Below are 135835 nucleotides of genomic sequence, written 5' to 3'. Positions count from 1 at the left end.
AAAGAAAGAAAGAAAGAAAGAAAGAAAGAAAGAAAGAAAGAAAGAAAAAAAAAACCAAAAAAAACAAACGAGGTCAGCCATGAAAGGGAATTTAGTAGCCATAGCTCATCCATAAATATTTGCTTCTGCTCCTAGGTGGCTGATTCCTCTGGTTTGACTCTTAAAAGAAGAATACCCATGGTGCACTCCATTTAAAACCATCCTGCTTCCAAAGCTTGTTAACCACCCGATGCTGGTAGCAGGGAGAAGGGCCAGGAAGGACACGACCGTTCCCCATAGCTGTCAGCATGCTCCTGTGCTGCCCCAGCAGACGGCTTTGGATTTGCAAAGGAATTTTACCATCCAGAGTGACCTTTAGTTCTTAGGAGACGACGCATTCCTAGTGGTGTCCTTCTGTTGCAGCTCATTTCCATTTCCCCTCTATTCACTTTTGTCCTTCCCAGCCGGACCAGTGACCTCACTTCCAACCCAACCACCTCTGATTCTTGAAACTGGCATGTCTATAAAATAGAGAGCCGGGGCGTTCAACCTGTGTTTTTCTCCCTACAAACTGCACTGAGATTAAGGTAGCCAAGCGACAGACTTTTTTCAGCAGCAGCCCTAGGAAAAAAGCTAAAATAGTGTTAAAGTCATTGCTGAAGATTTGGGGTTTTGTTTAGCTCACCACAAATGCAACTGGAACCAGCCTGGTAGGATACAGTTGCAGCAGAAGCAGGCAGGTGTTAAATAGCACACCCCGGGCTCCGGCATCCTCCAGCTCGGCAGCTTTGAGGTGGTTTCTGACTAATAGGCCCTAACTTCTTGTTCAGCTTTGAGGAGCCTGGGCTGACGCTCACTGAGCCCCCGTGCCCCCAGAGCTGGAAGCCACAAGAATTCAAAGCTTGGGAGGCTCGGGTCGTCCCATAAAACCGTGTCTCAAACAAGCCTGCTCCAAGCAGCAGCCCTGAAAGCAGCTCTTGCATGTGGGCAGAAGCACCCAAGCCCTAATAATTCTGTTTGTGTGAAAATGCCTCTTGGATGTTCAGCGCTTTCCATGCAAACTACTGAACAGGAATTTGATGTACAGAGTGTGCCACTGTTAGTTTCTGACAGGGCACGAGACGGCTGCTTACAGAGTAGCTCGAGGAGACGAGTTGGTGAACAGGAACACTCCAGATCTCTTCTACAAAATGAAGCTCCCAGGCATGCAAACCCCACTTTCTGCTGGTGAGGGGAGCAGAAACAAAACCGACTTGGAGCAGAGGAATGGGGTGGGTGCAGAGAGGAGGGGCCCCAGCCGGGTCCCTGCATCCCCCAGCACATCTGGAGGCCACAGCTGGCAATGAGGTTGCGGCTTGCCCTGCTTTCATGAGGACGTGCAGAGAAGATTTCTGGGGGAAAGGCGAAGGAATTGAAGCAGACACAAGAAATGCATGAGGGAGACAGCTCCTCCCTGCAGACCATAGGGAATTCTCCCTCGGACCTGTGTTTCTTCTCTTCTCTGCATCCCTTTGCTGCAAAACCGAGCTCTTAAATGCCGTGGGTGGGGAAGAGGCGAGTATTTTGCAGGGGCTGTCAGCACCGTGTTTTAGCTTTGGTGTGTTTTATTTTTCTTTTATAGAGAACTCAAAACTGAGAACAGGGTTTTATCAAAATGTGCCTTCTCACACACCTGGTAGGAGGGAGGAGGAGGGACTTTTTTTTACCTGTAGAACTGAAAGGAATTAAAGCATCTCTGCAGAGCCTAAAAGCGTTATTGCTCCTGCATTTGCTCAGAAGCCAAGGAAGAACAGAGTATAATTTTAAAGCCTTCATTCTGCGCCTTTGAAACAAACACTCTTCATTCTGATAAATGATTAAAGCGCCAGCAATTTATTTTTTAAAGGAAAAGATCACAGGAATTGCAGAGCTCCACTCCCAGAGTCAGATGTGAGTTGGTCCTTGCTGAGGCTGTGCTGCTGTACTTGGACAGCTGCGTACTTCCCACTGTGGTAGCACAGGAAGCTAAAGGGCTGACCTGAAATAATGGCAATGAAATTGTAGCTTTAGTTTTCTCCATGTGCTTGATACAGCCTACGTCCAGCACTGTGACATATAGTGACACTGGGGGCAGTTACAGCCAGTTTGGTTCCTGTTTTGGTGGGTTTTTTTTTTGTGTGTGTGTATGTGTGTGCTTGGCCTTAGTCGTTACAAGCAATGTTACGGACAAACATGTAGGTGTAAGATTTTATTCTTCCTCTGCAACCACAGATAATGAAGTTTTACCAACTCCCTTTTATTATGGTAATCTAAAACTGTATCCTGTAATAGGATCATAAACATTTAATGCAACTCAATGCTGTACGAAGAAAAATAGCAACATAGGCGTCCAAGGGTGGACAAATGGATTGGAGAACAAAATCAAAGCAGCCCAGGCATCGCCTGCCCAGATCCTCAGCAAGACGTGTCCCACGCTACATGACAGGGTGCTGGGCTGTGCTGTGAGCCATGTGGGATGATTCACGGCATGGAACATCTCTGCTGGAGGCAGATTTGTCCTTTGCAAGTCTGGTCAGGATCTGCTAGCAGGGCCTGGGGCACCGTGCTCTTCTTCCTACCTGCATGTGAGCCTAACGGGCTCCAAGAGCAGAGGGGGCCGCAGCCCTGCACCATCCACCCCTCTGCCCTGCTCTGCCTGCCTGCACATCACCCAGCACTCTTGCCTAAAGCACTTGTGGGGTTTTGCCCTGGGTTTATCCAAAGGGTTGTGCTGAAAGGCAGCCTTCATCTCCATGGTGTTTTCTACAGTTTCAACGCTATCTGGCGTGTTCTGCGGGGACTTCAATGTATCAGCTCATCACTTACTTTAAAAGAAAGAGATGTTAATTACTCTGACACCACAAGAAGCAGAAATACTGCCTAACTGACATTCACTGCATTTCAAAGAGCAGATGTATAGTATTATAGCACGGCAGTTACGTTAAGCCTGCACAATAGCAACAGGAAAAGCTGATAGTAAACATCAAAATTATCTGCCTTTCACCACAGAAAAAGAAAGTAAAAGTGCAGTGGAAAGTTTCGACTTGTTTTGTAAATCACCCCTCTCTTTCCTGCCCTAGAAACCTTCTGGTGGGGGAAGCGTTCTGACAGGAGGAGGCAGCAGGCAGCCTGCATGACCCTAATTCTGTTCTGTGGGAGCCTTCTGTTTTGTGGGGATGTGCTCATGAGGTCCAGCCCCAGTCGCCATTAAGTGCCCCAACACTTCACTTTGCTGTGCCCAAATTGGCATCCTAACACAAACATGTAGAGGTAGCAGATGACAGATGATTTGGTTTTCTTTTGGGGCAAACCCAAACCTGGCTGGAAGCCCTGTAGTTTCTGCTGCCCTCTGTGTCACGTTGGGTATCGCTGGTGCTCAGCAGCGTGAGCTCTGGTTTATGTGGAGGGGACAAGGTGCAGAAAAAAAGGTCTGGAATGCCTTCCAAGTTGTGACACCACCCTGGGTCTCATTTGTTAAAAACAGTAGCAAGAAATCACTGGACACTGAGTGCTTTTAACTCTAAACGAGGAACTTGACCGGCATAAGGCCAACAAAGTGATTCCTCAGTTGTTCTGCATCAGTTTTCCTTTCACAGAGCCTTTGCTGGGCACTTCTTTCTGTTGCCTTGCCTGCAGCTGTGGGCTAACAGATGATTGAAAGTAGCCCACTTGTTTTCCATCACTTTTTCTTTTTCAACTGAAAACTTGAAGTTTAACACACAATATATATATATATATATATATAAGGACAGTGGAATAATTTCCATCCAGCGTGCTGCTTTTTTTCCTTAGGGAAATGGAAGGCTCCAAGTCCAGAAGTGTGCTTCCAAAAGTAGGAAACTTCTGTTTTGTGGCAGACGTTTTTCAAGTTTGGCAGAAACCAAAATGCAAAACAAAATGTTTGGGGCTTTGATGGAAAACGTTCCATCAAATTGCATATTTTTCTGTCCACTGAGATAAATGGTAAAGGACGAGTCTTCAGGCACTATAAACTTGCATGGTAAGTTTTGTTTTCCACATTTCTCCTATTCTGCACTAGTTAAATCAGCAAATGTTCAGTAGTTTTGAGTAAATTCTGCCTTTCCCCTGCGATGTTGGCCTTAGTATTATATATGGTGTAGGTGGTGGCCCAATATGAATAGCCTGGCATTGAGAGCAACGTAGTGCAAACTTCATTTCATCCTCACAGCTTTCATATAGCCGTACTGTAGGTGAGATTTTCTCCCCCTCTTTGCTTTAGAGAAAATGGGGAACATCGTTGTGAGAAGGGAACCTTCAAAAATAATGTGTGATCTGGAAGAGTGAGAGCATAAATTATCGGAGACAACTTTCAACATCTACATTTGCAAGTGTTACAATCAGACACGTTTTAGAAAGTAAACTGTAGTAGTTTTAAGATAAATGGCTCCCCAGAGGAAAGCAATAAATAGTACAGCCACACGCTCACTGTGCCTCGGCTGGGTATTTCCATTATTGATGAAAAGGTAGAAAGCAAGCTACAATTCCACAAAGCCCTTTGATCAGTGTATTTTTGAAATAACTTTAAAAATAAATTTAAAAAACAAAAGAAAACAAAGCAAAACAAAAAAAGCCACGGTAATTGAAAGACTGGAAATTGTCTATGGATTTTAAATATGCATGAAGGGCAAAAAAACTGGGATGAGCACACAGTTTCCCTTGAAATCTCTCCTCTTTATGAATGATACTGCAAAAATGGTTAAATCACCAGATATCAGTTCTAGTTCTGTACCTTCTGCTGCCTTTTCTGACTGACATCCATTGCTTCTTGCATCTATGGGCTGTAATCTCTTTGAGCCTTTGATGGCCTTGGGAGACTTCAAGTAAATACTAGGTACTGGTAGCACTAGGGCGTATGTGCAGGAATTCAGGTTGGAAAATATGTCTTTGGAACTCATCTAATCCAACCTTCTAATCAGGGCTAGCTGCAAATGGAGAGTTTGGTTTAAGAGTTTTATTTGACTGGGACGCAGACCTGCAAATTGGGAAGAAAAGGTCTCCATCTTGCACTCTGCCGAAAGGAAGGCAATGGGAACAAAGCACCTGCACTTCTAACTAACAGCTCCCAAAGCAGTTGTCTCATGACAGAAACAGAGCTGGTGAATTCATGGAAATACTGGTTGTGACTCATAAACAAGCTTGCATTGGAAGAACTGTTAAAACTGTCTCTTGGGGTTTCCTCCCAGAATACACACCGCTTACAACAAGTGCCTGGATTGCACGTCTGGACTGGGTGTCTGGATTTCTGTGTGCATACTGAGGGATCTTGTTGAAGGCATGGGCAGTCAGAAAGCTGTTCGTCCTTGACGTTTTCCAGGGTTTCAGCATCTTGAAGTTCCTCGTTTCACAGGGAACCCTCATCCAACAGTCTACATAAACAAACTACACATGTAAACACACAGTAAAGTACATGATGAGTCTTTACCCAGGAGCATTGTAACTTTACTGCAACACTTTCATCAATGTGATCTTAGGGAAATCTATGCACTGCTGGCCTTGAAGATTCTCTATGTTTCTTTTTCCCTCTGATGGCTTTTTTCAGAATCCAAACCTGCAAAAGGGTTGGTGTAAATTTGCAAACGGATCCAGTTTCAGAACTGTCCTCAAGTCTTTTGTTGCTATATAGGAAAGATGTCTGTTTCTGTTGCTGCAGATACATCGCTCAGTATTAGTGTAAGAAGGTGGAGGGAAGTGTACTAATGTTCCAACCTGACAGTTTATGGTTCAGTAAAGAACTCTCAACAGGATTCACCGGAGTGGGTAGGATGCTAATTTTTAAAAAGTTAATTAAAATCAAGATGATGCATCAGGGCAAAATGCTTAGTACGGGCTTGGGAATTTGCAGAGACACCACACTGTAACTCCAACCCCAACAGTGGGCTTCCAGAATTGTGAACTGGTAGCATGGGAGTGCACAGGGACTCTGTTTTCCATCACGACCATGAAATCGCACCCATGAAATAGGTGCTGCACGTCTGCAAACACACAGCCTATTGCCGTGTTTCCACACAGAGAGCTGGAGCATATAATGCCTCTTTGCAGATCTTGAGTAATCATTTCTCAGGATGATGATAATGGGTTGGGTTCCTTCTCAGAAATTTCATTGGAAATTGAAATCTGAAAGCCGACAACTTGGGGTTTCTCTATGTCAAGAATTATTTTCCCTGGGAATCCTACAACACAGAGACAAAACTAGTCTTAATAAGGCAAAGAACACTCAAATGGAAGCCAGCAGAGAAACACCATCATTTGTGTGGGCATGAATCGAGGTGAGCATTCACCCGTTCTCGTGATTTCTGTGAAGGAAAGCACGGGGGAGATACCTGCTGCTTCACTTCAGTGGTCACAGAGGCTGTCTGCCCCAGAGGCAGCGAAGTGTCCCCTCAATCACACCACCTCTGTGAAGCGGTGACATCTGGGGACAGATGAGCTCCACATGCTGCAATCCTCATCCTCTGTCCACGAGACCGCATGCTTTAGCTGGGGAGAAACTGTAATTTAGGCAAGCCTGGACTGCAAAGTGAGATCCAGTAATGGATAACTCTGCTGAAGGCTTCAGATACATCAGTGCTTGGATATGGCTTTCCCTCCAGCCCCTTCCCTGCTGCTCCCAAACGTACTGTCAGACAAGGCTATTTCACAGGGTGTCGTGTTTACAAATAACGTTGTACAGCCATCACCTGAATGGTTTTAGTTTGTTAACCAAGACCCACAACCTGTCCCTTACTGGCTCCCCATGACAAAGTTGATCTTCAGAACTGAATCTTGCTAATGGCGGGGCCAATTCAAAGCAATTGGACTCAGAAAGTCAAGGGTGGAGGGGGAAGTGTTCTGCCTTAGAATATTTATGCTGGGTGTGTGACAATGAGTGGCTCCAACAACTTTGATTGATTCCTTCAAATGTCACTCGTATACACAGCTCGGGATGCAGCCTGTCCTGAAGTGAGGCCATGGCTGAGAACAAGCTTTTGAGGCTGATGTGGGTGTAAATAGCATTACAGTAAATATGGAGCAACACCATGGCCTCTGTTCACACTACAGAAGCTGCTGTTGCGTGTTGGCTTCAAATTGTTAATTAACCCGCTATTAAGCATCACCAAATAATCTTGTAACTTCATCAAGTTCCTCTAAAGCAATGCAAGGTGATGCTTCACTCACCTGGAGAAATTAAAATTGAGAATGCAGGTTGAAGTCAGAATGCTGGTCCCTGTTGGCAGTCTCCAAAAATAATTATCTGAAATAAGAGCATAGTTTGCCTATCCTTGAAAGCCCTCATGAGAAGAACTAAGTGGGTGAGCATTCAGAAAAGGTGAGCACAGCTTACCCCAGCTCCTTTCTCCTTGCAGGCTGATCCAGCTCAGTGGGACAGGCAGGGAGAAAAGTGCATGGGCTCAAGATGCTTAGCACTGAAAAAAAAATCCTTCCCTGTTTAACAGCTGAAGCTACTCTATACTGCCTGGAAACTGTGATAAGAAACAGAACAGTGCTTCAGAGATACCATGCCTTAAATTTTGAATAATGTACGACCATGATGTTTAAAATAGCTAAAGCGCAAAGTGATCATGCAGGCATAAAAGGGCAGGTGGGTTACATGAAGTATAATAATGTACCATTCAGCAAAGCAGCGTGTTCCATGTAGAAGATAATGCAGTGCATGAAATCAGTAACATGTAGCAGTGGAGAAGAGTTTAAAAGAGCAAATGAGATCAGTAAATAATACCAGAGGGTAGCACATGATGATATATGACATGTGGAGGAAATAAAAGAATTAGATTGAATTGCTGGGAAGATTGAAGTTCTCCATGAGGAGATAAATACAATCTAAAACAAAGATATTCAGTAGGAAGGAGCTACTTATGAGGCAATCATGTTGAAAGAGCCTAAGTGGGCAGCAAATCAGACAGAAGCATGCAGTGCAATTGAAAAATAAAAGTATAAATGGCAATGTGATTTGGGCTGTGCTGTGACAAGGAGGCAGAAAGGGACACGTCTTCACACAGCACAGAGCCTGTGCTCAGTTGGAAACATTATCTTTGGGAGCCTTGCTAACAGAGCTGCAGAGATCGGAGGTGACAGTGAAGAGAAACGAGAACTGCTCAGAGAAACCTGGGACGCAGAGGAGTGAGACCTACATGGGAAGAGAATTAAGTCAGCCTGCATCTGAGTGGCATAAAGCACGCGGATGGCTGATGGCAAACAACTCACGCAGGGAAGTGCGGCAGACCGTAAGAAGAGCAAGGCTGAGACTGACCACGTGAAATCTCACCCTGAATTTCAGGGATAAAAAAGGTCAGTAAAGCCGGTCCACCTAGAAAGGTGTTTTGTCATGTAGGAGGCATTTGTGTGACCATTCCCTCATGATACGCCAAAGGAATGAAGGGGAGCCTGCGTACCATGCCGTGCATCATCGCAGTTTGTGGCAGAGGGCTCTGGGGATTACTGCTGGCCATGTTGATGTCGTCCATTGTAAGGAACAAGGGCTGAGATGCACCAAAAGGGTCTTTCATCTTTTTTTTCTTCGGCTCTGCCCTGAGGCAAGGCTTGCTCACTAGCTCACCGTGTCTCAAGTACTGGGGGTGGCCAGTGGGTGTCAGTTTTGCTCTATGAAAGAGCTGATGGAGCTTCCCTTGTCTAAAGGAAGAAACTATTTGAAGGAGGCGGTGGAAAAAATCAGCGAGGAGAAAAACGTTTCTATGCTGAAGAAGTCAGCCCCACGGTTTGGTATTTTGTATTTTGTTCTTTTTGATATGTCCCAGTCTCTTTGAGCAGTCACAAATATTACATTGTAGGGAAGTCTCAGTTGTTCCTCTTTCAGTACCTCCAACATTAGGTTGATGACAACTAAGTGAGGATTTTTTAACGGAGGTCTTTCATCAAGAAGAAGCCACCATCTGCGGTCAGAAGAACGCTTTATTTCAAAAGGTCATACGTGCAAATGTGCAAAAACCTTGCAAGAACCTGCAACAGTAACCTTGCCAGAGAGTCACTATTCTGTTATCAGCCAACGAAGGCAGCTCGGTGCAGTGTGGAAATCACTTTATGATCAAGTCAGTGATAAAGGCTTAGGGATGCTTTGGTTACAACGTCCACAGAAAAACATCTTCATATTTTAAGGGTCATTTTCAATGCTATTTTTAACCAAACTTTGGAGCTGAACGCAAAATTATACCCCTTTTGAATTAAAAACTAAGCCAACAAACCCAAAACAGCAACAGAGGCATTCAGCTTCCCCATGCAGTAAGTGGAGACCCAGTACTTCTCTATGGCCTCACTATAAACTCCGTGAATGTTTTGCACCAGGACAGTTCTGTTCTGGGAAGCGCTCTTCAGCAGTGCGGCCTAAGCAATTCAGAGAAGAATTTTTAAGGCAAAAATGATGATCTTAATATCTGCAAGGTTTTACTTATTTATTTATGTCCTGATTATAGCCCTATAAACTCTGAATATTTTTCACTGTAGCCGTTAGACTGTTCCTTTTCAGCTGAAGTCAGTAGGAAAACTTCTATTGCCGTAGGCTCAGGCCTACCACGGTATCTTTAGCCATGGTTTCACCACCCAAAGTATTAATTAGAAGAATCCCCAGCATTGGTAATAAACAGCAACATTTGTTCTTCCAGATCTCAGAAAGAATTACAATGTATTAGCAGAAGCCAGGAGGAAAAGACTCCTGTATTGTATTTGTCGTAGAAGGACCTAGGGATGTCTTTACTGACTCGAACACCCTGAGAACTAGAAAATGCAAACACCATCCTCTGAAAAACAAACAACCAGGGGAAAAGATGCATTTTCAAACCACAAGAATGAAGTTATGTTCTCTTTGCTCGCACAGTTATGTGTGGGTAACGTCTAGGTGTAGAGAAATGTTGTTTCTTTACTGGAGTAAAATAAGAACACATAAAAGTGAGAAATTAAGAAATCCTCACCACCAAGCAAAACAATCTGAAAAAAAACTGTATCAGTTCTGTTGCTGGAGGGAGGCAGCAGATTGTTACAATAAAAACGAATACGCAGCTCTTAAAGGCTGTGGTCAAACACTGTTTAATGTAACACTGGCAGCAGAGTAAAAAGATGCTAATGTTTTATTTTAATTATCTAAATTGTTGCCTGTGGTTAATCAAAGTTAACCTGAATCCACTTCAAAAACGATTATCTGGCCAGTTAATTTAAGGCATCCATATCTTCACCAACACCAGGACACTTGTACAACGGCCCTCATGGGCACAAAGGAGGCACACAAAACCCCTGGTTTTGGAATACTCTCAACTATCCACTTGCACGGCCTCCAGCCATAGCCAAGTCCCTGCCCTTCTCCTGAGACATGCCTCATTTTTAGCAGAGTTGACAGAGGAGACAAAATGTTATCATTTTCTAGGTGATGAACTTGAAGTACAGACAAGGAGATTGACCCATTTTAAGTGTAATTTAGCCCGGCTGATTGCTCCAGCCTCCTTCTGTAGTCACTGGGGAAGGAAACGCCCCTCTGCAGGATTTAATGTCGGTGCTTGGAGTTGCAACCTGGATGGATCAATCTTTTTCCATGGACTTCAGAAGCGGCCTGGAAATATGAGGCCAAAGAAGTGCCTATTGCTGTTGTAAATGGAGGGGGAGATGAACATCCTTCTCCACAACAGGTAACTAAAAGCAGTGATCCAAGCTCACGGTCAGTCTCCAGGCTATGCTTCACCTCTGAGACAGCGTAAGGCTTTGGCTCAACTGTGCCTCTTCAGGAGGCAGAGAGCTGGGCGTTTCTGTTTTTTCAGACAATTTTATGCTCTGGCTTCATTACTCATGCATGAGACTCTGACAACATACTGTTTCTGCGGTGATCAGAGCAGCGTTGATTAAATGTGAACGGGGCAGAGGGGACTGACATACATTCACGTCCACACACATTCAGGAGTTGGTGTGGCCTGGAAGATGCCCCACAACCTCTCCTCGGCTTCCTAAAAGCACCAGCACGATGCTGGAAAAGTGGTGAAGGGCCAAGAACTAGTGGTATGAAGTACATCCCAGTAAACCTGTGCTGACTTTCCAGGGCTGTGGGGTGAGCCCTGGCTGATGAGGTCTGTGCCCTGCTGGCTCGGCGTTTTCCTGGAGCTCCTGGACTCCAAGGGGCCACTGGTGCAAGGCTGCCCTTTGAGACGTAGGTTGCATTCGAGAACATGTTCTTATCCCTCAAACCTTTGCCAAGTTATTGAGAACAACTCCTTACAAGCTCAGATATGTAAGCATTGGGTGGCCATATCTCTTCTGTCTTTCAGACAGAATGAGAACTACAAATGTAGCTATAGTTTAGCAGGCTGAGCCCTACAAGGCCTGTTCCCATGCTCTTTGCAGCCTAATTTGGTAGCATCAAGGAAGGTGTTTATAAATGTCTTCCGTTCTATAGAAGCCCCTTCAAACCTAACTGGAAGCACTTGACCTTCTAGGATTCATCTTAATCCTGTCAAAGAGAAACGTAAGGAGGACTCCATTCCCACCAAATGTTTAAATGTTGCCAAGCCATGTTTATGGTCATTTGTCATTGGATGTTCCCTGGTCCTCTGCAGTGCTAAACCGAACCAGCACCTGTAAGTTTTACCAACTTTCAGCTTGAGCAGCAACAGCCTAAGTGCCTCCATCCTTCGGTACAGTAAATGGTTCACCATACTTCTGAAGTATACACTGCTGTGCTGTTCCCTGTTCAACGTTGGATGTATTCAGTTCTGCTGGTATTGAGATTTCTGGTCATAAGCAAAGTAATGCTGGACTCTTAATTTTGGTGAAGTGCTAAGTGGGATGCCAGGTCACGAATAAATCCTCATTGTGCTGGGGGCTGTGCAAAGAAAAGAGATGAACCCAGCCTCAAATATCCACACTCAGTAGCTCGTGTCATAATTAAGAAGTTGTTAGGACACTTCAAAATCTCCCTACCTCATAAGTGATGCATCCATATACATTTATATCTCCATAATAAAATAGAAAACCTGTACACTTTTATTGTTGATAATAATACATAAAATACGATGCTGTTTTCCAAGCAACGTGAATGCAGCAACTGGAGCACTTGGGGAGGGGAGGAATCTTGATCTCTTGTAACCTTTGGTGTATATATACCTCAAGTTGCTCACCTGATAGAAAGAAGCAGGATTTGTTGTGGAAATTGTCTCACACAGAGCACACTGAATTCAGGTGGAGAGTACAGAGCAGGAGCTCCTGCCCTTCTAAGAATCAAATGCTGTGCATTATGAATAAAGCTCTAACAGCAACGATAAGAGAAGAAAATACAGCAACCACGTGATGCGTTAGCAGAATGTCTTACAAAGTCCCCCACAAAGCATCCGCTGCTCTTGAAAAGCCTAACCAGCCCAAGTGAGAAACTATTCACAAATTTAGTATTCAGATTACATACTCTGTCTTTTCAACCGCTCTCTGTACAATGAATGCCTGTACAGCTACAGTAACAGACACAGATCTACAGTTTCTGTGGCCTTTGAGCTATTATGAGCATTGTGCCTCTCCATAAATTACATCTGCATGTCCTGAAAATACCAACTGTTTTAATAGGAATTAATCTATAGGCTTTTATCTTGCTGAAATACAAGGGGTGCAGTATGTTGAGTCGCTTTTAAAATTAATAGGGTATGGCCTGAAAATATTCAAGGATGTTCATTATTTTCTTTATAGGTCTCTTTATTGGTGCATATAAGCATAAAACAGTGCCTTTTTGTAGTAAAGAGGAGGAGATGGAATACTGAATAGATTAGAGCTTATATGGTTGTAGATTGCCCGACACAGTTAAGTAAAGAAAGGTCTACGTTTGTCCTGCTCAAAGTATATTGGGATTCGATCCAATTTGTAGTCAAAGTACCCCTTCTTGGTTAGAAAAGAGAGGGTTCAGTCTAAAGGCATGAAAGCTGACCCGGACGTCCATCGCTCAGTGGTGTTCATAGCTGTCCAAGGCAGCAGTCTGGTAGATATGCCTTCTTTAATTTCCTAAATCTAAATAAACCTTGAGCTTTTGCTGCGATAAGCTATTATTTATGTGGATACCTAACACAAGATTTTAGGGAGCTAACTCCTAGAATGCTTTGACCTCATAAGAGCACACAAAATAATGAGAACCAGATAATTTAAAACAGAATTTACATAAAATGCCTTTCTGGCTGTATTGAATAGTAACGTGTGCGAATGCATACACACACAAGTTAAATGCATATATAGTTAAATACTCTGCTGAAAACAGGCTGAGCCCATCACAGACCTATTGAAGCATGTTACTGACAAGCAATAAGGCATTAATTTCTCCTCCCCGCCTCCCTGGCAGCTCTGTTGCCTCCAGCACAGCGAGGGAGAACTGAGGCCCATGAGACCCTGGGGACACACGACAAGTCTCAGGACTGGGTGGCTGTCTCCTGGGCAGCTGGGCTGTTGTGGCAGAGCACTGTCTACAGCAGGTATGGCTGTGTGAGGGCTGCTTAGATCTCATGGATGGAAACAGAGGGTAAAGGAGTTCCAGATATATCTCTCTAAAAGATTTGTCCAGGTGGCTTCTACAGCGTGGCAGAAGTCTGCCACAAAGCTGAGAGCTGCTTTCAGGCTATTGCTCAGCTGAAGAAAAACCTCTCGTTGCATTATTTGCTGCAATTTAAAAACAGAAGTGAAACATAGAGGAATAATGACTTGGTTGAAACCACGCAGAGGACTTCTGACCATGGTTGGATGTGAACGCTGGTGTCCTGATCACTAAACCACCTCTTGATCCTAAAGGTCGCCACAGCTGCTCCAGAGAGTATAATCTGGGGCAGTTGTGTGGTTGATAGAAGTCACTGGAGCTCTTGCTGCAGCCCCTGAGCTGTGGCAGAGCTGAATTTTGCAATAAAACCAGTGACTCACCCTATGCCCATGTTGCTCTAGTAGAGATGCTCTCATCCCTGCAGTCTTTCCACTTAACAAATTAATTTTTAAGGGTGAACCCTTTCAGGTTAGCGTCTGTCCCCTGCTTTTCCCTTGGTCACTCTTGCCTGTTTTCACAGCTTCATTTGGTTTTGAAAGCTTACGGAGCAGCGGGATTAAAACCAGAAATAATTAGTGCAGAGGACGGGTCTGGTTTTTCCCATCAGTTTCCATGACTCAAGCCGGTTCCAACAGCTTTGGGAGAAAAGCTGTTAGTTATTAAATTATTACCTGTAAGGAGAGCCAGCTGGAAGCTTTCAGCTTTCAACATTTTGATAAAAAGCGTCATAAAAATCTTGACGACAAAACTTCCAGCATTTCAACGACACCTTTTACATTTACCCATGCTTTCCAATGCCTTGTAAGAGCTATCGAAAGCCGCCCAGACCTGCATCTTGGGAATTTTGACCCCACGGTGACAAAAAAAAAAAAAAAAAAAAAAAAAAAAAAAAGTGCAAAAACATGAAGTGTTTGCTGTTCAGTGAATTCATTTGGACAGCCTTTGGGAAGTCACTTTCCATCTGGAGGAGAACGTCCACAAGGAGAGTTATAACGGTAACGGTGTAATTACGCAGCTATAGCTATGCCAGTCTATTTTCTGAGGCAGGCAAGCCAAGTCTAGTTGCTGAAACGTAGGCGTGGGAAACAAGAAGTCTGCTTTCTAGGCTCAGCTCTGAGCACTGCTCTTCATGGCCTTGGGCCAGTCCCCTAACCCTTCTGCCTATGCAAAATGAGAAGAGTTAAACTAACCCGCTCCTCAGATGTGGTGTAATGACTAATTGGCTAAAATTTGTAGCGCCGGTGAGGGAGTTATGAGCTTGGCTCAGGCACCTACAGCCTGCCACAAGGAGCGCGGGTAGGCACGGCGCAGGAGCTCCAGTCGGCGCATCCTGAAGCTCTCTGGCAACCGGCGTGGGTAAAGGATCACTCCACCGGCCCTCCGTCTGTGTGCCTACCTTCGTCAGTTCGCACCGCTTCATCACCTGCGCTAGCGTTTCCTCACTCAGGTGCCCACCAGCATCGCTGGTCTTTCTGGGAAGAAACGTTTCCTAACAGCCAACCCGGCCCCAGCCCTGGCACGCGTCGGCGCTGGTGCCGTGTGGGCAGCGAGCTGTCAGCTGATTGTCCTCAGGGAAGCACCGCGGCTCCCGCCCTTTCTCCACCACACACCGTGCGCGGGAGATGGGGAAAGCGCCGCGGAGGAGCTTTCGTTTTAATCCGGGTTTTCCCTCCTGAGCTCAAAGCCTGAAGGAAAAAAAAAAAAAAAAAAAAAAAAAAAAAAAAGCCAACCAAAAAAACAGAAATTACCTCACGTTCACTCCGAACGCCCAACTTCGCCCTCCGCCGCCCGGTGCCCTCAGCGGGCGGTGCGCGCGCGTGTGTGTGATTGTGTGTGTGTGACCGTGTGTGTGTGTGTGTGCGCGTGTCCGTGTGAGGCGAGGCGGCACTTGTCCTCTAATCGATTGCCGAGCGTGCTGAGCGGCCCCGCCGCGCGGCCCCCTCCCCTCGCGTGCCCCCCCCTCCTTCCATCCATTCCTCCCGGGTGAGGCGCGCGGGGCGGCGGCGCGCGCCCGCTCGGTGTGTGCGTGCGCGCGCGCGCGGAGAGCGATGGGGGGGGCGCGCGCGCCTGCGGGCGGGTGCGCGCTTGCGTGCGCCTCAGTGTATGTGCGCGTATGTGTGTGTGCGTGTGTGTGTGTGAGGGAGTGAGTGAGTGCGCGGTGCTCGTGTATGTGTGTGAAGGCGGCGGGCGGATCGGTTTCTCGGGGTTTGACCAGCTGTCCCAGGCTAACCCTGCTCTCCGAAGATGGAGGAAGTGCCGGCAGGATTACCCTTAGCGACCGCGCCGCTGCCTCAGTTTCCATAGGCGGCCGCGCACGGGCGCGGGGCGGCGGCACTAATAAAAACACAAACAAAAGGGGCATGGAAGTGATCCACTGCCTGCGCGGCTGAGGTAAATCTGCCCTCTCCCCGTGCCGTCCCTCCCTCTCTCCCCTCGCCTTCCCCCGGGAGCACGGGGGGCCCCGAGCCGAGCGCGGCCCGACTTGTTGCTGCTTCCCCTCGGGGACGCCGCGTCAGGAGCCGCCCCCCCTCCCGACCCTCCCCCGGCCCTCGGCTCTCCGGGCAGCTCTCGCTCCGCTCCCCGTTACTCGGCCCTGCCGCCGCCACCTGCGGCCTGAGGCGCGGCGGCCGTGCGTCGGGGGACCGAGGGAAGGAACGGGGGGAGGGGGAAAACGGGAGAGGTGTGTGTGTGGGGAAAGGGTCCTAAAGGGAATAGATGAAAGCGGCGAGGAAGGACTTGGATCACTTTGACAGGTCGCGGGGGGGGGGGAGGGGGGGTACCGGAACGGCTTCGGGAAGTTGGCCTAGGCTGCCCGCCCGGCGGTGCGCTGCCGCCCGAGCCCCCCCGCTCCGGTTGCCGTGCCGATTCGGAAGGAACCGGTGGATCAAGTTTTTCTCTCTCTCTCTCTGCTGGTTAATCGCATTGCTGTAGCACCGGCTGACCTCCCTCCCTTCCTCCCTTCCTCCCTCCCTTTCTCTCTCTCTCTCTCTCTCTCTCTCTCTCTTCCTCCCTCCCTCCCTCTCTCCCTTTTTGTTCTTCATCTTCCTTGAAAGTATGTGCCATTCCTGAGCGGCTCTCCCGCCGGCTCATCCCGCGCTGCCCGGCTCCGCATGCCCCACCTGTAAGTGCCGGGGCGGCCGCCTGGCCCCCACCTCCCCTCTTCTCCTTCTTCCAACTTTCCCCACCTCTCCGTGTCTGCGGCGTCTCTCCTTTCTGCCCCCTCCCCGGCTGAAAGGCCGAACCGCCGGGATTCCCCATCACAGCCTGAAAACGGGGAGCAAACTTTTCTTTCCTTCCCCTTTCTCCACTTTTAAGAAATAATAAAAAACAAACAAACAAACAAAAAAAAAAAAAAAAAAAAAAAAAAAGAGAGAGAAGAAAAGCCCACCCCAAACGGTGCTTTAATTTAGGTTACGGATGGTTCTGTGCCTTTTTTATTTTTATTTTTTTTTATTTTTTATTTTTTTTTTTTTTTTTTTTGTCTTCCTCCTCCCTTCCTCCCGTTTCTTTCCTTCACTCCATTGGCTGGGGTGCTCTTTCCCTGTTGCTTCTGATGCCTCTCTCTTTACTCAGTGTGTGCCTGCCTACCTGGACTAGGGGGAAGAGAAGGTAATTTGGGAGGGCTTGAGGAAGCAGCTTGCCCGCTTTGGAAACTTTTTAGGGATTTTTTGTGTGTGTGGGTTTTTTTGTTGTTGTTGTTGTTGCTTTTAAAGTCATGTGGAAAAATCAGTCACTGTAGAGAGTTTGGTAGCAGCCAGGCAGGTTGAAATTTAAGTGTTATGTACTGAATGCCTTGGGAATTTGATCTGCTTTATACCAAAGAAGAACACAGAGAAAAGTATTTATTTATTGGGGGAAAGGCGGGAGGAAAGCGAGTTGAAGGAGGGGGAGGGAAGTGGTTTTGGAGACAAGAAGTGAAGCTGCCTGTTTTCCAGTAAGTAATGGAGAAATTCCAGGAGCCAGGGCTAAATATACTTGGCGATCAATACAGAAATGGCTCATTGTGAATAATTTAGCTGCCTGGTGCAGTGAGAGTTTTGAAACTAAAGGCAAAAAAGAGGCCGGGGAGGGAGAGAGGAAATAAAATTCTCCTCTGGTCATGTTGGTTTCTTAACTTTTCCAGTTAAAAGAACATAGTTAAGATTATTGATTCCTTTCTGTCTCCTTATTTTTTTTCTTTTTTTTTCCCCCTCAATATATATCAAATGATAGCTAGGGGGTGTCATTCTATACAGTTACTTGGGTTTCTGGAAAGTAATAGCTTGTTCTGTGTCAGCAAAGCGCTTCCAGAAACTTTAAGATTGCTTCATGCCACAAAATGCATGGCCTGGGAGCATTAAGTGCCGTGTTGGGCCCCGTGTTGGGGCAGATCAGCGAGGTGAGGAGGAACAGGTGTGTGTACAGGTGTGTGTGCTGCTGTGAGGGGCTGGTGTGAGGCGAGGGCTGGTGGCAGCGGTCTGTAAGGGGCACCGAGGGGTTTGTTTTGGTTAGGGCAGAGCCCAGTCTCCTGGAGTAGGTGAGAAAAGAGCGATTGTTAGTAGTGCCAACTCCTGCAGGTCTGTTCTGGCTGAGAGAGCTGATAATTCGTAAAGCGTTACAATCCCTGCTTCAAAGAGACAAGTGGAAACTCGGAGTGGGGAAGCTAAAATCAGGTAAAAACGGCGAGTGGGGAACAGTGAAGGTTTTGGTCAGACCGAGAAGATCCCAGCACAGCCTGCCCAAGGGTCAGCAGGATTTCTCAGATCCTTTGCAGGGAGGGCTCAGTGATTTGCAAGCGAGCGCATGCACTACGCTTGTGTTTCTCTAGGCAATGGTTGCAACAGCAGCAAAATGGGTATAACTACTCAGGGCTCTAAGTAAGTTTAATCGTTTAATGGTTGATACTGACAGGTGTCTTTGAGGGTGTACTTTTCTGCCTTGCAGCACTGCACTTTGACTATGGAAGCAGAGGCTGCTGATGGATATATAACATGTAAGTAGTCGTTTTATTTGATTATTCTATAGCACTTTCTTCTCTCCCCGCTATCTTTCTGTAATGCGGGCGCCTGAAACTTTAGCTTCCTTCTGTATGGTCTTTGCTGTCAGATGCCACTGAATTAATGGCATTTAAACATAAGCTTTGTGTGTGACTGAAAGACGTGTGGGTATGGGTGTGTGAGTGAGCACCTCGCAGTTCAAGTATTTGCTGAGGATGAATGAACTTTGTGAGAGAGAGCACTCATTTTCAGAACCAGCAACTTTCCTTGCTTTTTGCTGTGCGTTTCTCCTGCTTTCTGTGTTAGGGCAAAATGTCTTATTTTTGAGAGCATTGTTTAACTGTCAGCTGACCAAAGGCTCCAGGGGGGGAAGGTCTGTCCTGCAAAGTAGGAATTCAGTCTCCTGCTATCCTCAGTGTTTGTAAATGGAGAAGTAGTACTAATTTCTGAGGAAACAAAGCAGTTGGACCAAGATTTTTGTTAAGGCTGTCTGTGAAAGACTGGTGATGGGAGGTTTGAGGGAGCTCTTAAAATCAGTCCGTCAAGTATTTCTTTCTGGCCACTGAGAATCTGGTGTTCACAGGCTTTGGAAGGCTCCCCTAGCAAAGGGAAGGCAAACAGGGGTGCAGGGAGCTGGCAAGGCATAGTTGTTAATCATCGGGTTGCTTTGCTGGGATGGAAACTTACGGGCGACTTATTTTGTGAAAGCAGGTGACAATGAGCTTTCACCCGAAAGGGAGCACTCCAGCATGGCTATTGACCTCACCTCAAGTACACCCAATGGGCAGCATACCTCACCAAGTCACGTGGCAAGCAGTAAGTCTCTTTTAAACGTGTTTCTCTCTGGCAGCGTTTTTGGGTTAGTTGGGGTCCTCGGCTCGCTTTCCTGGTCTTACCCGCTTCTGTAAGCTTTGCCAGTAAAAGAAGAGAAGGAACAGGGTAGACTGCTTGTTCTGTTTTCTCGTTCGTGCTGGTGTCTCATCTAGCCATGAACGGGATTACCAGTCTGAACTATCCCCAAGTGGCATTTGAGAGCTGGTCCTTACCTGTTCCAGGTAGGAAAACTCTGAGTTTGACGTGTGCTGGTTTTGTTTTGTTTCATCGGGTTTTGCAATCCAAATGGAAATTGTTGTTGCGTTATTTTTACTGTTTACTGTGCTTCCAGAAGCAGCTTGAAGCGACTTTATTTGAAAACAAACACTTCTTATTTACGAAAAGGCTTTACTCTGGTAAAAGTATCAAGTTGAAATATCTGGGTTTGAAGGCAGGTTGTATTTTACTGTTACCATTCAGAACTTTCAGCATCCTATTCATTACCTGAGCTTTGCTTTGGCGACTCCAGAGATGGCTGGGATAATGGGGAGTTTATGGCACTCTGCAGTTGACTCGCTAATGCAGTGAGAGGATCTTGATTGAGAGTGTCGAGGAGGAAACAGAAAATGTGAAGAGATTTGGGATACTGAGAGCGTCCAGTGCTCACAGGATGTTTACAGTTGTTTTTCACATGGTAGTACGCAGGTGAATAAATCTATTTGATACAGGATTCATAGAACTAGCATCTTTTCCTTTTTGTGTGTTTACTTTGAGTTACAAGGTTGCATTGAGGTCTTTACCTTAGAGTCCCTCAGTACTTGCATTAAAATATAACGTGGCAGGTGCTGCTTACAACATACTTTCAGAGGGTTCCTCTCTGTGCTGCGTGATACTAATTATCTTTCTAGGGTGTATGCTATAGAGATGGATGTATCTTGTGTATCTTTTTAAACTGACTGTATAGTATTTTCACCAAAAATCACTATAGAGAAAGCGAGTATTTAGGGTTGCCTGCTTTAAGGACGTGGTGTATTGCCTTCCGACTCTTCCTTGTTGAGAGAAAGACGTTCCTTGCCTTTAAGAATTTCTTCTTTCGTCTTGCAAATTATGAGTAAAGCACAGTTTTTATGAGCCTTTAAAACTGAGGGTTATTACGAAGATCTCCCAATTATATGCATGTTGCTGGAGAGTATGATTGCTAATACTCTGGACTGAACTTTATATGACAACCTATCATAATTCAGCATCTTCAGACAATTCCAATGCTGTTGCAATGGGATTCTGATATATTTTATTATGTTGTAAAAGTTTTACTACTCACTTTCTTCATTTTCTTTGTTTCCTTTTTATTAATGGGAAGGCTTCATTGGAAGGGGAAAAAAGCTCCCTGTTTTAAATCTTCTTTATAATCTAGACTAAAAACCGAAGTCAAATTAGGGAATAAAAAGGTCCAGGATGAAGTCATGCAAAAGTACTTGAACATATTCAATATTCTCACGTTCGTCCTGTTAACGTTTGAGCAATTTTTAAGCGTTGTTAGTTTGTGCAACACACATGATGATCTTTCTTTCAAATGTGTTTTGTGGTATCTCACAGGTGTCTCAATTGCTTTCATCCCTGCTGGCTTTGCGTTAAACACGCGTTGCTGCTGGAGAAACGAGGGGCTCTATCTGGGGTTCTTAAGCCACGCGTAGCTAGAGCTTCTGCAACTTGTTGTCTCTTATATTCTTTGCAGGCACAGGAATGTTTTGGAGGGAGGCAGTTTGTCTTAAGCATGGAAGGTTTTGATTACGGGTTGTTGGCTTTTGTGGCAGCTGCGAAGATGGTTCACTAAAGTTTTTTGGTCCAGTCTTGAAGCTAGCTTGCCTAGGCTGAATCAGCAGGCTGTACTTCAGAGCTTTCAGCCTGATGCGTGGGGAGCCAGAAGCCTGTTTAGATGTGGGAAGGTGAGGTGGAATGGCTGGTGGTAATACGACGTGCAAGTTCAGCTGCTGTTGCTGGACTGAGCCACTGTCCATCCTGCTGCAGTGCTGTGAGGAGGCCCATGAAGTAGCGATGTGCTGTAAGCAGAGGAAATGTAGTGTTGAGCACGGTTTAATTTCTAGCAGAGTTGCTGCTTTGCTGCTGGCCTGCTGCTATAGTGAAACCCGGGGCACACCGTTCCACCTGGGTAGGGTTTGCTGATTGATCCATATCCGCTCAGCTCCAGCCTGACATGTTTCAGTCCTGGCTCTGTTGCCAGCTGTCCCAAGGGAGCGGATGGCCCCGTTTCGCCGTGTGCCCAGGATATGCACCTGCAGGGTAGAGAGCTGCATTCTGACCTTTGTTCCTGTGTTCCGTTGACTCATTTTGAGCCACAGCTCTTAATTTAGCTTTAATTTGTGTCTGCCTCAAACAGAGACAAAACCATAAGAAGCAAATTTCTTGGATCTGTACCGAAACGACTGAGCAGTGCTCTCCCAGCAACAGTAAAATTATGCGTTAGGTAAAGAGTTTTGTGTTCATTAGCCCCTGGCAATTCCATGTTAGTAGGAGTTCTGGCTGGGCTACTGATGCTTTTGGGTTCTGTTCCAAAAGGTTTCAGGTTAAGTATTTTGGCTCGTGTTGGAGAGTTGTCTGCTGCATCCTCTAACCTATTATCATTTTCAAGTATCTAGACTGCATGTATAGGTTATAGATGGGGCTGACGCTCCATTTTCCTTGTGAATGAGGTGATCCTGAAAGATAAATCACAGCAAATCACCTGTCATAGCTAACTAATGATCTTACATGCACCTTACGGTACGCATCTGCCTTCAGCAGAATACTGTATGTATGTTGGCAGATGCTCTGCTCTAAAATACTTCATTGTAGTTTTATGTAAGCAAAGATTTAAAATACGTGTAAATAGTCAAAGTGAATAGGTTGATAGATCATCTGGCTTTCTTCTACGGCAAAAGACAAATAAGTGCCATGCCTGCTGATTAGGGATTATCTGTTTATATAGCCTCAGATCTGGAGGTCTGGATTTTGTTTAGAGCTTCTGTGGGGGAACGCTTTTGATGGGTGATGCTTGGCGATGGGTATCTAAGGCCTGCTCTATTAACTCCGTGTTGGTGCTGAATGGTTTGCTGTGTGGCCTGAAGCCATTTTCTGGACCCTGCAGAGTTCAGGGGAGTCAATTTAGCGCTCACTGAAGCCAACAGGACCAGGTTGCAGGTGATGTGGAAACTCAGAATAGGAACCGGCGTGCTAATTTAAAAGCTGATGGGGAATCATTATAAAAGAAGCTCCTAAAAGAAATAATTTCCAGCCACCTCCTCAAAATACCACGCTAAGTTCTTTCTGTAGTTATTAGGTATTCTTTTTCCCCTGGAGATTAACACTGGCTTAGAAGAGCATCCCCCCTTTGAGGCTGCATGGGCACACGTTGGTTGGTTGTCCTGATACCAAGTGGTCACTGTGTGTGGGGTGAAGGCTGCTTCTCTAGGACCGCTTGGCTGGTGTCCTATGGGAAGTAACAGCAGTCAGTGACAGAGGAGGCTTGCTCTTAAATGAGAGACTTTACAGTGAATGTCCTAGATAACTTTCTTATCTCTGCTTTCATAGACAAAAGGAGCCCTTAAACGAAATGGAGTCAGAACAATTTTAAGTATCAAACCCCACATCTGATGTTTGAAACTGATTAAAATTGTGGTACGCTTTCAAGATGTGTTTATAATAGTTCAGAAGCATTGGCAAGTTATGAGATAATTTATTAAGAAAATACTTTGGCTGACTCAAATGAGAAAAGTAATGAGGTGATTCCATTTACTTCATGGTGGGGAATGATTGCACTGTTGGGACAGCCGTGTCAAGTGTCAGTGATTTCTGTAACTGTATTTAAGGTCTGAGTCTGGTAAGAGGACTCAGGCAAGGTTATGCTAAGAAGTGGCCAATAGCATATTCCTGGCACTTTGATAGGCTGCTGGACTGACAGTGACACTCTTCTGACTTTTTGTAGCTTCAGAATCCTCAGTCTTCCTTGATTACTTTCATTTTTCAATTGCTCGCTGCCATATGAGCTGCTGTGAGTGGAATGTTTTGCGGTGCTGACACAGTGGTGGTACGCATCTGCATGTATAAAGAAACCTAACTTGGGCGTCTGTCTTTGGGAATGAAACTGCATAAGATCAGAGATTGCTTCGTGCCTCAGCTAGGCACCAAACGAGCCTTGCCATCTTCAGAATCTGTGGCCGAGGCAAGTAAGGCTGGACTTGATTTTGGATTTCTTTTTGGCTCAATATGTGCTTTTTCTGTGCATGAGGTGACTGAGGCTGAGCCTCTGCTTGAGGCTTTTCTTTAGTTGTGGTGGTTGGGGCTGGCTGGACTGGGCTGCAGGGAGAAACATGTTGGTGCTTTGCAGCAGTTACTCCCTGACACATGCACTGGTGCATGAAGAATTCTGGCAGCCTGGCTGTGGCGCTCATAAGTGCAGATTCAGGTCTCCAGTTCTTCCAAATATCTGCAGAGTGTGAAACACTGCATATGGTGCTAAAAACTTGGACTGGATTACCTCGTGATGCTGAGGGGTCTCTTTTGCCCCAAGTTTAAGGAGTAGGATAGGCAGAGCATCTCGGATATCTTTGCCTCAGTGCTGGGATGTGGACTTCTGTCAGTCTATACTGAAGTCCTGCAGCCCTTCTCATCTGGCTTCCCTACCTTGTCAGTGCGATGTTTAGAGAGCTCAGCTGTGGAATTTCATGGTGCTGCCTAAATACAGATGTACCAATCATTTCACAGGTTGCAGGGCGGTGAGCTAAGGTGTAAGAGATGAACTCAGTGTGGCAGAGAAATGGAAGAAGCAAGTGACTTTGATGCTTGCAGGAGAGTTTTCTTTAATTTAGTCTTTTAACCTCAGATACACTGAGAATTGCTTTTTTTGAAGCTTAAGGAGGGGGAAGAAAGATGAGGTGACGACCAGACTTCAAATTTTCATCCACACATAAGCAGCTGAAGTTCTGCAGAGTTGTTGTACAGATTTAATTAGAAAAATATATATATATATATATATATATATATATATTTGCTGGGATGCCTCTTGCTTTTATGTTAATCCACATCACATCAGATCCTTCACATTGGGATGGTTACAATCTTGAAACAGTTCCCATGATACAAGTTGCATGTAGATGAACACTAAGTAGTTGCAGCAGCAGTGTGGTTATTGTATTATTTTTTTTTTGTATTTGATGTCAGTGTGTCTCAGGCATTCCCAATGGAATCAGGTACTTGGTTGTAAAAACATTCCTCCCTTTTGGTGAGTGTTATAATGAGGGTGGAGTGAACCGATCAGTTAATCTCATTAAATAGGTTTTATTCATTCTGATGGAACTCTCTTGAGAGGTCACCTGCCAGAGCTTTGTTGCTGCACACACCTTTCTTAGGGAGCTTCTCTTATTTTCTGGGACTGTCAGGTTCAGTTAACTTTCCTTGGTACACACCCTGTTACAACACTCATTGCTCTTGGTAGCTGTGGAGTCAGCATGTTTTCAGTATTTGCTTATGGAATTTTGGTTCCTTTTCAGACACGCCAACAAAAAGAGCAATCCTTGTCTTCCTTGAAGCAGCCCTGTGTCAGCAGCTGTAGTGCTGGATACCACTTACAGAGTGTTCTGTCTTTCATTTTCCAGATCTTCGTGAAGGTCCTGCTTATATTGAAATTGAGGAGTGTTTTCTCTCCAGTAATCAGATTTTAAACCTTTTTTTCCCTATTTTCCTGTGGGCCATTGGCTCTCCTCGTTCTCCAGCCAAATGTGTGTTTTCAGGGCTGGGCTTTCTTAGTGGAAAGGCAGCTGCCTGTGTTGTCCCCGTGCTTTAGTGAGGGCAAGCACTGCAAAAAGGGAGTCTTGGAGTGATGTTAATTCTAGCCAAGAGGAAAAGACAACCGTCTTCTGCTTTTACTTCAGTATGCTGTGGTGAATGAAACTCCTTACGGGAGGTCTGCCTTGAGGCACCTCTGCAGAAGATTTAGGAGAACACATTGCTGCTGCTTTCAATTGTGATGAGGCCTGTTACCAGCCCGTGGTGCTGTGCCCATGCTGTGGCAAGTTGTCCCCTGCCTACATGCATGGACTTGTTTGGAGTCCCAGCAGCAGTGTGCTGCATCTCAATGGAAGGAAGCACAGCTGTGGTTACTGCTGAAAAGCAGTGAAGCTTGGCAGATGTGGCTCAGAGCTAGGTGACAGGAGGCCAGGTTTTCTTCCCCAACTCTTGTTGTTGTAAGGGAGTCCTTTCATGTTTTTGTGTTGCTTTTTTTCCCCCCTAATCACAGAGGCCACATATCACTTGGATTTGGATGGCATGTGTTGGACTTTGGGAAAAGTTGCTAAGGTTTTCTTGAACATTTAATTCCTACAGCCCCACGATCATACATGTACAGCAATACTTTAATACCAGTGTAGCTTATTTCCTGTCTCACACAGGAGATGCTGTGGTAGTCCTAAAGCACCTTATTTTGGTATGATTGCATTAGAGCAGCTGTAATTTTTTAACTCTTCTCACCCAGCTGAGCATTACCAGGTCTGTATGCTAACAGCCCCCTATTTACACCACACAGCAAAACGTGGCCTTGATCTGGAGCCAGCCCTACATTCTGGGCTCCTGCTGGCAGTGCTGTGTCAACCCGTGGCTCTGGAGAGCTCTAATCCCTCAGAAGCAGAGTGACATTGGCAGAAGCTCCTGCAGTGAGCGTTCCCTGGCTGGCAGGGTCACCTGCAAGCAGTGTTACAGCTAGGACACTGGAGTGTGTTGGAAAACCAGTGATGCTATTCCTGGTAAAGCATGGGGTTGATTTTTTTATTTATTTATTTATTTATTTATTTATTTTCCCCTTATTTGTGTGCAGATAAGTCATCTAGAGTGAACCAGAACCTCCTGTTTTGCTGTTGTTTTTTCACTAACTTTTGCTTCTTCAGTACCTTTGTTTTTTGGCTCTGCTTTCTGGTTTTTGGGTTGATGTTCCATTACTCTGGTGGCTGCTCTGGTATGGCCAAGCAGAGTGCGGAGGTGGTACGCTGTGTGCGTTGTGCTTGCTCTTTAGTTCAGAGCAACAATATAAATGTAATTGCTCTGCCTTCACGTGTGAAGAGAGGCCGTGAACCTCTCTCAGAGCTCCTCTGGTGTGCTTATGGATGCTTTGCAATGAAGCCACAGGTACCAGTCAGATCCCCTTGTGGGAGACACCTGCAGGTGGCTGGAAGTCAGTCAGTGTTGCTAGCACTTGCGTGGCTGTCCTGGGTGTGAGCATAGCTACTGCAGTAGGGCAGAGAGAAAGGGACTAATGATAATGATAATCTTGATGTTCTTTCCCTCACCGTCACTGGGCTGGAGGAGGTACTGTGAGGATTTGGCTCTACTCTCCTTGCCACAGCCTTATGCAATGAAGATAAAAGTCCCAGCTGTGTCTTGGTGCTGCTTGACAGCCCTTTGTCCTGGGGGCAGAAGTCTGCAGCAGTTTCCAAAGTAGGCAAGACACAGTGAAGCACAACGAATCGCCACCTTATCTTCCTGTCCTCTCTATTACTTTTTTTTTTTTTTTTTAAATGAGATTTCTTCACATGTAAGGAAGAAAGACAGGGCACACTTAATCTCCAGCCTATGGTAGATCTGGGGAGGGCTTAAAACCGAGGCGATGTTTTACCTGTAAAAGTCCGTATATTACTAAGTCTGAGTTTCTGATGAGGAATACTTTGCCATGTGTCCCCTTTGCTCTCTCCCACTTGAATAAGAAAAAAAAAAGTATTATCCTAAAGATATCTGTGCTCAGCAATAGGCTGAGGGCTTCTCAGCTGCTTATTAGCTGTGTTTCTGCTGCATTCCTCCCAGCATCCTAATTATATCAGAAAGAAGGGATGCTGTCCTGTTTTTCTCGGGGGGGTATCTGATCCTTTGGCCCATGGAAGTCAAGTTGGTGAGTGGCACAGAAAGCTGGCTGGAGAAGCTTGTGTTATGCCCAAATCCACAGAACTTTTTTTTTTTTTAATAATCACTTCTTGCCATGGGAATGTTTGTATGAACAATGAGAATTCACACTTACTGTCCTAGTGTCTAACTTAGTCTCTGGACAAATTATGAGTAATTCAGTGAGTAAATGTGCTCTCTTAGCTACCGGTGTATCTGTAAAACACAAACCAAGAGAGGTTTTGGTCACCGTACCTGGGTACTCTCTGAACTCCAGCAGCATGAGTTAAATATCAATACTTGCTCCTGTCCAGAGAGAAGCAGACAGAATGGTGTGAATTCCCGTATTTGAAAATGAAAGAAGTCAACTCTGTATGAAAACAGTGAGTCTTTTTACACAGAAGAGATATGAGGTCTATTCATCCGAGGAAGAGTGACTGTTCTCTTGAAGTCATGGATGGTTTGAAAGCTTCCAGGAAAGAGCCTGCAGGTTCAAGACCATATCTGGGTTCGCTGTACGGTTTGGGGAGAAGGAGTAGGAAAAAGAGAATGGGGTTTGGTTTGTTGTGGTGTTTTTTTGTTTTTGTCTTTTAGACATATCTCATGATTTCCTGAGAAATTGCTATGCTGCAGTGTACGTTTTGCTTTGTGCAGGTAATGCCTTCAGAAGGGTGGCAGGCGTGAATCATTAGCAGCTGTGTGTACCTCTTCTGTCTGTCGCGGGTTAAGGCTCCTGTACTGCATGCTCAGCACTGCGCTGAGGGGCCTCTCTCTGCATCTCCAAGTCTGTCATCATCTGGCCCCCATTTTCCCATGAACTGAAATATTTTGGAATGCACCTCTGTGCCTTGTGTTCACACCATCCCTTAATCCTCATCGTTCTTCAAATACACACATAGTGTAGACACGAATGTATGTAATAGTGGTTCTATCTCCCCAAAGTGGGTCGTCTTTACCAGGTGTTTTAACCTTGCACTGGCACAGATGGTTCCTGGGTAGGATAGGTACATCTCCATCAGCTGCATGGAACCATCTGTGCTAGGAGATGCTCTCTGTTTGAGAATTTTCTCTAGCTGGAACACACAGCCCTTTCTCCCCATCACTGTTAGGTGTTATCCTTTGGATAATCTATTCTTATAGAATTTAATGTAATAATATCTCCTCATTATATCATGCCTTTTCAGCAATAAATCTTGCAGAGCTTCACAAAGCGTGCCTGTTTAAGAGATACAAATGGGTGAACAAAATTACAGGCTGAAGAGGTGGAGATAAATTAGAGGAATTAGTATGAATTCAGCTCCTATAGGTGGGAGGCAGTCAGCTTCATCATTTGTGTGTGTGTGTGTGTGCTTTAAAATGTCAGATTATAGGTGGCTCTTGAGTTCAGAAGAACGATGTGCCATTTGTGTAGCCAAGGGTCAGTAGTGCGTGACACTGGCAGGCTGTGAGAACTGTCTGAGTTCACTCTTGCATTCTCTGAAATCTGTGTTCTGTCAGTTGCACAAGGTCTTTATTTCTTCAAAATCCCATGTGCTCGTGTATGAATCCCAAGCCAGCCTGTGCTCAGGGTATAAATGCTATCACCAGTCAGCTGTCAGCAAAGTAAGCAGCACCAGGTAGGGGAGGCTGGCAGCTGGTGGGGAAAAAATCTGCAAATGTGTCCAGGCTTGGTTTGTGACAAGCCTGTGCACGTGTGATGTGTGTGAATGCAAGGGGAAGGCACTTGGGGGGAGTTTCGGTCCGACACAACAGAGATGTGCAGGCTTGACAAATATTACAGTCATGCAACTCTTAGGAATCCAGAAAAAGGGAAGAGATGTGAATTTGGTCTCCGCTGAAGGGCAAGCTACCAAGCACCGCTCTGCTTAAATGTCAAAGGATCTGCTGCATGGGGAAAAAGGTTGGAAGGCAGGGTCTGTGATGTCTGCTCCTCACAAGACCTGCTTCTTGGTAGATGCTTGTGTGGGATCACCTCGCTGTGAGACCAGACATGACTCAGTCTATCAGCATGCAGCATGGTTTCAGGTTGCTGTCTTACTGCTCTGAAAATGTTAAAATGCTGTATGAAGATATTTGCTTTTTTCCTCGTGCTTTCGGAAAGAATGAAAAGCTTTAATGTCATTAGTGCTATTGTTATTTAAATTTAGCTTGTGACTGCTAACCATTAAATATTTACAGAGAAATCGATAGCAGTGAGATTTTTGCTGTAGTAAATATATATCACATATGTATTCAAATCCAAACCAGTGTGTTCCAGGAAATAATCTATAACAATGCTCTGTGAAGTATTCATGTCCCAAGTGCAGCCCTTTCTGCGGTGGGACTTGGTTTTGAAAATAGCCTGGAGCAATGCTGCCCCGTGCCCTAGGGGAAGAGGTTCTTGCAAAATCCATCTGAGCCCTCCTTCCAGGGCAAGAAACTTCCTGCTCTCTGGCCCACAAGATCCCTCTTACCTCAGAGGAAGCCCAGGCTAGCTGGAAATCTGCAGCGAAAAATTTCATCTGTAGATCAATAACTGAAAATAGTTTTAAGCCCATACCTTTCTTTGCAGTTGGACTTAAAATGTCATCAGAGGCTCGGGCTCATTGCAGTGATGTGGAAAAAGGCATGAGAGGTGTGGAATGCCTGGCACATGGGGTGGGGAGTTCCTTGTAAATTCTGGGCTTCTGCAGTGCTTCCCTGTGCAGCTGTCAGTGAGTGAATCAGTGGGCCAGCAAGGAGAGGACCTGAAGTAGTTGTTGCAGCCAGGTGTGCTGGAAGGGAGCAAGCTTCCTTACGAGTTGGAGGTGAAATTTCAATTTATAATTATGAGCATTGTTTACAATAATAGTTCTAATTATATACGTAAACACTCTAATGTACTGCAATGTAATGTGGTAACATTTGCTGAGCTTTGGCTGCTTTCAGATAGTGGAAATAAGCTGGTGGTTGTTGGCCAGGGTTCAGAAGCATTTCTCAAAATTATGTACACGATATGAACATCAAAATTTTGTGTGGATTGAGCAGTTATTAATTCTCCCCAATTATCCTTCAGATAAAACTACAACTAACTCATTAACTAAAATTAATTGTAAATAAAGCTGATCTGTTGTTGAGAAGGCTAATTAGAACGGTAATTGTGTAATGATGATGCATTTAATTTCAGAACGTGGATTTGAAAGCTACTCCTTTTGGCAGTGGTGGAGTAAGGTGTTCCAAAACAAAGCAGGATGCTTATTGCTGCCGTTGTTCTCTTAATTAATACTGCTAGGATTCCCTTTGCTTCCCGTCCTCCTGTAGGGCACTCAGAAACTAACTCTGCACACAGTGCAGGCGGAGGCCAGGCTGCAGGTAGACCTGGTTGGGTGGGAGATGAGGAGTGGAGGTGCTGTGCCTGGCATTGCTGTTACAGCACGGCTACGGGAATACTGCCTGTGCTTTGGGATTTGCTGCCGGCTCGCCATGGAGATGCATCTGGAGTGTCAGGCCAACAAAACTGAATTGTGACTCATGTTTTAAAAATGAGTGAGTAATTTTCCATGCAGTTTCATTACAGTATCTTTTGCCCCAAGGATTATTTACTGTAGATTAATTTTCAGCAATTCTTCACTACGTAGTCTGGAATTTTAATTGGAGAGGAACTGTTTAAAGCAAATAGCGTTTTTATTCCAAACTACCTTCTTCTAACAGTAAGATCAGCACTGGTACTAAAATCAGCAGTGTACCTGGTAGCCCGCACACGTGATTTCCCGCTATATTCTTTTGTCCAAATGTATTAAGCACTGTTTTGAGCTGCTTTTTAAGTGCTTTAACAAACCATCACTTGAATCACTAACTAAGAAATAGACACGGGATACAGAATACATGATTCACCTCTTCTCATCATTTATAATCTGCTGATTTGTTTTGAGTTGATTGAGAGGGAATTGCAGTATTGAAGGATGGACTCTCGTATGCTCCTGATAATCAGACCTGAAGGGAATGTTGACTATAAATATATTTCACCTATCTTCCTTTTCAACTTTTTCCCTACGAGTTTTTTTTGTGTGTGTCCTGGTTCACCGTGGGGGGGATGTAAAAATCCTGATAGTGTGTTTTTAGTTACATCACTAATATTAGAACTGAGTAATCGGGTGGCTTTGGCAGCAGTCTCATTTATAAATTGTTGGTGAGCAGATGGCTCACCAAGTTGGCATGCTAACTCCAAACTTTCACAATCATGAGTCAAGTTTTAAATTGCGAGATTGCCTTACATGCCATGAGATCTTTGTTTGTTTGTTTTAATAAATATAGTTTTCAGTGTAGCTTCTCATTTCTGAGCTGTTTTGTAGAGGCATGGCTGTTCAGCCTCCTCTAAGTTGGAATGCTTTTTTTTTCCCCTCTTCTCTTGATGGAGATTTCTGTAGCCACTTAACTGAAATCTTGGTGCTAAGAAGAAACAGCGCATACCAGGCTAATGATCAGGGAAGTGAGATTTGGCAATCCCGCTTCATGTCAAATAGGGAAATAGTCATCATTTTATCAACTCCTGGTCTGAAGGAGCAGCAATTTGCTAGAAATGCACTGCTGATATCTGCAGTCTTGAATATGCAAACCTGTGCCCATTTGTTTGTTTCCCAAGCACGTGGCTGAAGCGTTAGAAAGCACAGAGTGCAAATGTTAGATTTTGCAATGCAAGAGTGAATATTCTCTGTAAGCAAGGAGTAGTGATTTAAAGAAAACAAAACAAAAAAAAAAGCTTGAGTGCACAGATAGCTTCACTGCAAATGCAGTGAAGTTCAACAGGGTCAGGTCTTGATCCTCTTGGTAATTTGGACAAATAGTAATGGAAGGATGTATTTATTTCAAAGACAAAACACATTTCTTCAGCTAAGAGGAATATGGTATAGATGGGTTATACTGCCTAATTGTGGGACCTGTCACAGAGTGATAATTGGAACTTATTTCTGAATGGTTCCGCACAAAGCGTGCTGTTGTAAATGCTAAACAACTGGTCCATCCATAACCACGTAATTGGTGTGTGCAGCTAATTAGCGTGTTCAATTTAGGCCCAGATTTTTGGAAATATCTCCTGTTCTGGTCCTGATTTAGCAAAGCTCTTAAACAGATGATTAACTCCCATTGGCTTTAATAGGACTTAAGCACATTCTTAATCAGGGCCATTGTGTCAAATCACATCTCTTGGTGACAATCAGAAGGACCTGCCAGAGCTGTAATGAAAAATATCTGCAGGTCTTTCTTAAAAATGCACACTGACATCTCTTTAACTTGTGAGGCATTTTGTTTCCGAATCTGAAACGGTGTAGATTTCTTTTTTTAAAGCAAATGCTTTTTGTCACCATCTAATTGTATGTACAAAGTTTAAAGATTTTTAACTAGCTTTGCAGGAGGCTGTTGACATCAAATCTGCTCAATACACCTTTGAGATGGAGAAGAAGAAAATACTCATCTGAGAATGCCTCGCCGGTGTAAAAATGTCAGCGCTGATAGGTATCTGTGATGGAAAATTTGTGTGGGAGTAATAATTTAGTAATAAAAAGGGTCAAATTAATTCTCATGCTGAAGGGGGATACCTTACAATAACCATTTTGTAATTTTATGTTTGACAGTTTGCTCTGCATTATGTGGGTAGGTGGAGCCGAGACAATGTAATCCATTTCCAATTGTAAACAAGATTGCTTTAAGAGCTGCTGTAGTAAGATGCATGTTGGCTGACTTTAAGCTGAAAGGTAATTGCCTCTGAATATTAATGTGCATGTGGGGATTTTGTTTTTAATTCTGGGATTTCATCTTTGCCCTATAGCAGCTCTGAAGAGGCCCTTGTTTTCCCAAACCCCACGTTGCTGCTAATTGAAGCTGATGGCAAGTGTTGTGCTTTGGGCCCTTTGCTTTTATTTTCTGTGGTCTGCATACCTTGGAGAATGCTACTTTCTTTCTCTTGTTTTGTTTGCTAGCCACCTTTTCGGTAGAAAAAATTTATTAGCCATGCTTTTGCTTTCGTGTAGAGGCTACATCTAGTGCTGGGCTAGGGGAGGTTGTGAGGAAAGGGGAGAAGTTGCTGCACTAATTGAATTGTAGCCTTTTAGATAAATGGGAGTTAAGGTGCTGGTCCCGCGCTGTGTAGCTAAAGAACTCCATCAGGGATTACTGGGGACCTGATCCCCAGCTCCCAGTTGGAGCTTCTGAATCAGTTTCTACCCCTATTGGAACAGACCTGTATCATGGAGGCAAGATCTGGGTAGTGAAAAGCTAAGTTCTGGGGAATGTTCACTGGCTACGTTTGCATATGAAATTTTCAGGCATGGAAGGGACAGCCGGCTTACAACTGAGCAGTAGTTTGCCTTGCCTCCTAAATTCTTGCGCCTGGTTTCTGTGAGCATTGTTATTCACTGCTTGCAATGAGACTCAGCACTGGGTATGAGGGGGCCTGGTGCTGAGCGCGGTGTAACTGCAGCTCTGCGCTGATGCAAACTGCAATCCAGTGGTATCAGCAGGAGCTTGAAAATCCGGTGTGTGCCACGTTTTAAACTGTATGTGCTTAAGTGGCACTGGACTTGTGGGCTGTCACTTTGGGAAATGAGTACAAGACTGTTGAAAGATGTCAGGACTGCCAAGTGGCCTGCATGTCCTTCTAGCAGAGATGACCATTCTTAAGGTATACATTTTTAAGTAGAGTAATACGTGCCTTGCTCTGTCAGGTTGGTTTTTTAAATAAAGAACAAAAAAGAAATAAAGCATTTTTAGCTTGTATCAATTCTCTAGTCCGGTGTAGCTCATGGTCTCACACTGAAGGTGATGGCTGAGCAAGCATGGGAGCTTCTGCTGTTCTTTAAGAGAATCACAGAGTGGCCTGGGTTGGAAGGATTAATGGATCTCCAAACCCCCTGCCACATGGAGGGCCACCAGCCTCCCCATTTAATACCAGCCCAGGCTGCCCAGGGCCCCATCCAACCTGGCCTTGAATACCTCCAGGGACGGGACAGCCACAGCCTCTCTGGGCAGCTGTTCCAGCACCTCACCACTCATAGCAAAGAACTTAATAGGGCTGGATATGTGCTGACCTGTGATACCGGCTGGACCTAGCAGGTCTGTAAATGGCTGTTCTGAGGGGTTGTGTCTTGCAGAGAGATGGGGCCAGCAGCTGAGCTTCACAGCCAGCCCTTCTGCAGATGACCATTAGCGTGTGCTGGGTACAGCTTTATATAATGTCTCAAATTAAACAATGGGCTGGAGGCAGTGATGTTACTGGGTGGGAACCACTAACAGACAGCATCTTCCACATTCTTGTGCCCTGTGCAGACTTTGGGATCTTGAGTTTATTTGCTTTAGAATGATTTACAAACTTCTGCGGTGTCCAGTCTCCAGTGGTTCAGTCTGTCCACTCTGGAAGTCAGTGGGAGTCCTCTTGGTAATGTGGTTATTCAACTTTTCCAGGGGTACCTTCCCTAAATTAAGTTGCTTAGCTGTGGAAACATTTGACTGCAGGCCAGCAGGCAGGAAGTGTTTGTGTGGGGGGAGTTTGTGAATGTCTTGCCTGTTGAAGAGCCTCTGTCTGTGCTGTGGCTGCTTCAGTACTATGACAAAAATAATACGAAAGGATTCTAATAATGAATTAACTTGTTCATTGGATTAAGTGTTGTCTTAAGGGCAGTAGTTGGAGTCCATGTAATGGAAGTTGACTGGAGGTATGTCTTGTGGCTATGACAAACTTTGTTTTATAATAGCATGTATTTTTCAGTAGCTGCTTGCCATGCTGTAATGTGGTTGGAGTGGGAGAAACAGAAAACTGGCCATTTCCCGGCAGATAGCGATAAGTTTCTACTCAGTCAGAATGCTCTATATGCTGTGATAGGTTTATAATTATTATCCTAAGATTGATGTCTTTGGGGGGAGTGTAAATTTGTGCAGCAGTAATCCATTAAGAAATCAATAATCATTCCATCCTGAAATGCAGTTTCTGTACAACATTATAAATGCACACCAAAGATTTGATTCTAGGCTTGTCTTCCTTCTCCATCCCCTCCTCTTCCCTGAACTCCCAACTTCAATGTCCTTCACTGTGTCAGAGAAGTAGTTACGTGGTAGGACCCTTTTCTGATGGGAAAAACAGGGGTGGTAATAAGAGCATCATCCTGAGAGGCTGTTCAACTTGATGTGTGATCTTTCCTTTCCCTACAATGCTCTTTTGATCTTGGGAAATTCCCCCTCTTCTCTACCTCACTTTTATTCCTGCTAGATGGGTGATAGAGGATGATGAAGATGCATGCAGTTTCTCTGTAAAGGACTCTGGAGAGGAAGTGTTAGGTATGTGCAAAGCTGTGGTACGTGCACATTTCCTTTTCTTCACTCTCTCTCCTCATTCAGTCTTCATTTATCATCACATGAGTTTGACCATCAGTTGCTGCCGTGTTCTGCAGGACTTCCTTTTTTTGCTCCGAGTTCTCCCCAGTTGGGCACGTTTTTGAAATGCTGTTGTAAGTAATCCTCTGATCTAGAGAGCTGGAAATCTCTTGATCTCAGAGTAAAGGTGTTCACAGCTGATAAATAATAGACTGTGTGACAGAGCCTGGAAGTGCTACTTTAGTTTCCATGTGGAAGGCTAGATTATAGCACGAGATACTGAGCCGGTCCAGTTTTGATCTCACAAGGAAAACTGCAGATAGGAAAAGGAAATACTATTAGAGTAGTAAGAATGCATTTACCTACTGGCTTCAGTAGACCTTGGCTAAGAGCTACAAAACATGGAGTACTTAATAATCAGAGATTATTAAGGTTGGAGAAGACCTCTGAAGTCATCTAGTCCAGCCACCTCCACCATGTCCACTAAGCAGTGTCCCTAAGTTTATCCCGCTCAACTGTTGATTGAAAAATGGGATATTCTTTAATTATGTCTTTGTCTACACCCATTGTATTTGTTATCCAGGTTTACTTTCACCTTCTGGTTTCTCATCTACCCCAGTAAAAGGAGTGTGAGGTAACTTGGCTCTTGCTTTTTACTATCCTTAGGACATCTAATGCATGGGTATTCACCAGCATTCTCAGTTCTGAGACAGGGTGAGCAAGACCAAGGTGTTTATCACATCTTTCCTTCTGAGATGCGAGAGTCTCAGGTTATGTCCAGAGTCTATTCTGGTAAGAATAGACCAAGAGGTTTTGCCTTTGATTCAACTCATGTGTACTTTGGCTTACTGGAGCAAGCCACAGGAATACCCACCTGAGTACCATTATTCACCTATTTCAGCATTCACAGGCTTGTGTCTTAGGAAGGGTGTGTGGAAGAGCTGGAGGTACAGGAAGCCAAAAGGGACAAATCCCTCACTGTAGCTCTGTGTAGGAAGATGTGGCATGCCTGCCTCGGATGTGGGGTAAGCTTGCTTTGGCTGGTTTGCACAGCAAAATGTGAAGCTATGCTAATGGAAAAAGCCTAGATGCCAGCAAAAATGCTCGAATGTGAGTTGTTTGACAGGTGTCTATTCAGCGTTGGCTTTTTGTCTGTTGAATTATTTTTTAAATTCCATAAGCCATGAATTCCACGCTGTGCTGCTTTCTCACCAATCAAGGTTGCTCCCTTTACTTTAGAACCCTCCCTCGTGCAAGGGCTGCAAATTTCAGCTCTCCTTAGCCCTTAACACGTGTCACTTTTCTGTTGGCCTGCATACCAGTCCATGTCTCTCACATGTCAGTATTATTCTTCAAAGAGAAAACTGCATTTTTTTCCCCTTTCTGGTCAATTTGTGATACAGAAGCAGCAGCTGACTGACAGGTGATTTTTCTGCAATGATTTGCTGAAGTGCTCATGCAAATGGTGTGTGGCTTTTCAGCAAAATAAGAAGACTTTATCGCATCTTTTTGGGTTTTACCCGTGACCATTTTTTTCCAGTGGTTGGCAGAATGGTGAGTGCTGAAAGCCCAATATGGGCTCACAGGATGCTGAGTTGAACAGATAGGGCTCTATTAGCTCTCAGCTGCATTTATCTTTACTTTACGAATCTCTATTTAGAATTACCTGCAAGTGGTTATTTTCCACTGTGGTTTCCTAAGACTCTTCTGCTTTTGTTATTGTAGTATTTTTGAACTACTAAAGACTCACTACCACCTATATAACTGTTATGTATGTATTCACTGACAGCTTGAATGACAGGTTACAGAAAGTGGTGTGAATTGCTCTTCGGAACAAGAATTCTCTGAAGAGAAATATTTAATAAATTGAACTATTAAGAGATGCTATCTCAATCAATAAGTTGGAGTTAATTGGCTGTGTACAAAGTGTTTTCAAGCCATTCCCCTGAAGATTCTGCAAATTGGGTTTAGGGCACCTTTCTGGTGGACTGCTAAGCTGCTTTCAAAGGCCAATTTTCAATAACCGTTAATTTTGTTAATGATTATTGAAATCAAATCTATTTTCTTCAGTGTCCATTTTTACCTTGTAGCTACGTGCCTCACAAAGTGAGTTTAGCATGGTTTAAGAACAGTTTTAAGAACAGAAAAAGCTCTGCATTTCTTTTTTTCCCTTTTGCTGTGTGCCTCTAGGAGTATTCCATGCTCGGGTGACTACTCCAGAAAACAGTCCCAGCTACTCTGTGCTATGTGTTATTGTTTGCAAGCAATAACAGCACTGCAGACGTGTAATATTCACTTCTGTGTCACCTCATTTTTCTATTTTTCTGGTTGTGAGCACTATCAAAGTTTTCCAAGTGCTACATGCTGCAAACTGGGTGTTAGGACCAATGGTCCTGAGCTGTTAGTTCAATGTGAAGCTTGCAAGTGTAGTTTAAACCCATCAGAATTAAAAGTGAACCCTAAAGCTTCTAGTTGGCATTAGGAGCAACAGATTAGTTGCAGAAAGGGATTTCATCTGAAAGTATCATAAACATGGTTAATGACCATCAGATGGGATCCTTGGTGCTTTCAGAGAGCAGAGGTGGGGAAGAACTCGCTTGGCAAAAGCCCCTGCCTTTGGGATGTTTTGCTTGGGAGTATCGTGGGCCTGACTGCTGGAGATGGCATGGATTGCTGGGCTATCTGTAGGTAGGCAAGAGTCAGCTCCTTACAAACAGGTCCTAAGTGATTTAGTCAGTAACGGCCACAAACGGCAGCTGAAAGGCCAGTCCTCCAGCGGTGTGGTTGCTCCTTCAGACAACATCTCCTACTTCATGGGTTGCATAGAAGAGTTAAATGTGTTTATTGGAGCGCTTCTTCTTTCTTGTCTTTTTTTTAAAGTTGTTTTTTTTTTTTCCAAATGCCATTTGTAAAATTTAAGGTAAATCGTAAGAAAGAAAGAAATCCTTAGCTTAACGTCCATAGAATTAAGTAATTCAAAGCAGAATGCTTTTTTCTTCCTTAAGTGTTTGCCCTGGAAGTTTTCCTTCTCATTGTGGCCCACCGAAAGTCTTCACCCTGCCTCATAATCCAGAGGAAGGTGGTAGTTTCAAACCAGTTGAGAAATGCTCTGTTGGAGTGGAGAAATCCTAACAAGGCTCAGGGAGGCTGATTGTCACAGCTCAGTTGGGGAAAGGGAGGGGGCAAATCATTGAGTAGGTATATCTTCCATTCAGCAGGAGCTACACATGATGGGATTATTAGTATTTCTAAACTAAAGCCCCTGACAGATCCTTGGATACTTAAAGCTGTTGTGATGCTTTACCAGATGGTTCAGAAACTCAGACTGGAGAATCTCATTGGCTGGTGCCGAACAATGACATTTCAAACCCACACGTTCATTTGGATTTTAATTTTCAGGGGGATTAAAGCTTTTTGGAATATGGGCTGTCTCTTTCCATATATATGCTCGGCACCTTATGTAGTTGAGTTCTGCAGTGTCTTTATAATTCACTGTCGACTGTGTTACTTGTGAAAGAGCAGTTTGAGCTGTGGCACAGTATTAACTGCATACCGGGACCAGCAAAGCACAGGCAGCATAAGCATGCAAGTTGTTGGCTATTTAATGCAGCTGCTTTGTTTTATAGCTGGTAACTGCATGAACAGGTGATTATGCTAACACATGCCATTTTTGATGTTGTATCTCTCTGTTCTTCTCACTTTTCAATTCTCATCTTTGAAGCCCCGATCCTGTAAATACAAACGCATTTGCATTACTCGATACAAGCAGAGTGATGCTGTCTGTTCCTGCTAGGAGTTGAGCTGTTTGGTCCTAGCTCAGCTGAGCACTTTTAATGAGACCCCGCAGCTCTGAGGGAGAAAATCAAAGGCGATAGGCTGATTTTTTTACTCCCTTTCTGTCCTGTGGCATTTTGAAAACAGGACGGAGTGCCCCTCTGGCAAAATAGAGAGATTTTCAGAGCCTGCCAAGTCAAACAGTCTCTCTGGCTACCCACATGGCTGTCCTGGCTAGCACTGGAACCTTTGTGCTACTGCTTAGCTGCCTTGAGGAACGGATGGGAGTATTGCTATTAAATTCCCTTGTAAACTCCTCAGGGCAAAGATTTCTGTTCGGTTGTGTACAGATATATGGAGTGGTGATGCATTACCTTGTAGAAACCTAAGTGCAAGGATGACTTGGGGATTAGGGAAAGAATTTGAGCTTCATATTTTAGGAGTGCGAAATTTGTTTATAACGCTTGTTTAAGCAACATTTTTTAATGCACATTCTACACAGCAATGAACCGGGATGCTTTGCTGGCAAGTGAGAGGCTCTGCTTCCCTTCTGCCCTTGCTTACCCTTTATGCCTTTTAACACTGGTGGGGATGGGGTTTGGTTCTGTAGAGAAGAAAAAGGACATTTTATGTAATCATTTTTGTGTGTTAGGTTGGTGCATTCGGTGCGACTGCTCTTGATATGATTCATTCTATTTGTGCTGATGCACAGTATTAAATAATGTGCGGGCTGTTTTTTTTCTTTCTGTTAAACAAGTATTCCCTTGCCTTGTCACAGAAAGCTGACACATGTTGGTTCTTCACTCAGGGAGTTCTGCATCTGTCGACACTTCAGACATAATCAGTTTAGATTTCTGCAGCTGATTAGTGTTCACCTCTAACCAAACTGAGAAGCTGCTCCTCCAAATGGTAACAAATAATATCCTAATTAGTTCTCTGCATTGTGCTAGCAGGAGTCTTACTGCAAGCGGCTGGTCTCGGAGGCCTTTCTGTTCCAGTCCACTGCCTTTACAGACTGTTGTATCAGCACTTAGGCTGGGCTTTTATTCCCCCTGCCTCCAAATGCTCACAAAGCAATTAATTATGCACCTGACGATAGACATTAGGCACGCAACAGTATTCCATGTACGGTTATGAATGTTTCATTAGCACCAGTTGATTTATGTACGATAATAAGAGCAGGAGAAGGAATGCTGGGCAGGACTCCAGGATTATCCCATAGCCTCGGTGATGTTAAGTGTCCCTGTGAAGCTGAGCTGACCACCCAGCGCAGCTTAAACTCTGCTGTGCTCAGAGAAGCCAGCAGGATGGAGGGATTGGGAAGCACAGCAAGGGGAGCTGTGCAGAGCGGCTGCTGTACGGCTCTGCCTGTCTGGGACTGAGAGCGCTGGGTTTGACCAGGAAGTTTTAAATGGGTTTATGCTTTTGAGTCCGATTAGCTCGTTAGCAAAACATGCCCATCCCTGTCTATTAAACTCTGTGTACTTCCTCTTAGCTGATGTTTGGTGATGTTTGTTTTTTTTTTGTTTTTTTTTTTTTTTTTTTTTGTACAAGCCTGTTCCTTAAAAAACAAAACAAATAAACTTGAAGATGTAATTTGATTAATAGCACTCAAAGGGCATGGCAGAATCTCTTGTCATTTTGCTGAGCGGTGTGGGCAACTGCAGCTGGATTAACTTGACCAGAATAGTGCAAAGAATCAGAGAATTTTCATGCAGAGGTTGAGGTGGGGGAGATGTGTTAAGAACACGTACAGCTGTGTGGTCCATGGCTGCACCGAGCATTGAGGCAGGTGAGTATCCAGTGCTTAAAAGGAAGTTTTAAAACGTGAATTGCCTGTTCAGGTTCTGTTCAATGACTTCTTAAAACTCTGTTGAAGTTTACAATTAAGAGAGCCTGTTTTAAGAAGTATTTCAGAAAAATAATAATAGCAAAATTGCTGCTCCAGTGTAGGTTGCTGAACTGTTCGAGAGTGTGTACCTACTAAACTGGAGACCTAAACATAAAGCTTGTTCCTGAAAATGCTTCATTACTACTGTTGCTGCTTTTTCTGTTGGTGCAGGGCTATTTTCTTCATTCAGAGTTCAGTCAAAGCAGCTGAGAAGGTGAGCAGGTAGATTTTCAATTTTTTTCCAGCAAACTGTTGAATAACAACTGCTCTGAGAGGTTGAGGTAATTCCAAATTGTGTTCAGGATGAAGCTGACATAAATAATGACTCTGAAAGTCATCTAGGAAAGGAAGTTGTTAATTATCTTTAAAACAGATGTGTGAGTAAATGGATTCAAAGCTGTTGTAAAAAGTGCAAAGCAGTAACAAAAAAGGGATCTGCTATAGAGCTTAGATTCATTTGTGAAATCGCTGCTTTTTTGGGCAATAGTTCATTCACTTTTTTTTTTGTTGTTCAGAAAACATTTGAGAGGTCCTAGTATGAGACAAGCATTGAAACTGAACTTTCTGACTTGTTTGTTTTCTTTTGAACTCCAACTTTAAAAGGCAATTCAAATCTCTTGGTTATGAATTTATTCACAGAGTGTTTTTCTTCAATATTATATATAGATGCATATTACAAACAAGAAACAAAGTATACCTAGTGTGCTTGGGTTTTGGAGCTGCTGAGAAGATGAATGGATGCAGCTATTGTAAAGTGTGAGAAGTTGTCTAAATGGAAGCTGATGGGAGTTCTCAGACTACAATGAGTTAGCAAGTTCCTTCTGGTTCAGTTTCAGAACCGACTGATTTCTAATATTCATTAATGACTTCCCATTAAAAATGAGGAGTTACCAATACAGCCTCCAAGTTAAATCAGAAGGCAGTACCGGTGTGAAGGGAAGTCAGAAGCTTGCAGGGAAGGAGCTGACTCGCATTGATGGAGCAATGAAAATGAGAAGAAATGTGATCGTGCACTGTGCCACGCTGCACACGGGGCAATTCCTCTTGTAACCTGCACGCCTCGTAGCTGGAAACAAAAGAGGAGAAGAAAGGACTGCTCGTTTGTAGGTGACAGTGAATGTCTGTCAGATGCCAGTATGATACAGTCAGGCAAGATGCACGTGCCATGATGCGGTGGTGCCAGTGAGGTGTTTGCAGCGGAGATGGGAAGTGCTGATGCTGTTCTACAGGCCTGAGAGCCAGGGTGGCCTTGCCTTCACAGAGGTCTTTGCTGCAGTGTCTAGACATCTTCTCTTTGGTGTACAGCTTTTACAGCTGGTTCAGGAATCTCTGCTCTCTGTCAGTAAAGGAAGGTTTATTTGGTCAAGTCTCATCAGCTTGGTAAAGTCAAGGCTTTTCATAAAGGAGTGAGTCTGCCTACTGGTGAGTAATGGAAGGGAGTTGACATGAGACATAAAGATGCTTGGGCCATAACAAACACTTTCCTCATCCTCAGTTCTTGCTTGAAGGCTGATGTCAGTCCCTCTCTACTGTGGAGCTCAGGCCAAGGTCTGTAATGTCTGTGCACTTACACAAGGTCTTGCTTTCCACGGGCCACGTTTTGGTGGTATGTCAACAGAAGCAGTCTTTTTCAAAGCTTTATGTAGCACTAGCATGAGTTTGATATCCTATGGAATGATGTAAGCTCCAGTGGGAAAACCTTGGCATGAACTGTACTGTGTTGATAGAAAACAAACTGTTAACTACAAGCAGTGCTGAGATGCCTGGAGGCAAGTTTAAGAGCTCCCTTTACAGGAAGGAGATCCTGGAATCATAGATTTGTTGGAGTTAGAAGGAGACTTTAAAAGTCGTCTAGTCCAGTTCACCTGCAGTGAACAGGAACGTTTGCAGCTGCATCAGGTTGCTCAGTGCCAGGTCCAGGCTGATTTTGAATGTCTGTAGGAACAGGGCATCCTTTCTGGGCAACTCATTCCAGTGCTTTGCTATCCTTATAATAAGAAACTTTTTTTCCAACTTGGCCTTGTTGAGCTTGGTGAGATTTGCACAAGCCCATCCAGGTAACTAAATGTGGATGGCAGCCCTTCCTTCCTGTTACCACACCTCTGAGCTTGGTGTCAACCACACCTTTGCTAAGGATGGGCTCAACCCTACTGTGCACATCACTAATGAAAATATGAAATCCCCCTGCAGGCCTCCTGTCACTGGTCTCCATCTGGACATGGAGCTGTTGACCATGAGACTTTTGATACAGCCATCCAGCCACTCCCTCATCCACTAAGTAGTCCATCCGTCAGATCACGTCATGTCAGCTAAGAGAATTGGATGTTGTGTCGCTCTAAATGATATAAATGAGATATTTCTTTAAAATATACAGGCTGTGCTAATTGTACAAAACAGTCAAGCAACGCTTCTCTTTTCCTCAATTAAGTAACTTGAAATTGGCCAGATTTACAGAAAATTAAAAATAAAAAACACCTCCAACGGAGCTCGAGAAATTCCGTGTAAACAGCATGTTTGTTCTGACCTCACCAGGGGCAAAGGGATGATTTCAAACGTCATGTTGATGTTTAGCATGAAAACCCAGGGTCATGCTACTGCCGGTATAAAGTGAGGTACCCAGTTCAGCAGCATGTGCCATAGGTATCCTTAAATAGTATCAAACATCAGCTTCTCGAATGTTTTACTGTGTGCAATCTTCTGTGGGGAAAAAAAGCAACCATCTGACCACAGGTATGGACATCTTCAAGTTCTGGTTTTTTACCCATGCTATTTGCTTCTGTTTCTGTCCTTCACCCTGATGTGGGAAGAATGGCCTAAAACAGCACAGGCAGATGCCTGCTCCTGAAGCTGCCATGTGGTATCATCTGCTGAGCAGCTGTGGAGAGTCTAAGCAAATGGAATGCTCTTTTGTGAGCCACTGAGCGAGCTGGGGAGAGACCTCACTGCTCTGTGACAACTGTTGGTAGTCAAGCTTGATGTCATCCATGCAGGAACAAGCAAAATATTTTGAGGAGGATAAAATAGGGGAGAGAAGAACAGTTCTAAACAATACAGCTCTATTCCTAATACGTATGATTAAAATAGATATGAATATGACTTTTTACCCTTGGAACTCATGAACTTAGTGTTTTATGTGTCTTGTGCACATCTTCTGTTACTTTCATGTTATCCCTGTACTCAGAACCCAGTCTTGCGTACTTTACAAGGAAGAAGTTACACTGAAGGCAAGTCTGAGGACTTGGCATTTCTTATCAGTGCTTTGTGACGTTAGGTGCAGATCCTGGAAGCAGCATGTTTCTGCTTCTAGTCGACCTGGGTGCCAGACTTTGCCCTGCCTGTTCTGTGAAGAGCAAGGTTAGGCCCATCTTTACTTGCGAATAACCGAGGAGCTGCAGGCATCAGGGTTTGGTCCTTTGGAGTGCTGGAGATTTAACTGTCCTCTGGATAAATGAAATTCTGGTGGCTATTAAATTTCTGGCCAAGTCATCTGTATAGTTTTTTGTAAAACCTACTGTAAGCTCTGCGTAAAGATTCTGGCAAATTTGCCTTGGTTTTTATGGAAGATGTCCATACAGAATTAAAACCTCATCTGTTGCCAAATTTTCAGCTGATGTAAACTGCCTTAAGTGCAGATCCAGTACAAGGCCTGTGATTTAGGGCACCTGACTTTTTAGCTTACTGACTTGCCAACATTTTTATTGAACATAAAGCTCCACGTCAAGCCATTAGTCAGTTTCCCTTCCCTTATATTTATCACTTGAAAAAGAATGTCGTTCTTCTCTAGTATGTATGTTAAATCTTGAGTTGGCTCTAATGCTCAAAATTCAGCTTAACAGCCTCTCTCTCTTCTGCTATGAGGTGGGACAGCGTAGTGTCATGTTTTTCAGGCAAACCAAGAATGCTGCCCAGATAGAGAATAAGACAAGGGATTAACTGGTTGTGGCTAAGAAGAATCTTGGGCAACAGCTAGTAGGCCAGTATTTTCTGAGAAAGAATTTATTACAATGCATTTGAGATTTGTAAATGTTTCTGTTAACGCCAGAACACTCTGGGGTGTGTTTTCAAAAGAGTGTTTGCTAATCCTGGTAACAAATAATGAGATTTGTACAGGTACCTCCCGTGGGCTCATATGGAAACATAGGTTGAAGCATCAGAAGTTTCCTGGATGCATGTTTAAGACTTACTTTGTTCTCTAAAGACTAAGAATAGGATTTCCCCAATACTGTAAGTTTTGATCTTGTTGAATGTACATATTGGGAGGTATGGGTTAAAATAAATGTTGGAGTATTTCTACTTTACCCCTTAATGCAGAGTTGTCACGGTTCTGTACTGCCTGCTGTTACAGTGGAAGAGCCTGGGCTCTTCTGGGAGGTAAGTATATTCATTATATTTAATCAGGAGAATATACCTGTGGTGTTATGCAGAAGAAAAGCTATTCTAATCAACCTTACCTCAAGATCTTGTCTGTCAAACCCAAGCAATACAGACCCGTGCATGCGTATGCACCGAATATAACAAGATTCACCGGATTACTGCCTGCTTGCTCTGCAGTTGGCTCTTGGAATGTGATGATTCAATATCTCACTGACTATGTGACAAATAGGGCTTGGTTCTTGCAGATTTGTTTTCTTGTCTAGCTTTATTTCTAGTGCTGGATGACTATCTCTGCAAGGATTTTGACAAAAGGAAGGAAATGCACGTTTTGCTTGAAAATTAGCACTGAGTTTTGCCAATTTCCTTTAAATAGAAAAGTGAACGTAACATATCTTGTTATCAAAGAATTAGTCTGCTGGAAGCAAGCTGAAAAATGGTGTCTGGGGCCTATGGGCACAAATAGACCCCAATTTTATATTCATGCAGCAGCCCTTAAATATTGCATTAGCAATATTACCAAGACCAGACAGATCCAGGATTTTCTGTGCCCGAGGCTTGCAGTAAAGCTGGAGAAAAGCAAAACAGTTGACTTTAAAAATCTATGCTTAAAAGCTGGGAAGTAAGCAGAAGTGTCCTCCTCTGTGCTCATGGCAGTTCTGCTGAATAATCACTTGGCAAACTGCAGCAGCATGATAGGGAAGCTCACGGTTGCCATTCAGGTATAGGATATTGAGGGAGGCTGGACGCTTTGCTGATGTTTGGCTGGATGTTAGAAGTGTTCTGTGCTAAGAAAGTGTTTTGTATCAAAGCATGTCAGTGGTCCACAGCATTTCAGGTACTTAACTGAATACAAATGAGAAAAGCTGATGCTTTTTGTCTACTTGGTAGTGGAACAAGGAAGATTGAGGAAACTTTTTGGAATAACTTTATTTTTCACATCTTTCCTGGAGGGAAAAAAAAAATAATTCAGGAGTCCTGGACTCTGCAGTTTATTCTTTCTGAGCCCTTGGAGCTGGATTTTTGCTCTTGGCTTTTTACAAGAGATTGGTCCAACAGAAAACATCTGATCCAGCAGCTTAGCTGGATTTGAGCTTACCTGCTGTTTAGTAAGTCTCCTCTAAGCTCAGTTAAAAACTTCAGTTTTCTTCTCCAAGTTACATTTGTCTGAATTAAGCAAACACTGAAGCACGTCTGTTTACTTGTATTTTTCTTTTTTACACTGCTCTTTCATTTCTGGATTGGCTGTTAGAATGACCACATGCTTTGCTTTTACTGATTCTGGTGTATCATAATGAAATTTCTCAGTCACTTACCTTGTCATGAGCCACAGTGAAAGATGGAGGAGCTTTTCCTCCCTAGCATACCTACAGCTTTCCTAGCTTTCAACAGAAGTATCTTTGTGACCAGTGTAACGTGTGGCTTAACCCTTCCTGCTGACCAGCATGTTGGCTTATGGCTTTGAGTACTTACATACAGTGAGGTACAATATCAGCTTGTTAAGCTCACACAACTGTATGGTGGTTCTGTTCCTTCACTGATCCAGTCCATTTTCAACTTAGTTGCATCATTTTGGGTTTTTTGGCAACAGTAAAGAGACGTGCAAATGTAACAAGCTGAAACATGAAAGAGAACATCAAACCCAAACTGCTCTTAGTTGTGTCAAATGTGTCATTAATGAAGTACCTATATATTCTTTAAGAGATTTGAAGTGACCCCTGGGTTGCTGCTCATCTCATTTCATACCACCTTGAAGTGCTTTTGCTTTTGGTACCCTTTGGCTCTTGTTCTTGACTCTATTTACTGTACAGGCTCCCACTTCAGATCTTCTTCCAAAGCCCTCCACCTTAACTGTTGCTGCCTGGTGCAGAATCTCGTGAAATGCTTTTTAGCACTGAGTGTACAACATCCCCCAAATTCCTTCTTGTCATTGCAGTACCATCCTCGGGGAATTCCAGAGGCTTTGTTAAGCGTGACCTCTTCTGCCTCAGTCCAGCCAGCACAATCTTAAGCAAGCAGCTTTCCACATTTTCCTAGCGTTTCATTCTTATGGCATGCAGTTTCCAAGACTTTCTCTCCGCAGTTGATTTGCAGCATTCTGGCTGGTAGTGTTAGCACTCTTCTCTTGGTCTGATTCAAAGGGGTGCTGAAATGAATGTTTTTCTAACACAATTCACTAAAGATTAAGTCTGTATTGTAGGAATCTTAGTATGGGGTCATTTGTGTGACACGTCATTATTGGGATGGACTAAGAGCTTAGATATTTGAAAAGAAATGGGAGCTTTTGCATATAAGAGTTCAGTATGAATAATAAAGTTTTTGGCTTTTTACCCAGGGGGATGCAAGTTTGTGGCATTCTTTCATTTTATTTAGGATGGCATTATCTGAAAACTGCAATGTGCTTATTTCTGGTTTGCAGAGAAGGCATTTTTAGAGCAAGCTGATAATGCGCCAAAGTCTCTGAAACCTTAAAGTTGTGGTTAGGATCAAGGCAGTTTAGGGAATTAGGTCACCATTACCTCACTGTTCTGTTGGTTGGGTTGTTTTTTTTTTTTTTCCTTAATTATTTCTTTAAATTTGAAATCCTGTCATGTATGCTGTAGTTGCCACTGTCACTGTTTCACCGGTGGAATCCAGGATGGATGGAATTCCAAGCTGGCAGCTTGAGGAAGCTTGATCCTGAAGGCCTGAAGCTTCAGAGTACAGACTGCACTGCGTGAAGGCAGCACCAAGAGAGAAACTGTTGCACAGTATTATTTGGGAAGGAAAGGTCTGAGTGCAAACTCATCTCTGACGCTGCAGGAATAGGCTAGATTTGGGATCAGGGTGTTTTGCAAGGCTCCTGCGAAGAGTTGCTCTCTGAAGCCACAGCTCTGCAGTGAGGAGCCTCAGTCTGTTTGGGTGGGTATTTGCCTCTGCACCATCAGCTGCAGCAATTTCACTCAGCAGAAATTATCCCTGTGGGGGTTGCCAAGAGACCAAAAAAAAAAAAAAAACTTGAAAACCCAGACCTATTTATGTAGACAAAAAAAAAAATTGATTTTTCTCCCCTTAAAAATAAATAAATAAATGCTATTAGCAGAGTCTGGGAATAGCTGAAAGCTTTATTCCCATCTGTTACACTGTGCGTGGCTCTTTTAAGGTGTGACCTTATCAAAGCTGGAATCAAAACACCGAGTAGAACTGAAGGCAGGCTCAATCTAGTCGAGATTCCCTTCAGCAGACCATGGCGATGGTGAACAATGGATGTGCTGCTGAAGTTCATTCTTTCCTTAAATGCAGCTTTATCAGCAATTAGGGTGTAAAAAATAGTCCTTATTGGCTTCAGGATCCTTCGAGCTTTCTGGCTTGCACTTGCTTTGCCTACAAAATAAGTCAGGTTTCTACTCCAACTGTTGTAATGACCGAGACAGTGCAGCTTCACCTGCTGCATTAGGAGGACAGGCATTTGTGCCTTGTTAATGGGATTGCTCGTTAAACTCCAGCTGCAGAACCTCTACTGTCACGACTTCTTCAAGGGCCAGGAGGAGGACAGTTTAGGTCTTGGTCTTCCAGGCACAGGAAAACGAATCGTTTTGGAGAAAGCCAACCCAGTGTTGTGCTGTGCTTGATTTTGGTTGCTTTTCAGGTGTGTTCTAAGTACTTGATGAGGCAATCCGTGAGTCAGAGGGAGCACTGTGACTAACCTGGTGGTGATGGAGGTAGGGAGAAGAGACCAGGAAGGATAAGGAAGGATCCAGCAGACACACTGTGTTTGTAACCTCTGAACTCTGCAGAGTATTACTCAAGCAGATAAAGGTAACATTGGCATCTTCCCCATTAACCCTACTTTCTCAGCCTCTGCTTAAACCCCAGGGATTGAAGGAGGTGGAGAGAACGTTGTTACACATGGGGGGGCTTTTCAATACAAATTCCAATGTGGGAACTGCATTATTGTTGAACTGGCTATCAGGACCTTAACAAATACCAAAACATCAACCTCTCTTTTTTTTTTTTTTTTTTTAACTACATCACCTGTGACAGCTTCAGTTTACAGACTCCATTCTTCTTGTGGAAATTTTATTGTGTGACCGTTTCCTTGTTTAGTAATACAGTGGCTGGGGAGGAAGCAACTTTATACTTTTGATCTAATTTTAAAGCCTCAGAATAGGTCACTCAGTCCTCCAAACAATTTCTAAAGATTTTCAAATAAGGTATAACTTGATTTAGAAGGCAGGGAGTAAAGCGTCAGGGCCAAAACTTTGAAGGAGCTTTTATGTGTAACCGTATTGGGATTTTTAATGGGCTAAATACAGCATTGTAGGCAGAAGCTGTAAGCTGAGAAGCCCTCCATCTCAGCAGATCCTTGGGGATATGCCCTTGGGAGGGCTTCAGACTGCAAGAAAATGTGGAAAAACAAGAAGATTGCTCTGCAGGGATGGACATAATGCAGGGAGAGGTTGGGAAAGATAAATCCTTCTGGCCCCCTTCATTATGAGAGTAAAACGACACTTTTGGCTGGAGGCCAGCAAAACCTGGGAGATCTCGGATGGTGCAGACAGGACCAGCAACAAGTTTGGTCAGGGAATGGATTGGAGGAGTGCAGGTCTGCCTCAGCCTTGTGGGTTTTGTTCTGAAGGCAGAGCGTTAACCCCTCTTTCCCCACCGCTTTCCAGAAGCAGCAGCGAGGCAGGGAGACACGCAGCTCTTGCATGAGAAGTGGGAAACTTGCTGGGGATTTTAATTAAACTTGGAAAAACAAGAGGAGGTAGAGGAGGAGGTGTGGGATTGTTGGAGGAGCTGTTTGCTGTGACTTTGACCCGATGACACAGAGGTTAGCAGCGGTTCCATCATCCCCATGCCATCAGAATTCAGAAGCGCTGTGCAGAGAGGGGTACCAGGTGGATTTGCTTACTTGCAAAAAAGCATTTAAAATCTGTAGGTGTCTTAACAAAAGAAATTGAAAATGATTCTTGGTGAGAAACCTACTTGTCTAAAAGGTGCTGATTTGGACTTAATGTTGCTGTGCCCTTTTGGTTTCGGCTGAGTTGGCTCTGACCAAGGTAGGGCTGAGGTGGGCTTTAAAACCCTTTAAAAAATCTTCAGTGCCTGAACTCCTCAATAAATTAAAATAGAGCACCTTTCACGTGGCTACCTGGAAGGCTACCTCACGTGCAAACCTGCTTGTTCTGTAACCTTGCTTTTCTGTCTGAAATAGGTGAAAATGTTACTCTAGGAAATGAGGCCATTAAGGGCTAGTTTATCAAACGAATGCAGGGTCACTCTGCTCCCCTTATAGTACATCTGCAACACAGCTGGAGGTGTGGAGGCTGTAGGTTCTCTTGAAATTAGTTCAAATGTGCAGAGGGGGGCAGCAATGATGTGTGGGTGTCTGATGGCTCCATGTCTCTGCTGCCTCATAGGGCATTTAGAAAGCTGGCTCTGGCAGCTGGAGCATGCTGGGCAGTCTGGTGTCTGTGTATGATCTCAGGGGACAGTGCTTAATTTTTTTTTGTAGGAGTTGCATGTAAACACGGGAGGGTAGAACTTGGCCTGTAAATAAGACCTAGTTGGGAATAAGCCTTTTCCAGAGCCAGGCTCATATAATGATAGTTTTCATTTCTTCAGCTGGACGCAAATGAGGGCCACAATCCTAAAAATGCTTACATGGAAGCTTTATTTTAAGATTCACCAAATACTCAAATTAGCCTGCAACTTCAGGGCTTTTAACTTAAGCACGCATCTAAGCTTTTTTTCGTGCCTCTGGCCACAGAGTGTTTCACTCTGCTGATGTATTTGTGCCGTAGCAACTGCTGTAAGCCTAGGCGTATCTTTGTATTTCCATAGCCTGAGATTTATTTTAAAGCCCAACTTTGTGAAGCTGGGGAGATAGTGAGGGCCACTGCTCTCCAGCAACATGAGGTAGAGCTGACCAGCTTAATATATTTCCTGTTTCTAACTAGGAGGAATTGGCAGATGAGTGTTGGCCTGGTTCTGACCTCCCAAAACAACATGAGGAGTACCTCCACACTGCCTTGTGCCATTTGAATTTTAACAACCGAAACCTCTTGGAAATGATTTCAAAAGGTTTTCCAAGATTTAAGGACGTTAGGATTTAATTTCACATTGCTTGGGTTTTTGTACTGGCGGTGCCCGAAGGGATGGTACCATTGATCAAGGGTCTTTTTCCCCTGAAAATCAAAAGTAAATGTTTGCCCGTGGGGACAGAGTGCTGGGCTGTTAGCTGGATGTAGTACCAGGGATTTGTGAATGAAATGGGAATTGCTTTGTGTCAGAAGGCTTCTCAGGGCATAGGGAAGGGAGAGAAGGGTCGTTTGTGGTCAGGTCATCACACTGAGCACTTCAGCTCCACTCCTAATTTTATTCCTCTGCTTACGAGTATCATCAGCCTCCGCTGTTCCCAGGGTTACAAACACACCAAACCTTTGCATCCTTGAGTCATTTCTCACTGTCTTCTCCTCTGTGTCATGCAGTACTCATGTGTTATCTACTCACCTGGAGCAGATCTGAGAGGTGCTGCGGTCTGCAGGAACAAGAACAGGGTGCTCTGTGGAGGTGGAGCAGCAGAGTTCTGGCTCCCGGGGCAGACTTGAGCAAGACACTTTGCCTTTCTCTTTCATTTTTCTTACCTCTGCTTGGAAAAGGGTAAGAGTGTTTCCCTGCTTGCAGATCAGTGACTTGCATCTCTCCCTAATCTTTGCGGCATCCTATGAGACATAGGTGCCCTTTAGTGGCCGTCAGCAGTGAGCTGAGAGAGTATGGTCCTCCTTGGCTTGGAATGGTGCCCGTGTGCTTGGTGCTTTCTTCTCTTCTGCTCCTGTTTACTGTTCAGCTGTGGTTGCGAGGAAGGAGCCATAGCAAAGGTCGGCTGTTTCGTGCGTGCCAGTGAAGATGGATCCAAACCTCTCTTCCCAGCATGTCTCCTTGTGTCCTGACATTCCTGTTAGTCATTCAGTGTTTCAAAAACACTCGCTGCCCATTGAATGTTCACGTAGGAGAATCCTGGCTCTCACCTTTTTCTGTTCTTCTGCAGTTTTACTTCATTAGCACCTTTCCTCCAGTTGGGGAAAAGGCTGGCAAACAAACACCTTAACACCTGCCAGCAAGGACCACACCTTGGGTTCTTGAGAGTCATAGCACTCAGTTTATTGCAGGGAGTACAAAGCTGTTCTCCAGCTCTGCTTCAGCAGCAGCCAAGGAACTCAAACCAACTGATGATAATGCCTGTTGGAGTAATCTCTAACCTCAGAGCGGCTGGTCTTAATATGAGCTGAATAGTCATTTTTTCCCCTTTGAGTAGCACAGAAACCCTGTTGTGCCTTTGCAGTTTCACTGTAGGAAGTGATTATTTTTGTTAACGTCCTATGAAATTGCCAAGCGTAGCTGGTAATTCCCTGTGTGTTTCTTCAGGACCTTTTTTTCCCTTTCTTTTTCGTCCTTGAAGACCTCCTTTAAGACAATCCATTGGGTGGGGAAGCTGTGAGTCAGCCTGCAAGACTTCTGCCCCAGCAGTGCAGGTGGAGCGAGGAAAGACTCCAGCTTCTGCTAATCTCCTTCTTTCCAGCAGCTCGGTGTGTAACCTGGGATTAGACCTGGCCTCACTCAGTGTCCTGGGTGGAAGCTTGTCAAGAAGAAGGACTTAGCATGTTGGGCAGCCAAGTACAGCCACGTGGCCTGGTATTTTCAGGGCGGATCACAGCATGCCTGCAATGGATCCTGAGTTGACTACAGTGGTCTCACTGGTAGAATTCGGGACTCTCCTCACAAGAGCTGTGTACATAATGCTCTCATCGTTTATAAGGGTGGGAAGCTAGTTGATAGAAACCTTTGGACCTTGTCTCTGGCACTGATGGTGAAAGATGTTAGCGGTTTAGGGCATGTGAGCAGCCAGCATGCTCAGCTTCTGCACAGGCACTGATAGGAGAAGTTATGGGGCCAGGGCTGTCAGCCTGGAACATGGTAGTCACATCTTCTCATCTTGACATGCTGGAGTCCTTCCTGTGTCTGGACTTCTCAAACCCTCCTACCCCCTTTGTTACTGGTAGCTTTCCTTTCGTAATTTGTAAGTGATTTAAACAGCAGTTTCTGTTTCATCATACAGTGCTCTGCATGAGTGCTTATGACCTTACTGCGGAGTCGTAGCATGTTCAATGAAGCTTTTGCATGTGAGTGTCTCTCCATGTCTTTTTTCTTTCTGCTGCTTCTCTGCAGTTGTTTCTCCTATGGAAATAGGAAACAGTCTGTTTTTTCACCTCTGCAGAGCAAAAGAGCAGATCTCGGGCATTATGATAACTGGCATCACTGGGAGAACTTGACTGTATGTGGAAGACAAGTGTGTGTTACTTTTCCCTATTCTCAGTTTGAGGTGTTGGCTTGGCTTTTTTTCTTCTGCAAAAATCAGTAACGTAGTTGAAGAAAGTGCAAGCTTTTCTGGTGTAAATTAATCCTTGATCTGTAATAGAGAATTGGGAAAAACAGACTTTGTTAACATGAAGTACTCTGCCTAAATCTTTCTCAAATCCAAACGGGGCTTAGAGTAATGTAGGAACAACTTAACTTCACTATCATGTGCAAATCTTGAAATGGAGGTAGGAGTTAGCTATATCCTCCTATAGCTATATCCTATAGGATTTTGGAGGGGAAGAAACAGGGAGTAAAGTGGAACAGAAGTGGTGGTAGGGATTCTCAGCCACCTGAAAATCAAAAGGACGTAGCAGTGTGACCCAGCTTTGCTCATTTTCTTGTGAGGATGACTTGCTCGGAAGGTAGTCTAAGGCTGTCTAAGTAATAAATGGCTTTAGCTTACACAATTAGTGAAAGATATACCAAATTCTGTCCAAGAGTCTGTGGAGTTGTGCACTGAATAGGACCCTGTCTGTATGTCCATTAATCTTAGGAGCCTTAGCCATGCAGAAGCTAGGTATCTAGTTTAAACCAGTCGGTTCGTCAGCTTCTGTAGGCTCCTCCAGAAATCATTGTCTCGTAGAAGAGGTGGAATGAAGTTATTTGCCCTCTGGAGATGCGTATTTATTTGGATTAACTTCACAGGGAGCCTAGACAGTGCTAGCTGGGTCTTGGCTAGCTGACTGTTAGATGTGTAAAACTAGGTGGCATAAATTTGCCCTCGCAGCATTAAGGAGTGAGGTGATAGCTCAACTCACCGTGGGGCAAGACGAAGATGGGAATGCATGCCCTAAACCAGTCTGGAATTTGAGTGTGGCGAGGACATCTCTCATGTTGGTAACTCTAAATGCAGTGGTTGTTTTGATTTTTACTATTTGTGCATCACAGTAATGATCTTTGTAGCATCATCCAGGGCGCTGCCTCCTCTGCACAATACAGGAGTTGGACTCCGTGCACATGCAGCCAAGTGGTTGCATCCAAGATTGAGGTGGGGGTGAAAATGATACTGTTCTGTGTTGTCTGAAATAGCAGAGAAAATGCAGTAAGTGCACTGCCTGCTTGCTGGAGTATAGAGCTGAGTGAGGGACAGACAGGATGACTGGTGCTGGGTGTGTGTGCAAGCTTGAGAGAGAACAGTGATGCTGGAGTCGTGGGAGTGGGTGTCTCATCAAATTTGCACAGCGGTTGCCTGGTAGATTGTATTTTTTTTCTATTCCTTCTGGTATTTCTGTAGTACTCAGAACTCTCATCCAGGGTCAGAGCTCATGAGAGGTCTACACTGAACTTTGTAAATACAAAACGCTTATGCTTCTCTGCTTTCTTAACTGGTATGACAAACCAAACTAACCAACCCCACTGAAACCCTAATATTCCCTGTGCAACTACCTCAGATCTCTGCCATCTCCCATTGCTTGTTTCTGTTGTGGTGTTGAAGTCTGTGGACTTGAGCGAGCTTTTGGTGGTTCTGTTCTCTTTTTTTTAAGAGGGAATGCCCAAAAGGCTCCTAGTCTGAAAAGGATTCGCACCTGCGTTGTGATCAGAAACAGGTGAGGGCTGTTCCTTGTTCCCACTTGGCCCCCAAGTATGGGGTGTGCTGCTTTCTGCCTCTTCAGGGAGCTGACTGGCATTACACCCAGGTACCTTTGGTTCCGTTCACAGAAAGCAGATATCCATTTGCAATTGAATTGGCTCAGAATGGCGTTAGGCTTCATCTAGAATGCAGAAAAGTAGTTTTAGATGTAGGCAGCGTGCATGACCTGCCTCTGCTGGGTATGTGCTCGTGTTTGCCTGTAGATAAAACGATCTAGAGAGATTAAATTATTTTTTTGGCTCCTAATGGTGTCCTGCTGTCTGCTGCCAATAGCTACTGGACTTCTTTTTAGTGGAATTTCTGCTGAAAACACGAAAAGACTGAATGAAACGCGAAGCTGGTCTGTAATCGCTGCATTCCTCGCTCGGTTGCATCTCAAGACTCACAGTTCTGCAGCCTGACTAGATCTTTCCTTCCTTAGCCTTCCCAGTCCCTTCAACTTTGCCAGACAGCTGCAGTTTTGGGGCTTTCTATTGCTACTCTGCTGTGTTTTTATGTTGCTGTTTATTTAGTTGGGTTTTTTTTTGTAATCAGGGACAGTCCGTAAGCTCACCAGCAAATAACCTGAAATCCAGCCAACAGAAGCCCAGATCTGGCTACTTGTTTTGTGTCACTCGTGAATTATTTTTCATGAAGCTCCCTCACGATGTCCACATTTCCTCAAGAGAGCAAATGGTCGTTAATCCTTCAGCAGAGAGGAGAAAACAAGCAGGGCTTGCTTCCAAGAAGCTGCAGCAGCCTTTGACCAGCAGTAAACGGTCTTGATAGCATCGGTTATGCGAGGATAAGAATTGGAAATGGCAAGGCCAGTTTTGGAACAACTGTATCCTTGTTTCTCTACCCTTGAGGACGAGGCGGACAAGTGCCTACATGTGTTGGATTTTGTTAGCTGGATCCAGTTGCTGTGCTGAGTTAATGAAGGTCACGTTCATGTGCGGAATGCTGGGAAAGCAGGGGAAGCTGAAACCGAGCTGGCCCATCCCCAGGCAAACTGGTTTTAACCAGGAAAAAGTCTGAGAATGCGAAGAAACTTCTTGTACATCACCTCAGGCAGTTATGTATTCTGTTTCCTAGTTACATTTTTTTTTTTCCTGGTATCAATTCCAAAACAAACAAATGGAGAGAAAAAAAAAAAAAAAAACAAAAAAACATTCCTTAAAATAACCCTTTAACATCTTAGGCCAAATTCTGTTTTCCTCGCGTCTGAAGATAAGATCTGACTGTGCTGGTACTCATAGCGAGCACCCTAGATCTCTGCTGGAATAAGCATGCAATGAATGCCATGTCTTATTAGTAATTCAGAAAGAAAAACTGGCGTGGTGGGGCTGGGTCATGTATTGGCAGTACACTAAATAACAGAACAGATAAATGGGCACGGCACTGCAGGTGCAAACTTCCTCCTTTGCTGCTGTTGTGCGTGTTTCTTATTCAGGATAAAGCAGAGCACCCCGGCCTCATTTGGGGTCTGCAGGCACAGCTCTGATGGAAGGGGTAGCAGTAAGGCTGTTGGAACAGTGACTGTGGTGTTTAAAAGTAGTAGCTGAGCACAAATGTTTCCTGTTGGGCTTCTTGGGAGAAGTGGCACAGGCAGACGCAGCTCCCACAGTGCTTCTGTTAGCTGGCTTCTGTTGTGAATGCTGAAACCTCAGGCCTCCTGTATTGACTGCAAATTTTCACTTCACTGGAGTATTTGCAATGCATGATTGTCATACTGTAATACTTGAATAAACCTTCTTTTTTTGTCTCTGGGTGAGCACATCCACTTCCCCCTCCTACTCTGTGTTATTCTAGTCTTTCAACTAACTTTTGACTCCAAAAATTTAGGGAGCTTGTCATGCCCCACTTTCAGACTGACCATTTGAGCTTCTTGACAGCAAAAGTAGAAGACATTTCTCAACCTCCCTGTGCTGCTGCACTCTATGCCTCTTCAGTACAGCTCTTCAAGTGCTATATGAGGTTCTGTGAAGGATCAGGTTGTTTGGCTCGGTGCTGAAGGCAGCAGGGCACGCAGTCTCTTTGGTGTGCTCCAGCAGCCAGTGGAAACGAGGGTGAGCCAGCTCGTGTGCATCTTAGCTTTGGCAAGGATGATCAGAGCCATAGCTCAGCAAGAAATCAGCATTCCTTCTGCGAGTGAAAGGTCAGGAGTACAGAAAGCTCACTGCCTTTTGGAGAAGGTTGAAAGTTTGCCCTCGCCCCCCCCCCCCCCCAATTTTTTGAAAGGAAAGCAAATAGGAGGATATTTTCTTATGCAAAGATGGACTGCTTGGCTGAGAACGTTTTATGTGATCTATTTAAGCAGTGTTTATGTGTAACACCTTGGAAGGCTAGTAATCTCTGGGTCAACTCCATTCAGTCCTGCCACTTGCATGACTCACCAGTGGCCAGTGGCATTTGGTGTCCACGTTCTGACACCAAAATTCTCTAGCAGGCAGAAGAAAGTGATAGAAACAAAACCCTTGGACATCACTTCTGTTGCATCCAGGGAAATTAACTGGCAGTTTCAGGCCTTGTGTTTTCTGATAAACCTATATTGGTGATATTCCTCGTGGTGGTAGTGGGTGTGCCACGGGAGCAAATACAAATGAATCAGCATGGGCATTTTGTTGTGAAAACCTGTGGTACTGGGCAGTGCTCTGTGGATGCTGTGATGTTTTTCAAGCAGGAACAACCCAAACTAAGTAGAAAGCATATCTTCACCAGATAGAACACCTGTGCATTGTATGTACACATATGTATAGTTGTTCTACCCGAAAAGCAGAGGTGCAAATGGTCTATTACCAGTCATTCTGCTAGAGTGGGTGGAAGGATACTGAGTAGTTTTTATCTTGTAGGAAGCCTTTGGTGTCTAGAAATCAAAGCTCCTTGTAAATGTGTGCAAGTCTTGATGAGATCTAAATTGAGATTTTGAAAATCCAGATGGAACTTCTGATCAAAACACTGTAGCCAGCTGAGAAGGCAGAGGACGTAGCTGTGCCATGGAGAGCTTGGGTTCAGTCAAGCTAAGCAAGTGCTTGAGGTGTCACTGAAGACCCCAAGGGCTTGTAGAGTTCCTCAGTGCTGGAGTCTGTCCTGCCTTGAATCTTCAGGATTTTCTCAAAAACAGCCCTGATGTTTTCAGTGTAATAAATCCCCTCTTTAAAGCCAACACCACCAGTCAAACCTGGTGTTTAACTGTAGAGTGAGGGAATAAAATGTGTTGAAGATCAGGTAGGATTTTGTTCCACGTCTATTCCAACAGATATTTTAGCAGATTAGGTCCTTTTTCTTTCCAAATCGCTATTGATGTCTTATTTTGTCTTATGTTAATTTCCAGATTTCTTTTTTTGTCAATACATTCAGTTTACGTTGTAAGAAAAACTCACTGTAGGAACAGAAATTGATTTTTCCTTATTAGCACCATATCTGGCCACACTTCTAACATTGGAAATAGTGAGTCATGGAATCAATAGCACGTGATATGGTCTTCGTGAAGACATCTCAGCTGGCAGGTCGTGTTATAAGACATCAGCATAAGAAATTTTTCTCACTCACTCGAATGGTTTTTTCTGCAAACACGTCAAGTCTTGCCTTTCTTTCGTTTTCTTGGAGCCTGTGTTAAACTTCAGTTGTCCCAGGTTTTTCTGCTTTGATCCATCGATCCCAGCATTAGAGAACTTACAGGATGTACAGAGGTTTTTTTTCTGAAGAACTCATAGAAGACGCAGGCTGTTAGTATGAGCTTGGGCCAAAATATATGAAATGAAAATTGTGCAAGTTCCTTTGCAAGCAGATGTATCTTGTGTCTGGTGGAAAAGGCTTTTTTTGCTGTTTTTCACCAATGTTGGGATTCCTGTAAGCAGTGTATGGCATGCTGAATTAGGATTTGTTTCTACTTCCATTGACTTTAGCGCACGAATGTTTATCTCCAACACTGATCAAATTATTGTCACTGACCCCTCGTGAAAATAAAGACTTTTGTCTTCTGTTTTGTAGATGAACTGAGAGGCAAGGAGGTTTAGATTCTGGTTTAAACGTATGTTTAGGTATCTAAAGATGCAGCTGTATGCAAGTAAGACTTACGGAAGTGCTTGAAATGATGTGCGGTGGAAGTTTAAGGCCCAGACAATTGCAGGGCCTTCGTAAGTCCAGGAGGTGCTGGAGTGTCCGTAGCAGCCTTGGGCTGATTCCCCTGGGCTCAGGCTATTTGGGAGCTGAGCTTGTGTGGGACAAAAAGTGCATTCAGGAGATGCTAGAAGTTGGATCCTTGAGGAACCTGTAGGCTATAGTTGGGGACAACATTACTCAGGTATAGGCAGCCATTTCTGTTTGTTCCTGGTATCGTACAGCAACCTGTTCTCATCTTAAGTCATTATAGGTTCTTCAGGTGTTAGTTTTTCATATTTTGGAGGTGTTCTGATTGTTTTGTAGTGTGTGTTGTTGTGGTTTTGTGTTCTAGACGATGGCTGCTCCAAAAGTATCTAGATTGAAACAAATCTCCTACTTCTTGGTATGGAAGACCAAACTTGAGACTACTTTGCATCCTTACAGCCAGCTGGGAGTGAAATGCAGTGGCAGCTGCTAGGTAGAAACAAGAGTTATAAATTTGTCAGGAAAGGCAGCTTGAGAGCAGGACCAGAATGGAATTTGAGTCAAGTCTGATGAAAATGTTGGGAGAGAAAACACTTTGGTGATATTGAAATGGCTTTTGCTCTTGAGAAGTGGAAAATGTTTCCATGTTTGTTTCAAAATGATCTGTTTGAGCTCTGAATGGTCAGCACATGAAAAGGGGAGGTAACTTCCAAAACGTTTTGTTTTGTTTTGTTTTTTTTTTGCTCAAACCAGCGTCTCGAGTCAAGTTAGTTTTACAAACGAAAAGTTAGTTTGACCCATGTGATTATTTTTTGCTTTTTGTCTTCCACCTTCACTGCAAAAACTCCTCCTTCCTTATGTCTCCCATCAGAATTGGAAGTTGAAGACCGGGATGTTCCACCTCCGTGTGTGCGCTTAAAATAAACCTCTGAGCTTTGAGTGTCTCAGGTTCTGCCTTGTGTCAGATGCTTTGTTCTTTCCCTTGAGTGTGGAGTTGAGGATACCTTTAAGGAAGCCTGTGATCCCAAAGCTCCAGGCCTGAAACAACAGAGCAGTAAGGAAGAATTGGTTACATGAGCAAGTCGCTTTCTGCAAAGGGTGCTGAGCTTAGGCACGAGAATAAGAGTGGTTATGGAGCATGAAAGGAAATGAGTGGATCTGGTACACACATGAAAGCAGAGAAATGAAGCGTCACGTGGGGTGTATAAAATTATATGTCCTAGCTGTGAGTATGTGTGCTGCCTTTTTGAATCTTAAGATCACATTTGGCACCAGGGTGGTTGGGTCTGGCGCGTTTCTGGTCATAACCATTGCTAGTAGGATTGTGTGAGTACCTACACTTGATGAGAATGTGACAAGAGAAAATTGATTATAAAGTCTGCTAGGCAGCCAATAAATTTGTTTTATATCTTTATCTCATCCTTGCTTGGCAATTATTTCAGCAGGCACCAAACTACTTGCTGCTTGCTGCGAGCTAGAGTGCTCAAATAATCTACAGTAAATTCTGGATATATCCCTGTATTCAGGGGAAGGCATAATCATCTGAGGAATTCATGTATTTGGTGTGGATTAAGGTAATTTTAAAAATAATACGTTCTGGATATTTTTTTTTGAAAGACCACAACTGGTCTGATGATTGCTTACTTAGTGCAACGTAACTGAAATGTGTTTGTGTTGCCACCAAACCCCTGTTGTCTATTTTTAAGACAGTGAGGCGGAGTTGTTGCTCAGGTCCTGCTGCATTATTTGTTGTAATTCAGTAGACTGTTAATGGCAGCGTATCACGATTAAGTTACAGGCCTCCTAGGTTGTGATTTTTGGAACTGTGAAGCAGGAGCTGAAAGATTTTGGAGGCTGGTTATGAAAAGAAGTTTATTGTTATTTCTTACGCTTAAATCCGATAGGTAAGTTAAAGCAGCTGAAGTAGAAACTGTATGCAGTTAGACTCTGAAAAGTCTCCACCTGTCTTCTACAGGAATGCTATTAAAATACTGCTTATTGTGTGTTAGAATTCTGTTTGCTGTCTGAAATGCTACTAGAGGCAGCAGTTTGTTTCTAACTTCATGCTGCAGCATTCTCGCTTGTCTGCACAGTTGACCCGATCCTGTATGTCATCAGGGAGGAGATGTTTAACTTGTGACACTACTAATCCTTTCCTCAAGGCTTTTTGTTCTTCCTGCACAATGTCCTTTCATTGCTGTTGTGAGCTGGAACATGCCTGCTCAGCCCAGCGATGAATTCATGTAATTACCTATGTACTTGTACTCAAGCCCTGTTGACTTAAACATTAAAGATTGGTGATTGCTTAAGTATTGCACTGAATCAGGACCCCCAGGCATTTTCAAGTGTACAAGCTGACTTGGGAATCATTGTGCCTTACTGTAGCTCTCTGCCCATGGGGACAAGATGCCTGTTCCTGTTGCAAGTTCCTGGCTGTGCATGTGGAGCATCCCAGCTGGGGGCTTGTCGCTAACAAAGGAGATCTGCAGGTCCCGGTTGGTCTGTACGTGTGTCGTCTTGCTCATTTTTGTGTTGCTGATATAGATGCACTGGAATAGTGCTGCGTCTTATGGAGAAGGCTGCACTGTTGTCAATCAAGCCCAGTCTATGTTGGTCTTGGCGTAGGTTGGCATCAAGCCTTTGTAGAATATCACTGTCCTCGGCTGGAAGGAGTAACAGACCTGGAAATCGCAATTCAATTGCAAAAAAGTACCCTGGTCTCCGGTCAGTATGCTGTCATAGGCAGGGGGGCATGTCCTGTTCCCTGCAGAGGCTGATTTGTGGTCTGCCCTGGTACACTTTGCACTAATGCAAGCCTTCCGTCAAGGAGGGAGATGTTACTCTGGGAGCATTTCCAGTCTGGGCTTCTGCTGGAGCCCTGTGGCAGCGCTTTCTCAGGTTGATGATGGAGAAGCGGACTTCTGCTTTCTCCATCACTTCAAAAGCCATCCGTGTTGCTTCCTCGGTGCTTTGATATTCTGCCAGCCGAGGGAAGGAAGAACCGTTTATAAATATTTCTGGTAATACAGTAAGTACTCTCACATGTTTTGCTCACTCATTTTCCGTATCCAGAAATCTATCCGACCAGAATCAGTTCGCTCTCTTTTATTAGCAGAAATAGATCCACGACAATTAAAATTGATTTAAAAAAGAAAGAAAAAACTAAGAGAAGCAGCAGCAAACACAACATCGTATTGACCGGCTGTGTGCATATTCACACTGGCTTCCAACACAGGGATAATTACCCCTCTGAGACTGTGTGCTATGTACAAGTATGGTGATGGAATTATGCACTTTAAAGAGCTTTAGTGAAGCTCTCAGGATACCAAATTCTTTCCTTTATTATTTTTTTTTAACATTTTTCCCTTCTTGTCATCGCAGTAATGATTTTTAATGCACGTGGCCCATCCTCAGAACCACGGTAAGTCAGGGCAGCATTTCACCCGAATGTTCCTTTTCTTTGGCCCAATAGAAGTGTAGCGGTGAGATGAAATTTGGGGCTTGATCGGAGGATCCCCTGTGCTCAGCAGCCTTCATTAACGAGGGGAAAAGGGTACAGCTCAGATCTTGCTCATTCTGTTTGGTAGCAGGTACTTAAATGGAGATTGCTGAAAGCAAGGAGGTTTGAAAGAGGCTGGGTATAAATCTGTACAAAAACATGGGCTTGATTAGTTTGGCCAGTCCTGGCTCAATTTATTTTAACCTGAGAACCAGCGATGGTGCCTTCTCCAGTCCCTTCATGAAGGAAGTCAAACTGTTTTGATGGCAGTTTCACACAAAAGAAATAAAAATATTTCCTACAAATTTCAGCCTAAATTGTTTTTGGCAAAGGGATAAGCAAGTAAAAAACAGGGCCTTATCGTAGGAAGTGTCAAGCAGTCTTAATTTTAGGCAGAGATACCAGCTCCTCCTAGAGGAAAGGAGCCAGTACGTAAATAGCTTCCAACAGAGCCTTCACCCAGGGAGACAAAAGGTTGGCGTGCAGAAGTCGCAGCCAATGTGAAATCTGAGCTTCCCAATGGATTGTGTTGCGTTGGTGAGAGTTGAGTTTGGGCAGGCTGAGTTTGATGTTTGGGCAGCAGTGTTTCGTGGCGCTCTCCGCTGGTCTGGGGGAGCTGAAGGCTCTCCAGATCTGGTGAGCATCCTTGGAGAGCAGCTCCAAAGGAGCCCTTGTGGCATTTGAGAAAGTGTGTCCAGCGGTGGGGGCTGCTGGAGGCGCCCTTTTTGCCCATGGTCCCACCGCCCTCTTTCTTTCTCACTCCCTTAAATGCGTGCAGATGATGAATAGCAGATGTCCTCATAGAATACTTCGGGAATATTTACTGTGGGGTTTTGCTTTTGTTTGCTTTTCTGGTGACTTGGAGATGGCATGGTGAGAAAAGAAACATGTGAGCTAAACCTGTTGGTTTGAACATTGTGTCAGAAAATATCCATAAATTGCAAGTTACTACACAGATGTATAGATTTAATGAGACTGTGTAATGCCATTTATTTATGCTAAAGAATCTGACACATACGGTACTGAAAAAAAGTTAATACTCTAGGAGTTATTTTATATTTTTTCCATTGCCATCTGTCACTGCCTACATAATAATGATACAGGTGAAAGCCTCGCGTTTATAAAAATAAATAATTAAAGGGGAATGAATAGTCATTTAAATATCTTGCTGCTTTAATAACTGGTGTGTTTTAAGCTGTGGGAAGGAGGCAGCGGAGATGCTTACCCCACCCCCTTTTTGTTAGTTTGTTGGGTCTTAAAGAGATTTAGATTCTGAAAGGAGAGGTGGGGGGGGGGGGGGGGGGGGGGAAGGGGGGAAACAGTGGTGAAATGTTTTGTCCTTCAAATTTGGAAAGGATGAGGCACTAAGCCAGGTTCTGCCATCCTTATGATGTACCATTGCTGTCTGTTTCTCGGACCAGTCCTTTGATGTACACCTTTAGATGTAGGGGATTTTCGTGCTCTAAGCCCTGCCTTAATGTGAGGCAGTGCTGCTGGGGTCTCAAAGCGTGAGTGGGTTTCTCTGCATCCAGATCCCCAAATCCTGGTCCCCATTGGTATCTGAAACTGGTAAAGAAAAAGATGCAAGGGAAATGCACTTCATTGTCTGTCTCAAGTAAAAATACCTGTCTGAAAGCAGCACCCCGCTGACAGAGCTCAGCATTTAACAAAGGCACTGTTGGCTTTTAAGAGTTTTCATTTAACTTCATGTAGCCATGCTGTGGTTCTGCAAAACTGTTTTCCCTTTTTCTTTTTAATTGCAGTAGAGCCCAGCGCAGCAATGACTGTGAAATGCTCAGGGAGAGGTGCAGGGGCTCAGGCACTTGCTGTGGTCCAGGGCTGCATGTGGTCGTTGCTCTACCGAATTTCACCAGACCATTCCTGTACCCGGGGAGCTGCCCATAGCTTTGCATCAGTCAGCTGCCTCTGAGGGTGCAGACAAGGCAGGCTCAAATAGACAGGTTTCTTTGTTAATCTCCTTTGTACAATTTGGTGACAGAGACGGAATATTTTTCTGACAGGCGCTTATCCTATAATTTTCCATGGGTTGATGAGTCAGGGGAGGTGCCTCCTTTAGAGGAGGAGGAGGACGTGGCTAGGTCAGGTTGCATTAAGATGATTTAAAGTTGGTACAATTAAAGATAAAGACATGCTTTCCTGAAAGCTGTGAATGATCCAAAGGTATAACTTTGCAGTGAAAGCCTTTCACTTACGTAAAATAACATCTATTGCTTAAAATATAGTGGCAATGCCAGAATATGAAGCCAAGTGCCTGGTCCAGACCCAGGGAAGTCATTCCATATCCTTCAAGGAACTTTGTTGGCTGTATTTTCCAATACAACGCAGATCCCTAATGGAAAGTTCCTTATAAATGAAATAGTTTCTAGTGTTATAATTACTGTCTTTGCGTATGTTGGAAAGCATTTTAGGAAGTCATGCACTTTTTAAGAAGCAGAGATGACAATGAGTGAGCAATGAGGTTTTGGTCACTTGAAGTGGATGTTATAAATCACTTTATTTTTGTTTATAAGAGATGATCCATATATAGCTGTAGTTTGTCAGCATTTTCCATTACAAACTTCTAGTTTTGGGTACCATGCAGAGTGTCTCAGCAGGCTCTTAGAAAATCCACTTAGAGGTAAATGTTGTTATTCAGTGAGTGTATGCTTCTTCTCCCTTATTGGAATTTGAGACGGTTTTAAGCATAAAAATGTGTTCATGGTCTTAATGTTTTAAGAGACAGAATTTTGCAAAGGGACTGAGCCTGATCTTATTTTCGTTCCTATTTCCATGTTCCAGTGTACTTTAGAAATAATTCTACTGAAGTAAAACAGAGCGGTATCGAGAGAGCAGACTGACTTAGTGTATGTAGTGCACATTGCTGACTGTATGAGAATTGCTTTATTTAGATGAGTAAGAGAAGGGGCTGGGAAGACCACCCACATCACCAAACCCTGCCTGCTGCAGGTCACCGTAGCTGTGAAGAGAGAGCTTATGATACAGTGAGGCCCAGGAAAACACTTGCTGCACACCACAGCCCCCCCAAGGCATCCCCTGGCTGCCTGTAACAAGTATAAAGGCAGTGAGACTAAGACAGGAAGCTGCAGTCATGTATGGACGTGGCAGGAGAGCACACGGGCTGACCAAGTTCTGCAGTAAGTTTGCTAAGCGACAGTTGACCAGAAAAGCATGTTTTGTACAACATAAGGGAAAGGAAAACTTCTGCTGCCTCTTCCCCCATGAAAACAAGCCCAAAAGGAGCAGAACAAACAGACATCCAACAATTTGGCCTTAGGGAAACATGATCCGTGGCTCCAAGCCTAAGAGCTGACTTGGTTTGGGCATCATTGGAAGACACAGCAGCTAGTAGCTGAGCACTGCTGTGTCCTGCTTCTCTCACATGAGGGTCGATTCTGACGCTGCATATCAGTGTGGAAGGGTGTGGAGATCAAGAGGCTCTTGCTTGCTCCCGAAGACAGTCAGCACAGGCCCTGTATTATGTTAGGCATAATATTTGTTGCACCATAGTTACTTTGGAAGCAGAGAGGGAAAAAAGGAGGGGGTGGATGGGTCATCACAAGTGCTTTTGCTACCCTGGGATATGAATACATGACTCTCGCTCATGTAAGTGCAAGTTGCATAAGTGCATTTGTGGGTGAAATTTGGCCTGAGGTTCTTTTGGAGAGGAATCTTGCAACACTGAGCAATCGTCTATCTCCAGTTAGGAGTTCTTTTGCCAGGTAGAGATATGCAGCATGGGTGGCTTCTGGGGAGAAAAGAGTCATGCCTAAGTGCTGGTTATCTGGGGCAAATCGTGGTCCAGATGCTGCCATCCTTAAACGAAGATGCTCCTTATTCAGTCTCTCAGCCTTTACTTTTCAGCAGTGTTCTCACCTGAATGGGACTCAAAAATCATCGAAACAATCAGAATTTAGTTCTGTGATAGAAATTTCAGGTTCTTTCACTGCACTTGTTGGGATGTGGTGTGGTCTTCCCAGCTGAAGTATTTGTATAAGCATGTGTAGCCATTTCAGCACAGAAGTGGCTCTGCAGGTTTTGCTACCGCAGCCCTCATTGCTTGTGCCTGGCAGCGGACAGCTGGACTCGGAGGAGCTGCCTGGCATCTTAAAAGCATGGCTACAGAAAGCACATGGTGACATCAGGGGTGCTGCTCCCCATCAGCCAAATCTGATCTGAGTCCAGGTGGGGTATCCCTGTTCTCCCACAGCCCTTCCTTCTTTCTGTAGCTCTCACAGTGGCAAAAATAAGTCTGATCCACCTGAAGCGTGTTGATTTCCTCAGCAGGGCTAGTTTCCAGCCTGAGCAGTTAACCACCCAGTTTCACGAGCACTGGTCCCAATAGAAAGGATTAGCAGTGCAAGGGGTGGGGAGCAGGAACGAGTCAACCATAGCTTTTGTTAGCTAAAACCTGGCTGAAGCTCAGCTTAGTGATGCAGACACGTCTTAATTTAAACTAAACTTGGGTGTAGCAGACCTGTTAGCCTCCACTTACTGCACGCGACACCTCCAGAAGATATGAAATAATACCCTGTTGTTTTTTGTTTTTTTTTTAATTTGAGAGTTGAAATTGGTTTCAGGGGTAGCTGGATGGAGTGAAGATTCTTTTGATGTGAAAACTAAAAAATTTCAAAGGGTACTTAAATAAGCTGGTGAGTTCTCACTGAATTTCTGGAGTATTAGCCAACACCATGTGGCATTCTTGAAGACTGCCATTTGTGGCGTGCAGAAGAAGACTCGGCACAGCCCTTTTAAATCTTGCCTTTCCTTCCTCTTCCTTTCTATTAGTTATAAGCTATTTTGCTCAATTTTACAGTGGTGAATGCTCACAAATGCTGAAGTCAATGTGAAAACATGGTGTCACTATCTAAGATTAATACTTGAAGCTGAATCTGTGGCAGCTGGTGGCAAATGAATTTGACACCTTGCATCGGGGATGTCCTCCCTGATCAGGCTATTGTCGCTTGTCTCGGGTAATTCCCCTTTCTTTGCAGGTGGCATTCACCCTCATTTGTTCCATCCAGATACAGCTTCACTTCTCTCTTAGCCTCCAGAAACCTGCAGTCTACTGAGCAAACAGAACTGAATTCCCTTGGAATTCACCTTCCTAACCCCAAAGTGAAACTGTTTCCATTATGTGTTGTTAGGGCAGCATTGCCCACAGGTGTTACTTAAATGTTTTTCTTTCTCCTGGACATCTTCATTACCTACCCTAAAGGAGATACTGTACTGCCAGTGCCTCAAGCAGGCCTGGCTTTCTGTCTTCCTCATACAACTTCATCGTATTTCCCATTTGCTTTTTCATATTGCCCTGTTTGCCTGATTCCAGGATGCTGTCTTGCACTGGCAATGAGGTTGCAAAAGAGTGGATTCCTCATTTGGTTCTGCTGCTGCATGACTATTCACTCCTCTTGTACGTGTATCTTCTTAGAAAGGCAGGTCTGTGCATTTGTGCATCTAATAGCTCACCATGAAAACAAAATTGACCTGAAAAGCTTCATTAATGAGGAGCCAAGTTCAAATAGCAGCAAGAAACTCAACAATCAAGTTTTCTATCCACTGAGACCCTTTTATACAGTTCCAGGAGGAGAGTATGTTTAAACATGCATTGAAGTCTCACTACGTTCCTGGAGTGGTGTAAACACCTTCTTTAAGGACCCTTTTCGCTACCAGAGTGCTCCTAGAGCAAACAAGAGTCAGTGCTCATTGTTTTCAGGTTTTGGCATCCCTTCCCTTCAACTTTAAAAATCTGTCAGGGCAGAAGAGTTCTCCTGCCTCCCTCCACCCTGCACTGCTTAATTTTCATTTTCCAAAACACTTGCAGGTTTGCCATCCCAGCTCTTAAAACAAAGTGTATTTTACTCGCTGTTTGGGTGCTTTTAATAGTATAAAGAAAGGATTCCACATCCAAGCACTCCAGTTAAGAACTAGGTAGCCAGGTTCAAAATGGGCCAGAAGTTGGGTCATTTTCTGCTTGTCACATGCTGCCAATTAGCAGTGTCATTAATCACTGCCTAGAAGAAGATGGGCATTGGAACAGTCGGTGTCACTGACCATTGACAAGGCAGTGTGCAGAAGGTCTTGCTGTAGCTGCCAGTTACTGTGCTGCAGCATTGGAACTGAGTCTCATTTCCACAGAAAAGCAGCAATTTCTTTATTTCTTTGTATTCAGGCATGAATATCTAGGTATTCAGGCCTGTTATCTAGGCTGTAAATAGTGCGTATATAGTGTTCTGGGCAGTGAATCTGCTACAGGCCCTGGGAGAGCTAATGCAGCATCTGCCCTTCTCTGTCCCACGAGCGTGGTCAGGGAACACCTTGTGTCTGTGAACATCCTTCATTGCCTTCGCCCACAGAGCCGCCCCAAGGCTCTTCGGGGGTGGCAGATCTGAATTTTGCCTCCACAAGGCTGAGAATCTGAACCCGGGCCAGAGCTTTGTTTCCTGCTGGTGAGAGGAGAGGAGCTGGGGAGAAGGCAAGGGTCAGGCATGCTTTTTCTGCTGCTCCGGGGGCAGCAGGAAGAGGCTGGTGGCTAACCTCCAGCTGGAGACCACAGTCCCTTGGTGACAGCGGCCAGCCTGCTTCTCGAGGCCACAGACCAAAATAAGCAATGACGTGGGACAGCAGACAGTGGAGGAGACGAGAGGCATAGCCCTGCTGCATGCTCCCTGTTGTGTTGGGTAGTAGGGTTTTTGTTCTCTAGGGGAGTTGTACTTGAGCTTGTTTGCTTAAGAAAAGATGTCCAGAGCTGTGCCTTACTGCCTGCCTGGCCATCAGATCTTTCAGCGAGACGAGAAAGTGGCTTTGGTTTGACTTGTTGTTTCTCCTAGATCTTACTTCTGTGTGAAACAGATTTCTATGACAGAGGATGAAACACTAAGAACAATTTTTGAAGTGGATCCTCCAACTTCTGGTGTGCAGCTACAGTAATTTGTGGGTGAAGAAGTTATTTGGGTATTGAAGAGTTGCCAAAATATTGTTTAACAGGGAATTGCAGTTTAATTAGCACTTATCAGACATTAGCAATAATTGTTTTCAATTTGACCGCTCAGGGTGAAGTGTGATTCAGGTTCGCTTGGTTGATGCTGTGTGGTCTGCTGGAGATATGCCACTAGCTTCTTGTCCACAGGCAGAAGCTTTTGGGGCTGTTTGTCTCTTTTTGATGAAGATGAGATGTCATCTTCAACTGGGACAAAGTGGAGGGAATTTGTATTAGCTAGAGGCAGATGATTTGACTCGAAGTTACTGCAGCAAGATGGATTAGAGTTTATCTCTACGATCTCGTTTGCTGTGATTTTTAGGAAAAGTGCCAAAAACTTAAAGGGGGAAAAAAAAAAAGAGAAAAAGAAAAAAAATGTTTCCATTTGCTTATTTATGCTTTGTTTTGGCAAGGAATGAGAAAGCTTGCCACTTTTAGCGAGTGTGTGAACAAGAAAGGCAAGGGAACCTGGGGTGAGGTTTGACGTGGAGATGGTGTAAGATGCAGCTTAGCCATAAACATCCCTCAAATATTTCTTTTCCCTTTGTAGCAGGGTTCATCATGCTTTCTGAGTTTGTGGCTGTAGGTGAAAACAAAGGCAGTCCTATGAAATGAACGTAGTTTCAAAGGCTGGCTGAGAACAGAAAATAAACTGTATGCAATTTAAGCACCCGTTTGTATACAGCCGTGTACCAGTGTGATGTCAGGCAGCGAAGATGACCTGGTTAGCAAAGCCCTTGCAAACTGCTGAGGAGATCCTGCTGCACTGGAGTTCCCCTCCTTGGGGACCTGCGGTTAGTCTTAGCTGAAGGAAACCTTTATACAGTAACAGGAGCTAACCGAGGGCTTTTGAGAATGGCAAATACAACACTGTGCATGTGTGTAAGGGTGAGGGAAATTAAGTCATGCAGGCTGTTTACTGCCCTTTATGAAATACCTGGGATACATCAAGAAATGCAGCCTAAATCATATGGGCTTTATGAGCTCCGTTTGCAGGAGTTTGGGAGCTCTGTGTGTTTTGGAAGGATGAAACCCAGCATTCAGCAGACAGAAACCCTAGGGCAATATAAAGAAAGTGATCTTCCAGTTTTGTAAGCTCTTAAAACCTTGCTTTCATAGGAGTGAGCAGCCAGAGGTCCGCAGACTTCCATGGCAAGTAGTGATGATGTCTTGGTGCTGTCTAGTGATTCCATGTCAGATACGGACAGAGAAATCTGTGAAATTAATGCAAGAAGACAGATAAGATACGACGTTGTCTCTTTCCCTTGTGAGTACATACAAATATGCACAATTGATATGAGGGTTTTTTCGGTTACTTTATGTGTTACCGTGCAAAGGAATGTATGGTATTGTGGCAGCAATGCAGGATTTTGGGTCAGGAGCTGCCAGTACCACTCCTGGCTCTGCCAGAGCCACTTGTGTGGCCGGGAGTATTAAATCCTGCTCCTGAAGACAGCAAGCTGTTTATTTGAGCTTCGTTTTCAGACTTGCTGAATGCCCCAAAAGGCTGTTATTACCAGAGGGAACTGCTGTTCCCCAACTCTCAAGTCGGGTTGCCCCTATATCACAAGCACATGCTTTGCTCAGAAGGTGGGAGGAGGACCTGAGCATCTCTGTGTACCATAGGCACAAGGTGAGGCGGCAGTCACCATCTCGCACCCAGGGCGCAGGCAGGAGCCGAGTTGCAGCCAAGCTCTCTGTCTGTGCCGTTGTTTCTTTTTTTAACAATAAATACATCTCTGTGGCAACAAAATATCAATTCCCTTCTATAAATGAAACGCTGAAGTATTTTGTAGATGCAGAATTTTGCGATGACAGTGCCTGTGCTGGTGGCAGTCTGCTGTGATCTGTCCGTCCTTGTTCGGGACGGGCTTTGCTGTCATAGTGCTTCCATTCCTGAGCTTCCATTAGTGCCTCGTTGAATAGTAGAAGATGCATTTCAACAGTTTTATGGTTAAAAAGCAGCATCTTATCGTTTGGTTTCTGGTGCCTTTTCCCATTCATTATGCTTTTGTCTGGCGGTGATGGTCATGGCTTAGAATTGCAACATCAACACTGGTCTCTGAACCGTCTGTTTTCTCTGACCATAAATTTGGGGGAAGGAGGAGAAAGGATGAAGAAGGAAGTCAGGGGGTTAGTTCTTGTGATATTGCCAGGGCAGCCCTTGGAAAACGTGCTGACTGGCAGCAAGCAAGACCCAGTTATTTCTGGTTCTCTTGTTCTCTCATCAGATCAGGTCTGGAGCGCAAGTCTCCAGCAGGGCTCCAGAGGCACAGCCAGGCCCAGGCCATGCGCCTGCACTCAGATCCTTTGCTGCCATCGGCACTCATGCTAATGGCCTTAGTGCAGGGGTCAAAGACTGCTGAGATACGAAGGCTGAATCACCTCCTTTTTAAACCCCTCAGCAGGATCAGGTCTTGTGGAAACTGGCATGTGGGCTTGCCTTCTGGCTGACAGTGCGGTCGGAGAGCGTGACTCTGGGAAAGGCCTTGTAGCATTTTCCACCAGCCGCTGGAACGTGGGTGTCTGGTGATTAAAACACCCCTGCGCTGAGACCCCTGCGTGAAAAAGCTTGATGTGTTCCTTTCCTTCAAAGATTTGCTGACCCCACAAGCACCTTTTCTTACAGATTTGTCCTGTGACCTGAAAATTAAGGAAATCGGTGGTGGGCCTGTTGGTCTAGCCAGGCAGATAAGAAACATCTCTAAGTGTGCTTGTTTTACAGATCTAACTAAACCAGCAGCGTAGGTCTCACTGTTTGCCTTGGCAGTATCCCATCTGCATGAATCAGGATATGGTGGCACAAAAGCACTCGAGGCTCCTCCAGAGCTGACATCCCCTCATCGGGAGACATGCCCGTGCGGGCAGGCTGGTTTGGAGCTTACTAACAGGAGCCCTGCTTCATCAAGTCCCTGCATTTTGAGCAGTCCTGCCTATGAAGTGAACTCATTTGTGTGAGCTCTGGTGGTGCAGTGTCCTGTCAGTGGAAAAGTTTTGCTGCCCTTCCCAAACTCAGGGCAGGGGGGATGTAGATGTGTAACGGTGTATTGTACTCATGACTTTGGTCCCTTGAAAGGAAGGGAGCTCCTGTGCCTCGAGTGGACAAGTGGGAGTTTTTAAGCATGGTACATCTCTGCAGCTTTTGATAGGTCTCTGGATCGCTCCAAACCTTAGTTTCTAAGCTCTAAATTAGAAATAGAAAATTGTCTTGAACTGAAATTCAGTTGTAACTGGTGCTGCTGTCACTACCGTGAGGCACTTGTGTTGCTTTGAGCCTCTAACCTGTGCTTTAATGTTGGTAATAGTAGCAACTTATACTAGCTTTTGGGAACCTAGAAAATACACATTTTAATGTTTTTTTGTTTGTTTGTTGTTGTTTGTTTGTTTATTTTTTTATTTCAGCAAATTCAGTGAAGGTAGAAATGCAAAGTGATGAGGAATCTGACAGGAAGACCTTCTGTCAGGAAGATGAGGTCAGGGTTCTCGATGAAGGAAGCAGCCTGGAAGAGCCCCTCGCTGAGAATAACGAGATGACGGATAACAGAAAGATTCAGGAGCTATCGAGCGAGGGAGGAATCCGGCTTCCGAATGGTAAACTGAAATGTGACGTCTGTGGCATGGTTTGCATTGGGCCCAATGTGCTAATGGTACATAAAAGGAGCCACACTGGTAAGCAGCTGAAAGAAAATCTGATGACTGCCTGTGGCATCTGATGTTGATATTACCTGACAACTGTTCTCTCTTCCCTTTTCATTCACGGGGTTGCAGGAGAGTGGGGAGGGGAAAAGGGGAAAAGCGGGCTTTGCTGTTTCAGTTCTCCCTCTGCTCCCCGGACTCTGGTGATTCTGTGTTTCTGGCAAGCGTGGTGCTTCCTTGGTGTTTGTTTCTAGTTTTTGGTTCTTAAAAATGCGACAGAAGTCTGAAAATCAATCTTTCTACAGACCTTGACTAGGGAGAACATGGAGGGCGTGTGTATGTGATCGTGTGTGTGCATGTGTGAGATTTTTTATAGTTTAAGGTGAGTCTCAGGGCTTTCCCTCGGAGCTGCTTGTAGGTAGGCAAGGCCAGCAGCTCGGGTGTCCCACACCTTCACAAGAGGCTGGGCGTGATGCTGGGTGACTGTGCAAAGCCATGGCAGGCAGGCGTTACCTTGTGCTCAGCTGCTTATCCTGGTGTTCAGATGGGCTTGCTGCTCATCATGGGACAGCTTCATCATAGAAATCTCACCTGAACTGTTCTTATGGACTAGTCCTTGTCCTGACAATGTCCATGCCATTTTTTTGTGGCATCTTTCAATCCTTATGTTTTCTCATTTATGTCTATTACTGTTAGTGCTACTACTTGGTGGGGACCAAAGCGGCTTACTAGCCTTAAGGATTTGAGAATTCAAGAGGTAGACAAAACCTTTGCCATAAAAGAAAGAAGGGGCCATGAGTTCAAAACAAGTTTTAAGAGAGTCTGGACAAATCTGGTAAATGGAGGTACGCAGAGGCTGATCCTTAACTTGCTCAGGAAGGAAGGACAGTTACCTCCAACAGAAAAATAAAGTGGAGGTGGTGCCAGAAGACAATATTGTGGAGTCTTATGGAATCTGTCACACAGAGCCATTGATTCAGAAAAGCTCTTAAGCACACGTTCAAGTTCTGTGAGATTCAATATGTGTAGCACCTGAACTGCTATGGTATATACTTTATGGCTTAAGGCACATGCTTAAATCTTACTGAGGGTAAGCACAGGTTTCTGTGGAGCCTCAGGGGGTGTTTATTCATGCTTTTTTGGAAAAAATTAAACATATCTTGTTGGTTTTTTTTTTAAATCTCTCTCTGTTTTTATTTAGTGGGGTAAGAAGCTCCCACTGTAACTGAGATATCTGACAGGATATAAAAAGAGAAAGTGGAGTTTTAAGGCAGAATAAGAAAAGACTTGGTATAATCCCCCTGTAAACCTGGTAGTTTGCAGTCAAGTAGTGTGCACTTGATGGGAAAGAAATCAATAGAATTTCTGTACAGAGGAATAACAAATATATATTACATAGTTAATGCCCTGTATATAAGCTGTATTGATAATAACTTAAATGTATAATGCAAAGCATTGCAGTATCGTTTATGATGCAGTCATGATTTTAGACAGCTATTACGACAGGGGAAACGCATTAGCTGAAGGAATGAAATCTTGATTAACAATTTGACATGCTATTACTAGAAAAGGGAAAGAGAACAGAGGAATGCAACAGACTGAGTCTCCAGCTTTCAGCTGAAAAGTTTTCACTGGCGCTTGCATCTATCTGAGCATATGTATTGTAGGTGCATCAGAGTCCACGTATTTGAACTTGAACAGTTAAATTAGACCTGCTAATTTTAGATTGAGGTGCTTAATTAAATAGTCTATGTTAGCTAGCTCATCTTTTAAATACAGACAAAGCTGCCTTTTTGTTTTAAAGAAAATGTGAATTCAAAACAAATAGGACAAAATCTGTGTAGGTCTGTGTATGGGTGACAACCACTGCACGTGCGTTTATAGGTAGGAGTTACATGGCGAGTAGCTTTTGCCTTCTGGGTAGTGGTGGCTCTGTGGTGAGCTACGTCTCTTCTCCCATCTGAGCAGAGGAATGTGCTGCCTTGAACTGTACAGACATCTTAAGCATGTAGAAGTGCAGCCTGGTGCTCTACTCTCGGTACAGCAGTTGGCAAATTTTGCGGGGGATTTTTTTTCCCCTGCTTTGTTTGTTTGTTTTTTAATACATGCTGCTACTTCACTGTCCACAACAGAAGGAGAAATTTGCTTGGATTTCCACATCCTTGATTTTAAGGAGTATTTTTAACATACTGGTATCTCTCTCCTAAAGTGCAGGACTTGAAAATATATTGCCACTTCCTCAGCAGTTAGGCTGAATGGGCTGGCCCCAGCTCTGGAATGAACCCTGGCCTGTGGGTAGTCTGGTTTTACAGCCCAAGGGAGGATGGTGGAGGGAAGGGAGGTTGTGCCTAGCAAGTGGAAATGGATGATGTTCTTCATCAGCTAACGCGACTGGCATGTAAGTCCTTACCTCTAAAGACAACCTGTGTGTGCCTTGGGAGCTGGATCCTGCCTTACGTTCCTCTTTATCAGCACACAGCCAAAGCATGGTCTGGCCAGTTGTTTGCACTGGCAAAAACTGAAGTCCTTTTCCGTTCCCAAAAACCTGACAGCGTTCTGTGTAAACCACTCAGTGCTGCGGTCATGGCAGAGGTTGTAATTTGCCTGTATGCAGGGACAAAACTGTGGCTTTCCTTACGCTTTGGAACTGAAGCTTTGTGAGAAGCTGTGCCATATGGCTTTGGCTGTTTCGTGCTCATAAAGGGACACAGTTTCCTGCAGGCATTGTTCCTCTGCTCTGGAGGAGCAGTTGCCCTGCCACATCACAATAGTTCAGCCAAACACGTCTAGGGATGGGGAGAATATCCTCTCCTGTGGGTAAGGACAGAGCGTTACAGTTGGGTGTCCCAGCTCTCATCCTCATCGAAAGCATCCATTTTCTCTCATGCTTATGGCCACTCCCTGCCTTGTTAAGAGTTACAGATTTTCCATTTCTCCTTTGCACTTGCATAAAGGACAAGTGACGGTCTGCTCCCTGGCCCCTCCATAGCAGAACTGCTTGTTCGATGCCACAGAACACAATGTTTCTCTGAAATGCTGGTAATTTAGGTGAAACGTTTGTGCAGTCTGCACAGCCATCACGAGAAAGGCCTTTCTATTTATTTGTCATCACTGACAGAAAAGAAATGTTCGATATGAGAATTAATTGTTGTTGCACTCTGTACTTTAGTGAGCTGGCTAGCCCTGATCCCTTCCTCACATGCCACATGCTTATGTCCAAAAAATAGCATGTGTCAGCATAGGTTTGATTTATTTTCCTCCTTCTCTATCTTCCTTTGGTCAGAATCTCATGTTCCCACACCAAGTGCCCCAGGTTGCAGCAGCATCTTTATCAGAGTTTTTTGTTGCTGCTGGAGGCAACGAGTCACATAATATTGCCACTGGATATGCCAGGGGCTGTGCTTGGGGACACTGAGGAAAGGGGAGAGGAAGAAGATGAGGTCAATAATCCAATTTGTCTGAGCTAATGAAAAGGGACGCCGATGATTTCTCACCTCTTCAGACTTTCTGCTAGCGGGCCTGAATTAAAATGTCCTCAGCCCTCATTTTGTGCGAAGCAGAAACTATTTACTGCTACAGCCATGCAGTGGCCATGCTCAGTGAGCTCCACGCCTCTCACTTGTGCTGTGAATAGGGATTTTTCCCCACAGTAACACCCAGTGCTTTTCCAGTCCGCTGTTGGGTTTGGAAGCACTACATATTTCTAAGACAGGATTGGAATCGTCTTCACTGCATTAAGATTTGGGAGGGTTAGACACCCAGAGGTAAAGGGTTTGTGCTGATACAGCCAGACCTCAAGCCGCAGCTTTGGGGAGCAATGCAGCAGCACAGAGCTCATGCCACCCTTCAGCTGGGACCACTGCTGTGTTGTTTTCAGCCTTTTTGGAGTGCTAACCACAGAAGGGTTTCAGATCTTTCCCCGTTCTCCATGTGCATTGCAGTGCCATCAAGTCAGTAAAATTCTCACTGACTAAGGTAAGCACCAGTGAGGAAAACCTTCAGTTCTGCTGTCACAAGCGTGGCCTTGTAACTGAGCATCTGCAGCATTGGAACTATGAATTTATTATTTTGGGGAGGGCAGAGTTCAGGTTTTTGGGGCAGTACTACTGGATGAGGAAATCCTAGTCATGCTGCTCCGTATAAAAGACTTCTCTGCCTAAAGCAGCTAACTAGGAACAAATCTAAACAAATGGTCATATTAACACACAACAATTAACTCCCTTGAACTGCCTAATTCTTCTAGTACAAGAGTTTAATTGGCTTTAATTTGTTATTTGTAGCCTACTGCAGGCTACCTCTTGGAATAAGAATCATCTGGCAACGAATCAAAAGTCATAGGGCCAAACTTCAGAGAATGATATTTTCTACTTAAGTTCCTAAATGAATCATCTGACTTCTCTGAGAGTGTCATTTTGTACTTAAGCGTAAGGAAGAAGCCCGTAGATGTTTGAAATTTTTGAAATGGCTTTCTGCATAAGGATATGTCTGACTTGCAGTACTTGCTAAACGCATTTGGTTTTGGCCTGTTCACAGAAAGAATTTTTCACTTTTCAGAATATGGTCATAAATTTGTGTATAGAGGACACTTGGAAATCACCCAGAATTTCCCAGAAGTTTTTCCATAGAGATTTGCCACTACTGTTATAACTTGGAAGAGGGTTTTTCTCAACAACAACAACAACAAAACCAACACAAAAACAAAGCACAGTAAAATGACGGATGGCAAGTGAGGTGCAGCTTGTTGAGCGATGAATAGAACAGTGAGTATATAAACATGGTAGTCCCCAGAATAACAGACGTGGGAATGGAGCCAAGTCTGGTGCTCTGTATTTCATTGGGATGAAGGCACGTTGCATCTCATTGCCTGCCAGTGTGTTAGCAGCGCTGCTAAGATTTCATCTGGGACGGAGCAGGATCAGAGCGGTTGTAAAAGTGTTTCTTCTCACCCGAGTGTTAACAAAAAGCCTGCTGTCGAAGGGTGCAAATCAGTACTGTCAGTATGAAGAATGACTTTCTCGCTGGCAGCAGGAGCGTAGTGATTTGACAGTAAGTAGTTAAAGTAATAATAATCCTGTTTTAGAAGAACTAAAGTTATCCTTTGTGTATCAAAAATATGTGCCAAATAGGAATGGCTGAGGTCTTTGATATATATTTAACCAGAACAGATGCTAAATGTAGTCCCATTGGACCTGGATTTTATGTTTATAAAGACTCTTTCCTGGCTTTCTCTAGCATTCTGAAGAGGCTTTAAAACCTGTGCTTTTTTAAAGAAAAAAAAAAAAAGGAATTAAAGCACTCAGAGGAAGGGACTTGAATGTTGCTCTGAAAGTAAGCAGGCCTTGCTTTTACCAAGAAGTGTGTTAGTTTGTGAGCTGCTCCTTCTGCTTTTAAAGGGACAGAAGCTTTCAGACCAGGCTTATGAAGTGTGTTTGGTCAGGAGGTCTGTGGGCACAGGGCATTAAAACCAACACCAGATCTAGGGAAATGGGGGGGGGGGGGGTCCCCTTTCCCAAATTTTACATTTAAAGGTTTTAAGCTGTAGAAAACACAGCGGAAAGCAATTGATTCCAAGTGGAAGAAGTTGGATTTTGCTGTCTTAGGAGAGATACTTATTTATTCACGTTTATTTTGACAGCCACTTGTGATAGTCTCATTAAAAGTGTTAGAACAGCTTTGGCCACGCTCCGTCCCTGCTTACATCTCTGTTTTGATACAGAAAATGTCACTGATGTATTTTGCAGGGGTACAGAATTCAGAGAAAGCCAACTCATAGCGAAACTCCTGCGCAGCACTTCCGTGCTGAGGCGGTAAAGGAGAATTGTTGTACAGGGAAGCGTCCGATTAAGTAGAAAATGGAGTCGGTTTGCTCTTTGAAATAACAGTTGGCATATATGTGGTAAAGTACTCCTGCTGTTTATAGCAGTTAATCAGCTATTTTGGCTGGTTTCGGGCTGTGTCAGCTGGAAAGCACTCATAGCTTTTGCTCTGAAGCCTCCAGTGAGGTGCTGTATATTAAAGATACTCGTGAAAGGACCACATCGTGTTAACAAACCCAACTCTGTTGGTCCACGTGGCTTTCCAGCTCGGTATTTGTTTACACAACAGCAAGTTATGTTGTGTGCTTTAGACACTAGTGTAACTAAAGAGAAGTCATATTTCAGTGTTCTTTTTCATGGAGAAGAGATAGCTATAATGGATGCGTTTTAACCAATGAACTCTGGTGTGTCTGCAGTGTTTTACTGTGATTTGGAGGTAAATACTTGAAATTACACTTGTTAATCAATAGTTTATATAGGTATAAAATGATCTAAGAAACAAAACCTCGGGCTTCGGGTGTTTTTGTTTTGTTGGGGCTGGGAGGTTGTGGTTTTTTTCTTAATTATCAGTGCTCTTCCCTGACACAAGCTGCTCTTCTTAAGCCTTAGAAAGGTAATACTTGGCAGCTCTGGCTCACCTTGCCCTGTCCACTCCTGAAGTAGCTTTAGATAATTAAATTCTCCATGCTGCAGAACAGGGCTCTGACTTAAGGTTTTAAATCTGGAGCTGAAGAGAAACATCTTTTTTGTTTGGTTTGCTGTTTTCTCCCTCTCTCCACCGAGTCTTTTTTTAGTTGCTAAGGTTGGAAGGCTTTTTTGCCCTGCTTTGGCTTTAAAAGAGAGAAAAGATGTAATATTTAGCAGTAGATAAGGAGTATTTGCAGTCACACAGTTTCCAGTATTAAAAAGCTAAAAGCTCAGGTAGTCACACATTTCAGTACCTGTCCTTTTTATGAATTCCTATTTTAATAAATCAGCACAAGTTAATAGAATCAGAAGGCAAATGCTTAGCTTTAAATGGTGAAACACACACCCTGCTTATAATTGTCCATTGCCTCCCATCTAATCTATTGCAGTGGTCTCTGGTTTCTATGTGTCTGTGCTGCGCTCACCCCAAAAGACATGAGAATATTTTAAACACAGGAACTGCCATGTAGAGAGGGAATGTGTTTAGGTAAAGACTCTTCACGAGTGAAGTAGAGCAGCCCAAGCCAGTGTCAGACAGGTTATCCCGTGTATCGTGCAGCACCTGTGGGCTCGTGGGGCTGCAGAATGGGAGCTGCACTCGCTCCCAAGTGCTCTGGCTGTGCAAATCAGCATGGTGTAGAGACCAGATTGCTACTGTCTGATGCTGGAATTGTGAATCTACCTAGATCTGGTGTGATAATTCTTTACAAAGGATACACTTCAGTTGCTATTAGCTGAATCTTAGAATACAGCATAGTTATTATTAGTGAATGGTTAATTGTTCATAAATGAAATTAATCAAAGCTCCAAAGAACTACTTTGCATAGAAGCATAAGGGAAGTGAATAAGGATGTCAGGGATGTTACTTCGTTGTTAGTAGTACTTCAGCATTACTGTTGTTGTCCAAAACCTACTAGCAGAAGACAGCGGGAGAAATAACAGGGAGAACAGTCTTCTCAAGGCACTGAAGTGATAAAGAAAAGGTTGGTTTGCTACTGTCTCAAGTGGGCATCAAACAGCAGAGTTTATAGAAAAAAAGAAAAATCTTATTACTCAGTTTCTACTTTTTTTTTGGGCAGCTTTCTATTGCATGTTTGTGCCTCAGATTAATTGTACTAGATTTAAAAGCTGCTACTCAATAGCATGAACGCGACTAAAATTGTCATCCCAAAAGCCTGCAGTTTAATCAAGAAGCAGGAAATACATGATTGGACAAAACTATAAGAAACAGATCAAAGTAGTTACTCAGAATTAAAACTAGTAGGAAAAGATGAATTCCTTTTGGATTAAAGTAGTCTGTTGAAAGTAAAATGTGCTCTTGTAGCAGATTCTGTACGTGGCAAGAAAGGAACAGACTATTGGTGGCTTTGTGAAACATGCTCTCATGTCGTCTTCGCCACTGAGCTGAAGTACAGTGATTACTTGAATTCCTGACTGAAGGCTTCGAACGTGTCCTCAGCTGCCTGTTTACTGGGGAATAATACCTGCTCACATGTGGCCTCCAAGAATATCAAAGAAAAGTTGGTTAAAACACACAAACTGCACAGCTAAAAAAGCAGCGGGAATAAAAGAACAGACCTGAAACTTGGTGAGAATCCTGCTGCTTTCTTTAATGTTGTCATCCCGAAACTGAAGCTGTTATTCCTGAATACTGAGAAATGTGTCAGAGGAGGGAGTTTGGCCTGTTTTCTCAGACACTGAAAGCAAAACAGAAAAAAAAACCACACACACACACACATAAATATATATATATATATATATATATATATATACACACATATAGGATATGTTGACTTTATTCTCGTTACATATCTCTGTTAGGACATCTTGAAATGATATAAAAGAAGATAATGGCTAACCAGATCCTTCATTAGGAAATGGCAAGAAGTTATACCAGAGGAGGTTTAGGTTGGATATTAGGAGAAACTTTTTCTCTCTGCGGGTGGTCAGGCAGTGCAATGGCTGCCCAGGGAGGTGGTGGAGTCGCCGTCCCTGGCAGTGTTCAAGAGGCGTCTGGATGAGGAGCTACGAGAGATGGTTTAGTGCTTGTGGCACTGATAGGAATGGGAGGGTGGTTGGACTGGATGATCTTGCAGGTCATTTCCAACCTTGTGTTTCTGTGATTCTGTGATTCTGTGATTCAAATGTATTGTGGGAGTTTAATGGAGAAGCCACAAACTCTTTATCAGTTGCAGTGAGCTTGTATTTGATGTATTCGGAGGAAGAGCTTCATGGCTTGGTTTTTCTTTATTATTAGTCCACAATGTTTTTTGGCAAGATGGCAGCGAGCTTAATATCTTCTTCAGTGCATCTGCAGTGGTTTCAGATGTATCTTCAGCACTCAAAATGAAGTTGCAGAGACGTGGTACATATGTGGCACACCTACCCTCTGCTGCCCTCCTTAGAGGACCATGGCATGGGCAGTGATTTAAACCACCAAAGCATGAACTGCTAGAGTACACCTGGGAGAGCTCTCTCCCTCCCTCTTTCCATTTGAATCAGAAGACAGATGTTGGTGTTTACACCAGACACGTAAACTATTATGATAAAAACATTTATGTATAGCTGGGGAGCAACCATTTTAAAGCAATTGAAAAAAGAAGTTGGGGAGATGCAGGAGATCACTGAGTATGTTGCTTTTTCACAAGAACTGTGCCTCATGCCGATGAATTCAAACTCTGGAGTCCCATCAGGATCTGACCGAGGCTCCATGATAAGGGCTATGCTAAAAAGAATGAAAGAAAGTGCTTACATCTGAAATCTGTTGTTCCAGACCTTGTAGAGCTGGGGAGCCACGAATTAGTGAAGTCCATTCATCATTTCAAGTCTAGCTGTTATAAAGTGCTTGCATGAATGGCAAGCGCCGAGTGTATTTTTGTGCCCTACTGCCTCAGTCTGCCCAGCAGGATGTAAGTAGGTGCTTATAGCTGACTGTGTGCCCAGAAACACCAGCACAGAACCGAGTGTCCTCAACAAATGTTCATCTAGATTATGGTCTTAATAATGCTTCAGAAAACCTTTGTCAGTTTGTCAGATTTCTTTTCCTCGTTAAGTATAAAAAAATAAAAAAGAAGAGTATATTGATTTATACAGTCCCACTACCAAGGGCGAGTATCAATGATTAGCATCAACATAATCTGTGTGTGTGTATGTGAATGTTTGTGGGGTGGATTGAGTAAGGAGTAGAGTTTCTGTTAGAATTATTTATTGCATCAAAGAAATCTTTTCCATTAGTTTTACACAAACTTGCCTATTTCTCAATTTAACATTGTGAGACTTTCTTAGTCTTTGCTACTTCGCAGAGGTTGTGGAGCTGATTGTCACTTACATTGATTGACTTTGTACCACTGCAGCAATGGAAAGCAGCCTTTTAAGGGGGACTTTAATTAAGCTGTAGTGTAAGCAAAAGGTGTAGTTTAAAACAAAGGTTGTAATGTTTGTCCAAGTCCAGTCCTTGTGTTCAACTTCAAATAGTTATGTGGATTGGACCAATACCAAAAATATGTGCAAAACTGTAGAGATCAATACCGCAGACTCCAGTTATGGATCTAAATTTTGAGCAGAGCTCATTTACTGAAGACGAAACCTCTGAGATTGGGAGATTGGGAACTTCACGAAAATCGGGCAGCGATGATGAGCTCAATCCGATGAGCTCAAATCGATGAGCTCAAGCCGGTGCTGCATGAGGGGAAGAGCCCCATTTAGGGGCTTCACCTACAGAGCAGAAGAAATAGTGCGAGCAGACCTATGTGAGATGACAGCACCACAAAGAGTGGGACAGAGGGCACCTTCTGGTGTTTCTTGACTGCACTCTCCCTTCCATTTTCCCTTTCAGGTGAACGTCCCTTCCACTGCAATCAATGTGGAGCTTCTTTTACCCAGAAGGGGAACCTGCTGAGGCACATCAAGTTGCACTCTGGGGAGAAACCGTTCAAATGTCCCTTCTGCAGCTACGCCTGCCGACGGAGGGACGCCCTCACCGGACACCTCAGGACCCACTCCGGTGAGCCCGCCTCGGCTTCTTTTCCCTCTTGTTGGTTCCTTTCTCACCGCTGCTAAAGTGAAGCGGGTTGTGAAAATAACTGTGTTTCTGGTGGCTCCGGGGCTGCACCGTCCTCTTCAGATAGCACAGCTCTGAGCTTTGGGAAAGCCTTGATGCGAATCAGACAAGTTGTGGTTCAGCCACACCTCTCCTTTTGTGTAACTGAGCTTCTCTGTTGATGCTATCACATTTCCCTTTGAATGTCTCCTTGGGTGTATCCAGACTTTGCTGGCAGATTGTTCTGACACTGTAGACCCCGAAGTGGCTGTGAAATTCCACAGATCAGAAAAATAAATTTGTGCTTTCCGAAGCCTGCTTTGCAGTCCATACCAATTTCTTCATCTATTAAATGCCGTATGCTGGTGGAGCTTATACTTGCTGATCTTTCAAGATCCTTCTGATCGCATTTTTTGTTCAATTATTTCCCCTGTAAAGTTCTAATTCATAAAGGTGTGGGGGAGATCGGGCTTCCTCTGCCTGTTTGATGCAGTTTTTTTGATAGATTTAAAAGAAATAACAGTCACGTAAGTATGTGTTAGTAGTCATGTTGATAGCCCTGATGATCAGGATTGGAGGTGTTTCTAATCTCTGTATGCTACACCAAAGGGCTGTGTTCTGCCCGCTTCACTCAGTTGTGTAGATCTCCTGAGTAAGATCTTAACTTGCTGTGATTTTTATCTACTAGGATGTTCAACTTCGATGTCCAGACCATTTATAGGAGACTGTGTTTTTCACTGTTGAATGAGCAGAGATAATTGGACTGGTTAGAAGTGACAGGATTACAGATGAACTTTTTTGAGGTGTTAGCAAACGTGTGACTACTGAAACATGGTGGTAGAAGTGAGGCTGCAGACAGAAACTCTGCGTGTGAAAATGTCATCACGGAGCTTTCTGACTATTTATATCCATTTATTCTAAGAGTCAGCCTCACCTCAGTGGAATTTTCTGAGCATTAGGGTACTGAGTTTCCATTATATTTCCAAGAATCATGAAGGATAAGCTAGTAAATTTCTCCAGGTACACAGGAGGTTGCACTGTTGCAAACGTACTTCAGACAGAAAGCACGAGCGTGAGTGCATGCATGGGGCTAGGCTGAAAGAGTATTGCCTGAAAGAGAGGTGTCAGCTGGGAGGATTTGATCTGGAAGTCAGAAGGGAAAGATGTCTGTGGAACAGTGTGCCTTGTGATTTTCACACATCTGACCATAACGCTAGTTTCAACTTGAAATTTAGTAAAAAAGAGAACACAATGAAGATAATCCACAATTGAATTAAGAAAGGAATCATGACGTAGAAGAACTCACATGGCAGAACATGAATATTGAGGTTGAAGATGGTTTTCACAGTATGAATACAGATTGTTATTACCTAGATACAGCTACTGATAGCAGTTATTCATTCTTCCTGTGTAAAGAGGACATGGCTGATGTTTCTGCTTTTTGCATCAAGATGAAACACAATTTAAGTATGGGTCTTTCAGAAGGCGTTTAAGTAGCTTATGCATACGGGTCCCACCAGAGCTCCTTCCCTAACTGACATAGCTGCGTTCAGCTGAAATCACTTTGCAGTTTTAAGGGAGTGTGATCACTATAAGCAGTCAGCTACAACTGTTTTGAGTAGAGGCTCAAGAGAAACAGCCAAGCACTCTCACGTTGCTCTCCAAGACAATTTCTAGAATAGCACTCGCAGATGAAGAGTTAAAAACCTGCAATATTGCCCCCAAACGTACACCCAACCTATTTGGGCATGGAAATTAATGTGTCTTTCTGTCCCAGACATGTAGCTGGGTTGGCTTTATGCCCACAGTTGTGAACCTTGTTCATGGAGAAGATGGATAGACATTCCCAAGGGATTTCAACTGTTTCCTATCGGTGTTCTATGCAAGTGCTTTTGTGATTTAACAAATTGCACATCAGAGCCTTGTAGGTAGGCCTTGAAGACCAGAGCAAAACTGTGTGAACTTCATCAAGTTTGTACATTTTGTTATTTCTGACCAGAGAAAAAAAAACAGTCTATCATGTAGTTGAATTATAGACAGAAAAGATTGAAGTCTCATATTGCAAAATTGTTTTCAATCCAGTTTTAATCTGGTGCGTTTATGCCTGAATTGAGGTGAATCTGAATGTGTTTTGGTAGTTATAAAAGGAAAGCTCTTTAGTTCAGCTCCTTAGTTAATGTAGTTTCAAATTGTATCTCCGAAGCATGGCAAGTAGTGTTATTTGGCACTACCTGAGAATCTGGCACATGGTTTCACAAGTGCAAGACAAATTTCATTTTTTTTATGTTAGGTATCCATTTCCTCTTTAAACAGGAGTGCGATTAATTAAGAAAAAGAAAAAAAAAAAAGCCACCATTTTTCATCTCAAGAATGTATTAAGCTGCTCACTTTAAGTGGAAGGCAATATATGCAAGAAGGAAAGGAATTGAAGACATTTTTTATCTTTTTTCTCTGAGCTAGCTTGATCTGTGATTTTGAAAGCACTTTGTGTCACTACTTAATCAGTTCCACCTCCTCATCACTGCTGCCAGTTAGTCCATTTTTCCTGTTCTTAGTGCAGGGTTTTCATACAGTAGGACAGGAAAGGTGAAAAAGCAAGGAATTGTTAACATAAATTAGCAGAAGCACCTCAGAGAGGTTTGAAATGAATCTACCATTAGCTTAAAAAAAAAAAAAAAAAAGATTGTTTTGGTGGTGGTTTTTTGTTTCGTTTTTGCCTTTGTTGGATTATTTGGTTTGTGCTGTTTAATATTATTTCCTTTTCTTTTTAAGTCTTTCTGAGTATCATGATCTTGTACAGAATTATATCTTATTACGTGTTTCTAGGATGACTGGTTAGCAGAGTATTACTTCACGTCTGTAGTACTTACTGCTGTTAACCCTAAATAATTAAGGACTTATCTTGCAGTTATTTACCTGTTACTGACATATGCAGTTCTGATGAACTTTGTGTCTGTATTTTCCTCCCACACACAGCTTCTTTGGTTTCAGCAACATAATGATGCCTTCAGGACAGCAGTAGGATAATGCCTGGGGAGAGATTCCTGCAGAGAATTGCACTAAGAGCTGGATTGAGCCTGACAGTTCTTACAGGAGTTTCAGATACTGTTTCTAGGATTGGCTCTGAGGTTCCACAACAGAGGTGGTACTGGAGAGATGCCCAAGCTGGTTTTCAGGACATGAATCTAAGGGCAGGCTGTAGGGAGCTGGAGCAAAAGCTGGCAGCCCCTTCCTGCAGGGTGTGTGACTAGCTAGCTGGCGTTGGCTTTGTCTTGCCTAACGTTTGCTGTTCTAAAGAGGAAGACATCCAGACAAAGCCTGATGGAAGTCAAAAAGCACCTGCTGTGTTACCCTGAGACATGCTGATATCCTCTGTCATCTCTAGAGCTGCACAACCAAATGAAGATACATACAAGATAGGTGAGACAAATGCTTCTGTAGGCAACTAATAAGCAAAGTGAAACTTTTAAGGAAAACGACTGTTCTGACAGATAGATGTGATGTTCAGTGCACCCAGGTGTGGGTCTCAGTACTTCAGAAGATGCAGCGTACAGCCTGATGCTCCTTCATACTGAAAAGCTAGGCTTTGCTGAGAGGGTGTGTAAAATTATCAGTTATGTTTTGAGGTGAATTCCTTGTGTCTAAAAGAGCCAAGTCAACCTTCTCCACATGACACTACTTTAAACAGAGACACTTGGATATTATGAAAAAAGCCAAGGCTGCACTGATGAGCAATCTAGAAAAGCCTGTAGAAAACAGTGGTGTGTTAGTTTTCAGAGCAGGGCTTGGGTAGGATGTAGTAGATGAGGGACAGGATCACTTGCTAAGGAGGAAACAAAAAGCAGAGTTAGGTTCTCATTAAGTGGGAATCCCTGTGGGACACCTGTTACATGATTTATGTAATTAAAAGACTGTCTGGTCATGCATACATGCAGACAGGCCAAATGAAGCCTTCTCAGGCATCTGTAATTCTAGAACTTCACTATTTTCCTGTCTTTGTCTTGGCAACCTCAATCACATTCCCTTACTGTGGGAGTATGTATGTGCTATTCATATATGACAGCAATTCTGCTGTTTATTTCTTCCTAAAAACTGGGCAGTCGCATCATTATTTTTTCCTGTCACAAAAGCTTTTCCTCACGATGCATTTTAAAATTTGCTTCCAAGCCACCTCTTTACTTTCTAGAAAATTATTTTTTCCTTTTTCTGCTTTTTACAAGTATTTGTTTCTTCTTCCCTCTCTTCTTTCTGTATTGCTGCTGCACTTTGTTACTACCCAGCTCTTTAATAGCACTGAACTAATGGTATCACATTATTTGCAAAAGAAAAGCAGTGAAGCATTTGTTTTGAAAAGAAAGGCTTAGGCAAAAACTCCCAAAAGCACATCTCAGCAAAGTATGTACAGTGCACAACACGTCTCATTAGAAAGGTAAATTCCCCTTGTACGTGGAAAGGAAATTTAGTAACTCTTTCTACATTTCTGGCTTTGCAACTATACTTTTCTTTTCCATAAGGGCTTTTTTCTTGGTTCTTGTGTTACCAAGCAAAGCATCCTACCAGCCCCAAAAGGTGTCCTACTAGCCTGCAATTGCATGGTTCTTGTCAGCAGACCCTTTTCTTAGGAAAATGGAGCAGTGATGTTTGTGCATGCGACTGACTGCTGAGAGGCAGAAGGGACTCAATTCTTAATTCTGACAAAACACCTCTCCCAATGCATGTCTGGGAGAGTCATCTCAGTCATCTCACCTGTGAGTGCCTCAGTCCAGCTGAAAAATTGGATGAACTGGCACACAGCTGAAAAACGCGACGCTGTGCATGAAGCACTGCCTGTCAAAAGCCAGGGAGAATTACTGGGAGAGTGGCAAAGATGATGATTAAGAATAATAACGAGTCTATGTTGTAAATTACTTTTTTCATCTCCGAGAGACTTGTACCACTTTTAACAACTCCGCTCTCAAAGGACTTGGCTGAAGTCGATGTCTACTCTGTAACCATGCTTTTAATGATGAGAACATCGTAATTAGAAGAGTCTTGGGACCTGAAGGTCTCATTACACCCAGAGCTGGACTGACTCAAGTATATCATGAATGAGGGGAGAAGAATTTAATGAGCAAGTAGGACACTACCTGAAAAATGAAGAAAGTATGTGAAGGGGAGGAGACAAGATTTTGCACACAAGTTCTGCAAGTAGGTTAGCAAATGGCATCTTTCCTCAGCTGTGATGAGCCAGTGGGCATTTTAAAGCTCTCTTTCGTCTGGCAGAGCAGCTCTTTGTCTCAGTTTTTCTTACACTGATTTAGTTGAACTCAGTGGAATTAATCACTTCCCCAAATCATTTGATTTTTCATATCAGATCCCAGCTTCTAATCTGCTGTTAGTATGTGCACAATACCAAAGCAGCTCTGCTTTCTCATCATTGCCCCCAGTACCTTCCAGGCTTTCACTCTGTGTTGTAGTCTCTAAAATCTCGAGTATTCTGCTTTCCATGTAGTTTGTATGTGCAACATGGGAAGTTAAGCAGATCAAAATGTGTACAAGGGTAGGAGTTGGCTATGTAAGGCCTCGTATCTTCAAGGCATTCTTCTTTGAGGCTTAATCTATGCGGAGTCAACTTGTATCCCATGCTTCACTAAATCTGAACCTGAGCCCTGAAGTGCTGGGTCACTTTCACCTTCAGAGCCCTACTGCGTCAAGTGTAAGCTACACAAAACGATCATCTTTTTCATGCTCAGAATGATCTTGGTAGAGAAAAAGCTTAGTGTGACCGAGCTTCTGCAGAGCACTTGATCAATGAGAAACCCTCTTTGATTTAAAGATGCTGTAAGATTATGATCTTTCCAGAAAAAGGATCCTTGGACTTTGCATTCAGGGGGAACTTGTGAAAAGGCGAGTTTCCACCCAAAGCAAGAAGTATTTGCTTTTCTGCTTGTTGGGCCTTTAAACGTCTTGAAGATTCTCTCTTATCTGTAGCAGCTATGAATCAGTCTTTGACTGTTGAACCCAAGAGATCTGTTTCTTATAGATATGATAGAGAAATAGCAGAAGTGGTCCTGGCAAGCATGGGTAAGTTGCTATGTACCAGCCTCGTGAATCTCTCTGAGCAATGGGTATCAGCTTTTCTCTGTCTTTTTTTTTTTCTTCCTTCCTCATGAGGGTGTGCAATTGAGATGATGGGAACAGACACTGTCCTTGCTTCTTTAGTGTGTAAGCAGGAGTGCCCTGTTCCTTTTAGTGCTTTGTGCCCACTTGGTATGTTGACTGATTAGAGAAAGGCTCGCCCCATCTGCTAGCAATGAGAGACACCAGTACTGAGGAATACTGGGGTTCTGTATGTCAGTTCTCAGCAAGATTACTGGGTGCCAAGAGTTACCGTGGTGTCTGAGACACGTCTTGTGCCTCCTGCTATAACCTGATGGAGCACAGCCTTGTTAGGTCTCTGCCTGCAGCAGGACTGCCAGCCAGGCCTCTCTTATCAGCAGAGGGAAGTGGAAGAGAAGATCTGGGGAGAGTGGTTGCAGCGTCTCCTCCTCCTTTCCCTAGTTTCCTTTTCTTAGTGAGCCAGGGTAGCAGACTAACGTGTTTGGTGTCAGTTTGGGTCTCTGAATCCATGGCAAGGATGAGCTTTGTGTTAAGGTAGGGCGGTCCTGCATCCCAAAATGGGGAAGGAAGTAGAATGTTATTGCTCCCAGTGCTGCAAATTCACCATAAAGAAAAGTTCCCTAGGGCACATTTCAGTTCTGCACTGCAATAAATTGCTCACAAGGAGAGGACAGGGTGTCCTTTGCCTTTTTCTTCAGACTTCCTGGATCTTCTCTCCCTGCATCCAGCTCAGACAGCACCATGGTACTTGGGGGTGTCAAAGTCCTTGTTTAGACAGCTTTAGTATGGTGTAAGATTCACCTGGAATCATCTTTCATTAATATTGACTTGTCCCTCCTACTTTGTGTGTAGTGCCAGCAGTGAGGTGTGCGTGTCTGGTTCAGGGCTGCTGAAGTCCAGATTTGTGCCCGTTTTCTGTCTGCTCTCCATGTTAGCTGCTCACGTCCTTCTCCTGAGACAGGCCAGCCTGATTAAGTGCTCTTCTGTGCTCTGGAGAGAAAATGGACACTTTTCCACTGTGAGTTTATAGCGGTCATCTTGCTTTGCAGAAGTAAATGTGATGGTGACTTTTTTCTTTCCTCCAGGCTTTTATTGTGCTACAGTGCTGCATGTGGGCTTTAGCTAGCATCAAAAAAGCAGATGAATATGATAGCAGCAGTCTTAAGCAGCATGCCTAACCTGTTCTTTAAACATCCTGAAAAGCTGTTTCTATTGCTTCCCTAGGGAGATGATTCCACTTCCCATCTGCTTCTTACAACTGACTCTCATCCTGATACTTAACCTAAACTACCGTTTCTTTTGCTGCAGATCATTGCTTTTCCTAACACCATCTTCTGTGACTGAATAATTCCCGTACTCAGTTTACACTGTGACAACATTTATAGTCTGCAGTCATCTGTCCGGTGTTGATTCTGCTCTAGTCTTTTTTTTTTATCTTCCCATCTTTTTTGATCGCTGATTTTGAATTTTGTCTGCTCTCTTGCGAGGGATCTAGATTGTGAAATCATTGTACTCTTTGGAAACAACATAGTAGAGATGCAGACCCCTTAGCCTGATCTCTGCCTCAGTTGCCTGTCAGTGAAATAAAACTAAGACCGCTTATCAACCTTGTGATGGAGAATGCAGGATGCATGTATGATTGTGAAGTGCAGGCATATTGCTGCAACGAAGGGCACGTCAGTACCTAGCAGAGTATTCCACTGCTGATGGTGACCCTGCTGCATAGCATTGTGTATTATCTCCCCAGTTTTACGTATCCTTTGTTCAATGGTGAAATGAGATAATTACAAAGTGGAAGGAATAATAACTTTACATCGTTACCATAACCACTGAGGTATTATATCCTGATACCTGCGTGATTATCTTACTCACAATAGTGAGGTGATTATTAATAATACTAAAGGACTTACTACTTAGCCTGCAATTTTTGCATCTTGTTTCCTTTGTGAACCCTATCTGTTTCATCAGCCCGAAGCCTGTGTGAAGTGGGTATGTGTTGTTGCCTCGCTTTTCAGTGAATGGAGAATGAAATAGGAAAAAGCCCTAGGAGACCCAATTTGCAAACTCAGGTACCTAACCACCAAGGTAGCTTAATTTAAGTTACTTGTCTTTATGCACCAGAGATACGATGGACAACTTGTCAGGTGAGAGTCTAATAGCTTAGATGTTTAAGGGTATGTAGTTCATTCGTTCCTTTAAAGTCAACCTACAGAGGCCTCCTTTGGCCTTATTTTCCTTGCGGGCAGGGTTTATTACACAAATCCAGTATTTGGATGCTCAGATTGGCACGTGGATGTACAAATTAGGAATCAAGGGGCAGCTGTAAACACAGGCATTACACAGCCAGCCTTCAGTCTTTGGATGTCTCATGGCAGAACTGTTAGCTTGAGCTATGCAGTGCAGTGAATCAGGAGGCCTCCTGTTCCACGGGCAGCCTTGTGAGGTAGCTGCAGTTGTGTTTACAGAGCAGAGATCTGAGATGTGACAGCTCTCTTGTGCACTTGAGATGGAAATGCAGTTCTGACTCTACAAAGCCACATCTCAGCAAAACCAAGATCAATTCTTGTACGTACTTGGTTGGAGCAGCAAAATACCACGGTAGCCCTAAGGAGGAAAAAATTGTTTTTTTTTTACTTTCCCTTGAGAAAACTGTTTTCGAGGGCAAAAAGCTTTTGCATACTGCCTGTGAGGAAAGGAAGTACAGCATTTGGAACTGGCCTTTGTCTGTTGTTGGAGGAGCCCATGATGCCTTTCAGTTGAAGAAAGTTTAAAGTTGGAATCAAATGTGGGTTTGAGGCCATCTTTCATCACTATCTTTGAGCTGCTTTACAGGACTACGTAAAATGGAGAGCTGCCACTGACTTTTTTGGTAACATATGAGTGCTTGAAGGGGTAAGAGAGGTACTTTTGCTGTCTGGAAAGAAAGCCGAGAAGCGGTGGTAGGCTGGGGGTGGGCATGTAAACTGGTTAACATCACGCCATAGCAGAGCTGGAGAAAACCACAGCTGGTCTGTTCTGAGCTCTCAGCAACCTGTAATTATGAATTGGCTTACAGCTAGATATTGATGGATATCACCCGAGCAGGAAAATAAGAATGTTGAGATTTTTTTTTATAGTGAACTGGTACTGAACTCTGCGTGACTCTCCTCCTATTTATAACCCTGTATGAAGTTCAAGGAAACCTGTCCTGGAGGTTTCCCATGAGAGGGAACTGTGTTTTTACCTGACTAAAGCTCTCTGGATATTTTCCCATTTTTTATTTGATCTAAGTGTGAACTTTCTCCACCCTTTGCCCCTCCTTCCTTTCTGGAGTAGTTAGAGAGGCCAATTACAAGGAGGATTACACAAGAGATGCCAGTTGCACACAAGTTTTGCATAACTGTGCTGTGTTGATTTCAGACAGGGTGCCCCAAGTTCCCTCTTTGCTTTGCAACAGAGAGATGAGATCTCTATCTTCATTCCTGAAGCTGGAGAAATGCACCTGAGGCCCTGCCTATTGAAACATTGACAAAGAGGACCCGGCCCGGGGCACTCCCCAGCCAGGCAGTTATCTGTGTGCTGCACAGCATTGCCTTTTGGGAAAGCCTGTGCCTTCACCTTGCTCCTTTTGTTCAGTTAAGTATGCAAGAGTGTGTGAGCAGTTGGAGGGGCTGTGTTGGTCAGCAGGAGCTTTGGGGTCAGGCAACCGAGATGCTGCTGTCCTGAGACTCCTTCTGTCTGGAGAGCCAGCTGATCAGGGTGGAGGATGGGGGAACTGCTCCCCTCACGTGTCCTTCCATCCCCTCTGGGGGAACTCAGGCCAGCCTGAATGCTCTCATGTGCTCTGGAAAGGCTTAAGGCCAAGCCTGTGGTGAGGATCCTGATGAGGGAATTAAGGCAAGCTCAGTTCCTAGTGCTGATTTTGGGCCCAGCTCACGTTGGCTCTTATCTTCAAAAGCACTGAGGTCTGCTTGATTTCAGTGAGGATTAGGGGCTGCGTATGCCTATTGACACAGGGCCTTAGCCTGCCTGTGTTGCAGCACTTAGTGCTAGAAAATAGCTATTTTCTTGCTCCTACCTCTTCTCAGTTAGGAGTGGAAGCCTGGAAAAGCACAGTTTTTCCCCCCACAGCCGAGCAGGATCTGGTCTGTTCTGAAATGCACGGGACAGGGAGGCTCTTGCAGACAGGCAGAGCCCTTTAAGGGCTTGGAGCTATTCCTAGTAAATAAATCACACATAAAGGATGCAGTGGTGAGAAACTGATGATGAAATTTTTATATAGAAAAGCGACACGGGCCATAGACTCTCGCTCACTTGGATACCCTTCAGCTGCATGCGCTTTGCTGGTCTCCTTGGAGACAGTGGCTTGTCTAAGAGCAGCTAGCTTTGGCCAGGAAAGGCTGACACTTCTTGCTTTGTGGGCTGGAGCTGTGCTGCTGGGTTTCCAGCAGCCGTAGCGGCAGTTCTGTATGAGATTAGGGAGTGAGTATCTTTCTCTTGCACCTCTCCACAGACACCAGTCAAATCCCTGAAGCAAAAGATAGCTTTGAAAATCTTCGAGGAGAGTCCAGCAACCTCCATCCCTTGGCAATCAGAAACGTTTGTGAAATTCTCCCTCCTCTTTCCTTCTTCCTAAGAGCTGAGTCAGCCGGGCTGGCATGTCTGGAACTCAGTGGCACTTTGAGCAGGCAGGCTGCCAGCTGCATTACACACCGCATCCACAGAAACACGTCACTCCCCCCTCACGCTCTGTTTTTTCTTCCCTTTGCGATCTCCACGCTCTCCCTTTTATTTTTCCTTGTTGATCCGTGTAGGTGAGTCAGTGAAACCTGCTCATCCACAACCTGTTCCTTCTTGCCAAGTCCTGGAGCAGCACTCGCAGCTTGTATTCGGTGTCAGGAATAGGTTATGAAAAGTAAAACTGATACAGGCAGTGTGCTGGATGTAGAGCACGTACTGTAAATGAAAATTAAATGCACGGTAAATGTGCCACTTAAAATGTGTTCCTAATAGAGTGATGTCTTTTGTAGGAGGCACATTATTCTGTGATTCATATGTAATATCAGTTTTCTTCCTATAAAACACCAGGATGGAGCAGGGAAATGATTTAAGGCATAAGTAAAAGCACATTTAGGGAGAGACATCTCAACACCAGTGGATTTTAAAACAACAGGAAAGCAGAAGATTTCCAGTGGGAAAATAGGTTGTACACAAAAGTGTTTTTGAACTGTGCTTTTGATAACAGTTGTAGTATTAATCTGAAGAAACTGCATTAATGTTGGCAGAAATGGTAAGATTTTAACTCCAGGAATTAAAAAAACAGATCACGAATCTGAATACTCCGGGTTATAAATGCTAACAAATGAGGACAGTGAAAGGTGATAAATTGGCCTTTCTGTTCACCTAACGATGTTTTGTTCTAAGGGAGGGAGGGGAAAAACATGTAAGCTAATCTTTCCCTTTGCTCAACTGGCTCCAGGAGCTGGAAGCTGAAGGAAGTCATGGTACCATAGCTTGCTAAGGGGAGAACCGTGTGTGCTCCTAGCACTGTAGGATCAGATCCATCTCAGTATCCGTAGCTGCATTACCGTAGAGCAGCTTGAAAGAATGGATTGTTGGCATGCTTTGGAACCGAGCAGCTTTGTTCCAACAAAAAATAGATCGTCCAGCAGAAAATGTGCTTTGTTTGACTTTTACATGCTGCAGTAAAATGTCCACAGCAGCTGTATTGTGGAAAAATGTACCCATTATATTCCTATCATTGGTCTTCTGCAAACGATGAGTTTGGCCCAAGGGCTCACGAGGCGCCAACTTGAAGAGACTGCAAGCACAGATCAGGTTCAGAAGCACAAGATTTCTGCCTTAATCAGCATAAATTCCAGGCTGAATTAGAGCTGGTTGATATGTGGTCACAGACGTACGATTGCACCGTTGGTGAAGAGGTGGGAAAGGATCATTTTGTGTCAAGTAACATAGAACTCAGAGAGAGAGATGTTTTTTTCTGCCTAAGTTCAAGCCAAAGCTGAAAAGACAAGGAAGCTTTACTGTCCCCAGCATGTTCTGCTGGGGGATGAACCAATTGTGATTTTTTTCTTCTCCCATGTATTGTGAAATAAGACATGTTCTACACACTTCTGCTTTTGCTTCAGACTTCTCATCGAAATCGCCAGTTTGAACAGTGTGGTGAAGGCTTCACTATGATTTTTTTTTTTTTTCTTTCATCAGGGGATGCAGTTAAATGTACTCAGAGTTTCTTAAACTCTCTGCTTTTACAGGAAACCTTTTAAATATATTTCTGAGTGTTTAGGGAGCTGTGACTTGTTTTCCAGCTTTTCTCTCTTTCAGCCCAAGTAGATGCTTTGCTTTCCTGTTCTTTTACTTTCTTTTGGTTTAATTTCACACCCATATTTAATTTCCTTTCATTTTGTCTGCCTTTCTTTCAGCCAGGATACACTTTCTGAAACTATCCAGAGCTTGTATTGCAAAACTAATCACACCAATGAAAGAAACACCCTAAAATCCCACATCATTGCTCCCTCCCTCCCTTCTCATTATTTCAACCGACCAAACCTAAAAAACTCGAAGGAACTGCAAGTGCTCTGGCAATGTCATTATTTGTTTTCTGCTCTACAAGAAAATCTAGGGAAGATATTGAGACTAACAGGAATTGCTGGATTTTACTACCCGAAAGAGATTAATGTAACCTCAGTGTCAAGCACAGATACTTGATATGTACAGGCTTGCACTAGAACAGAGGCTGTCCAGAAGCCTGTGTTCATTTCTCAAAGATCCAGTTGTCCTCTAATAGTCAGTTTTCATGTTAATTTTTGTTCTGCTGAGAATTGTTCTCATCAAGAAATTATCCTGATTTATTTTTCCCCCCCCTGCTAAATGCCGTGGCTGACTTTGAACGTGGAGCTGTGAATACCAACAAGTGGCAGCATGATTGCAGAACTTGGGTGGTGGAAGGCATGGTGGGACAGGAGCTATCTATCCAACTCTTGTGGTGTTGGATTCCTTTGCGTGAGTGAAGCCGCACTAAGTTCTGTGTGCTGAGAAGAGCAGTGAGCTGCAGGAGCCTTTTCAGCAGCAGGCGGCACAGCGAGGCTCAGTGCTGTCTGCTTATTTCCCTGTCTCACCCTTACTTCAAGCTCTTCTGTAATCTAGTGGTAAAACCTATGTCAGGCATGTTGGCAGAGAACTACGTATGTGAGAGGAGTCAGTCCTCATTTGACATCTGTGCAAGAGATGACAAAACCCATGCTTGGACAGCAGGTATTTAGGAGGCTAACACAGTGGCACAGACCACGCTTGTTCTTGGGCAGTCGGGAAAGTAGGAGTAAAAATTTTCATGTCCCAGAGGAGCCCATTAGTGTTGCTGCCTGACCTGTTTTTGGAGGCAAGGTTCGCTTTATTGCTGGCCTTGATCAAAATAAGTGAAAACTCCCAGCACCAGTGGTTGGGAAAAGCACAGGAACTGTCAACATTATTTCTTCCTTGTTGCTATTATCTTTATGACAGCTTGCTGCTAATAGTCTGCTTCCAAAACTCTGTTTATGGCATTGGCAAGAAAAGAAAAAATTTACTTAAGGGAAGCTGGAGCTTGTTCATCAAATCTCCTGAATCAGACACAAAGCTGGAAAGGGGTCAGGTGCAGAAAGAAAGAGGTTTTTCTCATACAGTGGTGTATATGTGGAACTCGCTGCCATGGGATGAGAAGGAGTGATCTAGAGTTATAAGGGCTTGTTTGGTGTTTTTGTGCAGGAAAAATAAAACTACTTCGTGCTATAGTTGAAGTTAAATGTCAGGTATTCTCTCCCCCTTTATTTAGATACTATAAAATAACTGGTTAACACTACGTTTGGCACTGCTTGCTTGAAGTAATTCAAAAGTTCTGTTGACTTTATAATGAAATGCTAAAGGGCTCCTGCAAGATATGCAAAGGGGCTGCACTTGGAATAACTGAACTGTAAGCAGCTGATGTAAATTGGCTTCGGGAAATTACTTCCATTCACCCTGCCTATGAATCTGGCCCAATGTCTGTGCTTGTTTTACCCAAAGGGGAAAAAAGCAATAAAAAAAAAAAAAAAAAAACACAAATGAGAGCTTCTCAAGGGAGTGTTTGTCCAGCAGCATTCCTGCTCTGAGCTGAGGTATCCACACCCTGCGCTGGGCTGTGAGCTGCTCCTCTCCCCCTGGAGCCTGCTGCTGCCTGGCATGACTCCCACTGAAGCATGGGGAACCCACTCTTGCTCCTGCTTAGCTGTGTCACTGCACAGGCAGGGCAGAGGAGGAACAACAAAGCCACCTAAATGTGTTCTCGTTGTTCCTCTTTGCTGTGCTTCTGGAGCAGGTTTAAACTGAAGAGGGTATTTTGGAAGGTTTGTTACATAAACTGATGAATGCTCCACATATCAAGTCGACTTTAATATCATGTTAAAGGTCTGAAGTGGAGTGGAAAGTACAGAGCTAGTAAATGCAGTTAAGATTTAACCTCCATCCTGCTTCCACCCAGTTCCAGGTATAGAGATGGCACTGCAGGAGGAGTTTCCTGTCCAGAGCAGACCACTGAACTACAGCAGTGAGCTCCTGTATATGTCGCAGGACCTCTTACCCTCTACAAGTGAGTTGCAGTAAGCCTAGCTGCCTTTAAGTGATTTTAAAGCTGGCAAAGTGATAAAAGCGCCCAGTTATTTGTAGTCTTCCTGGTTTTTGCTGGTTTATCTCACCACCACGGTGCTACTTACACACGTGTTTCTTTTTAATAGTGTTTAACCGTTTCAGAATCCTTGTAAAATTTTTGAGACACCCCTGCTAAGAGCCAGGGGTGCGTGGAAGGTCTGGGGCACGTTGCTGTGGCACGAGGACACTGGGCTCACAGCACAAGAGCAGAACAGCTGTGCTGAGACTTCCAAATGGAGGGGAGATCTGAGAGCTCTGTTGCCATTAATACCAACTGAAGTGAGCGTCAGCTCCTTTCTGCTGGCTTTGAAGCTCTTATTTTGAAGGTAAGAGAGTTAAGTCAAGAGAAGAATGTGATGAGAGCTTCTGTCTGTTGCAATACATGTTTTATGGGACGTGAATTCAGATCAAGTAACCAGGGATTTTGTCCTTTTCAGAAATAAGCACAACGTCGGTGTCCTTTACCTGCATTTTACTTGATTTAGTATTTCATTTGTTAGCATAGTTTCACTTAAACAAATAGATATTTTTTTTCCATTTTCACACATTGTTCCACACAGATGCAGCATGCAAGCCTTCAAAGGAACCTGCTTTTGTCTGTGCTCCAAAGGAAGAAATTGGCATGCAAACTTCTTGCTTTTCTGTTTTTAATTTATTTAATGGGTGCTGAGAGACTGTGACAGGATGCTTTGGTCTGGATGGTTAGGGAGATTTCAATAATTGTATGATAGTGCCAGTGAAACAGGAGTTTGTTTGTTTGTTAAGCTTCTAGCACAAAAACTACTGCCTACTTATTATAACCCTTGTGGCAGATTGGAACATTATTTTGTCTGTAAAACTGTGCAGATCAGTTAATAAATAAACACAATCTGATGAATCAGATTAAATAGCAGAGCCAATAACTGCTAGAAACTGTGAGATAAATCATAGTGAGCTACTAAAGAAATAAAAGGCTGCAGGCAGTACCTGAAGGTACAAATAAGGATCCCAGTGCTATAGCTGTTGTACTCTTGATTTACACTGCACTCTGGCCTGTGTGCATTATATACAAAGGTGTAGTCTCTTGGAAGTTTGCATCGATAGGTATGTTTGCTTGTCCTCTCTGTGTGTACACGTGTATTTGTAGCATGGATGAAGTCCTTGGAGCTTATATATCATCTATTTTATACCATTTGCCACAGAAGGAAGGGCTGAGCGTCAGGAGCACAGCGCTGCTCTGCTAGCTGCTTGTTGTACAACACCAAAAACAACTGGCAGGTAGACACAGGTGTCAGGCAGCTGTTTTGTGCTCTGGAGATATGTACTGCACAGACAGGTGTGCCTAGAAAACAAAGGGTGTGTAGGTGTAATGTTTTGCCATTGTTTTACTGTGTGCTGATGTACTACAAGCGTACAGAGGTGTTTTGCTACTAGCTGGCTAGGGCTGCTGTAATAGTACAGGGTAGCTGTTGACAGAAATAACTTTCCATTGACTGCTGCTGTACAAAAAGGGCAAAAGGTATTTCATTTGCTGGGAGGTTCACACTATCTTAAATAGTTGTATGTGTATTGATAGGCGATTGATTATCTGTACTAAGAGGCCGTGGGCTCTGAGGTCGTGAAGTGAATCAAGTGAACTATCTCTGTTGTTGTCCTGCTGTATTTTGAGTCCACTGAGGATTCTAAAGTGCCCGGAAACATCCAGAAGCACAGACCTTTCTGGTTGGTCTCTCCTCTCCTGCATGACCTGGTGAACCTGTCTGTTCCCACAACCTCATGCACTCTAGTATTTGGCCTAAAAGATGAAAAAAGAGATATCAACACCCCAGGAGGTCCACAGCGATCCCTGCATCTCTGTCAGAAGTCAATTGTTAATAAGTAAACCAGCATCTTCTTCTTTCTGAAAGTCAGAAAAAGCAAAACATGTGACTTGAACTCCTCCAGCTGTTGGAGGTGGCAAAGAGCTGGAAGAAGGAACTCTCGTAAAGTTACTGTAACCAAGTTGTTACGTTTTGTCCTTCCTCCCTTCCTCCCCATCAAGCAATCGGAGGAGGCTTCCTTTCAGTGAATCTGCAGCTTATTAGCAAGCAGGCCTTTTATTTTAGAGCTGTGTTAAAGTCCAGGGGTAGAGCAGAGTACTTCTGTATTTATCTGCCACTCCAGTGCAGAGACGTTGGCACGTACCCCAGGTGTTGCTGCTCCTGTCAGAACTGACAAGCATTAAAAGATTACAGCTAAGTTACCATAATATGAATATAGAATGGGTTATTTCTGAAAATCAGGCTGCTTTAAGATGTCATAAGTTGAGCACTCAAAGATGGAGGTGCTCAAGGCTGAGTGTCACAAGTTGGTGTGTCAGTGTGCTCTGCAGACTTACGTTAGATGTTTACATCTTGTGACCTCTGAATGCAGGTTGGCTTGGACAATATTGGATTAGCTGTGGGACTTGTTATTTCTGAACTCGAGTGCGTGTTGATAATTTTGTGTCTATATGTAATCTCCTGGGCAAAAAAATATAAAAAAATTTAAAATGTAAAAAGAAAAATCAAAGAGCCCTCATGAATTTCAATGAACACATTTACAGTCATTAAGCACAGCGGCGAGATGCAGCATCAGAGTGGGAGGCAGTTTCCTTTGTAAAGCTACGTGCTGCTCAGAGCCAGCATGGGATTAGGTCTCACTTTTTCTTTTAATTAATTCGTTCAAAAGTCTATTATTTATGTAAATATTTTGTGTGAGAGGCCTTGGGATAGGCAGCTCTGGGACACGCGAGGTGTTCTGTTACATTACAGCTGTGAACTGGATGGACTGTGCTTCATCAACACATCTCTACTGCCTCAGTTCTTTTGGCAACATCTAAGCACTACCCCAGTCCTCTGTTTTGTCTTCCATGGCATTAAAAGCAATGGAAAAATCTAAAGGTCATTCTACCTTTTTCTGGGCTGATCATTTCACAGCCCAGAAGGATACCGTGCCTGCAAGCAGCCTAATACGCCACCAACTTTTTTCTCTAATTTGATTTTCTTATTCCCACTTGAGCCTCTACTCTATGTCATCCTAAATATCTCCTTCTGCTCTTTCATGCTCACTCCCATATCTAATAAAATCAGTGTATTAAGTCCTTAATTTCTCAATAGAGATATGGACCATATTTTTCTATGTCTACCTACTTGTGTGAACTCCACCAAATTAGCCTCTGTGTCTCTCACAAAGTGCCTGAATTCATTTACATGCTGAGAAGAAGAGAATTATTACCTTAATCGTATGTATGAATAATTGAAGCATGGGAAATCAGTGTAACTTGCCTGCAGTCACAAAATTTGTAGTGTAACTAAGAATTGAACCCTAGGCTCCCTAGTCCCAACCTAGGGCCTTAATCATATTTCCTGCTTTGGTGTTAAAATTTGATCTTGCCATATTAAGCCCCGTTCAAGGCTCCTTTGTGGTAGGTACTTTATTATCTGCAGAGCATCTCCCATCCTGGGCAGTTTCCAGTCTGATAGAAAGCTCAATGTAAAGGCTTTATAACATTTTAATACTCTTGCACTGGAGGACCCAAGCAATGCAGCTGTAGTAATGCATTTTCCTGGGTGAGCTGTGCTGTTAATGTCTGAGCTCGACAGATAGACAGGAAGGAATCGTTCTCCAAGCTGTTGCAGAGGAGGGTGTGATACCCAAAGCAGGGAAGTGTGGAAGTAGTCAGTTCTGCTTGCTGAAGCCAGGGAATATCTGCCATTGGTGTTAATGGAGGCAGGGTTTTCGCTCGATGAAGAGCATCGCTGCTCTTAACCTGTTCCGTAGGCCTCTCTCATGCTGAGTGCTCATGGCAAAGTATTACCTGGGATGCCCTGTGATTTCCCTTTGACTTACTTTATATTCTGCTATGCACTCCCATCTCTTTTGAGAACAAAATGCTGCGTGAATGCCTTACGGGCTCTTTCTCTTTCACTGACCTTCTTTTATGACTTAAAAGCAGTTTCCCTAAGCCCGAGTCTGCTTTCTGTCTTGAATATTGACCTGAGTGTTGCACCATCTCATTGTTGCTGCTTGCACACTTCTCAGCTATCAAAGTTCACCCACAAGGACTCCAATATTCCTTACTCCTGAGCGCTTTGTCTCCTCCTCCTCTTTCCAAACCTCCCTGCGTGCAAACATTTTCGTTTCACGAGCAAACTCGGTTGCTCTGTGAATTTCAGCGAGTGGTTTACCTGTTTCATGGTAAAAAGTCTACTTCAAATTGAAATGTCTTTTTTCTGTGTAACTGTCATAATATTTTCCATTTGAGGCTGAGACTCCACTGTGGGTTTTCTGTGCCACATTGTCATCTGTATGAATCTGAGCTTAAATGTGTGGAAACTCTGACATATAAGTAAGAAAAATAAGGTGTGTTTTTTGTATTCAAGTCAGCTTTTTCATAGATATGGCTGCTGGGTTTTACCCAGTGCCCTGGTCTTTCCCAGTTCAATGACAAATTGAACATTTCTCAAGATTTTGGGCTTGTTTGCATTCACTGTATTGTGTCACTTTTATGAGAATGAGTGATGGTAATTTTCTATCTAAAGGTGATACAGGATTAATTACCCCAAACCAGGGGCTTCCAAACCACCTTTCCTAGGTGCCACTGCCATTGGTACAATGACACGCCGAACGCCATGTCTGTGTGACAGGGTCCTTGGTCAGGAGCTTGGAGAAACTAGCTTAAAGCTGAGCTGAGCACTGGATGGCTCCATAAAGAATTCACTGAAAGAGCAGCCTTTGGTGTGGGCTTGAGGAGGTTTTTGGTGGTTATAGCGCAGTTGGATTCTGCAAAGACCAGGACCTGTGCCCAGGAGCACAGCTGTTGTTTTGGGGGCAACTTTTGACTGTTAACTTTTATTGACTATACCTTCGCTGACAAAGGCTGAAATGTTTCTTGGCAGCTACGTGGTTTAATCTGGTGGTTTGTTGCGTGGAACAAAGTGCGCCATTGAGAAGATCACTGGAACTGAGTTCTCTAAGACGCCTTTACATCTTCATGTTGTGTAGCACAAAAAAATGGAAAAATGTACACCTGCTGGCAATATTCAGATCCACAAACATGTATTTTTTTATCATGACTTATTTTGATAAGTGCAGAAGGGAAAATACGTGACTATTTCAATGTCTTGCCATTTGTCACAGCAGCGAGGTTCCTAAAATCCAGACCGTAGCTGCTTCCCCTGCTAGCTGCGTTCATCACCAGCTAGATCGTGAGCATTGCTGGTGACGTGAACTACTGGAACCTGTTCCCACTGGGGGCTGACTTGATCGAGGGCACAATCCAAGTTGCAGTTGCTTTGTGTAATTTCATAGAATAAATCAGTTTTTCCCTGTGTCATGTCTAGGCTATGATGTAATTACATCTGTTTGAGAAGGGAGAGTCGGGGGACCAACTTCTCAAACGAGCCCGAGGGAGTTACGTTCAAGTCTGCTGAGTTGGAATTCACAAACTTCGCTCTCCCCTGTTGTGTTTGAGCGGCTTCCAGTTGTGTTTTAGGCAACGTGGCTAACATTTGTCACCTGTTGTTTATTCTCCTGTCTTCTCCCTGGAGGAAGGAGTTCATGTGCTGGAGTATTTCTTTCCCTGGGGAGTTACGTTCCTCAAATCCCATACTGCATGTAGAAATCTTGCCTTTGTGATTAGCTTTTATTGTCTCTTGCGAACCTTGAAATTTGATGGGATTTGGGTAGCTGTATGTCTCAGGTATCACTGGGAAAGGTCTCAGCCTCGTTGTCTAGGAATAGTTTGTGAAATAGTTGCAATGCAAGTAGCAGCGATTTGAAGAGGAGTAATATCAGCTTTTTATTGTTTAATTGATTTTTTTTTTTTTTCTCCTGCAAGCTGGTAAGATAATATGTTTATCTGTACTAGATGATAATATATTTAATTAATAGCATCTACCTCTTGAGTAGCTGAAAGCAATCACACATTTCCTTTTCATCTTATGGTTCACCTAAGACTTTGAAAGCCTGGCGTAGTCAAACAGGGTGGTCTAATTCAGCCCTGCTTTTGGATCTGTTAGCTTAATCCCTTCAGCTGCTTTAGATTTCTTGATTTGACACCAAGCTAACACAAAACATTTCCTGTCCAACTTCTTGTTGGCTATGTGTATCCTCCCACTGTGCCCCCTACATCTTCCCCCCAGCACTGAAGCAGCCCCAGGTCTGTCATACAATGGTAGGAAGGTTGCCTAGGAGTGACAATGTTTATCTGTCAGTAGTCCAGCTTGGATTTCATTAAGTAAATGACAGTGAAAAACTTTCAAGACTGGGACAAACCCAATAGAAACATGCATGTTATCCAACAGAGGATATTCTCTATGTCTTTGGATGGAAACTAAAATTCTTACCTAAGATTTTGAAAACTCTGTCAAGTTTGACTTTCCCCATCCCTCAGCCAGCTCTGAAAATCTCAGCCTGTGGTGTCTTCCTGGACTTGTAGCACTGACTTAATAGCTCCTTAGTTATTAGAGAATAAACGATTGTGTTCTTCAAGTTGGAATTATATTAAAAACCTTTATTAGCATGGCTTGGCAAACGGTACTTCTGGCTAGCTTCTGGCGTTGGGTTAGACTGCTCTTGTGGTTTCTTAATGACATGCTATGAAAGGGATGTACTTTATGGGAATCTGGTGCCAGGTTTTGCGTGTGTTAAGAGTCATTTGCCATTTATTCATTTTGCTCCCGAGTGAAAAGCGCGCACAGGAAAATGCAGTTATATCTTGCATGCATCTGCCTTGATTTTTGTTGTACTCAGCTTTTTTTTTTTTCCTTGGTTTTTTAAATATTATCTGGTCTCTGTGAATTACGGGGGACAGCTTAGCTCTGACATGGAACAGGGGCCGTTACCAACGTCACTTTGTTGTCTGTGTTTTGTTTTTTTCCGAACCTTCCCTTGGTAATTTTGGCAAAACTGCTTCGCTGAGAGAACTCCTCTGTGCCATGAGATGGGTTTCCCCGGCTCACAGCAGAATTAGGCCACTGGGGCAACACAATTTTGTGAAAGCAGCTGCTCGTGCCATGGGCAAAACACCTCAGAAGTTTCTTTCCCACGAGACTCGGTGACACAGAAGCAGTGCCGGGATGTGATTCAACTGTTTGGGTTGTTTTCCCCTCTTGTTTATTTGCTTTACGATGAGCAAGTCCACCTCTTGTTACTTGTGCAGATACCATGCATTAGTGTGAACAGCTGATGGAGCCAAGTACCCAGTGGGTGGGAGGTGTGTGCGTGGGGGAAACGGGGCTGGGAAGAAGGCATGGGACTTGAGTAACCTTTCTTAGTTGTCTTTCCATCTCAAGAGCAGTTTGCTGTGAAGATGTGATGCTGATAGCATAGGTGGGCTGCTGTGGATCTGACCAGACACTCTCATTCTCTCCACAGTGGGGAAGCCTCACAAGTGCAACTACTGTGGCCGGAGCTACAAGCAGCGCAGTTCGCTGGAAGAGCACAAGGAGCGCTGCCACAACTACATGCAGAATGTGGGCATGGAGGCCGCCGGGCAGGTCCTGAGTCACCACGGTGGGTGGACACCATGCCTTGAGGTCGCTCGCACTTGGAGCACATCTTATGGGGGTTTTCCATCTGTTTTTCCTCCTTCCTTTGTGCTTTGCATCGCTTCCATGTAATCTATTGCTTGCACTCCTCTGGCAGGAGGAGAAAAGATGATTTGAAGTCCCCACTCTGGTTTAACAGCATTTTTGTTTTGCTGATTTTTTGAATTTGGTATTTCATTTTTTGGGTATATAAGTATGCAGACATTAAAGTGAAGTGGTAAAGGCGCCAGTACAAAGTTGCCTTAAAAACTAAGGAATATATAAATCCCCTTCCTCTCCTTGGTGAAAGTGACTGGTACTTCTAAGAAGTAAGGGTGGTAGACATACTCAGAGGTCATTATTTCTATTCCTTATAGTAATATATTATATCAAAAAAACAAAAAGAAAAAAGGATGTAAAAACCTCCAGAGCAACGTGAAGTTAACAATGATGATGAAAGTAATTATATAAAAAGAAGTTCATGCATTTGCATTTGTTAGTGTTACTGTGCTAATGCTACACGTGTTAATATACAGAAATACTGAAGAATGCCAAAAAGATGGTTGAAAGCAAGAAATGTCGAAGCCTGAATTTGTGTTCAAACATTTCTGTAGCTACTGGTGTGGAAAACAAGCGTAACATCTGACTGCAGGGTTGTAGGTATATTTGTAGTGCCAAATAAAAAGAGTTGTCTGAAAATTATTTTCATTCAAAATCAGTGCTTCAGGCACTCAACATCTTGTAACTTCTAAAAATTAACTGTAGATATTTGGCACTCAAAGTACTGATAATTTCTTGTTGTGGAGGAACTATAAAAATATGTGTATAGTTTTTTCCATTACGAGTAGAAAATGCCACAAACATGAGAATATCAAGAAGATAGACAGTAGGTAAATGAAAAGGGGAAAGAACTTTTTTTTTTTCCATTTTGCTTTTCATTGTAGAGAATAGTCATGTGGCGTCATTTGGAAATCAATTATGTACAAGTTCTGAAAGGTCGCTTCTAAAAACCTAAAAAAAAAACAAAGCCAAACTGAAATGAAATCTATTCAACCTTTCTACTATGGACTATGTTTTGGTGGAAAGGAAATCACCAAAAATTTTAGAACACTGTACTGTGAAAATTTCACATCTATTAAAGCATAGAACCCCAAATGTTTTTACAGCTCTATTAAGTAATTGCTATCTTTTCAGATGACTAAAATCAACCTTTAAAATCTAATGGATGACTTCAGAGACCTTGAAGTTAGTGATTGTCTGCGTTAGGCCTGACTTTATGCGTGCAAAAGTCAGTAGAAAGACTCATCTTAGGGCTTTGCTGCTTCCAGGTACCCGTTCTGCACTTGATGGAGCACTTTGCTGACAGTAGTAGTTCAACCACATGCTCCATTTTCAACAAAATACGTGCTCTTCCCTCTACAAGGGTGGGCCTATCTGATTAACCAGGTAGCTGATGATACCAGCCAGCATTCTCTTAGGGAAATAACAGTTGGCCGATGGAGGTATGACAGTAGGAGTCTTTCAGAGATCACTTTATGGAGTTTTTTCCCAAATTCTGCTCAATTTCAAGATTTAGTTTTCACTAATTTATTGTAAATGAGTTTACTATTGTTAGTGTGCTTCTGAGGAAATCTAAAGCCTTTTCTAAGCAGCTCAATGCTATGACAACAGGGATAAGTCTTTAACCTCGTCCAACCAGAGAAGTTGGAGTAGCTGACCTTGCACTGATTTTTCTAACAGTCACAGTTAAACCAGTGGAAACCCAATATGATAATCCATTTTATTTACAACCTGACTTTGCTTGGGTTTAGAATAGGAATGTTCAGACAATCACTTCATTTTATTTATTTATTTATTTTTTTTTTCAGCAAAATTAGCTTAAAATAACACTTTGAATTCAACTAGTGCCTATTTTCTCCCCTTGGCAAACATGACTAAATCTCTCCTGGCAAATGTTTAAGGGACTTCACATCCTGGCGGTTAGAGGAGGTACGGTGATGGCAGTTGGCAGTGACAGGTAGTTCTAGATCCAGGTGGGTGCTAGTGATAAATCTCCCCTCACATCCCAGTGCTCCCCCCTAGGAAGCTCAGTGTGTGCTGTACAGTTCTGCTGTAAGTCCATTCTCCAAGGAGCACAGAGGCAGCAGAGAAGCATTGCACAGATGATTACTCTTTTCCTTGCTTAAAGTTAAGGCTTAGGCTAACACTGAGGAATGCCTCAATTTTCTTCACTCTTGTCTTACTTTGAAAGGATATTCTTGGGGTCGAGTGAATATGTGCTTTGGAGATATCAATTATTGCTTAATTTTGCATCATGTTAGTGCTTAGCTTACCTGGCCCTCTTTCCAAATACTTTGTGAGGACTTTGGTTTTGCTGAGTGTTTTGAGGCCTGCCCAGCTGAGATCAGTACCTTCTCCAGCCACGTGCTGCATGAGTTACTTGGATCTGTATGCCTCTGGAAACGTGGCAGAGGAACTCCTGTCCAATCCTTTAACAGCATAACGTGAAGAAAAGGTGGATGTAGGGATGTTCTCATTCCTGCTGGCATCCTGCTTTTAGGGTGTAGGTGGCTGTGCTGTGTCTCAAACTGTTATGGCCGGTGTTTCAGATCACTCTAAATTATTGTTGCAGAGGTTAATTCCAGTGAACTTGCTTAGCCCTTTGAGAAATGGGAGCTTTTCAAACATTGTACTCTGGTTGATCGAATTATAGGCACGCTGCAAATATTTGCTTTGATTTGAATTATCTTTGCCTTGCAGACGGCTGGGTCACCTGACCAAAGGCACAAGGGGAAGTGAGAGGCAGGGAGAGGCTGGGTTCAGCATGTGGGTAGGAATGCACAAGTTCCTGGCGCTGGGTCTCCCTCCATCCTCTCTCTGAGCTGCCCTTCCTTGTGGCTGGGGCCTGTCCCCAGCTCAGCACAGTGGCTCAGTTACGTGCTGTCTGCTGCAAGAGAGCTCCTCTGATGTTGTCAGCCATTCTCAGCTAAGAAGTTCTGGCCCTTGAGGTAGAAATTAGTGTGTGGTCTTCTAGCTAGCGGTCTGTTGGGGGTGATGAAAATGACAGCCTCTGAAGGCAGTGAGTGTGTCTGATGTTTGCATTATCGAATAGGGAGAAACACTCAATGCTTTTCACTCATATATATATATATATTCATCTCCACAAAGCAAAAAGTCCAGGGAAATTCTTAAAATAAAGTGGAGAAAAATGCTCTTTTTAAGAGAAGGAGAAAGGAGCTTGGCCTTAGGCTGTGAGAGGCTCAAAGGCCAACTGCACACAAAATACACAATGACCCTGTGTCCTTTCCTCTTGCTTAGTTGCTTAAAATGTAGTTAAAATGCTTGTCCCGTGGGGTGCTTCACACCAGGGTCTGTGGGAATATATCCTGTCAGTTATTAGTGCACACACATACACTTTCTAAAATAGCAATATTGTGAACTTAAGAAAGGAAATTGAGGGTGATGGGGTAATACTAATTTATACCAGCTGAGACTTAGCACACAAAAGTTGTCTGCACACAGAAGTATTTATCAGCAAAACACATGCTGGGCAATTTTTGGCCTCTTTTTTTTTTTTTTTAGTTCCCTAAATTCTTTCCTCATTGGAAGAGCATGATTTTTTTATTATTATTATTTTTTTATTTTTTTATTTTTAAACAGAATGTTGTGGTTTCTTACAAATGAGGAAATAAAAACTGAATAATATCCTCACGACCCTAACGCTGATGTCTTCAGGAGAATAAAGACTTTGTTCTGGAGACCATCCAAGTTTGCATATTGAGAGTTTGAGCTTGAAAACACCATTTGATGTTAACTGCAGTTGAGGACATCAGCTATGTCAGGGAGAGTGAACATCCAGCAATGCATCCTGATTACAGAGTGAAAGCATCCTTTAACAGAAACATTCTCAGTGTTGGGCTTTTAATGAGCTGGATGCATTGTTTTTGAATTAAAAGTCTTCCTGAGGTGACACCATAATTTCATAGGTTAAAATGAGTAGTTGTATCATAGCTACTTATGACATGTCAGCTGTTCTTCTAGCTCCTACTACCCAAGGTAATGAAGCACACCTAGGCTATTCCCATTTCTCCTCCTTCCCAGGAAATCTATGTAACATTGCACATCCTGGTAACTTATTCTCATCTCAACTCAAATATTGGTGGGATTGAGTGATTATGGAGATGAGTTCTGAGGCAGGAAATAGTTGACAGCACACGATACAGAAAAGAAAATGTTTTTATTGGTGATGGTTTTAGTCTTAAAAGTCCGAGCAGAATTTTTGCCTGATTCAGAGAAGAACAGATGTCTTTTTTAGCACTATATTTTTTTTCTTTTTTTTTTTCTTTTTTTTTGTGGAAGAAAGGTTTCGAATTCCATCTAGGAAATTTTGCACACATATGCCCAAACAGTAGAATTATTTCATTATTAATCTGTATAGGAAATACAAATGTCACTAAATTTTGGCCTTAATGAGATAGCTATGGAAGTAATTAGGCTTTCAATTGGTTTTGTGGGCAGGTACAGTCCTACAAAGGCATCATGCGAGATATTTAGAGCCCCCTGCACCTCCTTAGGTTCCTACTTGAAGTCTTGTGCATCTGGCATGCCAAGAGCTGGAAATTCTTGAAGTGGCACTCGTGTCCAAACCTGTCCCATCACAGTGAGGACAATTACAGCCACTGAGCAGGAAACCAGGGTTCTCACACAGTTATTTGTTAAGCTAAGAGGACAGTCAGACACCAGTTGCTTGTGAAAATCAACAGCTGAAATCATTCCTTTCTTATAAAATCTCTATGAATACTTGAGTAGAACTAGTGCAGATAACTGGACAAAAAGTGTTTGCACAACCTTAAGAATTTAGCCATATCACTGATAATATTTCAGACCTCCCACACTGCACTGGGAATTACTTAGGTCACTTGAACACTGCATCCCAGTTTGTTGCAATGTTTGATTCGTTTCATATTTATGCTTTTTCTTCCTCTTTCACTGATGCCAGCAGGACTGCCTTGTAAATGAGAAACTATTGTGTTTCTCAGGGGGAGCATCCTGTACAAATAAAAAAGCAGCACAGTAAATCATTTTATAGCATATGGGAGATTCTAAAACTCAAAGTACTCAGCCTGCTCTAGCAGCAGAGGCACAAATGGAATCAAATGAATAAATTGCTATGTTTTCTTATTATGAATGTCTGAATTGACAAGTTCACCTGAGCAGATACTCTGTTTTGTGATTGCCTGGTATTTGCTCTTCTTTACCAGAAAGAAGGCAAAGATGAGGCTTTTAACACCTCATTTTTCATGTATTATGTGCTAGCAAACAGCTACATGTTTAAGAACAGGTGAGTGATTATTCTGTATTAGGATCCTGAAGGCAGTCAAGTTGTATGGGAGGGAGGAAAGCAGGCTGGTGATGCTCATTTCACAATCACAACGAAAAGGTAACTGAATGAGAAATGACACCAGAGGCTGCAATAGAAGCAGTGGGAGAGAACTAGCAGAAGAGAGGGAGGTTGGCCTTTCTCTACTACCCCTGCAATAGCAGCTGTGACTTCACTGGAAGATGTACCTAATGCAGAGAATGGGATGGGACGCTCACAGCCTCCAAATCACAAGAACTCTGGCAGATCATCCCACTTCCTATTTCTCTGCTATTCATTCTCAAATAATTTTTCTGTAATACCTTAACCATCTCATTAGCACATAGACAGTGGTTGATGATCCTACTCTGAGTTCTCCTGCTACTTTCTAAAGAAGAATGAGGAGCAATATGCTGCTGGGCAGCGGGAAGAGCTACATCTGGAATCACACTTGACATGTATTGTGGATGACTCAGGCTTTCTGAACTTAATTCTCAGCGTGGTACCACTGACCCTTCTGGTGTCCATAAGAGGTTGCAAATAGTGGGAGGAGAGATGCAAAAGACTTGCATTTATTAATTGTTAGGTCCCCTCTGATGGGGAAAAAAGCTTTAGTTCGGAAACTTGTTAGTTTCTTTCACTGGTTCTAAAGGGAAACTCCATATAATGTTAATCCTGCAATTTCAGTGCAAAGTGTGGTGAAATTAGTCTCATATATAGAAACAAAGGAAACCTTAACAAATACGGTCTTCGTTTTGGAAGCCTCTGTCTTAGGGAATGCAAAGCCATTGTATGTTTTCTAGTCATTGAGATCAGTGTGATAAGAAGATAAGAATGATAAACAAGGTGAAGTGATATTAAGTGAATCCACAAGGATAGCCATAAAGTTACACTGGTAACATGGGATCATGCTGGAGGGAGGAAAACAGAAAATGTGATCTACAGAGGGAATTGCACCAGTAGTTCTCTTTTCTCCTCAGTGGGACCTTCTGTATTCAGAACAAAACAAGTCCTTTATTATACATCAAGTGTAGCTTCTGCAAAATGAAATGTTCCCCAAGACAGGCGATGGAAAAGTGTGGCTCTGCCTGCTCAAAGGGGAGTGCAATCTGAATGCCCACTGTGTTCTTGCATCTCGCTTTATTTTGTGTTGCTCTTCTTGCACAATCAGCAGAGCTCAAATGTTTTGTGTCATCTGTCAAGTGTAGACCAGACTTGTCTGATACAATGTTTTGGTTTCATGTAGTACCTCCTATGGAAGATTGTAAGGAACAAGAGCCTGTGATGGACAACAATATTCCTATGGTGCCTTTTGAGAGACCTGCTGTTATAGAGAAGCTGACAAGCAACTTGGGAAAGCGTAAAAGCTCCACCCCACAGAAGTTTGTGGGTAAGCTTGAGATACGCCTTTTATTATTTTTAGAGTGTAGCTGTAGGTTGCTAGTAACTTGTGAAAGATAGCCAAAAAAAAAGAACAAGGGGAAAGGTAGCACTCTCAGAACATGATTGTGGTGGGGAGGGGCAACGGTTGAGATGGGTTAAAGCACAGCAAGAAATTCTGAAAACAATAGAATTAGTTTTGCCAGTCCAGACCATTCAAAAGTGAGGTCCCCATAATAATAAAAATGACTTAGAAAATCCAGAGCTTTTTACTGTGCCTTAAGTCTGTTTTGTTTTGTTTGTTAACTTTCCCGTGACCCTTTGTCTTTTTGACAAAGGCTTGTCATCTTTCCCTCTCCTCACTCAGCAAGTAAAAATGTAAGACTTGTAATTATCTGCCTCCATATGTGTGTGTGAAAAAAAAATATTATTTCATGACTTGTAATAATTCTTGAGAGTTAGCAACAACTGGTCTGATAAAACCAGCATAAGGAAGCAAAATCACTTTGCTCCTGTTAGAAGAAGCGCTTGCTCCAACTGCAGTGTTCTGCACCTGATACATTTCTTAGCGAGTGAATATAAAACAGTGTCAGATCATTTTTGATTACCAAATTTAGAGTCCTAGACCCAGAATTCCTACTTTGCTTTGTGTCTGGACGTCTTAAAATTCGTCAGCTCGTAAAAGATGATTTAGCAGAGGACTGTTAGAGTTGGGATGGTACGGTTAGGTTGTGGTTGGACTTGATTTGTAAGGTCTTTTCCAACCTGAGTGATTCGATGATTCTGCGGCATGGAAAATGTTACTGGTGTTGAGTTGTAGCTTAAATCTACTTTTCACAATCACTGAGGCACTGCTGAGCTTGTTAGGAGGTGAGGTAGGACAGAGTTATTTGGGCTAAGTATGTGCTGCTAGATGCTGAGCTAAGGTAATGTGTGTTTTCCACACTCACTCCCTAGAAGGACAACATATAGATTTTAAGGGTGTTGTATACTCATTCTGAGCATACAACTGAGGACACCTACGGGGAGAGGATTGAAGGACTGTAGGCAATTAAGACAGCCATTAGGTAAAGTCATTGCCCCTTGGCTAAACGGAGATTGAGGCAGATTTGTTAAATCACTGCTCAGGATGGTTTTAAGCTAACCACATGATTTTGAATTGTAGAGGGCTAACAGCGTGCAGCATCTCACCTGGGGCCACTGACACACTGACCTGACTGCTCACAGTCAGCTGGCCATCCTAAAATACGAGTGCTAGATTTCTTCCATGCACCAACTAAAGAATTTTCATGTCCTTTCTTTTCCAGCACCTTCTTTGACAGGGGTTGGTAAGAAGTAATCCAACCCATGCAAAGAATGCTAGGAGCCATCAGTTTCTTTTCTATATTGTTATTAGTCTTCCTGAGATAAAAGCTTAATTCTTAATTTGTTTTCTTTGAGTGGTCTGAAATCAGTTACTGTAAGCTGGTACGAACTGGAGGGTGTGTATGGTGTTTTAACTTATTGCTGTGATGCAAGTTAGGGTTGAAAAGGCTGACAACAGGAGCAGGACTCTCTACTGACAAACCAAATCCAGCTATAAGAGACTGTAGACATGGCAGATTTCCATGGTGTTGTCTTAGTAAGTGTTGTGCTTCCCTACACATTGTGATCAGCGGTGAAATAGTTGTCTGTGCTGACATTTAAATTGATGTGCTAGACTTCAGACCTCTTACAGCCCAGAAGGGAAGCAGGGCAGTTCACACCTCACCTTTTTTTTTCTTTCTATTTTCACCTTTAGTTGTGCACAGACTTAGATGTAATTATATTTGCAGTACCTCTTAAAGGTTATCTTTGCAAGGGTACAGAATTCATCGGCGAGGGTGTGGGGGCCCTCTTCCTTCCCCCTTGCTTTGGAGTACTCGTGCTGCTGCCATAAGCAGCACAGTTTTGCATGTTGTAAGTGTACCTCACAACTGAGTGGTATAAATAAAACCACTTTCTGGGAAGTTGCAAATGGCAGCCTCTCTTTTAGACCAGAAAAGAAGAGTCCACTCGCCTGCTTATGGTCATACATTGTTACTGTCTTGAAAGGCAAACTTAGCAATTGGAAATACCTGCGTGAGATACGCTGTAGCTTTATGTTATTTTCTTAAGTAGGGTATACTTCTTCATTGTAAGATGAAGTTGTTTCTTTTATAAGATTTATCATCTTGGTGTTCCATTTTTCTGAGGCTAGGAATTCAGAGTTCTATGTGACATGCAGCTTTTTATCCAGATTCAGCCATAGAGGAAGGTGTCCTCTTTCATATTTACTGTATCTTATTTTTCTGCCATTTCTGATCTTTCCTGGCATCAGTGTCTGAGCTGAAAGCCAGAAGAGCCTGTGCTTTGCTACCTTTCTTTTTCACAGTGACCTCACTTTTCTTCCCATTTTCTCCCCAGTGAAATACTGTTCAACTCTATCAGGAAGAACTTGTAATGGTTCTCTCGATTGCAGGAAATTTTCCTGTGCATCCATCGGGCACCCTTCCAAAACTACTTAATGGTGTTTATGAGAAGGTCATGTAAGCATGAGCTCAAATCTTCGCATGCTACATCTATCGATGCTTTACTGCTCTTTCTGATCAGCAGTCTCCAAGGGTCAGAAAGAAACTTACCCAGTGGTAAATACTGTAACTGACTTTTCCAGGGTTTCTTGTGGCTTTCTCCAGAGTGTCAGATGTTGCAGTTGCTGTGGATACCTGACAAAATGGACTGCAGGTATCACAGGACAGATGTGACTCTGACCCTTGAGCTTCAGAAACCTGTTTTGAGTGTCACAAGATGATCCGCTGTAGAGTGTGTTTCTTTTTCCACTTGAGTAATGTAGGACAAGAATATGCAGAATGTAAGCATAGTTTGGAATGAAAATGTACAATGATTAAAATGATTAGTTAGTCTTAAGTATAGGTTTGGCTGAAGAGGAATTAAAACTGAAAACTACGTTAGATTGATTTGCTATTATATCTTCTGAGCTCTGTATCTTATGTCCTCTTCACCCCACGTTATCATTTATTTTACTTTTATGTGTGTCATGCCATTTTTTAAGGCTCTGACATCTTTGAAACATAATTAAAGGAATGAATAATTCAGGTCACTGGCAATTTACTATTTATTCTGCTGTCTGGTGGAATCACTAAATGGGAAGAAAAAAAGGAATCAAAATGATGTCTGCACCATTCATCCAAGCCATCCATAAAGGACAAGCGTTATTTCCTGATCTCTCTAGTCTACAAAGGGTTGAGACCATGTTTGGAGAATGGATCAAACTCTTCCCTCGGATCCAGTTCCTTGTTCAAACACAGGAGTGATATGAGTGACCAGAGCAGGTGACAGGGTCTGATGGGCTTTGCCATTTTCTTTTCCTTCTCCCACCATGCCAAAGACACCACGTGCTTCCTGCAGCTTTCTTCCCAGCCCACCTGGGAAGTAGCTGCTCCATTTCAAGTGGAACTGGACTGCTAAAATGTCATCCATGCTATTGGCAGCAAGACAGCCGTAATTGCACTGAAACGAGGATGTCTGGCAAGAGTCATCCTTAAGCCGTGTTAAATAACTAAAGCTGTGACCATTTGGTTTTTCTGTATTTTTTTTTCCAAATGTCTAAAGTATGACAAAGAAACAGTTTTCTGTGTTACATTTTCTTTCTATGAGCTGCAAGAGTAACACAGCCAGCCTTAGGGAAACGTATCTAGATATATAAATATGGTATCTAATCACAAGCACACGAGCAGTACTGCTGAAGAGACCAGAAATATTCACGTGCTTTTCTTTAAGCTTGCATTTAATTACCTTGCTAATCAGGGCTAAGTTTCCAAGCAAAAGGGATGCATCATCTCCAAAGATAACCTGATCGTTTCGCAGGTAATGTACAATTATTTCTCTTTGTGCATCAGTTTAAGATAAGCCGCACTAAATGGAAGGAATTATTATAGCCTAAAATAAAATGCTGAATGATAGCTATGTTGAAATGTACTAATGCTATTTGGAAGAGATTTGGGATTACAGTTCTGTTTCCTTCTTATGTTGGTTTATACATACTTTGTTCCAAGCAGTTTTGGCAAAAGGTAATAGATTTTTTGGGTTTCTTAGTTCTTGGATAGCCTAACTAGTTATATGCATTGATTCCCTGAATTAATTAGCTTACACCATTGAAGAAAAGTGTGGTTTTATGTTCTGAGGCAGTGAAAAGTAACAAAGACAGTGTAAACCCACCAAAATTATTTATCAGACCTTGTAAAATCAGTTTAAAAAATGAACTGTTAACTAATGTTCACGTGTGTGAACACATGCGGGTGAGTGTATCTTGTATCTTAGACATATGGTTATGCATACAATCTTTTCTGTTTAAGAGAAGTTATTTTATGAACTTTCCTTTTGCTGACTCTCTAAAGCCATCACTGGAAAAGCAGTGCTGCTGCGCTGTGTCCCGATGTAAGCAGCTGCAAATCTGTGAACTTCAAAGGAAATCTGTAATCTGCATCATAACTAGCTGTAACTAGCTTAACCTACCTGTCTGTGGTTGTGGTTGCATGTATCTGTAATGCCACTGAAAATATGTGAATTTGGACTCACACAGTGATGAATCAGTCAGCTTTCATCGTCATTCTAAGTGTGTTTATCCTATGGCAATGAAGGTCACTTCTGCCTTTTGCCAAATGAAACTGAGCTATTTGTGTGATTTACCTTTTGTGTTTTCCTGCCTAAATAGATGCAGGGCTTTTTTGTCTTTTTTTTTTTCTTTCCAATTGGGGGTAGGTATTTTCTTATTAAGGGGATGAGCAGCAGAAGTACTTTACCTTGGACAGAAGGTGTCAGGTGCTCACATTATTTGCTTCATTCTGTGGCCAGCTTTGGACTCTGGAATGCCTTTTGCTTCAAGCTGAGATTTTCTGTCCTCCTTCATCCCTTTTACAGTGAAACCTTGGAGTGACTGCATGGATTTTTCTCATTCATTTCCTCTTGTCCCTTAGGTGAAAAGCTCATGAGACTTGGCTATCCAGATATTCACTTTGATATGAACCTATCCTATGAGAAGGAGTCTGAGCTGATACAGTCTCAAATGATGGACCAAGCCATCCACAATGCAATCGCCTACCTTGGAGCTGACTCACTTCACCCCCTGATGCAGCACACGCCAAGCACAATTGCAGAGGTGGCTCCGGTCAGCAGCTCACCTTATGCTCAGGTCTATCATCCTAACAGGATAGAAAGGCCCATCAGCAGGGAAACAGCTGACAGTCACGAGAACAACATGGATGGCCCGATCTCCCTCATCAGACCAAAGAGTCGAACCCAAGATAGAGAGGGCTCCCCTAGCAATAGCTGCCTGGATTCTACTGACTCAGAGAGCAGCCATGAAGACCGCCAGTCCTACCAAGGAAACTCTGCCTTAAACCCCAAGAGGAAGCCAAGCCCGGCTTATATGAAGGAGGATGCCAAGGCTTTGGATGCCACAAAAGCTTCTAAGGGCTCTTTAAAGGATATCTACAAGGTCATCAATGGAGAAGGGGAGCAGATCAGGGCTTTCAAGTGCGAGCACTGTCGCGTTCTTTTCCTGGACCACGTCATGTACACCATCCACATGGGCTGCCACGGCTACCGGGACCCGCTGGAGTGCAACATCTGTGGCTACCGAAGCCAGGACCGCTATGAGTTCTCATCGCACATTGTTCGAGGGGAGCACACATTCCACTAGGCCTTCTCATCCAAAGGGGACTCTTATGAAGTAGAAGAACTGCACATGAAGAAATACTGCACTTACAGTCCCACTTTTCCTCAGACATTGAGACGCCTGTTTTGTTGTTGTTGTTGCTGTTGTTGTTGTTGCTGTTGTTTAATTAATATTATTGTTAACCTTATTTTTTTGTGGACTCATTTTCATTTGCTTTGCCCGGCTTAAGAATGGAAAGAAGGAAGGGGAAGGGTAAAAGGGGGGGGTTGTCGTTGCTGTCACTTGTTGGGGGATGACCTGATGTGTTTCTTGTGGGAGCTGAAAGGCAGTCTGTTTCTGTCTCAGCTGTATATCATGTCCTACTTTGGGATGTTGCTCAACCCTGCTAGGTGCTTTCAAGTCCTGACGAGTTGCCACTCATTTGTAATTTCAGACAAACAGAAACATTTCAGAGGAGAGCCTTTTTGTTATATGTGCAGATATGGTGTGGGGTTTCGGTGGCTGGAATTCCTTATTTTGCAGAATGAACAATTATTTTTAAAGGAAAACTGCTTAGGGATTTAGGAGCATCAATCAAAATCACCATTCCTTTCAAAATTACTTTCTAGGGTGAGCTTTTTTCCTGGATGCAGTGTGTACTGCCCTTGTAGAATGTAAAGAAAAAAAAAGGGGAAAAAAAAAAAAGAAGAAAAAAAGAAAAGAAACGTAAGTCTTAACACTGTACTGCATAACAGCAGCTTAGTTTCGTAAGTCTGAGGGCCTTCTGTGGTAAGTCTGAGGCTCTGCGTTTTTATTTTCCTTAACTTACAAAGCACCTTTTTTAGAATTGTTGATTTGCTGTTACTCCATGCCTATGTGTTGACTCACTGGCTTCTTAGAGACCCTTGGGAGCCTTAATTATTTAGATACACCCTATGGTTTAAGAAAATCTAATTTACAAATAATGTTTAAACTTGCTTCTGGGACCGTAACTGGCCTAGGAGTGGGTGAGAGTCTGTAGTTTACTCAAGAGGTTCTGCTGCTCTTCTAAAATAGTTTTATTTTAAAATGACAGAGTTGAAAATAACAAAAGTACTACTAGCAAAGTGTTCATTTAATATAATTATATGTCTATATACACCTATATAACTACTTTCTCATCCTATTGTCACAGTGTTAACCTCTAGGCAACAGCCTAAACTAATACTGGCAGCTGAGAAAGAACTAGGGGCCAGATCATTGGCCAGCATTAATCCTCTTAGCTCCACTGACTTTAATGGAACTCCCCCGACTACTTTAGCCACATCAGAATCTGAGTCTTGGTCATTTTTTCTGTAGTTGACATCTTATTTGCTGAACCAGTGACTTCCTTTTGTTTTCATGCCATCAACTGTCCTTTAACATAGGAGTGAAAGCACAGGTTTTGCTGAACGGCCTTTGCTCTTGGGGAGCACACCAGCTCTGCAAACACACAGATCTCCTATGACCTTCCCTGCATCTTCAGCAATTGATGCATGGAGGTTCTGTGCTTTGATTTCAATTGAAATTTCATTTCTATTCAAAATTTATTTATTTCACTGCATAGAAAACAAATGAAACAAAGTCCATTGCAATTTCTTGCCCTACGGACTGGACAAGAGCAACCAAAAAAACCAACACACCAGTGTGTTTTGTTTCCTTTGTTTCTCTCCCCAAAAGTAACAAAGCCAGCAACCACCCAAGTCGCAGGTTGCATCAGCTAAAAACTGGGCTTAAACCTATGTGACAGATTGCCATCGAAACCCAACTGTTTGTACCAATCACAATTGAAATGTTGTTGTTGTGCAACAAGAGCACAGCTTGAGAATGGAAAGAATTGCATGAGTTTAACCCCCTCCATGCAAGTGGTCTCCATGCGCTCACTGAGACCCGCTCCAAAATATAAAGTAACTGAAGTATAAGAGAAGGAGCAAGATCAGGCCATAATGAGTTCCCATCTGCTCACTTCAATCTGCGTACACCATACACGTGCCAGTTTACTCTTTGTTTGGAGGGTACTGCTTTGTTGTGTTGTTTTTTCTTCTTTCTCTTTCTAGACCTGGAGTATTTGAAAGTAGGAGATGAGTGGTATCGATTGAGATCTTTTTATGGTGACATTCTTGGCAGCCAGAACCTGTGTTTAGAAAGGATACAGTAGATCATGGCCAGATTACCTGATGACTGCTTCCCAGCACTGAAATGCTATTAAGTAGGAGCTGGTAAAGTCTTGCAGTAGCCTATTAATTATAATACAATATGGAGAGAAATGTCATCTGATGTAATGTGAGAGCTATCAAGGCTGGGAATATATGGGCTTTGGGGAGACAGATTTAAAGACCTATTCCCAACATTGTTCTTAACATTGTTGGGTTCCTCCTCCTCCTTCTTTCCTTATTGTAACATAGAGAAAGTTGCTGCCATCCTCCAGGCTGTTCTCATTCTCTTATGGTTGGTGCAATCAAACGACTTGGTGCAGGAGAAAATGGAGATGCTGTAGGGCATTGCTTCCTTTCTGTATGGCTGATTCACTGGAGCAATTGAAGATGGCTTAGGAGCTGTGCTCTGCATCATCAGATGTTTGGAAATCCAGAAGGGAGTTGCTTTTACCACATGTCACAAGGGGTTGGGGGGAGGCAGTTGTTACTTCTGTTTGAGCAGCAAAGGGTGTTTAGGAACGCTGTGCAAAGGGGATGATGCTGAAAGTCCCTGGGCTTACCTGGAGCTCTGAAAAGACTCACCTGTACAAAAAGAAGGGTATCTGAGGATCACTTCCTGTCTGTGGGAGATAGAACAGTCCTTTCTCCCCTCTGGTTAGTGGGAAGAACGTGGGCTTTGGATTTTTCAGAGAGTTAGCACTAGGGAACACGTGTTAAAAAAAAAAATTGTGCCTGTGCTTGGGAAAGCACAGGGATTGGGGAAAGGCAGAGCATCATTTGTGTATCCACAAATAATTTGTTCACAATTATATCCACAGCTTGTTAGAGTGCTCTTTCATTTGCTGATGGTTCATCGGTACCTCCTGCAGTGTCAGTGCTTCAGTCATCAGAGAGAGAGACACAGCGGTGTTGTAGCTGGCTTCAGTCAAGCCCAACTCCTGATTCCAGTGGCAGCATGCAGGAATTGTATGGGAGAAGTACTGTGTATTGATGCTACAGGAGCAGAGAACGAGGAAGGGGACACACTGTTAAAACTGCCTTCCAAAACCTTCATTTTTTGAAGAGCAAGAAGATGAGTGATTGCATTAATTTCTATTATCAGTGTCTTTTCTGAAGGCTCAGTGAAGTTTTTCATCTAAGAACTAGGGAAAGAAAAGAGATCAAGTTCCAATTTGAGTTTTGAACAAAGTTTTGGGCTACTGTTTGTTTTAGTGTTCAGTTCCCACTTGGCATTACTGTTGAGAGAAAGGAGCAACCCCTTGTTCCTCAAAAGCAGATGCCTAGTTGGCCTAGGGAAAACTAATGGAGAGTTTTTATATAAGTCATTTTGCCCCTTTGTGGAAGCAATGCAAGCTTTTCTAAGAAAAGCTGTTGAGTTTTGTCAAATTCATTAGTCATTCAGAGCATACTAGGAATTTCAGTAGATAATCCTTGGCCTGCACATCCAATTGTTCTAAGTATTTGGTGTTTGAAATCAAACCTGGCTGATTTTTATTGGACTCTCCTGAAATTCTTGGAATCAGGTTTCCAGTTAAGAACGTGCGTTTGCAAATTCAGAATTGGCTTCCTGAACATTCCTCATTTTCATTATATTAAAAGGACGAAAAAAAAAGCCATTTCTGCAAACATCCCTGCCAATAAACCCTTTGGTTTCTTTTTACATCTAAAATGGCAAGATTCTGACTCAATTTAGAGTAGCACAAGCCTATTAATTCTCATAGAAGCATGGCTCCTTATTGTGCTCTTGATGTGATCCATACTCCTGGAGCAAAGGGCATAATCTATATATCTGCTGTTACAGTCAATGGATTTTACAGCCACCCTTCTTTGCAGCCAGTTAGGAGTGCACATCAAAATATATAGCATTTGTCAGCAAAGCCAGCTCTTTACTCAGTAACTTATGAGATTAAAATAATTTTATTCTCCTTAAGAAGTGCTTCCATCTATGAATTGATGAGAGAAGTGTGTGGGCTTTAACCGCTATTGGTCCACGTGAGAGAAAGAATCTGAATTTGTAAACTGGCCTTTTTTTTTAATTGTAGTAGTAATTTCTGCAGTCTGAGGGGACAGCTCACGAGTAGCCATGTGGAAGTAATGTATATTTACTTACTGGTGAAGAAATTCTCTATTTTTAAAGAATTCCCAGATTTCTTTCTGTTTTTAAAGGCACTCCTAAACTGGGGCTGTCAGGAGGAAGAGAAAGGCCATGAACCCAACCAAACCCTTGAAAACTGGCCTTCAGTAGGGTATTATTCCTATTGTCTAGGTCCTGAACTGTTGTTTTTTTTTTTTATTTTCTTATTTGAGAACACGTTGTGAAAGATGACAGAGAACAGTCCTTCCTCCAGAGAAAAGCTTTGGAGACAATGTAGGGAAAGGTGCTTACTTCAGCCAAGGACAGGAGCAGTGCTAATGCAGATCCTTCAAGAGGTAATATTCCTTTTACTTAACTCTCGCTGTGCATTATAATGTAATAAGGAGGGATAAGGGAGGCTGCACCGTTACCTGAATCAACTAAACTCAAGGAGGGAATTGTAGGAAGAGGGTGATGAAATTGACTTTGATGCTAGAAATGTGCATCCTTGCTTGGCTTAGTATCCTTTAAAAACAAAAATAGATGGCAGCAATGACTTGCGGTCTAGAGCAGTTGGAGATATTGGGAAAGTATATTTATATATATGGTATTATATAATTAGATATATGCTTTATTGTAAACGTGCCTTTTTAAAACGCATTTTGAAAGTTGACGATGTCATTCATGATATCTTGCCCTGCCCTTTCAGAATGCACAACAAGAGCCAACCCAAAGTAAAAACCCCTTCTTGTACCACGGGCAAGGCAGATCCCAGACTGCTGGGTCGGGAGGGAGCTGTGCTAGTGTTTAGCTGTGAGGTGTGCAGGAAGAGGCTGCAGGAGTGGGAAGAGCTGCAGTCATGCTGGCCAGATGCATCCAGCATCCAGCTGGAGCTGGTCTATAGGGCTGGTCCCAACCGACTGAGCGTTGGAAGATGAGACCGTGATGCCAGTGCCCCCCCCTGTTGTTGGAACAGAGCAAGGAGAAACCCATCTGGGTGATGTTATGGGAGAGGTGTGTGTTGGAGACAGGCAGGAACTTGCTCCCTTCTGCATGGGTTTGTGAGCTGGCATGCTTGGATGAGAAGTGCAGAATTGTTTCGGTGCTTCCTGGCAGGCTGGTGACCTCGTTTGAGACCTGACTATTTTACCTGCAGCATCAGTGAGTGCTGGCACAAGTTGAGTCTAGTGCCAGCTCCTTGGCACGTGTCTGCTGGGGCTGACCATCCTGGTGGGAGGATGGATAAGGAATTAGGGAAAGAAGAGGCAGAACTTGCTCTGTAGTGACAGTGTTCTCTTTTATCCCGTTAAGAAAAGGGCTGAAGGATCAGCCAGGAAGAGCATTGGCAATTTCTTGTTTTAGGCTCATGCAGCAATCCCAGTTACTTCAGTTCACTTCCAGCCCTCAGGTGGTTACTGCTCTGTTCACGTGGATCCCTGTTTTGGGAGTACAGCTGCCTATGCTCTCCCGTTGCAACATCCCTTTCCTTTACACCATGAAACTTACTGTTCTGTGGGCAGCAGTGACCATCCTAATATTATTTGCAGTTAAAAAAAGAAAAAAAAAAAAAAGAAAAAAAAAAAGAAAAGAAAAAAAAAAGCTTTACAGTTAACCCTGTGCTTAATGTGTTAGATTAGGGCTTTCCTTGCTGAGTGGTACAGCGCAGCAATTTCCACCAGCTCTCAGTCAGCAGCACCCAATAGCAGGTGAGGGCAATTCCACAGGTGTGTCTGTAGCAGCCTTAATCCTTTCTGCCCAGCAGTTCGTGTGTGCTGGCAGCCTGCAGTCCACGTTGTCCACTGACGTGAAATATGGGAGCCTCCTGCGAGGCAGAGGGGAGCATGATGCCGTTATTGGCACAAAGAGGCCAGTTTGCAGTAAATTGGGCCATTTAGCTTTACCTCAAGTGACGTGGAATAAGAAAAGCTTCTTGAAGGGGTAGAGGTCACTGAATCCCCGACTATGCACTTACTGGGATTTGACATTGCTTACTGGAAATGGATGTTCGCTTCTGAGCACGCTGTAACAAGGGAAGGACTTTTGGTTGTTCTGTTTTTTGTTGTAGTTCAGATTCTGAAACTGTGATCGATTCTTTTGACTAATTGTCAAGTGTTCTCAGAGCTTGAACGTGTTCCCTTCCTCTGTCATGTAGCAGTTTCCTTTGGTTTTCAGTTGTTTTCTCTTTCTCCCCCTTTTCCTTCTCTTAGCTTTAAGTCTGGGCCTGCTCTTATCTCCTGTAGCTTGGGGCTGTTTAGGGTTTTTTTGTGTGTGTGTGTGTGTTTTTGTTCATTGGCTGTACAGTCTGTTTACATATTTTTGTACTCAAGTGTAGTTTTATATTAAAAACAGGAAAAAGAAAAAAACATAGTTGAATTGAGAAAAAATATTAAGGTACGTACTCTTTGTAACACTTTAAAGACCTAGGGTACCTTCAGAGGTGACTTTGCAGTGATGTAATTATGATACTGTATATTTGCCTTCCTTTTTAGTTGTTTTTGTTTTCTGGTTAATTTTTTTTTTCCTAAAATGTATATCTTTTTATGAGAAACTGGAAACTTTTAATGCAAATGTTTAGAAAGATTTAACATTGTAAAGTAAAAAGAAAAAAGTCATATAATTTTTTTTTTCCTGTTGGAAGAAAATGCTTTAAAAGTTTTACTACTGTTGTATTCCAGGGTGGGGGTTATCAACCCCAAATTTCCTTCTTATGCTTCATTCTTGGGTCTTGCTTTCTGAAAATGCTCATTGCAGACATGGGTGATTCGCTTGTGTTAGTTTAAAAAGAAAGTCACAAAGAAAACCACCTTTTGGGGGTATTTTTCGGTTCAAGTGCAATACTTCCCCTGATGTCTTATTAATGTACAATGGTTTCCTTTTCCTTTCCTCAGTCAACGCAAATCAGTGAAGCAAAATGCTCTATCTTAAATACATTCAAAGAGAAGTTTTGAATAAGTACAGTTCAGATTTTGGCTGACAGAAAGTGAGAAGCTGTAGGTTAAGACAGAAGCCCAGCCCTTAACTCTGCTTGTATTCGGCACTGAAACGCATCCAGTGGTCTGAACTGAGGACAAATGTGTTCTTGCCTCTTCCTTCCTTTTCTAATTGCAGCTTTCTTTTCTTCCTTAAAAAAAAAAAAAAAAAGAAAAAAAGAAGAAGAAGAAAAAAAAAAAAATAAGAAAAACAGAAAAAAAGCACTTAATATTGATGGTTATGGAAAAATAACAGAAAATAAAAAGATGGCTCGGTCCGATCCAAAACCCACTCAGTGGAGACTCTCATTGAGTCTGGTGATGGATTTTGGATTAGGCCTAAGCTCTTAGCTAAGGCAAAGCTTCCATTTGCTCTAGTGGAAGAGATTTGCCTGCGTAAGAATTACAGGACTTGTGTCCTTTATCTACCTGAGAGACCAGAAAAGCTTCTTTACAGTTGTCCTTGTCTTATATATGTTTAGATGGGACTTGTTTTACATACTATACATATTTATATATAGCGTATTTTTAATGCCTCTTTCCCCCCTCTCCCCCGGTAGACTGAAACCGCTGTTCTGTAAATATGTATTTAGGTACATAACAAAAAAAGAAAAAACCCCATTGAGATTCTTGCAAAGGCAGTTGCTGCGCATGCACAGGAGCCACTTTTGTCTCTTAAATTTGTATTTAAGATATTCCTTTTTCAAAATAACAAAGCTGAGGAGACCATATCTCATTCTGATGGATTGCCAAAATATTTCCCCAGGCTCGGCTGTCTGAGCTGAAGAAGGAAAGTGCATTCTGTGGGTGACTGCCCACGGGTTCACGCTTTTAGGGCCAAATTCTGGTAATCTGCCGTAGGCTGTATAGGTTCCCCCTCCAACAGGGACCACGCTGGAGCAGTGGGGTTGTAGCAAAGCGCAAAGATCTCGTGACCGTAATTTCAGATCTTGACCCATTTGTCTCGGCATCTTTTGTGACATGGGGAGCTGCTCTCTGCCCACTCGGGTGCCGAATTCCATGTTGGTCCTGGTTGCTTCCAGGCCAGGGTTTTTAGTTTTGTGACCAATGTTCTGAGCTGAAATTGAGGACTCTAAAAAAAAAAAAATTAAATTAAAAACAGAATTTACTCCAAAATGCAGTGAACACACTGAGATTTGCCCCGCTGCTTTTCTTGGAAATTGGAACATCCTGCTCTTGTAAAGGAGTTCAGAAATGATCACTGTTGCAGTGGTGCGTGTGAGCAACCCCGATGTAAACCCGTATCCCTCTGCTAAAGAGTTTCGCTGCTGTAGACTGAACTATGGGACTTATTTTGGTTTTATTTTCCACCTTAGTCTACATGCATACATATGGTTCCACGTCTGTATGTGTGTGCTCTGTACATGTGTGAGTGTTGTGCAGCCATGTGAGAGTGTGAGTCTGTATGTGTGTATAAATAAAAAGAAGCTGCAGAAACTTTGTAATACTTTGTGAAAAGGATTATATTATAAAGGTTTGTACTGTCTTGAGTGCACAGCTACTGGAATAAATGTAGGGAATCTCAGGAACAAGCATATAATTTGTCCAAGAATTATTTCTTCTCAGAAGTGTAAGTGCAGTTTTTAATTCTGTATATTATTTAATATTTTACCAATAAAAATAAACTTCTGACATGAAAGGGTTTTCCATTCAAGCTTTCTGGAAGTGTATGCATACATTTTTCTTTCTCTCAGCAGGAAACAGGAATGGCAGTTTTGCACTCAAAGGAGTCACGTTTCGTACCTGGTAACAAATCCTATTAGCTAAGTGGAGGGGCTGAATGAGTTACGAGTTGGGGTTATGAGAATGGGTTATGAGACCAGGGAATGGGGCCAAGATCCACTTTGATGTGCATGGAGGCTAACGATCTTTCCAGCAACCTCAGCGCATGAAGTTTTTAGAGTTTGACAAGCGTTCCCTCTCAGGTGCTGTTCTGTGATATGGTGGCATCACTTGCCATGCTTGGGCCTGGGCTGCCATGCTTTTGGTATGAGTTAGTGGCCTGAGGTCCAACTTGCTTTGAAAAACGCTCAGATCCCTTAAGGAATTACTTTGATTCCTTCGCTCAGCTTGGGTTTTTGGCTGAGTTCCCACGTGCTGCGTCCAGGGGCCATCTTATGAGTATGGATTTATTGGGCAGTTCACATTGCTCAACTCACTCTTACTTTTGTAACACGGCTGTCAATCTGGTGGCATTCATGATATAAAAAACAAACAAGCAAGCCAAAAATCCCACCTCTCCTGAATAAAAGTTCAGTTATTTGTTTTAAGAATTGTAAATTCTTGGTTACAGATTAACCAGCCTCTCCCTGGTAATAAAAGTGTTCATCATTGACGTGAGAAAGGAAAATGCTTCAGGTACCATCTGAATAGAACTTAATCTTTTAAGTTTGCTTGATGTACGTTGTCTCGGAAGAATGGCCTTGTTTTCCTTCACTCAGGATTGCCAGCTCCTTGGTTTTGCTTCAAAAGGACCCAAGAGTCAGGTAATTTGCCAGTCCCAATACTCGATGCATAGGAAATTTGGTTGTGCCATTGTAAGGCTGAAAAGATGGGTTGACCCCTTACACATATGGTGGAGATCTTTTCCTTGACTGCACATGCTTCGAGTAAGGTTTGGGGAAGATAAGGAGAGGAACCTTAGGCAGAAGCTGAATGAGCTGTAATCATTAGGGCTAATGAGTCGTTTGTCTGCACTTGTAAGAGGCTATGCGTGACCTTGTGTTACTAGGGAAGAATGAAGTCTTAGAGATCTGCTGGCAGTCACTGAGGTCCAGCATTCTCGCTTGTTCGTGTGTACAGATGGGTGCAAGTCACGTGAGAGTTTGCCATTGCCTATTTCTCAAGAACACCCTTCAAGGTCAACCCTCACCATTTTGGCTCTATTTAAGCAGTAGGAAATCACGTCTAATCCTTTCCCTGCAGCATTTTTGCTGGAAAAAGCCATTGCTCTATTGAAAAATAGCACTTTCCTGATTATCAACCAATGTCTGCATACTCTGCTGTCATCACGCCTTCATTTGGGGTAGGGGAGGCAACTGGTTTCAAAATACCTGACAGTTCTCTCTGTGACTTCTCTACCGGATCTAACGATGTAATTGCAGTGGGCCTTCTGAACTGCAGCACCGCCCTTCAGGGACCAGTCTAATAACCAGGTAAGCCACATATTTCTGAACCTACCTGCCCAGCACATTGGAACTGGTCACCAAAAGGTGGTGACAACTGCAGGGAGCTGGGAGCAGCACGTTCTGACAAGTGCCTTCTGTGGCTCTACCAAAATCGAAATGGTTTTCCCCGTTACAGATATCACGTGCTGGTTCCTGGCATCCACCTCCCTGGCTCTAAGATTTCCAGTTTCATGTGGTACTTCCAAGAAATTACTAAAGCTTCATCCGAGGGCGAATTTGTGTTTTTAGAAAGCGGTGAATCAAAGTCGGCTTTCTCCATCTCTGCACTTGAATGCTAAATCCCAGCCCTACAATGAATCACTGCCCACGAAGACACTGCAGAGCATCAAGCACAATAGTGTGTTCATGTGCGGGAATGGAAGGCCCTTGAAATCGCATTATGAAACTCACAGTAATTGAGGGGCTAAAAATAAATTTTGCTCGGGTTGCACTTTGAATGGGCTTGATATTTTTTTCTTTCTTTTTAGTCAATCCTAATGCAGTTAGTCCTCAGTAAACTCGGCTTTACCCTCCTGCCCTTCGGTGCTCGTTTCTGTCTCTTCTGATGCATCACATAAGCACGTCATAATTTCCAGCATGCAATTATCAGTGTTTATTCTTCTCTCACAGCAGAGCACCTCAGGAGCCATGCTACCCCCGGATACAATGAAATACGAGGTGAAGGGATTAGCATGTAAGTACTTGGGTTGCTTAAAAATTAAGGCTAAGAATGAAAGCTCTTTTCAAATGAATACGCTCACGAAATAGCTTGCGTCCTCTTCGTTCCTGTCATAGAGATTATGGATGAAGTATCAGAATACAACATTTCCCAGAGATTTCTGTTGGTAGAGAAATCCAGCCCTCCTAATGAGGCTGTATAAACGCTCCATATTATCTCATTATTTTTCATTAATCCATGCGCGCCAGCCCGCCTCCACGCGCTGTAATTCCATGTTACCACCCGTGTTCACATTAAAATAGGAACAGATTATTCAAGACTCCTACACGAATCGTGAACCTCTCTCCCTTCTGATCTGTTTCTGCAGCCCCGGGATAGGGAAAGTTTTCCCCCAAGGCAGGAGCAGGGCCTGAACCCCATCGCCTGCCTCTGCACACCCCAATCCCCCTTATGTGCCCGCCAGATGCTCCTGCCACCCCCAGCACCTGAGTTGGGACAAAGCTGCCCTATCAAAGCTGATTTTTAGCATAAAACTCCTTCTCAGTGAAGGTGTTCTTTATGGAAAGCGGCTGCTTTTCATAGACACGGGTGGATTTGGGGATTCTCGTCTCAGGAAGAAAGGCTGAAACTCTAAACCCCCTGAAGGCTTCTGGGTTATTTTGTTTGGTTTCAAGAGGAAATACTTCCCTCCCCTCAGCTGTTTTCATATCAGTTCAAATAATGTCAGGACGCAATTTGCTGCTCTTTCCCATTATTTTGGTGACTTTTCCTGTTTCAGGCTGCCCGTGTGTAGTTTGTAGGGTGTGGTAAGGAATGTAAATTATTATTTTCATGTAGGTGTGGTAGCTACTCAGTTGTAAATCCTGTTTTCAATCCTTCTGACTATTTTATTTGTGATCTGTAATATCGATCTGTCTTCAGGGCAGAGAGCAGTGCCATCTATCAGGAGCAGTGACTTTTATTCCTCGCTAAAATAAAGCACTCAAAGCAGCCCCTGAAATCTATGTGATGGAAGAGGGAGGGGGAAAAAAAAAACAAGAAGAGATCTAGCTTGAAGCCTTTTTTTTTTTTTTTTTTTTTTGCTTGTTCTTTGAAATGAGCTGAGGAATTTTTTTCTGTGGTTGATTTGTTTTTATCAGTTCATTGCAAAATGTGACTGGCCTCCCTCTTCAGATCCACCTCCTGTGGTAGCCTGCCAGTGGCTGTCTCCTGATAACCGACTATATGAAATCAGAAAGGGGGGGGGAGGGAAATGGTTTAAAGATTGGCCTTTGGACGTGATTCATGACAGTGAAGAAACAGGAATAATTGAAGGAAAAGAGAGCTCCGTGGCTGTAGTTGGGCTGCAGTGAAGCTATCAGGCTCCTTCAGGTCTATAATAGTCAGGGCGAACGTGTCCAAAGCACAGCTTCGCAGCCTTCTCCCAGCAATACCTCCAAGGCTTTGGCTCTCCAAAGCTGTGCACCCTGCTCTCTGTGCATGGTGTACAGCAGCAGATTCCCAGCTGCTGCAATCTGCTTGTTCTGCAGCTAAGCTCATTTGTGCTGTGGAAGGGCTCTTCTGCCACGATCCGAGTGCTGCAGAAACTTCACCTTGCTGTGCGTGTCTGCAGGTGCATCTCGTAGGTGCACGTGCTCTTATACATACAGGTCCTGTTCTGGGGACAGCTGTGATAGCCACAAACATGGGCCGTCCTGAGATCACATCAACCTGTGGTAGCAGTTTGATTTGTAGCGGTCAGTTCAGTCCATGCCTCATTTACAGATAATTCCAGGTGTAGATTTCAGGAGTGCAGTCACTGCAGGTGTCACTTACTGCTGGATGGGTGCTGAGGTTCTGGCTGGTGTCGTGCTCTTCATGACACCCAGGTCCAAGTGCTGCATACCCAAACATGCAGAATTTGGGCAATGGCTGTGTTCTCCAAGCTGTGAGTGCTTAAGTCAGGTGCCTGCCATACACGCTGCTGCTTTTTTGCCTTGAGGAGGCACATAACATGCTTTTTCATGGGAGCTCTCTGGATTTCTTCAGTCAGATGCTGTCTTTTTGTTCAACTTCTTTCCCTTTATTCCACTGAAGAAACAACAAGTTGTCAGCGGGCGCTAGAACAGAGGAAGGCTTAAATCGATGTGGGCTGATTGATTATTTGCCTTATGTTCGTTCTTATAAGTCCTTCAGAGCTACGTGGTGTAGTAAAGAGTAAACAACAGGTCCCAGCTAGCACCAAAGTTCTTATAATCCCCATATAAAAAGAAACCAGGCTTCTTCTCATGTTCAGAAGTGCAAAGATGGTTCTGCACTGCTGTTCTGACTGCTGTATTTGTTGAGGCATAGATACCAGGCTTCGAGGCATTGTACCAGTGATTGTCCCACCAAGATGCATCTTGCTGCTTCTTGAGCCTTTTTATACTTATAGATGGATATGCACAGAAGTATGTAACTATGGGAATATACATCCTTGTGTTCCCACAAATGGCTTTCCAACACTTGCAGATCAGTGTTTTCAAATGCATGCTGCGCTTTTACCCCGTGTGCAGTTTGCCTCTAAGCTCTGTCTAAATATCTGCTGTTCAGAAGGCAACCTTCGTCCCCGTGAATGTGACATTGCTGGTTCTGTGATGTCTGATGTGACACCACGATGTGCTGAAGCACGTGGCTGTCCAATGTGTCCTGCTACCCAGCAGATCCGGATGGGTTTGGATAACGGGCTTATCCTCATCGTTATCATGTTCTCACAGATCCGTCTTGTCTGTGAACATTACCGCCTCTATTTCTCCATTTTTGATTAGATCTTTTGCTAAGATATTCAATGACCTGGGTCAAAACCAGATCTAAATGGGACCCTACTGCTGCAGCTGGACAGTGCCCTGTTTGCAGTTCCTAGTGAAAGTTCTCAGGTATGAAATCCATGTAATATGTGAGCATTGGTTTTATTTTCTCCAGAGAGGGAGTAGACGATAACAGTGTGGATAAAACATCATTTCTGTGCTGGTCGTATCTGCTGGGAAGGAAGTGTATAAGCTGCAGTGTGTTAATGCACCCTGTGCAGGATGCTTTGTGAGAGACGACTTTATGTAGCAGATGAAAGGTGGAGGACTCTCTTAGTGTAGAATCAGTTATAAAAGAGAACTCGAGCTCTTCAAGAAGGAATGGCTTTGAAGATAACATCACTAGCCAGCTCATTCACCTTCATGTGAAATTGCTGATCAGTTTGTGACCTCTGACTCTCCTCTCCTGCCAATCTGAGGGGAAGGCAGTGCTGCCCATGTACCTCATTGCACCCCATGTGTTGCTGCAGCGCTGGGACTTCTTTGACACTTGTGCTGCAAGCAGGGAAACTTCAACTGCTACTTCAAGCGGGCCTGTGCAGGTCTAAGCTGGGCTGAATGAGATGGGGGAGACCTCTGGTGCAATCCTGTCTGCAGTCGCTTGCCCCATTTTTCTTACAGAGAGCCATAATCCCTTATCTCAGGTTTCTTTTTTGAGAAAAAGTTATTTCAAACTGAGCTAAACAGGGTGAATGTGTAGCTCTCAATGGACATCCTCCCGTGTGTTGCTCAGAGCCTCGCTCCATTTGGCACATCCCTTTCCCTGCTGGATCAAGAAGTTCCCAGAGCAGAGCACTGCATATCTGCCTGGAGAGTTATGTAGGCAGAGGTAATCCACAACAGCTATTTTGGGCTGTTTTCCTATGCAGAGAAGCTCTAGTTCTTATCTAGATGGAACAAAAGTCAGGCCTGTTCTTGTAGATAAAATGCTTTCCCTTCTAACTGCCTGATGGCTTATCTCTGGTCTTGCAGCATCAGCCATAACCCTTCTCCTGACCCACTTAACATCTTGTGTTGAGCAGAGCTGTAAGGACAAGGGGTGGGGATGATTCATGGTTAATATTCCCTTTCTTTTCATGTGGAAAACTCTTCAAGCTCTCCACGCTTACATAATTAGCAGAGAAATCTCTATTCTTAATCAGCTGATAAATTGTCTATGGACAGGGTTCTAAGAATGTATTACTGATATGGCTGGGTTTGATATACTGTTGGATTTCAAGAATTTTTGTTTAGAATCTCCTGACAAAATAATTTTCTGAACTTTGGCACTTGCCACCTTGCTTTCTTTGCCTGCTAAATAGTAATAATAATAGCAAAAAAAATCCAAACCAAACAAAACCAAACAAAAAAAAATCATAACTGCATTATCTCTTTCCCTATCCAAAACAAGTTCTATGAAATCAATATTTTAGCAAGCATAGCAATCTACTACTGCTTGCCTACTGAGCTTCAAAAAAAGATAAGAGCTGAATATAGGTAATCAAGACAGTGAAATACTTGTCTGTGGGTTTTCATTTTCAACTCAGCCCGCTGTCAGGTACAGCCAATACAGGCATTTGTTAATCTTTTTGGAATTAAGCTGGTACATTTAGGCCATTTCCTAGGGAATGATCAGCTATCAAAATGTTTTTTTATCAGCTGGAGCTGGCTGGTGTTAATTCTGATAGTTTCTTGGAGAGATACAGAATGTGCAGTTAAGCAGAAATCAGTTTCCTATTTCACTGTTTTCATGTAGTATTCTTAGTTCCACAAAGTGTGCTGGGGACTACCCAGAAAACACTCTTCTCTCTGAATCTGTGTGCAAGTAAAGGCACCAACATGATACAGTTGTCCTTGGTAATGCATTGCCACTGGACGGTCTGGCAAAGTGAGGCACGATGGCAGTTGTGAGTGACACGGCTGAACTGTGGGCTCCAGAGCATCCAGGGTGGATTGCTGGGAGGCAGCCCTGGAAAATCAAACTGTTGAGGATGCAGTGGTGAAGTGGGACTGACACAGGGGCTTTGTGTTTCCTCTTGAAACCGACTTATGGGGCTGGTAGGCTGGCTGCAGTACAATGGATGTAATCAGGGGCGCATCCAGTTGTGAGGGCTGTCACCGGTTTTGCTTTTGGGAAATGGTGAAAGAAGCAAGCAGATGGGTTAATGGGCATCTCTGCATTGCACCAAGCCTTTCACATTCTTGCGTTTACCTTCCTTACTTCAGTAATCATAGCAAGTGTCACCATCACACCCGCTGTTTCCCAGGGAGAATTTCACCATGTCATCTTAGATGTTCTTCCATGTATTCATTCATGGATGAGGAGGGAGAACGATACCTGCTTTGTTTAGCCACAGCAGAGCCATGATTTCACTGTGCTGGCATATTGAGTTGCAGTCATGTGTCACAAATCTTTTTGCTTGTCACCTCCCGTGTTCTCGCTATTCATTGTCACTTTGAGATTAATTCATGCCTAATTGCTCTACCCAGAGTTCTTCTACTCACCTGGCGCTTCCTTTGGGGGGAGGATGGAGAGGGGAAAAACAAACCCAACAACTGTGCCCTAAACCAGTTAGTATATCCCATATGTGATAGTTCATTTAAACTTTCTCCCTTATGCAATGCATGTCTACACCTGTTTATTTGTTTTTAAGTACACCTAAGTGTATAGAAGGCCTGGGAGTCTGTATGCACGCACAGGGAAGTAGAATGTGCTGAAATAATGGCCACAAAGATGGAGTTTGGGGAACTGCAACACAAAAAGCTCGAAGCAGTTTTACGCTGTGGTGTGTGGAGCATCTTGGCACTGCCCAGAGGCTTGGCTGGACTTGTCTCATGCATGACCTCAAGCCGAGTAGCACATGTAAGTCAATTTGAACCAAAACTCTCACCAAAAGCAGCACTTTTCTCAGATATTCTGCTTGTTCAGGAATTG

At 43.4% G+C, this 135835-nt stretch overlaps 1 protein-coding gene across 6 annotated transcripts; it reads left to right on the top strand.

The window, feature by feature from the left end:
• Positions 1-15674: 15674 nt before the first annotated feature.
• On the top strand, positions 15675-119220 carry IKZF2 (IKAROS family zinc finger 2). 6 transcript variants are annotated; one of them, XM_042874563.1, is made up of 9 exons: positions 15675-15901; positions 18434-18482; positions 19198-19302; positions 73535-73801; positions 84107-84274; positions 98904-99011; positions 106448-106585; positions 113205-113348; positions 118333-119220. In XM_042874563.1, the coding sequence occupies exons 2-9, from the start codon at positions 18449-18451 to the stop codon at positions 119055-119057; spliced, it is 1689 nt and encodes a 562-aa protein (XP_042730497.1). In that variant the 5' UTR covers positions 15675-15901; positions 18434-18448; the 3' UTR covers positions 119058-119220. The 6 variants fall into 6 exon arrangements, with proteins under 6 accessions (XP_042730497.1, XP_042730496.1, XP_042730499.1 ...); XM_042874562.1 differs by having other exon boundaries at positions 19195-19302; XM_042874565.1 differs by lacking the exon at positions 98904-99011.
• Positions 119221-135835: the final 16615 nt, after the last annotated feature.

This window comes from Lagopus leucura, unplaced genomic scaffold, assembly GCF_019238085.1.
Source record: "Lagopus leucura isolate 7727_CA_CO unplaced genomic scaffold, USGS_WTPT01 Super-Scaffold_100012, whole genome shotgun sequence".
NCBI classification, from domain to species: domain Eukaryota; kingdom Metazoa; phylum Chordata; class Aves; order Galliformes; family Phasianidae; genus Lagopus; species Lagopus leucura.
The sequence above is the reverse complement of the archived record's forward strand: the minus strand, read 5'-3'. Positions and strand labels throughout refer to the sequence as shown.

Coding starts and splice junctions, on each gene's coding strand:
- IKZF2 (XM_042874562.1), top strand. CDS start 18,449: ATGGAAGCAGAGGCTGCTGATGGATATATAACAT. Junction 18,483..19,194: donor TGCTGATGGATATATAACAT/GTAAGTAGTCGT, acceptor ATTTTGTGAAAG/CAGGTGACAATGAGCTTTCA. Junction 84,275..98,903: donor ACACCTCAGGACCCACTCCG/GTGAGCCCGCCT, acceptor GCTTCCACCCAG/TTCCAGGTATAGAGATGGCA.